Genomic DNA, 121,896 nt, shown 5'->3' with positions numbered 1-121,896 from the left:
ACTTATTTAAAAATACACCTTTTCTACTTGGCTTTTAACCCAGTGTGAGTTGTCATCTGTTTTAAACTTTTGCCTTTTATATGTAACTATACTATTTAAAATGTTCTTTTGTTCCTATGTATCAAGCGGATTTATTGTTTTATTGTTGTTCTCTCATTTTTATACAGCACTTTGGTAAGCTGTTATGCTGTTTTTTAAGTGCTTTAGAAATAAAGCAGTGTGGTATGGTATTTCAAAATCTTATCTGTTTTTCATACATACCTATTTTCAGTGACATCAATTTTAATAGCAGGAAATAAACTAGATGTATAATTATTTTACTTTTCTCTTTTTTGACACATTTTTCAAGTAACCTATATTTGACAGCAGCATAATAAAACTGGAAATTCCATTTTTATTAAACCACCATAATATTTTTAGTGGCCCTCATAGCTGCATGCCTATAAACAAAATTCTGGAGGCGCCCCTGTGACCTTGGTCTCTTTAGCACTTTTACAGAAGAGATGTTGGTATCCTGGTGCTATCGTGCTTTACTTTCATGTTAAAATAATAAATCGATAGATTTAATTTGATTTAAAACGCTTTCACACGGCATTTCCAGACCAGAAAAGCCGTAGGAAGGAGATTGGTCATGATTGCCACATCTTAAGGTACGTTAATGCATTGTTTCCAATTCACCTAGCCCACCACTTATGGTCGCAAGATGACAAGAGAAGTGCATCTGGCACGTGCTTGGCGCACTTGGTTGTCACCTGTGCGCGCAGCAGGTTCCATGAGGGCAGAGCCCTCAGCTTTGAATTGTCTTTATATGGAGTAAACAGCTGCTTCCTGAATGCATACTGCAACTTAATTAGGTAAATCTTTCCAAATGTATCATTTAGGTAATGTAGTTGATCATTAACATAGATTAGTTAAAGATTATACGAATGTACTGTGTACCATGACGACAGGGTGGGGGAGATAGAGAGGGAGTGGGAGTGCGGTGCAGCTCCTGGATCACACTGTTTGACGGTGATGAGAAGTTGCGGCAGTGGGAAATGGACGGAATGAGACCGGGTTTTAATCGCCGCGCATCTGGCTCTCCGAGTGCGCGCAGTTTACGTCGGACATGAGTTCGGACTGCGAAAGTTACTACACCGAAGAAAACGTGCTCGTGGAGAACTTCACGTGTCCGAAAGCGGACGGTGACACCACGGCACTTTACTGCTGCGGGTTCAGTGACTTGAAGTACTGCTGCGCTGACCCCAACAGCTTTTTCCCTTACGAATATGGATACATGTGGTGGTTGAGGTAAGAGCATGTAAAGTCTTAAATCACTGATAAGTGTTTCATAGAATTTTCAGATTTATAGATGGTAAATGACATTGATGTAAATCAACATGTAAGGCAATCTCCAGAGCGCAGTGAGAGCAGGAAGCATGCGATGCCAGTTTTCTGGCATCTCTTAGACTAAACAGCACCGCAGAGAGAAATATAAGGTAAACGCGTGCATGGGTTGAAAAGCGCATAAGCATTTAGTGTTCCTATTAGTGCTTTGTATTTAAGAGCCAACTTGTTGATGACATTTTGCGTCTCGTGTCTGTTTAACTCCAATCATGGTAATTGGCTGTTATAATGAGAGACTATAGACTAGAGGGAGTTTTGAGACGGAGAACACGGGTAACCTTTAGAACAATTTAATTTAAGTTTTAACTGCAACACGGTGCAGAGGAAATTATGGAGGTGTACCACAAACAAGCAAGCAAATGATGGAAGATAAATTAATGACTTATGCGCTGCTCTCACGCATGCACGCGCATTCTGTATATTAATCATTTAAAGTAAATGAATTGAAACTGAAATCAGAAACACGGAAATAAAAATATAAGAAAAAAATATAAGTGTAAATGTTCAAATCTGATGTAACTTCTGAAACAGTAAATGAGAACTGTTGAGTTTGTTTGTTTGTTTTGTTTTTTTGTTGTATTCAGGGGCCCCTCTATACTTGATGTTCTGGTCAGTGCTTCCACTGCCCAGAATATGGATAAACCAAAATTTGCCCCCCAGGGTTATTATACATAATTGGATCATTTCTGCAATTTGTGTTATGACTCATAAGCCACAACATAAAATGGAGACTGACCCTGGAGGAAAACAGGGGCTTTGTGTCAACTGAGAGTTAAAACCAAAAGAGCATGACTGGCATGCATGGTGGCCATATTAAGTTGCCATAGGCAATTCAAGTTGTGGACAATTGTCAATTAAGCCCAAGCCCCACCTTGACACTCTTGCAATGCCAGTAGGGGATGTAGAGGGGCCATAGTGTCATGTTTCAATTTTCCTATTTTGGGTATTTAAGATTTTTGATTATGTTCTTATTTTGTTCTCAGAATTAATGTAGCATATTTCATAGCCCAATATTTTTCTATTTCCTTTAAAAAAAAAAAATTGACAGTAAAATATTACATTATCCTCCATTGCTCAACAGCGGGGAGATTCACATACCTAAACCTTGGAAAAGAACATCATCAAAAGAGAGTGCAACATCACCTATTCCTGTGTATGTGTAAAATATATCCTTGCTTTCATGTCTGTGGGAGTTAAGGTCAGTGAAACTAGCCAACAGTGGACACCATATGGCCACTCTGCATCATTATATGTCATTATATGTAATAAGAATTTCAGTGAAACACTGGTGCTTTAACACTTTTAAGCCACAGAGTATGCATTCATATCATCATCCAGGAAACAGAGAGCATGACTCGCATACTCTGCTGCTCATATCTGAATCATTCCAGCAACACAAAAATCTAATGTTTTGGACATCTTGTTCCTTCCTTTCAGTATGTAGTAAATGTGCTTGTAGTCTTTAGTGTGGGGGAGAGAACAGAGAATAATAATCAGGCTTCTATTCTGTGATTTTTTTTTTTTTTTTTTTTTTACTTCAAGTACATTCTATACTCTGGATTCTCAGACAGTAAAGTAAAATTTTAATTAGGAAAGATGGTGTTTTTCATCAGTTCTCACATTCTGCCTGCACATACACTGCATATATACATATACTGGCATTTTCCTGATGCTGCAACTAATTATGTAATGTGTTAATTAACTATAAATGTTCTGCATAAACAGTGTTTCCAACTGAGAGGCACCTTTTCAGGTTTCGAGGGGCGCATCCAAAGATGTTTTTAAAGACATGATTCAGTTGAAAAAGAAAAGTTTTGAGAAGAGGTGTCAAAGGTAAGGCCTGGGGGCCAGAAAAAGCCTGGCCAAGATGCCCGCTGGACATCTTTGGAAAACGTGAAGGAGGGCATACATTTTTAACAATATTTTCATAAATTTTACAGCTTGTTCTGCTGACAAACACTTTCCATTTATACACACCCACAGTAATAAAGTAATAGATAAACAATTAACAAAAACCAATAGATACACATTGTTTACAGTGTATTCAAATTGAAACAAATAAATAAATAAAATATATAAATATTTATATATTTATATAAATATTGCTTCAATAAATGAACTACCAGAACCTTTTCTCTACACATTGATTTCAGTTGAAGCCCAGAGTTGCACAGACAGATTAATTTTATCATCTACAACAGCATTTCTTTATCATGCAGAAAAACTATATGATAAAGAAATGCTGTTGACACTGCACTTCTGTTGACTTCTTTTTTCTTATATTGCGATGTCTCAGAGATTAAAGTGCAGTTAAATCTCCGAGAGAAAGGGGAGTTTCCCTTTGATCTTAAGTCCAGCCCACCTAAGATCGAAGTGAGCTGTATGTGGGCCACAGTGCAAAATGAGTTTGACATCCTGGCTTTAGAGCCAGCTCTTTTTTGCTTTTTTAAAAAATTATTATTTCTATTTGACCCCTAATCAAAACCGGGTTTAACATGTGGATTTTGCATTAATACATTTTACATTAACATGGAAAATGCATCTCCCAAATATTAAATAAAATGTCACGGCCACCTTCCAGTGGTGATTTGCTGCTAGAGCCTGGTGGGTGGGCAACATGTGCAATCCCACACATTTTGTGATGCCATTAAGTAACATAAATAAAAACAAACTTAAAGGGGACATGTGATGCAAATTTTCAACTCCACATTTTCTTTCTTGCACTCTTGGGTTTGATGCTGCCTTTTGACGTCTGTCTGCAATGAGCCATTTTAGCTCCTCCCCCCTTTAAGGCCAATCTTATTCTGAACGGCTGCTACTAATAAACAGACAGTTTGGACAAAAGGTGGGTGAGGCTTCTATGGATCGGCAGAGGTAAACATTAGAATCTTTCAGTTAATTATTTAATGCTCACTGACACGCTCTGCAGGGGTGGGGTGGGGTGGGTAAGCCACAGAAGGTCATTGCTGAAAAGGCTAGCTGTTTTTGGAGTGCTGTATTGAAACACATTAATGGAACGTTGGTAGGAAAATGTACAAAAGCAACAGGAAAGACCACAGCCTTGAGAATTGTCAAGAAAAATCTATTCAAGAATTTGGGCAGGCTGATTAAATTTGGAAATCCTATGGAAATCCTAGAGTCTGGAGGAAAAGGCCCTGAATCTAAGCTGTTTGAAGTCCAGTGTGACATTTCCAGCCATAGCTGACCATGTTATTACTGTGCTTGTGCATGGCCAGCCAAGTAGCAGGACCTGAACCCTTTCGATTCTCTGTGGGGTATTGTTCAAAGGAAGATGAAAAACACCTGACTCATAAATGTAGACGAGCTGAAGGCTGGTACCTTATCAATTTAACCTGAGGTTCAGTAACACCTCAGAACTGCCACGAGTAACTTGTGATAAAGAAGCCCAAGCGAAGTATTGCCTGTATAAATGCATATACATTTCTGATGTTGGACATTTTGGCGAGGTAAATGTTTTTTGGCTTGATCTTAAGAAATTATTCTAATAATTTAAGACATTGTATTTCTGATTTTCATGAGCTATAAAGTCATATTTTCCATCAAAGTCAACGCCTCTCATGGCAGTTTTTACTGGAAAAACTCTAATTGTGAGGTCCAGACCTCAGTAACCTCATAATTGGTTTTAACCATGGCACTGATATTAACAGTGCAGTGAAGTTAAGTTCGAGATTCAGAATCACTGCTTTGTAGCGTGCATAAGCAGAGGCTACATGTATTCTGAATGAATGAATTTTATTGCATTTGCTGTTTCTCAGAATTAGTCCTTTTTTCACAGTGCTTGTGTCTCATAATAGGTTTAGATTCGTTCAATAAGTCCTTAACAGAATGCATTAAGAAGAAGGCCAAAAATTAAAGGAAAAAAAGAAAATCACTCCATTCACTAAGAAAAACATCCTGTACTACTGGAAGTAGAGCACAAATAGAAAAGACAAAAGGGACAACATTGATTTACTTAAGGAGGATTGAAAAAAATTATGGGATATGTCAGTAGTGTAAGAGTTATGAACCATAGCGTTGAAGCCAAATGATTCATTCACACTACCTGAAGTCCACTGGAACGCAAGATAAGAAGTCTAAAAATGTAAAACTCAGGGTCTTAGACCCTCAATCATGACATGGGGAGGCTATTATTGGTTTTTCTATTCAGGTATGTTTCTATGGCATTGGCAGTTGTTTGGGACCATCGTCACGCTGAAAAAACAAGCCATTACCAGTTAGATGCTTTCCAGATATCTTGATGTATGCTCAATCATCCAGGTAAGTAAATCCCAAAAGTTGGTTCTGTTCATCTGGACGTAGCGTTTTCAATGGGAGAAACGTTTCGTCACTCATCCAAGTGACTTCTTCGGTCTCAGCCGACTGCAGGTTTCCCCCAACCTTATAAACAGTCCAAACTGTACTGTTGAAAACGCTACATTCAGATGAACAGAACCAACCTTATGCTTTCCAGATAGTTTTGTATTGTGCATTTTAATCTAACAATTCTTTTCTGCATTCATAATTTCATACATTTTTAAAACAATTTGGAAATATTCAAAACTGCCAAATTCTGAACCCACAGTTTGACACTTAACAAAACCGTAGCACACGTAGCATCAGTGCCTAATAACAATGATCTGCTGCCAGGTTGGTATGAGAACTGAATGAGCTGAAAATGAGGCTGAGGAGTCTGCAGTGGTCCAAACTCAAATTTCTGACTTTCATGAGACTCCATCCAGGTGCTTAAAGCAAAACGCCTGTATCCATATTTGTGCGAAAGTAAAATAGTAGGTGTTCAAAATGTAGTGAAAAGAAGCAGGGATGATTGTGAAGGTGTACCCAAAATGATAACTACAACAACTGTCTGCTTATTTTTCTTAACTCTCTATCAATAATGCACAATTGGAACAAAGAAGGAAAATATAAAAAAGAACAGACAGTGCTAAATTTCAAGCAGGGACTCTTGATAAGGTGTACACATACCAGACAAGCAGAAATTTCCCCCATCACATTAGCCTCCATATTGATCTCTTAAAGAAATTAATGATTTGTACTTTGTTGTAGGGGAGCTCCTAATAAATGATCCTTGTTCTCCTCTACATCTCAGCTTACTCAGTGTGCCAAGCGACATTAGTTTAGGAGTTTGTATTTTGTATTCTGTTTAACTTTCCTCACATACGAGCACAATGGCAAAATTTGTAACCAGGACTGGCAAACAAAATAAGCATTCTGGTAGTTTGTGTGAACTGGGTAGCCATGGATGAGCCAAAATTGCCAGCCTGATTTTGTCCATCCTGTACATTTCTAGCCATCAGCTATATTGTTACCTCTCTGAGCTACAGTAACCAGGAAGTGTTTTTCTGGTGTGTCTTTGTTCTGTGTCTTCTAGTCTCGGAGCCCTCATGGGTCTCTCAATAGCAGCTGTGGTTCTTCTCGCCTTCATCATCACTCTGTGTGTCCTCTGCTATCTGTTCATCACCACCAAACCCAGAGGTCTGGACAATGGACTGCCGCTGCGAGCACCAGGTACAGAGTGAAACTTTCTGCTAACATATCAATAAAATACACCGAGTTAAGTAGAATTGGGCCTCAGACAAAGTCAGAGCCAAAGGTGCTGAAATACTTCAATGATAGATATTAGTATCTTCTCTATTTATTATTAAAATAATGCTTATTTCTTGCCTTGCCTTGGTTTATGGCCGACCTTTTTGTTCTATTATAGACATTATTGAACTACTTGATGAGCAAAAAAACACCCAAAAGACTTCTGATGAACATATTCATAAGCATAAAAGTTATTACTACACAACCAATGAGAGATGCTTTGCTTTGGATCATTTCTTGATCTGGAAACAAAACATTTTGCTATATTTCTTAATTACTGAAGCATTAAACTGTAGAATGCATCAGCCACAGAGTGTGGGTGGATGTTACAGTTGAATTTTCAAAAGTTTTATCTCAAATTTCCGCATCGATGTATGTCCTAATGTGTGACAGGAAAGCACAACTACTGTTATTAAATTCCATAGCTGTCAACATCGATTGACCTCTACAGTGTGCTACTCCAAAGAAGTATTTTGAATGAAAAACCAAGAACACGGCATTTAGGAATGCTGAAAGGACCTGATATGATTTCCTTCCGAAAAACTGGAAAACCTTCTTTGACAAGACAGCAGAACTTTGTTGCTGAGTGAAGAGGCAGCCTTGTACTAGTATGATTAAAATGTTTGCAGAATTGTGGTATTTTCATTTCTGTTGCATTAAATTTGGTAGAGCTGTGTTTGAAATGTTTTAGAGCAGGTTGAACGAGATGGGTGTTTAGTAACCGCTGCCATGTTTTCTCTCCCAATTCAGTTTTGATTTGGCTCAAGTTTGTGTTTGGGCAATTAGAGGTTTTCTGTCTGGCTTTCTTTCCAAATGATTTTAAGTGTCAGTAAAAAGGTTTTCCTGTTGTGCCGCACAATTGTGGAGCTGTTACTGGACGACTGGGAGGGTTTGGGTGGATATTTTGAAAGATAAGTCAGAGCTTTTTTTTCCATTCATGTGGGCTGTTTGAGAAATGGCCACAAGTCCCAATATAATAACAGAAACAGCCTGGTACTGGTACAGTTTGTCGTCACCTTTTTATTTGCGGGAAGAGGCTTGTATGGGAAGTGGAAGTTGATGCAGTGACTACAGCTCTGCAGCTCTAGATTGCTTTTAAGTCTCACTGTGCACATTGTTTTGATTTTATGACTCACAGCTTTACCACGGTCACTCTCACTGCTGTCTTCAGCAATTTTTTTGGGAGAGCTTGTGCTGTTCTTAAGAGAGGTTCTGGTAAATCCATTTTTGTTATGTATGCAGGACCAGAAAACAGGCAGTTAATTAATAATGAGCGACATGTTCATCCCACTATTTATTAGAGGTAAAAACAAACTGAAAAAAGAGTGAATAATAGACCTTATCGCCAAGACAGAAACATGGGTCAAGTTAAGTTATTTTTTTCTTCTGTTCACATGCTTTATTAGACTTGCATGTTTTTGGGATGACTCCAACTCATGTAGCTGGTGTTGTTATTGTAAAATATTTGTTCAGCTTAAAGCCTTCCCTTCATATTCAGGAAATGTGCAAAAAATCTTCTGACCAAACAGTATATTGAAAAAAATGTAAAATCTGTTACTATTGAACTCACCATGCCCCCAGTGGTTTGACAAAGTAAAACCAACAACTGTTGCTATGCACAGCTACTCATTTAAGGAGCTTGAACATATGCAGAACACCCGTTGGCTGCCTTTCTGTCTTTTTCTGTGTTCCAGTTCATTTCAAACCATCTCAGTTTAGTTTAGGTTGAGTCAATGTAGCTCACATATTGCATTGGCATCACTCTGCTTGCAAACTTGGAGACGTGTTAATCAGTGTCTGCTGAGAAATAAAATATGCTGCTTAAACCAGATATCCATAATCACATGAATCACACTCCTCCATGCTTCAGGGTGGAAAATACACATGCAAGTATCAGGTTTCCACTAATCTAATATCTTTTTCCTGTCTTCCTTGGTCTTAGCACTTCTTTTCCACTTCTTGATGGTTTTGCATCTGTGCTTTTAGTTTCCTGAAATTTTCCAGATTAACTAAAGTGCATGTATCTAATTTGCAAGCACTTATGGACTGTTTTTGTTTAAAAGATGTCACACTTTTTCTTAAAAACTTTGTTTCCTTTGTGTTATTTCATAGTTTTTAATGTCTTTTGTTTTGTTCTACTCAAAATAAGTTGATATGTTCATCGTTGTTTCAACCCTGTTGTTGATTTGGCAGGTCTAAGATGTTTAGTTTTAATTTTGCGTGTGCATTATAGAAGTCCCTTTGAAGATTTAGTTGTGTGCGTGCTCAGATATTAAAGCTACCTGTCTCCAATCATATTTAAGGTCAGAAACTGAATCTGAACAAAGAACAATGGGGATGGAGTTCTGAATTTAAGAAAGAGACATATTGTCATTCTAACAATTTGCTCCACCGGGTGAACAAAGCTTTAATTCCACAAGCAGACGCGAAGTGCACAAAGTGTGTAACCCCTGTCTCCCGTGCTGTTCGGCTTTCCCCATGCATATAAATTATTAAATATCTTTAATGTTGTTTTCACTCGAGTTGCCTCATTAGATTTCTGCACAGGTCTTCACGAGCATCTACAACCTGCTCTTTCATTCACCCCGCTGTGGGGTTTGTTGCACCTGTTAGACACTGCTGTCATTATAATTGGTCGATGGAGTTTGGGGACATCATGTAATTCTAATCTTCCACTTGAATGGAGGTCCAGTCTGCCAGAGTAATTGACAGCACTGGTGTGGGTGTGCAGGGCATTCAAAAAGTATATCACAAACTCTGTCCATCCACTCACTTTACACAGGTGGCATTGCAGTCAGAAAAAGAAATATTTGTATTTTATAGTGATATCTGTAGAGGCCCTATAACCTAACTCAGTCGCAAAACTCAATTTAAGGCTTAACGTCTCAAACAAGATTAGCATTAAGGGGTGAGATGGGGGATTAAGATGTTCCCAATACTCTCTGGTAATTTATCATTAGCCAAGGTTGAAGTCCACAATTTATATCTTTTTTTAAGTCGTGTGAAAACAGATCTCTTTCTTTATTTTCTGTGAATTTGTAACTTGAAGATGTCACACTATGTAAACTCTGGTTTAGTAACAGTGCAAAGAGATAAACAGTGACTTGTAACACATTTGTAAATGATCAAACTTCTAATTAAAAATGTCACTGGGTTATCAAGAAACGGTCCACTGATCACAACTCACATAGTGTTAAAGTTGTCTGGCTGACTCAACAGGTTACACCCCGAGATATGTGTGCCTGTGCTGAGCAGGGGAATATCTGAGACAAAATAATGTGCCATTTATTTGCAGTTTATGCATCATAAAGTGTTCCGTTAGCCACATTTTTTTTGACATAGCTGTGAGAGTGACTGTGGACAGTGAAGTTGTTGCCAGTTTGGCACACTGCATTAACACACACCAGTCTCTACAGCAGCTAGGTAGCATACTGGAAAGACTATACACTTTTGGAGTGGGATACAAGTTTGGTTCCCTGGCTAGATTCCCTGGGGGTCCTGGCTAGACCAAGCCCTGAGATGGCGCGGCCACGCCTGCAGCCTGTCTGCTTGGACAAGCATTTCACTGCATGTTGTACTGCGGATTGTGTATGTAACAAATAAAATTTTCACATGCTGTGTCACATAAATAGCAAATAAAACACATGAATTTGCAATATCCAACAAAAAACTCCACTTCTGTGTAAAGTTTGAATGTTCTCCCTCCCATGTCAGGTAATTTGGCATGAATGCTGGGTTAATGGGGGATTCTAAAGACTGGTGATCTGTACTGGGTATCTTGCTCTTTGAGAGACTGGGTAGGCTCCAGCACCCTTATGACCCTAAATTGGATTACTTAGAAAACTGATGCTTAAATAAAGATTGTCTAAATCATCATGCAATTTGGTCATTCTTGTTGACAGCCAGTATCCATGCAATATTATGGACAGTTACCTCATCATGCTGAAAGTGTGATCTTGTGTTAGTTTTTGTTTCCCTGGTGAACTGGTAATCTCTGATTTCACTTTACAGATATCATCGGCGTTATCACAGTAAATCGCACTAAGCCTTCTCTTTTCTTCTCTTTTCCGTGAACCTTTTCTTCCAGGTTCTACATCTAGCCCACAAGCACCAGGGCCCAGTAACAGCAGTGTCCCACCTGGTCCCCAAGGCCTCAGGAAACACTTTCTGAGAGGCAGGCTGGACTGTGACAACCAACCCCCGGACCCTGAGCGCCTTTTCCAACGTTGTTTCATGGCTACAGTTACGTCTGTCAAAGTGGAAGGTCCTGCTTAGCCAGAGTTATTTCTTGGTGTTTCTTGGCCACCTACCTGTCACCACTGCACTATAGTTTTCTGCATTATAACAATCCAGGCTGAGCTGAAGTTTGATCTCCACATAATTACATTTTGTCATGTTTGATTGAACAGAACACAAATGCAAACATTTCTGTTTGAGCCCTGAGACAAATTAGGCCTGTTTTAGAAAAAGAACAAACTGAAAAGGTTTCAGCTGATTAAAAATGTAGCCAAAGATGCAAATGTGATTTCGATGGCGTAACCTTTTGCATATATTACTTTTAGTTTGGAGAGTCACAACTGTTATTTGTTGCACTGAAACCCAGAAGTTATTTAATCAACAGAGACAGCAAAACCTCTGATTGAAAATCATTATTTTGCTGCCTGTCCCAAAAGGCATTGCAGTCTGCTTGAAGGAATACAACTAAACAGTACAATTATAGACTGCTACTTTATGGATAATTGAATATTTATATGCTGGCAAATTGCCAGCAGTGGGTATTCAAAAGAATATATTTAGCCTACTGAAAAATGTTGATTGCACATTATTTAAAATCCACAGTTTGAAATGGCTTTAGATGGATGAGCTTACTTCTAATACATTTATTAGTGATTAATTCACTAATTAATCATTTTTTTAATTCATTTTTTTAATTAATCACAGAAAAAAAAATCCAACATTTTCCCAAAGTCCAGAGATTGGTAGCAGTGTTCACAACTTTGATATTTTATAAAAAATGTAAAAATGAAGTCCTCTCACATTTGACTTCTTTAAATGATAAGTAACCCCAACATGGACCTTGAGGGGAGAAAAAAACAAACAAACTCATTCACTCATTTAAATCACGGGGGGTTTGGGGTGGGCACACTGAGTTTGCCCACATGCTGTGTGTTTAATTTATTTGAGCCATTTCTTCTCATTTAAAAACTCAGTGAGCACAGTGTGAAGAGGCATTCAATAAAGAGAGGGCTTGAACTCTGAGTTAAAATGAACCCAAAGTATCTCACTGCTACCGAATCCTGTCTGCTTTTTTTTTTTTTTTACACATTTTAGACATTTTTTAATTTTAAGTCCTTTTAAGCATGGGATAGATAACATTACTGGCTTCGTCAATCTCTTAAAGTAGTTTTTGTCATTCACACATGGGTTACTTTTATGCCAATTTCTCTCATGGAACATATACACATAACACTCATCACCCCGGCTATGAGAGCTAAGGTATATGTGCAATTCTTGCCATATGTTCAAAAAACCCGTTGCACTTTTTTTCAGTCAGCATTGTGTTTGTTTACTGTAGTGAAGCGTAACCATTACAACCACCACACTTTTGAAAATGTTGTTGTCCCCAGCATTGTCACTAAAGAATGGCGGGGTGCATATATGTTTGTACAGTGCAGCACCAATGGCTAGCTGCTCCTGCCACTCCCGATCAGGCTTTCATAAAGACAGAGCTCTTTCAAAGACAAAAATATCATTTTTATTGCAAATGAGAAATTCTGTTTTTGGTTTTTTTTGTTTGGCCTTTTTCTCCTTTTTTGTTGAATGTCAGGGGACATTCATAGGATAAGACAAAGCTAAGTGATGGGAAGTCCTAAATAAATGATAAAATAATGGCGACAAGAGAAAAAAACAAAGCGAGATGACTTGGCAAACAGACAATGACTGAAGGAAACATACAGACTAAATGCACAAAAAGGAAAGTGACAATAAGACACAGGTGGAGTGAATCAAGACAGCTGAAAGAGACGCAAATAATTTGCACAAAGAAACAAAGTACAGACAAACAGAACTGCAGGACAACAAAGGAAAAAATAAGATGTTGTAACAAAAGCCAACAACCATGACAGATTAACATTTGTGATTTTAAAGGAAATGTCTACAAAACTCCAAGATCGATCACCGGTATCAGGTCAAATGTTCACTCTGGGCGGTACATTGGTTTGTTTTGTATGCATATATTTAGTGCTAATTAACAAGCCAAACTTAAACAGTTGGTGATCATTATTCTTTCTTAGCAACTACACCTTAGCGTTGTCATTGTGAGCATGTTACAGTAGTATTAGCACCTGTCTCACAACAATGATGTGCCTTATATTCAGGCTCACAGAGCTGTTAGCATGGCTGAAGTCTCTTACTTTGTGTTGTATGAGAAACTATAGCCATCCATGCAGACCTGAAATACTGGAGTATAAAGTAGGCACCATGCATGTGGTTGATACTGGCACTCCAGCTCGAATGGCAGCAGTTTCTCTCTGGCAGCTGCCACTGCAGAGCAGAGCAGAGCAAGGGTGTGTCAAAACTGCATTTAAAGCAGTCCAACTGTACATTGTGCTTTGTTCAGCAACCACCAAATGAAAAGAAAGCTATGGATTTTTCTTTTTTTCTTATGTGACTTTTTTGTTTGTTGTTTTTGTTTGTTTTCAATCCAAAACACTTGAATTATGTGATTTGACTTTGTAATTTCACAGTGTTTTTGAGTCAGCTGTAGGAATGAAAACTAGGTCTGGCCGTGCTTTAATCCATCAGTGTTGTTGTGCTTTGCTGAGTGTGAAAAGAATCTGGAGGAATTTCAAACCCAGTTGTAAATCTCCCGTTTACATTATGGAACAGTTTGTGTTTACTTTGCAAAGAAAGAAAGAAAGAAAGAAAAATAAATCAGCTTTATGTTGTAGTTGTGGGTTTTCATGTTAATGCAACTGCTCAGTTTATTTAAATAATAGATGTCGGGCTTATTAATGACCTCATTACGATAAATCGTTCTTATTGTTGAAATGTACTTACAGAAAAATGTTTGGCAGCTCAAGTGCCTATTACTGATAAATAAGTTATTAAAGATTATGAAGCTATATGTGTGTGTGTGTGTGTGTGTGTGTGTGTGTGTGTGTACTGTTTGGTGCTTCATTACATAGCTTTGAACTTACTACACTTTTTTTTCAACTTGCTTTTTTTCAATGCTCATCGTGAATATTTTATAGTTTGAAGCACCGGAGCTGCTGTTGGACTTTCACTGGTAATTTACTCCCTATTATAGGATGTTTTTATGAGTCATTCATATCAAACCACATGTCAGAACCGCACTCTTTACATTTGCAACAGCACCATCAAGACTCCAAATGTCTTTCCAGCAAACACTTGGTCCTCTGCAATTCAAGCGCATATTTTAATAGTAGTTCATGGTTTCAAGTTATACCTAAATGTATGTGTATGAATATGAAATTTGTGCAAAACAGTTCAAATGTAGCAACAAATGTTTTTATTTTTAAAGCAGTCAAACTTGAGCCTCTTCATCCAGGCTTCAATGCAAAAGCCACACTACCATCTTCATCCTCTCTCTGTCTTACAAATACAACAATTTGGGCTCATTCGACCATTTTCACTGGTGTAGTGTTCACCTCATGGTGTTCCTTTTATTTTATTTTTTATTTTTTTGCCTGATTGCCACAGTCTATTCCAGACAATTAATGTTGATGTGTCTGCTACTTATCTGCTTATCGACTCTTATCTGGGGTAAATTAAATTGGTGATTTCTGAGGCTGGTAACTGAAATGAACTTATCCTCTATCTACAGCAAAACGGAAAAAGGGGGAAATTCAGATCTTTCTTTCCTGTGGTGATCCTCATGAGAGCCAGTTTTATCACACTGTTTGATGGTTTTTAAAACTACTTTTAAAGAAACTTTCTTGAAATGGTTCAGACTTACTTACCTCTATGATAGTAATCATGGTGCCATGAGTTTGGTGGTCTTACAAGACGGGCTATCATTTAGGCTAAATGAGGCAGTTTTTCACAACCCACAACATCAATATATAAATATCTTATAGTTAAAATTCATTCTTGTAGGTTAGTCAAATAAGTGAAATTGAACAGGTGGTGAGCTGATCTGAGAGACCGGGATGGGTAGTAAAGAGCAGCAGCTCAAAGTAGTCAAAGCAAAAACTGAGTGAGCAGGTGTTACAAATCTTTTGAGTGATTCCTGACTTAATGGTAATTTTTAGTTTATATGTTTTAATATAAGGCATTGCACAGCAGCTCGGTTTCATGCTTGTGCTTTGATCTTTTGGAGCCTCCAGACAGTATGTGATGTTTAGCGGGGATGAAGGTTCAACACTGTCAGAAGTGTGCAGTGTAGTTTCACTAGTGGAATGAAAAGTGTTATTTTTACATTCACATTCCTAGTAGCTGATGAATGTGGAAGGTGATGCAGCCAAAGAACTGCAGTGAATTTCTTTTAAGATCACAATAATTTATGTTTCATTTTGAGGCTGTTTAAAAACACTCAGAAAATGAAGTATTTTATTTTGGGTACAACAGCTTGTCACTGAGGCAATACCCTCTAAGGTACTGCTGCTGTACACTTGACAGGTAGTGCTCATTTGTACTCTTGTAATTTGAAGCTACCGTACTGAGACCAGTCTGAAGCCTAGTTGGTTTGGAACAGCACTTAGTATGTCAGATCCTTCACTCGAATACATAATTAGCACCAAATGTAGGGAGAGGAAGTAGGTGGCAGATTTGAAATGAGTCATAGTGTGCTCTTGTTCATGAGGTTTACTCCTGCAGGAAGAGCTAGTTTGATCATTTACGCAGACTGGAAAACTACCAAGGGAAAAAGTTTCATATTCAATTTCATCTTCAATCTTATTTAAGTAATATCATTAACCTGAAGTGTACTTAAGGTTCCATAAAAATGATCTTTCTGCTTATTTCTCGAACAGTGTAAAATTTCAGACTGAGGGGGAATTCAAATTCAATCCATCACTGGTTTCATTGTTTCGAAACAGATGAGCCAATCACAGTGAATGATGACAACAAAATCTCAAGAAGTTAAAAGAGGCCTCTCCACGAAATTATATCGGTCTTGGCAGTGTACAGAGACACGATTTGAACTCACAGCACTTTAAATTTCCAGCCACACGCAGATGGTTAAGTAATACAATGATGATGAAAATAAACAATGAAATGTGAAATCCTGCTTAAGCAAAAAGAAAGTTGGAAAGGAAGCAATGACGCAGGACTGAGGAGCTGCTGTATCAGATATAGAATACTGATTCATAAAGACAGTATGGTGTGTGTAGGACTGAATGAACTTGTTTTATAGTGGCATGGTGTCATTTGTAAATGACTTGTGGCAGGTCAGCACACTGCATGGATGGATGTGTGGGATGGCACTGCTCTCTGGCATAGCACTTATCCAATAAGTGGGTCTAATGAATTTAAGGAGAGCCATGAGTCATTTCAGTAAATGTTCTGCTAGTAACATCACAATGAAACAAACAAAGGAAGAGATTTGGGTTGACAAAATGCTGGGGAGACTATTTTTTGTGTTCTGACCAGACAGTCAGTACTGCTCCTTTTCAGTCCTTTTCAGTGATATAGGTATCCCATCATCACAAACACTTTCCAACAGCAAGTTCTGTTTTGTCCTGACGGCCATTCTTTGATTGAGGTTATAAAAGGTGTGGCCTTTTAGACATAAACAGTGACTTTGCTAACTGTAATAACGCATAGAAGGACATGTGTAGGCAGAATTACAGGGTGAAAAAAGTCTTCCACCTGTGTGCTGCATCAGTTTTGTGTGTTCTCAGTCTGCTTATGCAATGGGATTCAACCAATCTAAGTACCGAGAACAGCTCAACTGTAGAGCAGGGGTAATATCAGTCACAGGGACTGATGTGAGTTAATCAGTAGCATTACTTGCTTTTAATTACTGTGGTTCTGTCAGCCTGAAACTCAGCTCAGCTCAATGAACTGCTGAGTGGGAACAAGAGTTAGAAAAATCTCTACATTGTGATAAGAGAGAAACTCAAGCCGTAGAAGTCCAGCTACTGACTTAGCGCCTTGAACACTGGCATCCCAAAACTGGTGTTTGATCTCTCAAGAATCACCTATGTGGAGTACTCACCTCTTTACATGCCACACATAAACTACGTTGGTATGACATTAAGTAAAAAGCAATTTTATGTGCTCTGCATCTCGATCGTTAAGATCTTTCATATACAAACACGGGGAATGGCGAACATGTAGGCGATTAGGCGGAGAGCTCCAGCTTTTGCAGTGTTCAGGAATTTGCACGTTTCTTTGTTTACTTAAATTCACATTTGACAACAAACAGACGATTTTCGATATTTAATATATAAATCTTTTTTTTTTCCACAAAACTCCGGAGAGATTTCTGTTTGTTTGGACACCTCATTTCTCTGAATCTTCACAACAGAGACAGTGAGGGAAAAGTTATCATAACCATAGAGGCAGATAGAGCCACATTAATAAGAAAGACACTGCTGATATAAACTGGAATTAAAAAGCAAATGTAGGGTCCTTTTTTCCTCCAGTTTTTCACAGCTGAGTCAAGCATTGTTACAGACCTAAGGACAACCCCCACCATCAAGACACCAGCACACCGCAAACGTAGGCCTCTCTAAGCCACACTTGCAAAAACTGCTTAGAAATGGTTTAAGGACCGAAGAACAAGAGGTGTTGACCTTACCTGAGCTCACCAGCAAATTATATGGCGACATTCAACTGCAATCTCAGCAGTTCACTTCAGTGCTATGTCACATAATTCCCTTCTAAACAGCTGGTAATTATAGGCTCATATAGGGTGTGATATTTTTAACTCTTTAGCCTACAATGCTGTTATGCTGTATCGGCAACCCACTTTAAAACCCACCTTTACCCCAGATCCTCCTTTTAATGTATGTACTCACTTCACTAAGGTCAAATCTGTCATCACTCCTGCCTGCTTGGCTCTGTTGTCTTGCTTCTGTGAGCATACAAAGATAGACTCTATTATCCAGAAACAGCTGTGCTCTCTGTAAGTCTCTGCATAAACCATTTCCAAATATAGATCACTGCAGATCAGATATAAAATATAGTCTTTTGAGTGCAGAAGTGCTGACTGAAATCAAATTGATTTTATGTATATTGTGGATTCTTTTGGCACTGTAACAATATCTCATCTCCTTCGTTGTCTAGCACTATCATCAGGTCAGAAATTCAATTTGTCCAGTGATTTTGTTTACGACAAAATACCTGAAAAACAAATGACATTCCCATTTGTCTAATCTGTATGTTATCATGCTAGATTCACTGCTGGGACTATGCCCGGTCTCACAGAGCTGCTAGTGTGACTGAAAACCATTTCTTTCTTTCTTTCTTTTTTTAAATTATGGAACACCCCCATGATGTTGAAACTCGAAAACAATATCGAAGGCTTGATTTGAGCTTCCTCACGGGAAACAAAATGTCCTGAAGGGGATTCTGTTTTGTCACTAAAGAATCAGCAGCCTGATACAATAACAGGTGATTTCTTAGCACACAGGCTGACAATAAATAATGATGACTGGGTGCATGCAGAACTAGCCTGGCACAAGGGCATGAAAGAGCAACATAAACTCAATAATACAAAACAGCTCCAAGGACAGGGCCATTGGTGACTCCAGCCCTGCGCGGGACCTAGAAACAGCATTTCCTGTCAGCTTATTGAAGACCAAGAACTGCTAAACAAGGTCACTGATGTTACACACAGCTGCAAACACAGAACTCTGAGACACTCACTTTGCCAGTCACCGGTCTCTGCAGGATCCAAGCAGCTTTTAATAGCTCTGTCACACCAGGCGACTGTCTGACTTTTATGTTGCCACAATCTGACACAGGGCGGAAAAAAGTGAAAAAGACAGACTTTGTTTATCTCCGGGATGTGAAGCCAGAAGAAGGCAAAAAAAAAAAAGAATGAAAAACCTGGAGCATCTTAGTGTCATCTGCACTGAACCTCTGCAGGCAGCCAGATGCAGGTACTTCATATATCGGTCTGTTTGTTTAGTTTATTTGCACAATTCAGCAGCATCTGTGAAGCTATTCCGAAATATTCTAGAATAGAAAAATGCGTGCATTTTCTTGAATTCCTTTTAAATTGCTCCTTTGTCTCACAATACAAAAAAGATGATCTCAAAACTTCTGATAGTCGCCTCACAACATTTAAGCAGTAGAAACGCAATAAACACAAAGCAGTTGTTAACGATTTTTTTTGTCTTTGTCTTGCTGCTATTGACTGCTTGAAAACTCTGACATAAGAGCACGATGTAAAAAAAATAAAATTCTATTATTCATATTAGCAGCGAAAATATGTAATCATATATATATAGACAGAGAGACTATAAATATTCTTAATTAACAGCAATTCAGATTACACACTATACTTCAGCCTGTTAATATGGGTTTATCTGAACGCCACCTTCGTAGCAGAGTGGCGCAGCGGAAGCGTGCTGGGCCCATAACCCAGAGGTCGATGGATCGAAACCATCCTCTGCTATCACATGTTTTAAAATCAGCGCGTGTCAAATTAAACATGCTCATCATAAAGACTCACATTTACCTGCTGGATCGCACAGGGCCAGGGTTACCTCTACAGTCTGTTTAACATATATTACTATTTCCATTTTGCATTTTCTTGCCATTCCACCATGATTTTTTGTAGTATTTGTGGAATGATAGAATAATAACTAAAATAGTTTAACTTACTATTATTACCAACAAAACAATACTAATGTGGAATGGAGGGAATGGAGGGAAATGGGCGCATGCTTGGAGACAGAGGTATAAACAGAATAGATCGCAAATTATGAACGTACTTTGATAATGAACAAAACATAGCAGCCTAATAGCTTTAAATATATTTAAAGTAAACATAAAATAGCAAAGCTTAGATTTAATTTTGACTAACATACAGAGATAAAAATGGACTGAATGAAAAAAAAGACATAACGGTGCACATGTAGGACACGTACACGTAGCTTCTGTACTGAACTGTAGGTGGCGCTCCAAGGAAAACTTTCTTACTACCGAGAAGAAGAAGACGGAGGCGGAAGCTCTTCCATGGAAACAACAGACGCTTCTAACTCATACTCGTTTATGTTTACGTAGTACGTGGGATATGGAAACAATGTAGTTTAATTGGGAACTTCTGAATTTTGCATAATTGATAATTAACTATACTGACAGGAAATGCATCTAAATGAGTCTATGTCGAATTTTCTTTGTGCAGTTTGAAGTTTTAGCTTTAGCTACTTGCTAGTCAACAGTAGTCTCTCGTATGCAGGATAAATGGTGCCCAACATGGGTTAGCAACTGTGGAAATGGCGTACAAAATATTACATGATATTACATATCGAACTGTATCGAAGGAGCAGTTTGCCAGAAAGTGACTGTTTTAAAAATGTGGAAACAAGGTGGCCGAAGCTCCGCTGTGGATCGAGCTCAGGCGTTGCTATCCGCAAAGAGGAGCAACGGAGGAGACACTCAGGGCTCCAGGCAAGAGTCCTCATCCAAAACACGGGTATGTACCGAGTTTTCTTTAGCTGTCCCCCCCTTTTTAAGAGCTGTTTGTTCTTACACGGGAAAGTTACCTTGTCTGTGGTAAAATTAATTTTGAAATTCTTCAGCATTATAGTTAAAAGCGATGAAATGATTTAATTTGTTTTCTTGCGTTACTTTTGGTACAAATAATATCAGAATCTTTATTGTAACTTTACTCAGATGCAATGAAATTTTTCATATAAATAACAATTAAGTTAAATCTAGATAAAAATGTATAATTTTAATGAAAATCATCAAATAGAGGTTTTAAAGTGGCTTTGCATTGCAGTTCTTATCTCTGAGGGCGGTATGTATGTAAATTGCAGATTGTATGGGTGTAGTTCTACTCCTTGTTACCAGTGCTTTAATGGGGCAGAAAAATGGAGTGTCATAGAGGCCAAAACTCTTGGAAAGAAGTTGTATCTCAGCTTGTTGATACTACTTTACAGCAGTGGTTCAAACAGGCTGTGAACACGGTGGGTGGTATTTTCACTCCTGGCCCTCATTCTCAGTTGTCTGTTCTGCTGCTGTTCAGGTCCAGGAGTTTTGTCCCACTGAGCTGTGCTTACCACGTGATGCAGGTCCTTCCTTTCAATAGCAACACTTTAATGTGACATTCTCAGTGGTGCTCTTGTAGTTATTTACCAGCAGATTTTCCATTTAAGCTTTCTAAAGAAGTATTTCTTGTGAGATACTATAAGTGCGTTTGAGCTCTTTAAATAATTATATGATTTGTGTAATTTTAAGTCTTTCATATTTTGATGGAATCTTTAATCTTTCCTAAAGACCAGCTTTATTCTATGTATGTATGTATCTATCTGTAAACAATGCATTATATAGTATTCGTATTAAAGGTATGATGCCTTCTCACTCTGTCTGGATGGACGCTGCTGGTGAGACACCTGCTGCTTCGGTGGCTAAGTAGGACCTTTGAAGCCTAATTTACATCCTCTTGCTGCGAAGCCTGGGCAGGTAGGCGGAGGCTGGCGTGGCGTGGTTTTATGGGGAAGCCAGAGGTCAAAAGCTTTACCCTGCTTCTTCCTCAGGTCGCTAGCCTGCTGCATAGCAGTTACTGCCTCCTCAAACGATCCCCTAGCTTGTGATGGCTTATACGGAGAATTCCTAATGACCTTCTTATCTTGGCCAGGAAGGCTGGAGAGATTGAGCCTTGGGGTACCCTTATCCAGCAGGGGGCCCATGTCCTGAAACAGCTCAGCTTGGTAGGCTGAGAGCAGGATGACCACGTTCAGATTTTATATTGCCTGCGCTTCTGATTTATAAACCTTTTGGTACATGGAGGCTGTGAAATACTCCATCTTACCTGGAAGGATTGGTCCCACCGACACAAGTGGACGTCTGTTCGGATAGAGATGAAATGCCACTGACTGCTCCACCCTAAAAAGTGACCCCCAAAATTTCAAGAAAATGTTTAGTAATGGCTCATCTTCTTTATACACACTGGGACAGCAGTCATGAGCTGCTTGGTGGGTGCCTGGCGAGTGGGCAATATTTTTCTGTCTTACAGATCCCTCTCCTCCCCCCTGAAATTCTGACATCCTGCGCTGCATTCCAGCTAATGGACAGCCTGGCTGTCGCGTGCTTACACATCTCATTACGATTGACCTCACAGGGAGATGGAGTGGGCTGAGTTTTCCCGCCGATGGAGCTGCCAGGCCACGATGCCTGGGCAGAAGGGAGAATGGCATCCCTTTCATTTTCCTCATTTTCATCTCTGACTGGGTCCTCGACCATGTCACCCGCCAGCAAGCATTAGCTGAGTTGGCTTTTTTCACAAACGCCACTCTCGGATTCTGCTGGGAATTACACAGGAGTTAGAGTCTGCTAGTGACGCCTGGGCATGCTTGATGGCCATACAGGCAATGCAGAGGGGATGGGGGTTTTTCTCCGAGATGGTCAAGGGAAAATAGGTAACGCCTGGGCAAGGCTGGGACACGACATCCTTAACCTTGCCGCCACTGGCGTTACCCTGAAAGGATCCAATATCCATGATTACTAAAGCTTAGATCTGACAACTAGTAATAGCCACAAGCTACTTGTCTAGCTAGTTTTTTTTAACCTGCAGTTTGCAGCAACACAACAGCTGATATTATAACAATATATTTCCTTGACAAAAATATATAATTACATTGTAAAAGATGTTCCTGAAAACCAGTAAAACCCACATTCGGACTACTTTAATGGCTGTGTCAATAAACAGATTAATTGAATTATCCTGGTCCAGGACTGCTGAGGAGCTCTTATGAGTATGGGGTAGAAAATGAGAATGCTTGGTGTGGGGTCAGGGGACCCCATATCCTTCAAGTGATCGGTCTGTCTTAGACAGATGTGGTGGCACTGGAGCATCCATGATTGGTCATGCCAGAAGTTGCTTCCCATAGTGAGATTCAGAGTGACGTTTGATACAGATGTCATTCAAGTCGTTGTGACTCTGAAGCATAATTCACATGTAAGAGCAGAATGAGGTACTACAATAATTACATCTTAAAGCACTTCTTACATAAATATAATCTGTTTCTTTGTAGGTTTCTGTGGGTGAATCTTTCAAACCCAGATCTGCTTCCCCAAAAACACACAAGTTATTCTCAGATCTGAGCGACTTGTCCTCAGTCAGTTCAGCTCCTGAGTCTGGAGGGGATTTTAAAGCTACGGATGCTGAAAAGAACCATGGAAAAGAACTGGATTCAAACAAGGTAACTGCTAATTGTTGCTGTATCTCAATAATGGAAGACTACACATTAGTGTTGTTGAACCCAGTAAATTCAACTTGACATGAATTGTATAGATTATTTATTTATTTATTTATTATTTTTTGGTTAGGGTCTCAGGCCGCAGAGCTCTCTGGGAGGAGGAAGCAGGTTTTTGAAGAAGGCTCCACCACCAACAAACAGCAGCCAGTCACCCAGGGACCAAATGCACCCTCAATCTGAATCAAGGTAAGATTCAGCATATAAAACTTTGGTTATTAATTTGCACAGTAGAAAGAATAAAACGTTTTCTGATGTGAAGTTACCTATTTTAATATCTCTGGTCAGATATGCACCATCTTCGCGGCGTACCACTCAGACTCCGTCCTTGACTAGACTGGCTGAAATTGAGAGTCGCATCCGGAGCCGCAAGCAGGCGCAGGAACAGGCCAGACAGGAGACAAAATCTGCCCTCATTCTGACTTCGGATTTGGGAGTGTCATCATCAGCACCAGCAAGAGTCATCCAAACCCCAGAGACATCTGTGCAACAGTCTGTACAGTCTAGCAGTGACCAGAGCCCAAGGGGAGCCCGTTTCCTTAAGAAGAAAGCAGCTGGAGCTCTTGAGAACACTAATACATCTCCTACTATGGCTCCAAAAAGCGTAGATGTTAGTGTGAGAGTCAGGTCCAGAGCAGCAGATCGTGTAGCATCTTCAGAGCGTTTGGAGACAAAGTCAGTTAAACTAACGAGTGGTGTCAGTCTGGAAAGTGATGAAGAAGACATGAAGAAACTGCTTGGAGACTCGATGGACTCAACAGACTATAGCTTCTTAAGACCTGGGAGACCTTCCTCCATGAAAAAGTCAGATAAGGTACACTTGGGCAGTTTTTTTGCTTGGTTCACTCTCATTACTTACAGCCTATTAACTAACAGCATCATTCTGATAGGCATGAAAACAGTTTTAATAAGAAAAAGAAAAAGAAAAATTTTGAACCCAGTATTAATAAAAGAACAAGTTGTTTATTACAGGAAATTGGAAATTGTCTAAATTGAATGATTACGCAGGCAGAGCTAAATCATCTTAACATAATAGACAGACTTTTATGCATGACAGACTTTCATTGTGGAAATAATGACAAACCACATTCACACAGTGGTTGTTAATCATGCCAGACATGTACGTGGTTAAGCCATCAGGACGTTTTCCTGTAATCTGCAGCTTTAAGGGTTAGACAGAGTGAGAACCTGATAACATTTTCACTTTGATGGCTCAGAGACACAGTTTTATCAGCTCAAAGCAGCTGTGCTTTCTACTCATACAGGTATTCCTCAAAAGCAGTCATGAAGTTCACTCCGCTCCACTTACTGCCGAAGTAATTCCTTCGCCACCCTCCAACACAGCGCCACCTCGCTCCTCTGCTTCTCCTTCTAACCGGAGTTCTCCTTTCCGATTCACTGGCCATGCTCAGGCCCGCTTCAGCCCCTCTGTGCTCTCTTCTTCTCCCTCTCCACCCCGTGTCTCCTCCCCACATCCTCCAGAAAGACCGGGCACCTCCTATAGGCCAGAAAGCCCACAGCGTTCCCTGTCCTCCCTCTCAGGACGCAGTGAAGTGCTCTCTCTGGACGAGCTTTTCCCCGTGGAGACGGGATCTGAACGCCCACACAGTGAGATGAGTTCAGTTTCTTCTGAAGGTGAGAGGTGCTCATCAAATGCATTTAGTCCTAGTGTTCAAGAGTTGATTGGACTCAGCTGTGTTCTTTGTGTTTAACTATTAATAGCAATCTAGGAGTATGATGTATTGATCACTCCTAGGAAAGAGAGGGCAACATGGTGCTCATTCCTTTGTACATTAATGACTTTATATCTGAAATAAAATCACTAATGTCCAAATGAACGTCTCATTACTGCTCATGTAAAAGAGAAGGTTACAGTGTGGTCATTCTTCTGTTCAATAATGAAGTAATGTTATACTTGAAGTAAAATCATTAATGACAAAATGAACTCACAGGATGAATCTAATTTGTTTGGCAGTTCTTGGAAAGCTTTTCATGAATGCAGAAAACACAACTTTTGTGCTTTCAGAGGGAAAAAGGGGAATAAAGCCTGTATTATCAGTGTCTCGAGAACCTTTTTATTGTATCGAGCCACTGTGAGTTTTAACAAGCTGCTGTATTTGATAGTGGATTAATTTGATAACAACAGGAAAAGAATAGATTTTATTTTCTGATGCACAATGGCAAACACAAGTATTAGTTAAGCCATCCATCTTTCAAGCATGTCCATATTTGCAGCATCATCAGTCATTCCCTCAAAACACAGTTTGTTTGTTTTTTAATTACTACAGTTTAACGTGCAAAGAATTAACTTAGTTTAGACTATCTGTGTTTTGGGATATTCTGTTTTAAAATTATGTATGTATAGATCTTTTTTAACGATTCTTATTTAGTGAAGTGCTGTGTAAAAGTACAAATAACTGTGATCTAGCGTCCCTGTCATTACCACATGGAAGGTACAACTTCTAGGCCCAAAGACATATTGATAATATTCATAATAAATGTACTTTTACCAGTAATTGATACTGTTGGAGCAGTATGCTACTGGCAGTCATAGTGACCTGAGCTTTATTTCTAGTACCCTGACGTGCATTGTAATAGACTCCGATATGTCCCAGTTTGTCAAATAAACCAGTGTTATGAGATTGTCTCAATTTACAAGTTAGCCTCTTTCAATATTCAGTTTTCAGTTTTTAATCATCAGGTGTTTTTAGTGTCTTTTTGTAGTCCTATGCATTGCACTGCTAGCAGTTATAAACTGAGTAACATGTTATAGTCGGCTACATGAATATACACTCTGAATTCTGTCATTGTGGTTTTATGTTTCTGCAGACTTCAAGATTAATGTGATGACACTGGATGACCTTGCACCTGCTCGCCTTGAATTTACTGCAGAAACGCCAAGAAAACAGGTGGGAAATGACAGGAATTAGTTCCAAACAAGTATAAAGTGAAGAAGAAAGGAGAAAGTTTGCCATTCAGTGTAGCATAATTTAAAGAGGACCTATTAGTGTCATTTATAGCACCATATTTTTATTCTTGAACTCTGCCAGAGGAGCTTTGCATGATTCAGAGTTCAAAATAATCCATATTTATCTTCGACTCATCATCTCTCTGCTTTGGTGCAGCCCCCTCTGTTCATACTCAGTCTGAAAAAAACCATTCAACCAACTCTGCTCTGACTGGCTACCCCTCATAAACTCATGATTTGAGCAGTAGGTGGCTTGGGCTTCTTCCACACAGAGTCGTGTGCCAGAGATGACCATATCAGACTACACTTGAGTTTTTGGTCCGCACAGATGACTTGCACATATGACCTAACTAAACTTTGAGCATTTTTAAAATGAATGTCATCCACTTTAATGGTAAATGCATGAAAGAAAAGAGCATAGCAGGTGCACTTTAAAAGAAATATTTGTTGAATTGCACTCATTATATCTATGAAAACATGTTCTACACAAAGTCAAAACAAGCTTTGAACACATCATCAAAATATAATCTTTTCAGATATGGGGAAACAGGTGTGTTTTGGACCACAAGACATAATTGTTGCAGTTAAAATTATTATAATTCTGATTTGGTCTTCATCAGCTCCAAATGGAACATCCAGGTAGTTGGCTGCTAAATGCTTCACTATGATCCCTAGCTGTTGCTTACTTTGTCTGCTGTTGGGTTGGGACTGCTGCTGCCACAGACAAAGAGCAGCAATGATTAAGCTGGCCACCTAGGGAGCCACCAGCTGGAGTAGTGTCAAAGAAAAGGAAGAAATATTTTAAATTGCTCTTAATGTGATTTTTAAGAGTCTTCCACTGACTGCCTGATGTTCCTTACGACATTAAACAGTGAGAAAGAAAGCGCAAGGTGCTGTGACTCAGGTATTAATCACAGGTTCCTGATGTTATGTGCAAACATTATTCCACAGTGCACACACTAAATAAATCCTAATCAGAAAAAGATAATAACTGTATGTATGCAAAGTTGTATCCTCACCTTGAGTCTGTGATAGTGATGAATGATAAGCAACACCCTGAAATTAATGTAACGCCACTGATATTAATGCTGGAGACTCTAAATTCTGTCCACAAGGACATTTTCTCCTTGGCGTGGTGCACTGAAATTTGCATTAATAATGGAACCAAAAAATCTTACATCATAAAGCAGCCATGTGTTAAAGCCTCACATTAATAACCACAAGCATTAAAACACATATGTGCAGTAATCTGGATATTTACATGTGATATTTAGGATCCTAGGGGATATGATTATAAGTTTGTTTTCTGCCATATCCTAAATATGATACTTTCTCTGCTCTAAAATTGTCAAAAAAGGTTCTAAAGATTTATTAGAATAAACTAAATAGAAATAAACTAAATAGAAATAGAAATTTTATTCCACTGTGGCAGTGGAAAAATGAGCCTTTGACTAAGTTTGAATTCTAAGAGGCCCACAGAAATGAGGTCAGACTGAGATCAGCCCTGATTCGATTTGCTTTTGTTAACTGAAGTATAGAAATGTCTGAAGTGCATAAAGAAATAAAACAGCTTTGATACCAGTGGGAGCGCAGAAGAAATTCTTATCTGTCTGCAGATTGCTAAATTGCCTAATGACTTGTTGGGAAAAGAAGCTAATCTAAAAAACCTAGGAGTAGAGGAGGTGCCAGCCATAGACTCTATTATAAAAGATGGCTGTAGACGACGTTACAGTTGGTGTTAGACTCCACATTTTGAGTCACTTTTAGTTTAATTTTTTTTGTGGTTTTTAATAGCAAGAAGAGTCAATATTTAAATGAAACTTGTTGTCAAATAAGCAAGCTTGATAAGGTAGTTACATCTGTAGACTGCATGAGTCCAAACATAGATGATATAAATGTTGCTTCCTGGACTGAAGAGTGAGGCCAACACATTTTTACGTTTTAAGTAGACTGAGTATAACATTAGCATTTGTAACTTTTTTAACAACGCTATCCTATACAATAAACCTATATCATAAGATACATTTATATAGAGGGAATCAAACAGATTCACTCTATATTCTAGATGTATCTGCTAATTAGTGCTAAATAACCACACTAATTAGCTGTGCTAGAAAGTTCAGTCACCTACACTAGAGCACAAACTTCTTGTTGTGTTGTACCGCACACCAAGCCGTATTATTACCTGTATTATTATTAGTGGGGTGGCTGTAGCTCAGAGCAAGTAGAGCAGGTCATCCACCAATCAGAAGGTTGGTGGTTCGATCCCTGGCTGCTGCAGTCTGCATGCCAAAGTATCCTTGGGCAAGATACTGAACCGCAATTTGAGTGGATGTGTGAATGTTAGATAGAAGCAGTTAGGCATAGAAAACATGCTGGTGTAAATGAGTTGATGAGACATGTTGTATAAAGTGCGAAAGTAGAAAAAGTAGAAATGCTCCATAAATACTAACAACACAAATACTGTTGAGTGGTCCAGTTTACAGACTTTAATTGAAGGAGGTGAACCAACTGACAGCTGTTCTGCTGAGATATATACAGCGAATTATAGTTATCCTGTCTCAAGGAGATTAATGGGGCAGTAGTAATGCTCCTATTCTTGAGAGGATGAACTTACATTTTGAGATACTCTTCAGCTGGAGAAAGCAACTGTTTACCGCAATTTTTTGTGTTTGTCAAATTTCCTTGCATGCAGGTGAAGGCTGATTGTTAGTATACTTATAATATTCTTCAGGGGACCCTTTGTCTGAGACCTCTAAATTCTCTGAAGGACTCCCTAGACTGATATCTTTGCTTTCATGAAACAGGGTAGCCCTGTTCCAGGATCTCCAGACAGAAAGCAGCAGCTACACGAGGAGGAACAGCAACAAGACGAGCTGCTGGATTACCAAAGTGACTTTGAGAGTGAGAGCAAAACAGAGCCAGATTACAGTGCCAGTCAAGTGTCAGAGGATCTGCAAAGAAATGGAGGTGAAGAGAAGGTGATGTCAGAAGTCAGAGATGGGGGTTTGGATTCAGACATGTCTCATGGGAGGACAGAAGATGATTATTCGAGAGCTTTCTCAGAAGCAAGTCATTCCTCCACCTCACGGACCTCAGATCGCAGTCACACTTCCAAGTCAAACAGCCAAGGCAGAAGTGAGGACTCCAGATCCTCATTATTACATGAGGGCCAGGCTTCATATCAACAGTCGAGGAGACATACTTCAGCCAGAAAGGTTTTAAAAGAAACTGCAGTACAGACCCATTCTGGTCGACTAGCTTCAACATGGCCAACAGGTTAGTCTACTACATGTATTATTTGTCTATCTAAGATGTGAGAGAGACCACCATTTCTCACCAAAATTCCTTTAAATCATCAGCTTATTAAGTGAAAGGAGATCTTGTTTGTATGAAGGCGCTAATCTGAACTTTATCTTGCATTATTCTTTGGGTCTAAGAGAAATACTTACTTACTTTTTTAAAAACCTGTAACTAAAATGCCAGAGTAAACTGATATGTCTGAAGCTGACTTAGAAAGTCCACATAATCCACAAACTTCAGAGCATTTCAAAGGTCAGGCTCCATGGCCTCAGGCATGTGCAGAGAACTAGGAATAATTTTGGGTTGTTGGACTTGAGTGAGCGAGATAAAGAGTGAACTTGGCTGTGCAATACTCTGTAGGTAGGTAGGAATTTTAAATTGGATCCTTAATGCAACAAGTGTCATGGGAGCAGCCATTTGGCATTTGCGTTGCCTGCGAGCATTGGAAGGCAGAGTGACGAAAGTAGTGAATTGCAGACATCAATACAAGTTAAGATGAATGCATGAGTGAATATCTGAAGCTTCTTTTCACAAAAGAAGAGAAGCTTGAGAGCTGTTTCACGTTGGTGTTGATTGACAGGGACTAATATAAATGAGTCCATGATTATGTATGTCGATGTGAACCAGAGAGGTCCCCATTTTCTGAATAGGCAACTAGAACTTATGTCTTATCGCACTGAGCTTTAATTTTTTTTTTTTTTTTCCAGATATTCCTGCTGTGGACCCTATGGTGAGCATGACCTACATAAATCCTTCTCCAGTGGTCACTCATACCCTCAATGCAGAAATGGTAGAAGGTGAGAACCAATAAAACTAAATAAGATACAAAATAATTTTAAAAAACATTTTAAAACAGGACATATTCTGCTTTTCATTATTTGCTACCACATATGTGCTCTTCAAATAGTCAATGTTTAAAATTTTGCTCTTTCACACACTTTTTTACCCCTCAGCTGTAAAAGTCTGATCGGGTATTGTTGTCACCCTGCCAGGCGGGCAGGTGTCCTGTAGGGGTTTTCAAATTGATACCATAGAATCACCTACAAAAAATCTTTGATGAGTTTGAATCTCAGTGACCTTGATCTCAAAGTCAAGGTCAAAGGTCAAGTTTTCAGGAAATCTTATGAATGCAATAACATGAGAACAAGACGATGTAGTATTTTAAAATCCATACCATAGGTGCATCTACTAGGAGCCTGGGGTGTACTAGTACATCAGGCCAATTATGCTCCTTATTGGTTAAAAAAAAAGTGATCATGATTTTCTCCAAAATGTTTCAAAAATAAGATTTTTGATGGCATTTTCCACATGATCTTGCTGACAGATTGACTAACAGACGGCTCTGAAAACACACTTTCACTGAGACTCTTCACTTTGTCAAGAGAACTAGAAAGTTGTCAAATTTTGGATTTGTCACACTGATAACAAAATCTTTTAAACTTGGATCCAGATGGTAATTCTCAGGGATTATTAGGGTTTGTACAAGGATGATGGCAAATTTCAAGTGAGTCATACTGATGGCTGTGGTGGGGCCATTTAAAAAAAATTTATGAAACTGTAGCACCATCTATAGGTGATATACTGGGAGACAGTGCCTTCCAGATCAGATAAATAGTTGAGACATTTTTTGTTACTGTCATTTAAACATTCATAAATATTTCAATTTAACCCTGCAATGTGTATCCCTTGGTTCTCCATCAGCAATCAGCACCTTCAATCCAGCTGTGTTTGCACTCAATGAACTGCTAAAACAGCAGCTTGCCATGACAAGGCGGTTCATTGAAAGCAGCCGCCACCTGCACTCCAGCCTGGTGCAGAGTCTGGAACCACCAAACTACAAATATACCACTCTCGAGGACACCAAGAAGGTAAAGTATACTCACGCATTGACTGTGAATAACACTCATCTGTAGCTTTTTGGCTCAGTAATGGAAATAACAGACATTTAAAGTGTACTTGTTATACTCATTTCCAGCTCATTATTTTTATTTTTCATCTCCACAAAAGTAATTTCAAAACAATACCCGTCAAAATGTGACTTAGTGAAACTTTCCCCTCTGTTTTCAGCTTATCCCCATGCACAAATCTCCCAAACTGACAATGAAGGAAGCTTTAGAGGTGGTGCTTCAGGAGATCGGAGACGACCATTGTATGTGACCACTGTGATTGCAAGGACCAGAAGCTGGATCGTGTCTTTATTTTTAAAGACAATTTTTTATACACATTTAAAAACTTTTTTGTTCTACTAAGTGGGAAATTACTTTATTATTCATAAAACACTACATGGAGTTTTATACCAAGTGTCAAAATGAAGAGCTGGCAGCCAAATCCATCACTTTAGGTTCTTAATAAATACTGGACTGGACATTATCAGGCTGTGGTCTGCTAATGTAAAGATGGGCACACCTCCACGCCACCTGCAAGTTAAGGTAACTAACACAGAATGCAAAGTTGAAAGCTGATGTTGAAGGTAGACAAATTCATCAAAAGTGAGAGATTGAATAGCCTTTATAGCTACAGTGGCTTGCAAAAGTATTCGGCCCCCTTGAACTTCTCCACATTTTGTCACATTACAGCCACAAACATGAATCAATTTCATTGGAATTCCACGTGAAAGACCAATACAAAGTGGTGTACACGTGAGAAGTGGAACGAAAATCATACATGATTCCAAACATTTTTTACAAATAAATAACTGAAAAGTGGGGTGTGCGTAATTATTCAGCCCCCTGAGTCAATACTTTGTAGAACCACCTTTTGCTGCAATTACAGCTGCCAGTCTTTTAGGGTATGTCTCTACCAGCTTTGCACATCTAGAGACTGAAATTCTTGCCCATTCTTCTTTGCAAAACAGCTCCACAACTGCCCTGTGACGGCCTCAGAGGTTGTCTAAGAGAATATTGGGAGCAACAACACCATGAAGTCCAAAGAACACACCAGACAGGTCAGGGATAAAGTTATTGAGAAATTTAAAGCAGGCTTAGGCTACAAAAAGATTTCCCAAGCCTTGAACATCCCACGGAGCACTGTTCAAGCCATCATTCAGAAATGGAAGGAGTATGGCACAACTGTAAACCTACCAAGACGAGGCCGTCCACCTAAACTCACAGGCTGAACAAGGAGAGCGCTGATCAGAAATGCAGCCAAGAGGCCCATGGTGACTCTGGACGAGCTGCAGAGATCTACAGCTCAGGTGGGGGAATCTGTCCATAGCACAACTATTAGTCGTGCACTGCACAAAGTTGGCCTTTATTGAAGAGTGGCAAGAAGAAAGCCATTGTTAACAGAAAACCATAAGAAGTCCCGTTTGCAGTTTACCACAAGCCATGTGGGGGACACAGCAAACATGTGGAAGAAGGTGCTCTGGTCAGATGAGACCAAAATGGAACTTTTTGGCCAAAATGCAAAACCCTATGTGTGGCGGAAAACTACCACTGCACATCACTCTGAACACACCATCCCCACTGTCAAATATGGTGGTGGCAGCATCATGCTCTGGGGGTGCTTCTCTTCAGCAGGGACAGGGAAGCTGGTCAGAGTTGATGGGAAGATGGATGGAGCCAAATACAGGGAAACCTTGGAAGAAAACCTCTTGGAGTCGGCAAAAGACTTGAGACTGGGGTGGAGGTTCACCTTCCAGCAGGACAACGACCCTAAACATAAAGCCAGGGCAACAATGGGATGGTTTAAAACAAAACATATCCATGTGTTAGAATGGCCCAGTCAAAGTCCAGATCTAAATCCAATCGAGAATCTGTGGCAAGATCTGAAAACTGCTGTTCAAATGCTGTCCATCTAATCTGACTGAGCTGGAGCTGTTTTGCAAAGAAGAACGGGCAAGAATTTCAGTCTCTAGATGTGCAAAGCTGGTAGAGACATACCCTAAAAGACTGGCAGCTGTAACTGCAGCAAAAGGTGGTTCTACAAAGTATTGACTCAGGGGGCTGAATAATTACGCACACCCCACTTTTCAGTTATTTATTTGTAAAAAATGTTTGGAATCATGTATGATTTTTGTTCCACTTCTCAAGTGTACACCACTTTGTATTGGTCTTTCACCTGGAATTCCAATAAAACTGACTCATGTTTGTGGCTGTAATGTGACAAAATGTGGAAAAGTTCAAGGGGGCCAAATACTTTTGCAAGCCACTGTAATTATGCACCAAAAGACAACTTCTGTTTTCAAAGACTGTAATTTTTGAATTCATACACCATCAGTGATTTGGAGTTATAGGTGGAGAATGGAGGCATCAGACTGAATTAAAACAAAAACAAACAAAAGAGGGATGGAGTTACAGCACATTTCTCAACTTTAATTTTTATGTGCAGTTCGTTTCATGGCCTGCACTTTTAATGAAATTTAAGTTTCGTTACTTCTATATCAGGATATATTTGGTTTTAACGCTCGCCCCATGCAAACCATGGATGTCATATTCATGCTTGTGAAACAGGTTGTTGGGTGTATGTCAGCCTTCTTGTAGAACTGCACTCACAATTCACAAATTACTATTAATTACTTGACTGTATTATATAGACTTGTTGTTTTTTGTGCATGATTGAGGCGGTCATGTAGACCAGATGAAATGAATGGGTTTAAATGGACACACCAAACAATCTTAAAAGCACTTTCTTCTAAGATATAATATTAAACAGACAGCTTAAGCCAATAATCATTCAGTGAAATAAACACTTGCAAGGGAAGTAACAAAATGTTTATTAGAAAATTAACACATACAGTACGGTGTGTTTACAGTTACCAGTTTTTCAGTCTCCACCACCAATAGTAACTTGAATTACTCTAACGGCAAGTGCAGAATTGAACAAAATCTAAAGACAAACTTCGATGGCAGGACCCAGGAACATTTATCAGTCATGTGGGAAGGTGAAGGTGTGTTGATGGGGTTGTTGAAGGCACAAATTCAGGCTGTAGTGTGAGTTGTCAATATGGGTCATTGAAAGGGTAGAAGGGATGTCCGGCATCCCTGGGAACGCGCTTTCCTTCCACCTGCAGTAACACATTTAGCTTTTTTTGTTTGCATTTTGCAAGTTCATGTGTTAATTCTTGACATCAACTGCTTTTTCCTATTCAACCAAAACTGTCTGAAAATACGTATCCAATCTAGTTTCCGCTATGGCTTAGCTGGTAAAAATCAACCACCTCCTTTGAATAAATTAATTTTTAAAATAAATGAGCCAACTTAATTCTTTAATGACTTTAGTATATTCAATAAAGAGATGGAACATTTAATATTCATCCAATCCAATGAACATTTTCCAAATTACAGGTTTCCAAATCACACATAAGAGCTCCATAATCCAATATAAACTAACTTCAACCCACCCCCAACTTCATAAGCATAGGACAGGTATAGTATTTTTATTATTTTCAGCTCGTATTTACAAGATTTACGCAAATGTTGTGCACAGTGTTGCATCTCTGTCTCTGCTCATCAATGCAGAGCTGATGTAGACAGTAAGAGCTACTTAGCGGTTATGTCCCAACATAAAGACTTATTAGAGTACTGATAAAGTCCACTTACTTCTATCATTGGTACGATGTAGCGCCAGCCTCTGGTCAGTGCTCCAATACTTTTCATTTCTTCTGCTTCAAGGGTAAAGTCAAACACCTGACAACAACAAAAACCCCTTTACATATAACACAACATACCTCACTGTAGCTGGACCACAAGATGTAACATTTATTTAAATCTCACTTCACCTGTATGTTTTCTTTGATGCGGGACTCGGTCACACTCTTAGGGATTGTTACGACTCCACGTTGTGTCTGCCACCTGGAAATACAGGATTTGTGCTGATGTGAAGCTGCTGGAGGATTTCGTCACCTTACCAGTGTGCATTTCTGCCCAGAGCATCAAGCACAAGTTTTATACAAGTAGTATACTGCTTTTTTAGCTTTAGTTTGCTGTTATAAAACTACAAATGTGAGTAAAGGTGCCATGCAGTACACAGTTTAGATGCATACTGAGCTACAGACTAACAAGCTGAATCTAGATGTGTTTTTGATGGCATCATTTGAAATCTAAAATTGGAAACCTTAAGAAACAAGGAATGTAAAAAGGTCAAAGATAAACAGAGACACAGTGTGATCTCTGCTAAAAAAAAAATGCAGAATACTTTCGGATATTCTGATCTATAAATTTACCTCAGGAGAATCTGAGCTGGAGACTTTTTATATTTCTCTGCAAGGGAAGAGATCACAGACTCCTCCAGCAGGATGGGTTCGTTCGGATGTTTCCAGGCTCGATCAGCAGACCCCAATGGACTGTAGGCCGTCACCACCAGGCCCCGATCCCGACAGTGGGCCAGCAGCTCTACCTGGGCCAGATAGGGGTGGCATTCTACCTGTCCAGCAAAAATGAAGCAATACCAGGGTCACCTCAGGCATTTTACAAACACCTTTTATTATCATCAACATCACAAACATCCTGTACCTGAAGGACAGTTGGTTTGACACTGGCGACCGACAGGATGTCATCAATCTGCCTGCTGTTGAAGTTGGACAAGCCAATGGCTCGGACAAGACCCTTTCCCACCAGCTTCTCCATGGCAGACCAGGTCAGCTTGTAGTCTGTGTCATCATATAGCAAAGTGCCATCCTCCTGTCTGGGGAAAGGAACGTCTCCTCGTCTAGGAGCAAGCCAAGAAGGTCTTAAAATACAGGCTTGTTTATCAGTTTGAGCATCAACTAACTTTTAAGAAATGTCATAATTTTTATATAACCATTTTTTTTTTATGAAGTAGTATAGTTCTTGTCAAAATCATTTTAAAATCTAACTATTAAGCTGTGAGCAGATTAACTTGGCATAAGATAAGATATACAACAATCCATCAGTTATCTTGATATAACCAAGGTGGTTTTGGGAACATAAGCTAACTGTCTCATTATTGGACCATGTGGAGGCTGAGCTCACTGAAAGGCGTAAGGCCAGTGGATGAGGTAGAGGTCCAGGTATTCAAGCTTCAAGTCCTTCAGGGTCTTCAGGAGGGCTGGCTCGACATCATCTGGATGGTGTTTGCTGTTCCACAGCTTGGATGTGATGAACACATCCTCTCTTCTTAGGGACTGGAGCACAGAGAACACGATTGATATTAATTCTTTGTTTTTTTTTGTTTTTAAAGACTGTAGTAGACCTGACTGGTCAGTAAAGTCGGACAGGTCTAGAATCAGTTGCCCTCAGGGACACAGTTTATGTGCGTTTTTACTGGAGCTTTGAACAGTTTAGTGAAGCAGTTTTACCTTTTCGGGTCCAAGCTTTTCCTGCAGGGCTTCTCCAATCTCAGCCTCATTGCCATAGATGGATGCACAGTCAATGTGGCGATACCCAGCTTCCAGTGCCCAAATAACTGCTTGTTTCACCTGTTAGAAATAAATATACAAAGTTTCAGTAAGTACCCATACACGTTCTTAATGTTTGTACCAAAAAATCTAAATTTAACATCCGAATCTGCTAAATTCTCAGACCAACACGTGAAAAATAAATGGACTGCAATTACCAGACATACAACAATACTATATTTGACTTTCATTCACACATGCTCAGACTAATAATGGTCAAAATAATGTTCACTGGATGCTTAGAACTTATCAAAAGATTTATTGTCCACTTGGGGGCAGTGAAGCATATTGATAGGAATTTATGGGCAAAATCAGTTTAAATGTAAGACAATCTAAATGTAATAAACTGTATTTTTTCCATTTCTAATATATTGAAATAATATATGGTGAAAATAATGTGTCTTCCCCTTGTTCCTGTCTACTCTTCACTACTAGCCTGTCAAATAAAGGCAAAAAATTCCCCCAAATAATATTTTTTTCAATAATAAATAAATAAAATAGACAAGTAAAAAAACATCCAAAAAGCTGAGAGAACTGCAGAGTTGAATTTGTAAAAAACAGAAAGCACTTCTCAGTTTACACATGCCAATTTAATTAAGGATACAAAAAAAGTGCAACTTTATTGTGCGACATTAAAGATGAAGGAAAGGGGAAAGGGATAAACGCAACGCCATTTTATTTTATTAGAAAGTCTCAAATGGCTTAAAAACCGGAGGACAGAAGTGCAGTTTCTACCTTTCCAGGCTCACTCTTCCATGTTCCCAGTCCAATGAGGGGCATCTTGCGCCCTGTGTTAAGAACTGCAAAGTCATTCATGCCTCTCAGAAGCACCTTAAAAAGAAAAGCAGAGTAAGAGCCAGTCAGTGAGATCTGCTCAACTCAGGTGGCTGCGAAAAAGTAGGAAGTGTACACCATTCAGTAGTTTTTTACTGCATAAACTGAAGACAAAGACAAGGATGCACACAAACACAGGTCTTAGGAGAAACTGACAGCAAAGTAAATATATGACCAGTGTAACAACAGTATGTCACAGTTTCACAGTATAGCATTATTATTGATATTCTCAGGTAGAATGACCAATTAATGCTTTGAAAACAGAGTTCAAACCATTAATGAGTCCAGCAGGTACAGCTGGACAAATAAGATTCTTGAGCCATATACTTTATATCCCAAACATCATAGTCAAACAAATGAATATAAATAACAGTTTCCATGCTGAAAAACTGGTATAGCAACTGTCCAACTAGTAAAAGGAGGATCCAATTAAACTCATATTGACTGACAAATGGATTGACAGACTGTGCAAAGCCTTTATAAGGGATATATCAATATCAAAATTTAGCTTCGATTAAACAAAAGATCACATGATGAGAATGCAGCCAGAACACTAGAATTAAGTTTGTATACAGGAGTAAAAATATCAGCTTATGAAAAACATTTCTGAATTGAAAGCTTGCACATCTTAAAGTATGAGAATTTCCAAAGTTGTTTTTGCACCAAAGGGAAAAAAAGAAAAGCTGAAAAGGAAGCATGAAAGGAAATGAAGGCTGCTGACTTGCATTTTCAACAGCTAGAGCAGGGGTAGGCAACTCCAGGCCTCGAGTGCCGGTGTCCTGCAGGTTTTAGATATCACCCTGAGTCAACACAGCTAAATCAAATGATTAGTTCATTACCAGGACTCTGGAGAACCTTGACACATGTTAATGAGGTCTTTTAGCAATTTGAATCAGCTGTATTGGATCAAGGACACATCTAAAACCTGCAGGACACCGGCACTCGAGGAGTTGCCTACCCCTGAGCTAGAGGGATGTGATCATTCCCCTCACTATATAGAAATTACAATACTTCAAATAAAAAGACCTGAAAGTAAGAAACTTGAGGATTTTTCTCAGAGTTGGATTTGAGATTCAACATACAAAGAAATTTCTCAAAGTGCACTCACACAAACATTAATTATACAAAGCCCATATATGCAAAATTGTTTCTCATCTAATTTTGAACATCATAGAAACACATCTAATCTAATAATACCTACCATAGATGTGTATCAGTCAGTAGGTAGTGCAAGCCCGGACGTGAATGAGCTCAGTGTGGCAGCGTGTAGAAGGAACTACGTTTCTGTTGATCCAAAACACCTGTACCCGCCCTCTCTGACTCGCACCGCCTAACACAAACACTATCTGCTTGTGCCACGTTCCTCTCAGACATCTTCCACTGATGACATAAATAGTAACTGCTTTCAGCTGCTTCCGTATTCACTAGATTTTTTATGTCTTATGCAATTTCAAAGGAATTTGTGTCTCCTTCTGGGTGCCCGTTAGGGATGTTTCACTTGTTAGGCAAATGTGTAAACTACTACACTATGAAGCCACAAAGTTAAAAAAAAAACAAAAACAAAAAAACTCCACATCAGTTCTGGTGCCTTTTGAGACTTTGAAGGCTTGATCACTAGATGGCAGAGGGTGGTGTAAACAATTTATAGTCAGAATCTACAAATCATCTGTGAACTTCTTGGTTATCATCTATCTACTGACATCAGTAGCTTTCACTAACATCAGGCCCACACACTTTGTGGTTCCCATGTCAATGTCAGCTTTTAAGCACCTGATGTCTTTCTTTGACAGACACGTGGCACTCTAAAAACTGAGCATTATTGATGGTAGAAGTATGACTCCAGAGGGAAGAATGGCAGTTTCTTTGTTTTGGCTGTTGAATGCATGCATGCAGTTTTATATCCAAATGACCACTGAAATGGCTCCAAAAAAGTGGTCACCTACAAGGTGCCTACAAGGTGCATGAGCGGAGAACAATGCGGCATAACCGTTTTTCTCCTTTTCCCCCCTTTTGTTAATCATCTTGTGGGACCTCATGGGGCTCGTCAGGTTGGGAACCTTAAACGTGCCTCCTTTGGCTGAAAGCTCAGTTCAAAACAATCTTCTTACTTGTTCAATGCCCTTGATTCATTTCTGCAACACCTTTAGTAAATGCATTACAATTAGAAAATGACTTTTATGGTTATAGAGGTATATTTTGCCCTGTTTCAGCAGGTCTGACAGCTCTTTTTTTCATGTCGTATGTTAAACTTGTTTTCCTTCTGCATTCTTTTTTAATTGCAGGAAAGGAAAGCTGTGTTAATTTGGTTTACAACTCGACTGACCAATCTGCAAAAACACCAATATTTTCCAGATCTTTCCAAAAATCCCTGAAAGTCAGCTGGTTTTCTGGAAAGTCACGCGCCCTGCCACACCTCAATACCACTGTCCTCGCGCTCACTGTCCTTCGACATCAAGGACAGTGGCCCTGCGACAGACTGGCAACCTGTCCAGGGTGTACCCCGCCTCTCGCCCTATGACAGCTGGGATAGGCTCCAGCGCCCCCCGCGACCCCGGAAAGGATAAGCGGAAGCGAATGGATGGATGGATGGATGTTAGCAAACAATGCTACACGTAGTAAAGAGGGGGCTACGGTTAGATAAAGTGTTGTGGTTGTGAAGTCATTCGGTGATTTCGCTTGTTGCTGAGATTGTCTTCAGGAAAAAAAAAAATGAATGTAACAGCTGCTCGTTAAAAACAGCAGCCGCCACACTTTCTGTTGAAATAACAGCCGGCTGCTGTTGTAGCTTCTATTGAAGCCAACTCTCACATTCTCTCGCGTTACTATCTTTAAAGTCAGTTTTTAGTAGAAGTCTGCACACACTCACCCTGCTGCCGAAACCGACACACAAACGACACAGCGTCTGCTTTAGGAGCTGACACTTCAGTGACTGCATGCTGTAAAATTATATGACGTGAATCCTCCTTCACGGCTCTGTGCTCACTTTGATTCGTCAACTTACTGTTTCAAGGTTTTAAAAGCTGCCGACTTCAGTCAACGACCTGTTCCGGTTGTCCTCCTGCAGCGTAGGACCACTGTGAGAGTGCTGTTTTCTGCTAAATGTTCAAAAACACCACCTCATCTTGTTGACGTTTTCCTTTTCCGGTATGATGATTCTTCCATTTCCGGGGAATCTAAAGGTAGTTCACAGAAAAATAATAATAATAACGTAAAAATGCACAAACTGTGTAACAGAACGGGAAAAGGTCTACTCTGAAATAAAGTAAAAACTATTGGATAACGAAATTATCTTAATTTAAGGGCTTTCAAATAGGTTACTAGCTTTAGTGGCTTACTTTGCAAATATATATCGGATATCAATCCGATATATTCTCTAGAGAACAAAAGAAGCGATATTCCATTCCACATTTACGTCGTTTTTATAAATAATAAATAAACAAATTAATAAAGTCCTTCAGACGTCCCCAAGTATATTATTGTGTAGTGGGATATTAACGAATATGTATGATATTTTATCAGTGATTTAAAAGAAAAACCCATATGGGTGCCCCAAAGGACAAAACTGCTGTGGGCTCTGTGTGGACACATCCACCTGGGACGCAGGTGGGTCAAATGTGGGTTTGCCCTGCTCATACAGCCCCACAGTTCACCTGATTTTCTTAGGCGTGATCAGGAGGGACAGGATTACACATGAGTACATTCGAGAGACAGTTGAGACTGAGCAATTTGGAGACAAAGTTAGAGAGTCATGTGCAGAGGAGGGGTAGGGATACAATGGACAGAGGATGTTAAATACTGAGCTGCCAGATAGGAGGAAAAGAAGACCTCAGAGGAGACCCGTGGAGGTATTTACACCGGACATACAGAGTGTTGGTGTGACAGAGGAGGATGTTAGGAATAGAGTGAAATAGAGGCAGATGTCCCCTGTAATGACTCCAAAAAACGGTTAAATATTAGTTGTTGTTTTTTTTTTTTTCAAACTACGTTTAGCTTATAGTTGAATTTTAGTTAACCAACATAAATTTGTTTAATAATCTGAAATAGTGTAAGTACACTCCCTCCCGGTAGGGGGCAGAGTGCTGAGAAACATGCACCAACAAGGAAGGAGGGCGGTAGAAACGGAAGTAAGATCAATATCAACAACCTGAGTTTACAACTCAAGTCGAACTTCGCAGCAGTAGCGGATAATATTTTCGAAGTTATTGTTATAACTTCTTACGCTTTAATATTGCCCGGTGCATTATGGGGGAAGCTTCAGCCCGTGCGCTGTGGCGGCGGTTTATCTCTGTGCTCAAACTCAATGGCTAGTTTGGAGATAAGTTAGCTCACTTTCTGTCAGCTGACTGGCTTGAACTCACTTTGGCCGTCTCGGGCAGCAAACTGTCGTCTGATATGCTCGGATATTGCTTTCGGGTTAGTTTGAACACTGACGTAGGCTTAGTCAGAGAGTGTGCTCGCTGCTGTTGACGCGTCCCGGTACAGTCGTCTTTGCAATGATCCTGCAGCTGCTGCCACCAGTCATCTAGCTGGCTCCTCTTCTCCTGTCCCCCCTCCCTTAATGGCTCACTGCGGCTCCTCCGAGCCCAGCGCAAAGGTTCAGGCCCCGCACCCGGACAGCATCCTGCCCCCACAGGGCGGCGTAGACCAGAGCATGAAGCCGGTGCTGTTTGAGATCTTCGGCGAGCTTTGGACTGTCCAGTCGCGTCTCGGCCAGGGAGTCTCGGCCTCGGTGTACCGGGTCAGCTCGGGCAGAGCCACTGCAGCTGTGAAGGAGTTTCAAGCCGACACTCAGGGAGGAGATTACGGGTATCACAAGGAGAGGTCCGTGCTGGAAGACATCCAGGGACATAAAAACATCGGTAAAAGCCTTATTTCACTTGTGTAAAACGTTTGCTCTCATGTGGACCATTAAAACAGTTGCATAACAAACTACTTTTCTTTTCCTGTATAGAAGCGCAACCTACCTAATCATTCGTTTACAAAGCAGACGAAGAACAACCTCACATATCTGAAAAACTGCCATTTCAACAGTACATGTGTATAAGAGACCAGAGTGGATCTACAACTGCGGAAAAGCTTAATATGTAGCGTTTTTGTAACCAATAAATGTCAAATTTATTAGAAAATCACTGCCTATTTTTGCAGTATTTGCTTAGAAAACCCAGTCATCTGATTTGTCCCCACCCTAGTTTGTTTATTTTCTTTATAATAACTCATGAACTCTTATCTAGTAACATGCCAATCTTCAACACCCTCATCCGGCCTTAAGTAGTTCTTAAAAGTTATTGTGAAAGCTTAACTTCAGTGGATTGTAATAATCCATTTATGTCATAAGGATCATGTCTGTACAGATCAGCAAGATGGTCTTATACTGGTATGTCTTTCTGCTGGCATTGCACTGTTATTGACTGTTTTTTGTTGAAAACCTCAATGAAGTTCTAAGTATTATCATTCTCACCATGTGTGTAACGATGCATTCTTTTCCCCTGTTTGTTTCTCAGTCACACTGTATGGAGTGTTTACCAACCACAGCTCTATGAGTGTCACCACACGCTGTCTTTTGCTGGAGCTCCTGGATGTCAGCGTGTCTGAGCTGCTGGTGAGACGCAACAGTAGCACCCAAGGTGTAAGGTAAGTGAGGTGATATCACTATTGTGTGGAGTAGTGATTTAAAAAAACAATAGCTCGTAGCCAGTATGGATGAAACTGTGGATAGATAGAATGCTGATTGGTTGAAAACTGAACTGGAATAGATTAGAGTTAACAAAGTGAAAGAAGTGGGGAAAAATAGTCAAAGGTTAAAATAGCAGCCTGAGAACCTCATGCAGTAGCTGCATGTTTGAATTTTATTTCATTACAAAGAAGTTCTTTGTATGGTATGACTTCTGTCTTCTCAGTCTTCTCAGGGGGGAGCAAACAGGAATAGTTGTTCCACATATTTATATTTTGACAGTAACCCCTGGTGACAGCTATCACATGTAGACAGGTGTCTGCATAGCTCTACGTAGTCTACGTAGGACTGAGGCACAACCAAGCCAATCCCATTACTCTGTCTATGGCAGAGTAATGGGATCCTTACCATGTTTCATTTGCATTTTTCCCCCATCCTGACACTGTCAGTAGTCTCTGCAAATGACAAAATTTTATGATTTTGATTTGTATATGTCTACTTTTCAACTTAAACTGTGAAAAGTTGGTGGCATTTCTCATGGCAGTAGTTTCTATATTTACACTACAGACTTTTGCAACATTATGCGTTAAGTCTTTTATTGCCTTCTAAATACATTGGACAGTAACATAGTTTTCTTTTTCTAAAACATGAAGAGAAGGCTTCATGTTTTGCCATACTGATGTACTGTTGCAAAACCTCATTCAAGCAGCACATAATGCCATCTGCTGGTCAAACAAATATGCTGCATGTATTGTGGCTGTACTACAACATAAAGTGACGTATTGTGGGATAGTTTGACAGCACTATTTATCAGTTGTTGGGAGTGAAGATTGTTCAGTGTTGCTTTTTTTTTCCAGATGTAATACAGGATTTTTAACAATGTAAACAGCATCTGGACCAGTGATCATGTTATATAATAAATAATGTTAGATTTTGTTATTGCTAAGAGGATGTGAGCTACCTGTGTAACATCCTAGTTCAACATTTGTGTTTAGAGCCCAGCAGGGCCACTCCATGTGGCTTGTCCAGCACTGTGCCAGAGACATCCTCGAGGCTCTCGCCTTCCTTCACAGAGAAGGCTACGTCCACGCAGACCTCAAACCACGCAACATCCTCTGGAGCGCTGATGACGAGTCCTTCAAGCTCATCGACTTTGGCCTCAGCTTCAAACAGGGAAACCAGGTGGGTTTTTGTTATTATTCTCAATATTTTAACCTCAACAATTTATTCCCTAACATTAAAAAAACATGATGCAATGACTGAAGTTAAAGATGTGTCTTTTTACAGAAGATTTTCTTTAACTTTAAATATTGTTCAAGAGATTTTAAAAAATCCAGAAAAAGGTGGATGTGGTGGAAGATACAGGTTCATTCAATAGTGAGTTTGGCACTGATTAGGTGGGTTTTGACCAGTTTGTGATGGCCGCTAGTCTGTGGTTTCCTGCTGTTGTTGCAGGATGTCTGCAGGTGCAGATGAGACTAAAGAGAGGCCTAGGTGTTAGCAGACATGGATACCTCAGGAGACTTTGCGTGACAGACTTAGGGCAGGCAAAAGAAAGCTGACAGCCAGTAGCAGGCTGCTGAAAGCAGATTATGAGAGAGCCTGAGCAATTTGGAGATAAAGCAACTGTTGTTATTCCAAGCTTCACCTTATGGAGGCATTGAGAGTTTTTCCTCTTATTGACAGAACTTCTTAACACAAGGCTCTCTGTTTGTCTTCTTGGTTGGAGCTGAACCAACTAGCAATTGAGTTTAAGCTTTTATGAATCAGTCTGTATCAAATGCGTTTAGAGCACACCATTTGAAAAGAAATAAATGCACTTAATAGAGATGACTAGAAAAAATGTTTTGTGCTCATTTTGTTTTTATGTTAACTAAAGATAAAATCATTATTAAAATATGAGTAAATCCTAATGATCTAGTGTGTATTTAGATCTGAATGTTAATAAAAGAGGAGCAGGGATAGCTCTGTTTGTGAAATTACGACATCCTTATCTTGCAGGATGTCAAGTACATCCAGACAGACGGGTACCGCGCACCGGAGGCTGAGCTTCAGAACAGCCTGGCTCAGGCAGGGGTGGAAATGGGAGACTCGGGCTGCACGGCCGCCGTCGACCTGTGGAGCCTGGGCATCATCCTGCTGGAGATGTTCTCAGGAATCAAACTCAAAGACACCGTCCGCTCACAAGAGTGGAAGGTATGGCAAAGCTCTCCAAGTTTTAAGCAAAGAAAAATCTAACACTGACCTTTGGTGCAATAGAAAGACATGAGCTTACACAGTATGGTTTTCTGCCCTGTAGGATAACAGCGCTGCCATTGTAGACCATGTCTTTGCCAACAACAGCCTGGCGTGCCCTGCCATCCCCGTCTATCACCTCAGAGACCTTATCAAAAGGTAAAGAATCATCCACTAAACAGTGAAGTCTTATCACAATGGCTCCGGTTGTTGACTCATGTTACTTTGTGTCTGCAGCATGCTTGTCACCGATCCAAAACAAAGATGCACAGCTGAAACTGCCCTGCTGAGCCCATTCTTCAGTATTCCCTTTGGTAAGTGTCAATATTTGAGACATTCACCAAGATAAACACAACTCTCTGGTGTGTTATACTTAGAGGTGTGTGTGTGTGTGTGTGTGTGTGTGTGTGTGTGTGTGTGTGTGTGTGTGTGTGTGTGTGTGTGTGTAACAGCACCTCACATTGAAGACCTGGTTCTGCTGCCTTCTCCTGTTCTGCGTCTGCTCAACCTAATCGATGACAGCCACCTGCACAATGAGGATGAATACGAAGGTACAACAGCATGTTTTTTTCTTTTTCTTTCTATATTTTTGTGTTGCTTCTATCCTTCACTGATTTCTCAAAGCTTTATTATTCCATCATTGCCTCAGTTAAGTAAAAATGTCGGATTGTCATTCCCAGATATCCTGGAGGACATGAAAGAGGAGTGCCAGAAGTACGGATCCGTGGTTTCTCTGCTCATCCCCAAGGAGAATCCAGGGAAAGGACAGGTGAGTCTTTTTGTCCTTCTAAAGGTGCTTTTTAAACTTTCCTTCTAAACAAATACAGCTTTTTCACACCTTTCAAATGAATTTAAATCTGAGAGGGTTTTAATCTTCCATCATTTCACAGTTGCTGTATTTTATTAAGAGAAGCCTTGAAAGAAAACATTACAATTCACACTTCCTTTGCTGCTGCAGGTTTATGTTAAAACACGACCGATCTTTTGTTTATTTTCAGACTTTTCATCTCACTGTATATAAATGTATATCTATAAATCCAGTTCAGAAGATGGATTAATAATGCAGTCATTACAGCAGAAAATGATGACAAATTTATTTTAAATTTATTAACCTTTATTTTAGCATGAAGTCCCATTAAATCAGATGTTTTATAAAGGAAAATTGTTTGCAGCTCATTATCTAAATGAGTTGAAAGCATGTATTTAGCATAGTTGTAAAATACAAACAAATGCACCCACTAAATCTTCATTTCCCTTCTGTCCACAGGTGTTTGTGGAGTATGCCAACTCCAGCGACTGCAAAGAGGCTCAGAGGCTGCTGACAGGCCGCACCTTCGATGGAAAGTTTGTTGTGGCTACCTTCTACCCTCTGAGCGCCTATAAAAGAGGTTACCTCTATCAGACTGTCCAGTGAACTTTTAAATCCTCAATTTACACCTCAGCATAGTTTGCATGTTAAAAACACAACTGCAAAGGTCACCACAAGGGAGAAGTCACCTCCCCATAAACATACCTGCAGTAATGAGTAGCTGCCCTGCAGTTTAAGCTCTTTCAGATATGAGTGAGTGTAGTTCTGCATGCAGTTTTCTACAGCAAATCTGTGTTTCATGCAGAGTGCAAACTGAGCTGTGGTGAGCCTCCGCCTTCAGTCTGTGTGCTCTTTTTATCCATCCAGTGCTTTAATATATACTAGATCTGTCTCATTTAATATCTGTTAGCCAGAGGCTTGCGTTCTGGGGACCGCAGTGCCTGTTCGAGCTTCCGTATCACTTTCATTCACTCATAAAACCTCCCATCAGAGTTGCAAGATGAAAAATCACAGCTCTGCACTGCATTTAAAAACTTCTAAAGGACATCTCACTTGATAAATATATAAAGAGAGACTTTATTTCATCAGCTTTATACTGAATGCTGCTAAAAACATGTAGCAGATGTTAAGTAGTAATTTAAAGGGAGTTTTATGCATCAAACTCAAAACTAATGACAAAAACACCCTGAAAATCACACCCCTTCAAAGTGAAAATTTACTGTGGTGAAAGCATTCTATTAATATTGCCTATTTATATATCTTTTTAGGTTAAACGTTTTAGAGGAAATGACTTGGTACCAGGGGAATATCCAGGTGTCTTCTGCCTGTTTTCAAGGAGATATTGTTTGACTAATGCTTCCACTAGCTGGTAGTTTTCACGCACTAACTCACTGCCATTATCTGAGCAAGCCGAGGGGTCTCTGCACCCTATCCTGTAGCCTTATGCGTCGTAGCCTTTCATTTAAAGCCAATGTGCTCTATTATCTATTTTGATTATTTTCATTGTGTGTGAAACCCTTCAGAAAAACATGCAGTAAGCATAGTTGTTTTTTTTCACTGCAACACACAAGCAAGAAAATTAAGAGATAAAACTGAAGAACTAGTAGGTAAATAAGTCTGTGAACAAAAAATGGTTCCAGCAGAGGTGAAAATGTCTTCTAACTTCCTCTGACTTGAGCCAGTGATGTGTTCCGTTTACCTCGTAGTTTTGTAGTCCGGAGCCAAAGCATCAACCAGATATTGGATGCAGATGTGTGCAGTGGGACATTGGAGAATACCCTGAACAAGTGGTGTAAAGCCACTACCTGGAGGATATTTGTAGCCTCTTTCTTTATGACTTTTTTTTTAAGACAATCTTGAGTTGGTACAGTCCGTGTTGCTGTCATCACTGTTTTTAAATCTTGCACATTGTGGCTTTAAAGGCTGTGCAGTGCTGTTGCAAGGTGAAGGCTACTGTACTAACTAGATAAAGTTTAATATATGACAAGCTTCCAGTGTGCTGGTGCATGATCCAGGTGATTGATTGTACACTGCCAGCCCAGTGTTGTAGCATCATCATCCTGTGGTAGCACTTTTCATACTTCTGCCAGTTTCTTGAAATGCTGCTTTTTGCATGATGAGGAAAAAAAAGAAATCAAAACAAAACATGTAGCCTTGAGATAAAGATTTCCTGGAGCCAACAAAGTTAATATTTTGCATCTTTGAGCAGCAGGTTTTGGTGTTTTTGCAGTGGAATGTGTTTTTTGTTTTCTTGGTTTTATTCTTTTCCATTAGTGGGTTTATAGTAAACACCAAGACCGCTCTGAAAGTCTTTTGAAACATCAGACAATTTCTACACAAGTGCCCTATGACATTCACAGGCTAGCTAACTAACCAAAATGCTGCAATGACAGCTGATTGTGCTACAGCTGCATGTGCTTATAGCTGAAGCCTTTGCTGATGCCTTATGAAATAACCTCCGTCCAGCAGTTTTAGTGTCCACACAAATTAAAGTGCACTGTTACCAACAATAACCTGGAACAAATCATTTTTCTCTATTCCTTCATTAGTTGCTCACTGCTAATTTTTCTTCTTAAAGCCCGACTAAGTAGCTATTAATCAAAAGCTCTAAGCTACATTTGACAATGCAGGTGTTAGCTGCGGTAAACACTAATGCTAATAATGCAAGATTCTAGAAGTGAAATTCCCGTTATATTCTTCATGTTGATTTTGATCGTGAGCTGTAATTTTGTAACCATCCAAAGCAGACTGGCTACAGGCGACAACATTATGAAGCAGCGCTGTGTGCTCCTGTAGAAAGCAGATAGCAACCTTGTTTTAACAAAAAAAAGAAAGCATTTTATTCATAGTAGAGTAAAATGGAAAAGAACTACTTCACCCACAATCATGACCTAAATCCTCAAATTCTGACTTGAATCCTTCTTGAAATGGAAAAGCCGCAATCAGTGATTCCAGGCAGGAACAAAGCCCTTTACTATATTGAGAACTTGTACTTTACTACATACGCAAACACCAACTACAAAATATATTGACAACTATTATTTTACAACACTATGATGGGGAACGAACAAGATTAAATTCAAGAAGGCTGAAAGTTGTTTCCTCTGGAATCTGGGGTGTGCAGTGCATTGTGGGATGTGTAGTTCCTTCTCTGTTAAAAGTAACTTTCTGAACAACAACATGTAAAGTCCTTTGAGTGCTTAGAGTAGAAAAGCGCTATATGCGAACCAGTCCACATCAATGGAGAAAATGAATGGGATATTCACTTCTAGAACCGGAGCTCTTAGAAACATGGGTGGTTACTGTTGGGCTAGCAACAGCTAGCAACAAAACAGCTTTGATTATATTAAACTGAACAAAAGTTTTTTGTTTTGTTTTTTTGCTCAAAGTTACCCTTACAGTTGACCTGTTATGTTTTTCCTTGTTTTCTGCCGCTGAGGGCAGATTTCCATAATATATCTTGTGTTTTGTAAAGGTTTGCTAGTCAGAAGAAATTTGGCTCAAAGGGAGAGGAAACGATTTGTTTCAGACAGGGTGGACTGAAGAGTAAGGCTCAGAATGTGGTAAAAGGAGTTATTGTGAACAGTGCAACATGCAAAGTCACTGTATTGGAGTCCAGTAATAATGATATTGAGCTGGCGTAATAAGTCTTCTTTAAAGTCTGGTGTGTGAAAAGCAGCAGCTGAGTATGCTGCTGAAACATAAAAACGTGATAGAAACCAGATGGTGACGTCGATGAGGAGAATAAGTTTATGCATTAATACTCTTTTTTTTTTTTTTTTTTTTTTTTTAAATATAATCCGATTTCATTTGGATTATACTTAAAATATAAACTGAAAGAGAAACAGCAGTGTTATCCTTGGAAAGGTCTAAAGATGTATTTTTCTACAAACTTTATGTGTTTTTGCCTGAAATGTGAATTCCAAAGTTGAGAGCATCTCTGTTGAGTTGAGAGCTGAGAGCATCGCTGAACCAAAATCTTGAGTTTTAAAACTTGAGTCTTTTCAAACACTTTATGGTAAAGCAGGTTGTAGATCTGTGGCATGTAAGCACATTATGTAACTGTAAAACAGGGCTAAATAAAAAAACACCCCACATCTATTCACCCAGTCAGATTGATTAATTGGCTTACAAAGTGTTACAAGGAGAGATTGAATATTGTGAAGTGAATTCCTTGTTTGTGTGGAAAATGGTAAGCTATTCTCCACCTAAAATGGGCTGTAAGGGTGGTTTCACTACTCATGAATACCGACTGGGGCCATCCACAGTTTCTTTTGGACTGCCAGCCACAGCACACAATAAACCAGAGAAGCACAGAGACGAAGTTCAAGATGTTCGACTGAAAAAGAACAAAATAAAACCGGCTGTTATATCGAGCGACTGCTTAACATGAATCCACACTGTCGTCGTTAAAGCACTGCAACATGGTTAGTTTCATATGTTTTTGTCGTATATAATCAGTTGAGTTGAGTTGTGGTTTTTACTGTTAGTAGTTTGTAGTGAAAAGGGCAAAGCAGGTCTGTCTGTGGCTGCACCTTAAAAATGATAATGTGACCAGCTGGCTTTTATAAACGGATAGAAATACTTGTTGATTTTATGAAGCGTTTGTTACCTGAATGTCTGAGTCCAGTGCTGCTCTTTATTTCACTGGAAGCATGAATAGTCTATAAAAAGAAAATGCTTCCACAGAGCTGTGAGAGAGAGAGAGACGTGGGGGGAGTCCTTTAGCAGTTTTTAATGTTTGAGTGGAATATTTATTCAGGTTGCAGTTTTTTTTTTATGTGTTTGCTGATGGTGGTGTGAGCTCTATGATATGCAGAAACAATGTTTTTTGAGTTTGTTTATGATTTTCTTTAGGTAAACTTGCAGTGTGGAGCTTTGTCTCCCAAGTCTGGTAGTGGAAGTCATTTCATCAACACTGTTAATGCATGCTGACCATGATTGTTTTTAGACACATCATCAGAAACTCTTCTTGGAAGTTTCCTAGGTTTTTTCCACTTTCCTCTACTCTGTCTGCATTACTGTGGTTGCTTAACTCTTCAGTTGTGGCAAACCAGTTATTGCTGGGTAGACATAAAACACGTTGCTACCAGTGCATCAAGTTTAAAACTCCCGTACTCTATGAGCAATCATAAGCTTAATAAGCATTGTGTTTAGTAAGACCTTGAATGTGTGCCACAGTCCAGCTTGAAATTTTGAGATTGGGTAAAGTTTATTTAGATTTTTGTTTTTTAATATATTAGTTTAAAATACATTTTTCTTTGCTCAAGGCAAAAAAGACGCTCAGCGCGGCCTCATGCTGCTGGCACTCGCAGCAACTCGAGCAACTGAAAACGTACGCTGGCCTGAAAGTAATCCACAGATGGTTGTCTGGCTACATTTTTGAAACCCTGCAGATAGGAACTGCATTTATGTACTTTTATCACTCATAATAGAGCAAAGTGTGAGCAAATCAGAATATCTACGGTAGTGTTACGCCTCCTGTTTATGCCCTCTGAGGCTTGTATCTCTATCTTGTCTCTGAGGCAGCTCCTCACTTAAGACTTAAATCCATTATTTTGTCTTGATAGACTTCTTAGGCACTCAGTTAAGGTTGTTGATTATAAATTTATTTTCTTCATTTACACGACTGCTTGTTGCAGCACTAATGCACACTACTTTATGTGCGAATGCATTAGTGTTTGAAGTATCTGGTTCTCTGTGTGTGTGTGTTTGTGGCATTAGGCCTTGGAATGTCCTTAAAAACACATCCTTATTTAGTCCTAGAGCCAAAAATCGACCACACCAGAAAAAGTGCTATAAAAATATTATATATTAATATTTTTTTCCACTTTAAATTAGTCAGTCTTTTAAAACTACTTCTCCCTGAAATATTCATATAAAGTTTTAATTATATTTCGGGGGGTTTAACCCTTTAAATCCCAGTTTCGTTACAGGAGCGCACTGGTTTTTTAGCCGAAAAAAACAAAAAACTTAAATATTTTCCATAAAATACATTTGAAGTAATATTTGATTGTTATTATAATTAGGCCTTTGGATGGTCCAAAGATTACTACTGACATTCATTTTGATCCGCCGTTAGTTTTTTTGCAGGAGCATGGTTTTTCACTCTTGCCCCTCTAAATGCATATTATCTTATTGCCTTCTAAAATAAAATAAAAAGCATTATGTAAATAAAAATACAAGATCAGTTTGAACCAAATAAACATTTATTTTTCAACGATGAACAAGAACATATATATTGTTGGGAATGGGGAAATATATGAGAGAGAAAGAGAGAGAGCTAGTGACAGTGTGAGAAAGAGAGAGAGCGCGTGAGGGGGGCTTGTGTGGCTGGGGGTAAATGTCTTGCTCAGGTAGAGCAGTGGCTGCAGATAAATTTGCTGTGGGCTCGACAGGTGAACCTTCCACATTTGCTGCAGGTGTTTCCAACTCGCCTCCTTTTCTCAAAACAAAGCTCACAGTGCCTTCTGCCCGTGCTGTGTCACTCCAGAGGGGCCTGCAGCAGCACCATCCTGCGCAGCTCTGACTAATCCAGCAGCGGTTGATGAGCGGGGAAGGCGCTCTCTTTTCGATAAATGAGGCTTGATCATGGTTTCTCCCACCTCTTCTATGTAGAGCCTCCTCGTGTGGCTTCTGCTGATGCCAGGCCTGATCTACTGAGGTCCACAGCACGAAGGCGTTGTACAGGGAGATGTCTATCATGTTATGAAAGAGAGCCATTGGCCATCTATTGGTCCGTCTCCTGGAGGAGTAGGTGCTGACAACCTAACAAAAAAAGAAAAAAAAAACAAAACATAAAACCTCTGTATATTTTACACAAGAATATATGAGCAAAAATGAATAAAGGTGTGCGTAACTGATGCGTAATGACACCCACCTTATCAAGGTTGTCGACACCTCCTTTGCATCGATTGTAGTCATCAATGATCACCGGCTTCTTTTTCTCTCCATCGCTGACCTCCGGCGTGCGATTTTGGTGCTCAATAAAAGCACATTCCTGCCCCGTCGGGGAATGTAGGATACTAGGGTGTGCCTCAATGTAAAGGCGAAGGTGGACGTGTAGATCGGTCTTCCTTTTGTCTGGCGCAAAACGGGTGGAATTTCTGGTTTGTTCTGCCGAATTGTGCCGACTAGAGCTATTTTGCTCTTGAGTTCCTCTGCCAGTTCAAATGAGGTAAAAAAGTTATCGCATGTGACGACGTGTCCCTGGAGCCCCTCGGTCATCTGCAGGACCACCCTCATCCCCTGATTTACTTCGGCTGGTTCGCCCGCTGCTCTCCTGGTGTAAACCTGCAGCCGCCAGGCGTACGATGTTTTGACGTCACAGGCTGCCCAAACCTTTATGCCGTATTTAGCAGGCTTTTTCGGAATGTACTGTCGGAAACTGCACCTTCCTTTGAACGGTACCAGCTGCTCATCCACCGTAAGGTCTCGGTCTGGGCTAAACAACATCATCAGGCGGTGTGTCCACATGTCCCATACCTGCCGAAAGGGAGAGTACGGCGTGCAGGTCGGGAGAGCTTGTCGTCAAATCTGAGGGCGCTGGAGATGTGAGAAAATATTTTTGGGGACATTGCGGCCCGGAAAATGCTCCTTCCGGTTTTCTCACTCCAAAGGCTGGAGGTGGGCTCGTGTTTTGACCGGTATACACCGGCCAAAATGAGCAGCCCCACATAAGCCAGCATTTCGTCTTTGTCCAAATCTCGCCAGGCTGAGATTGTGCGTCTGCCATGGAGGTTTGTCATTGCAACGATATGGTTCATGATCTCATCAGTCAGGAACAACCTGAAGCTGGAGAGTGGGTCAGAAATTCGGGCGACGGCGTAGTGGGTAGGTCCCGGAATATGCCCTGTGGCTGTTGCGACGTAGCGCAGCGTCTCGGTGTTTGTCGGGGACCATATCTTGCCGTTTTTGGAGGTCCACATCGCTGCTTCCTCGTGCATCTCCCCCTCGTTCTCATCTCCAGAAGACAAATCAGAAGAAGGCTCCTGCTGATCGGTGTGGAAAGACGAATCCTCCGTGTCATCCCCGGAGTCAGAGTCATTCTCGGCGGGTGAAGAGGAGAGATCCTCGCTGTCAGTGCGCATTAGAATATCCACGACTTCCTCGGTGTTGTAATACCGTGCCATCGTGAAAATGCCTACTCCCGCGCTACGGCTTATTCTTATAACCTCTGCTGCAGTGTACCTACATAAACAAGCTGAGCTTGAAGACAAAATAAAGTCTAATTTGGTTTTTGTTCTTGATTTGATGTTAGATTTGTTTGTATTGCAGGGTGGACTTCAAAGAGGAAAGGCTTCTGATTTTAGACATAAACATACTTTTATCTAAAGTTAGAAACAGACACCATTTTTTTTTCTTTTTTAAGGCAAAAAGACCTTTAATTTTTTTTAAATATAAAGGTCATTGATAGTGACACACAACACCACTCTTTTTTCACCCTCTAAAGCAGAACGACATGCTCAAAATCTGACTTTTTTTGGCTGGAGCTCGTTCAATGCTGAAATATGAAACAAGGGCGCCACCTATTGGACAAATAAAAAATTACAATTTTAAGGCCCGGACTTCAAAATGTCACCCACACTCGGAAGCTGAAATTCGATTTAGTCATAATGATCGTGCAGTGAAAAATGGCGTTTATAATGGTTTTCAATGGGGCGTTTTTTGGCTCTAGGACAAAAGGTGGATGGCGGTTTGTAACTTAGCCACTTTAAGCTAATTTAATGAACTCAGACCGCAATTCTAAAAATTAAAAAAAAAAAAAAAAAAAAAATGTTTGGCAAATTTGGCTATATTCTATTCAACACAGTGAAAATGGCTTGAAATTAAAAAACACAGTGGATGAAAAATGGCTCCAGGACATTCCAAGGGTTAAAGCTGCTCAGAGTATTTTATGATGTTGTTCGGCAGACAAATGAAGAATATGAGGGTTCAGAGGTGGGCGATGATTTCCTTTGTCTTTCTTCCAGTTAGCTCTCCCACTTTTGACCTGCATTTGAGTGTGTATGCAGAGGATTTTGATTCTTTCCCCCCCTTTTTTTCCAATTTCATCCTGCCTGCTGTTGGAGTCTTCCATCCTTCTTCCCAAATCCACTGCTGTGATTCAAACGTGGTTCCTAAGCACTTACTTTTCCAACTTTTTTTAAGTTGTAGAAAATGAGATTTGTTCTCTGCATATTCCATCTGCTTCACTGAAATTCTGGGTTTGTCTTTACTGAGGTTGAAGTACATGATTCTAGGAGTTACAGCTTGTGTCCTTGTAGCTGCTAGTGAATCAAGGTGCAGCTTTAAGTCAGTCCATTTTCTATATTTCTGCCATCAAAGATATATTTTTTCAGAGTGTGCTTTATCTTCACTGCACATTTATTGTGCATCTAGATAGTGTCTTATATGTGTGTACACCTGTGTGGAGGATGAAATAGCAGTGAAAAAGTTAAAAGCCTTCTAGCTGTGTGCATGGCGTGATGTGTAATATGTGGTGGGACTATACTGCTCCATCAGCATGTGTGTATGTGTGTGGTGATATGGCTCTATATGCCAGTTTGCTTGCAAAGGCAATCGAAAAGTCCTTTGAAATGACAAACAGGGAGTCAGTTTAGAGCTGAAGAGTGAGTGAATATGAAAAAGTGCCACCAGCTGTTTAATCTTTAACACAACTGTTGTATGTTGTCCTGTTATTGAAAGCACATTATCAAAGGAATATCTTGAAATTCTTTACAGCACAGCAGATAAAAGCTGAAGATTAGATCAAATATAAAGAACATCAGCTGCTTCATTTACACGAAACATCAACTGACAGTGAAATGAGCGAGCTAAACGTGAGCAAGAACGCTACAACAGTAGAAATGTCCTGTTGGTTCAGTTTTTTTTGCTGAATTTGAATTTAACATGCTGCATATTGACAAAGTGTTTAGAAAAGTGTTCTTCGTGTGAATAATTGTAATTTTTTCTTTTTAAATCTTTTAAAGCTGCAGTAATTGATCTGATTTTTCAAGCTAATAAATCCAAACAATAATTCTACATGGGTTCAGGAAAAAAAAAAAAGCTCTGTGGAGCTGAGACGACAGTCACTCCTTATGACATCTTTCACGTTACCCTTTGTCATTTGACAACAAAGACACTGATTAGTGCAGCTTTAAAAGTGTGTTTTCTGCACAAACAGGTCCCAGAGTACTGACCTGAGTTTTTTTTCCTTTTTCTTTATAATATCTGACCAACTACTGTTGTAAAATCAGGTTTGGGTATAAATGCCGAGCAGGCAGCACAATCTCTGAGGGCTCAGAAATACCAAATCCAGACCGGAGTACCAGCTGAGTGAAACCAAATGATTTGAGAAGCGAGAGAACTTGCACAGTAATTGTTGTCATTTCGAGTCCGAACAACTCCAAAAAAAAAAAAAGGTCTTTTAGTGTAATCATTTAAAAAGTCGAAAGACAATCCACAAGACAAGTGTTGCCTTTTTTTTTGGTTGAGGCCTTCCTGTTGATTTTATGTTTGAGAAGCAGTTTACTGAATGTTAAAGTTAGATGATCTTCCAGAGAGCAGTGGGTCCATTTGAAGCTCAGAACTGACTGATTGCTCATAAATCACAGGGATGTGAGGATTTCTGTCCTCAGTGAGGAGTCCTTCTTACTGAATATCCCACTGGTCACTGAAAACAGATGATTGTTTTTGATTGTTACAGATTGTCTGCTTAGAGAAAGCACAATGTAAGAAGGTCACTGTATGCAAGATGCATGCAACATGTGTGAAGCTGTGTGTGTTAATCCATTCTATAGAGCCTTCCAGATCACAGTAACCCATGACACTCACTGTGTTTGAGTGTATCACAATAAAAACAATGCTTGACTTGAAACTGCAGTCTGTCTGGTGTTTTGGGACTCTGGATTTTCTCTCTTTTTCTCTCAGAAGTCTTAAAAAGACCCCTATATGTAAAACAAATGTTCATTTAACAGTCCAAAATGAAAGATGGTTGTTACGTCCAGTATAAAATAATATTTAATAAATTACATTACTGGGATAAAAAGTCAATTTGTTTCTTTTCTGCAGTTCATTCTGTCCAGTAATATTGAGTGGAATGCCTCTTAGTGGTCACTGTTGGAACTGCAGTCAGCAGGTATAGTGACAAACCATCTCAGCATGGTTCAAACTCGGGAATTCAATTTACCAGATTGATGAGGTTTGGTTAGAGATCCTCTAAGGTCTTGTACATTAATAATGAGGTAATTGCATTAAGAACTGAAGATGCCTCTTGGATAAGAGGTGAAAATCTTCACACAAAAAAACTTGAAGTCCAGTCGCCTTTTTCTCAAGCTCTTAAGACTAAAGCTAATTGTGTGGTTAAACTTAAAATCCAGGTTATTCGCCTTTGAAAATCTAAACACTAATGCTTTGATTCCCAAACCTTTTCCTGGGTTACTTTCCCCAAAAATATTTCTCCAACTCAATGGAAGGATCCAGAAAAAAAAAACGCATATCATCAGCAAATCTTTTGTGTAATTTATTTTGGTTTACGTAATTCCCTCATTCTAATTTCACTGATGCACCTCAGCCATCAGCGTTGGACATGTGTCCTGCGTTCTGCACTTACCACCTGAACCAAAGCATTTACAGTAGTGTAAACACAGGTAAAGTAAATTTTAGATGGACATACATACATACGTACACATCGATGGTTAGGGTTCGGAACCAGGGAAAAAACCACTGATAATCCCCTGATGTGTATCAATTGTGTCCTACATTAAAGGTAAATGACAAAACATCCTGACCTGATTCTCCCAGCAGTCTTGTGAAAAAAGACAAGGTGGACAAGGAGGTGGACAAATGCTGTCAGATTTTATTTTATTTAAAGTCAGATTGCACTTGGTGACAATCTGATTAAACAATTGCAGAAATCACTGAGTCACTCATAATGTGGTTTCTGTTCTGGCCACTGTCACATGTTTCCTTTGACTGCCCATCACGGTGTAGTGAAAGGAGATGATACATCTTTACTTGGTTGCTCCTGTAATAAAAAAGAGAAATTTAATGTGGATTTGATCACATTTTCTTTAGACTAATCAGCACAGAAGGGACAGTAACAACTGAAGATGTGCTGACTCTGTTTTACTCGTACTCACTTCCACGAATCCAGATATGTTATGTATGATCACCCCCTCCGTGCTCTCCTGCTGTCTCCTCATCTTACTCGTCCTCCAGGCTTTCCCCACAATCAGCATGGAAACCACCAGCATGAGTCCTGCCACTGATCCAGCGATAGCTATGACTACAGTGGTGTTATTGACAGCTCCCTGTGGAGCTGCTTGATCTGCTGCCTTTATCGGTCTCTCATCACCATGGACGGCAGAGTCGGGCATGGGCTGCGTCTTCAACAAGTCTGATATATCTGAGGGAAGACAAGGAAACTATATTGTTGGGGTATAAAGCTATAAAATCTGAACACATCTAAGAGCCAGGCAATTATGTTGGAGCCTCTCCAAAAATTGCAAGGCTAACCAAACAGGGGTAGGTCATAATACTTGGCTCAGAATTGTAATTCTGATCATAACATTGTGGTTCCCATCTGTTGTCTAAAAGCTTCCTCACCTTCCAGACTGAAGAGGAAGAAGGCGTCGTCTCCTTTGATGAAGTATCTGCTCCTCAGTCTGTCGTGGGTGATGAAGCTACTTGTTCCTAACCCTGGGCCTCGATAGTAATAACTGCCATCAGACTCAGTTATTTTAGAGCCCACAATCTTGGGATTATCCCAGAAGAACTCAGTACCTGGAGAGAAAACATGGAAACATAACAGCTCACTGAAAACCCGGAATGACTTGGCAAATAATTAGTTAACCTGTTGCCCTGCTTCTTACCATCAGAGGACTTCCTCTCAGGGTCGGTTGTGATCATTCGGTTCATGTTCATGTGCTGCCTGATGTCGGACTGCTGATCCATCAAGGTCATGGTTACTTGGTGCCATGGACATGGCCACTTGAGATTGTCGTCATTGGGGCCTGAGGTCAGGTGGAAGTAGATGGCCATATACCCTGGATTGCTGCTTTGTCCGTTTAGGTACACACCTACCTGAAGAGGACAGGGCAATATGAAGTACTGAGCACTTTAAAGGTAGAGACGAGCACTTTGTAGCTACCACAGGGTTTCCACGTTACCTAATGTACACTGGTTCAAAAACCTTTTGTTTTTCTTCCATTTGAAAAATACAGGCTCTAAAATAGTGACTAAATCTATTTGAACATCATAAATAAAAAATAAATAAACAAAAATAGTGTTTTATTTATTATGGAGGACCATACTTTGAAGTGTTTCCAGTTATTTTTAATGCAACAGAATTAAAAAGATATATAAATATTAAATAGTAATTAATAGTAATTTACCTGGAAGGTGTAACCTGTTGGTGACAGGAAGCGAGGGCTGCCCATTCTCTTTCCAGCTGGTGTGGTGGCCAGCAGCTCGTTGATGCCACGGACATGCCAGATGTGATGAGGACACTTTGTGGATGACAGGTTAATGTCATCCAAAGAGAAACCTCCCTTTGATGGATTCATTCCCCTCACGCCCTCAAAAACCACTCGGGCCTTCTGTGTCACATTCAGGTTGATGTTGTGCAGCTCCCAGGAGCCCATGACACCTCCTACAAAGACAGAAGAACAGATGTTAACTCTTAATTTATCAATTATATCCAAACTTTAACACATCCGTGTATAAAGTTTTTCATTCATTTAAAACTTAATTGAATTGTTCTTTTTACAAATCTCGGTTAAATGTATTGATGCTTTCGCTAAGTGTCACCAAATTCAGAACTTTCCAAATCACACCTTTAACAATAACCTTCACAATCACAACTCTTTATGTCATTTCTTACCTGAAATGCTGTGGAAGAGCTTCATTTTCCCGTTGGGGTTGGCCTTGTCGTACTCTCTCACCCAGATGTTGAGAACATCATCGTCTGCCCCGGAGTTATAGAGGAAGAACTGCAGACACTGGGGTCCAGATTTGGGATAAAGCCAGCGACTCTCCAGAAAAGCACGCTCGCCAGGTAGTGCAGAGGCTGTGCTGAAGTGCATGAAGTAACCTTTCCCTGGGCAGCAAAAGTCAAGGGTGATATTAAGCATCAACATTGTGATGTCACAGTAAACCTGATTGCCTGTGAATGACATAATTGTTGAAATACTGTATTTCCAACAACTACAGATGCTTGATGCATCTCTCTTCTTTTTAAGGCATCTGCTTCTTCTTTTGTCTTTTTCTTTTTCCCAGTTTCCTCAGATTTTTTAATGACTCATTGGACAACATCTGGAGATATGCCAAATTATCAGCTAATTGAGAATCAACTTCATTACATACATTATCTTATGCCTGTCAAACTGTGTTACCTTTAGTATTTTTCTTAGGTTCGACTAAAGAAATTGAAACAAATTATGTGTTTTTGCAACAGACTTCTAGTAACAAAGTGCCTACTGGTAGAATTTAAATGGTTTCTTTGCTAAATTTTCTGTTTTGTGCAGACACAACACTAGTTCATCAAATTAGTTACGTGCTTTTAATGCTTAAATGAATAATAGGTCAGTGGTTAGTGGTTCAACAAACAACAAAGCATTCTGCTTACAATGGTCATGTAGAAGGACTGGACTGAAACTGAGTGATAAAGCAGCCAATGACGAAAGAAAAACTTTGAAAGACCTTCAGAAAGCATGAAAAACTATTGCACAAGACCACTTTAAAAATCACAAGATGGACTCAAATTTAGATTATTTAATATTATTATTTTGATTATGGAATGAAAATATAAAGAAATTAGGAGTGTCTCAAGAGTTTTGCCAAGTATTGTACAGACTAGGCCAGGGGTCCCCAATCTCAGTCCACGAGGGCCGGTGTCCCTGCAGGTTTTAGATGTGTCCTTGATCCATCACAGCTGATTTAAATGGCTAAATTACCTCCTCAACATGTCTTGAAGTTCTCCAGAAGCCTGGTAATGAACTAATCATTTGATTCAGGTGTGTTTCTATTCTCTTGATGTACCCCTGGTATTAAAGCAGTGGGATACTGGGTTTGTATTTTTGTTGTTAGTACAGTAGTAGTTCAACTTAATGAATAGAAAACCAAATAAAGAATGATTCTCTCTTTTAATGAGATCAGTATCGAAGCATTTTATCCTTGCCAAGTTTATCATATAAACACTTGCAAGTTATTTTTCTAACAAACTAAGCGTGTTTTTGTGAAAACAATAAATCACTTTATCTTGATTCCAGCCTGAACTTTGCACAGGCCACAGCTGTAAATCACCTCGGCTCTCTTTGTTTTTCAGATACATGTAACCAAAGTAGTAGCTCTTAACTCAGATAAGAGCACACAGGTAATCATTCCTTGGGACTCCGCTCAACATCTCTCCTCAGACATCCCCACCCTCCACAAACCAGAGTCCAGTTTTTGAAAGTGCACTAAATGTTTTTGTAGTGCAAACTATTTATTTAACTAAGGGAGAACTGTTGGGATTAAGAATCCCTTTGTGCATGGAAGGATCCTTCCATGAAGGCTTAGCATAATAACACACATTTTTGTGATTATTCATGGTTACCTTCGCATTGTCCCAAATTGGTGAAATCAGTCTGAGGTCCTCCAGCCACTGAAGCAAGCTGCTCCCACTTTGCATCGCCAGAGCCCTGAATCATCCCGCAGATGTTCTCCTCCTCAAAATTACAGCTGTCCACAAAGGTGGAAGACGTGGCTGTCGAGAGGAAGCAATCACATTTTCACTGCTCAAAGGAATCGATCTAGTCCTGTGGACAGAACACTGACATTTTCCCTTTTTACAAAAATTACAACGTTTTAATTTTGGGGAAAAAAGATGGCTAAAATTGAGAAATAAGCAAAAAGGAGAGGAAGTTGACACTTTTAATATAATGTAATATTTGCCAGGTCTTTTAGGTTTATTGGTATTTCATAATCAATATATTCTAATTATATTATATCATAGTATAATATTTTTGTTTTATGGAAACTTGTTATGCAAGAGTTATTGATGTGGCCCACTCTCATCAGCTGTGTTATCACAGATCCAAGTTTTATTGGGCTGCATTGAAGTCTGTTAAAAAGAAACAAGGTGTTGATAAAGAGCCTGACAACTAAGTTGTGATAACGCAAACAAACAGCAAGAGTACAACCATCCACATGTGGCTATATTATGATACAATAGTGCAAAAGGCTTCTAGGTCTAGAAAACAACTCGCAGACTTCCAAAGCACCTGTGTGTTGACCTGAAGACAGGAAACAAATCGGCACCTGTGCCGATCACCTGTGCCTTACATAACACTGTACAGTGTAGCGTGAGGAAAGTTAATCTGTTGATTAAACTATGGTTTACTATTAAACTTTGAAGACTGATTGTGGTTTATTGTCCAAGATTATCAGTGTATAATCTCATCACTTTCTGCCAGACAGACTTTAATCTGTGGAACACTGCTTGGTTATCATTGGACATTGGTTTTAATGAACTGATTCAATTTATTGTTTGTTCAAAGTGCCATCGGTCACTGTAGATTCAATATACGTGTAGAATTTTTGGCTACTGTTTTACAACAACACCCATGATGTGTTATGAATTTAAATATTGTTTTCCATCTTCATGCTTCTTCCCTTCTTGATGCTCAGCTGATGATGACTTAAGAAAAATAGGAAGATATGAAAATGATGAAAATGAGCAAGATATGCTTTCTCTGCACACTGAACACAAAGAGCAAATGTTTCTTTCATGCTTTGTTTCATGATCTGTGATCAGTTCTGTTTGTCTGCTACACTGTGCACAAATTACCACATGAATTTTGCAGAACTTGTTGTTTGGGTTGAGTATGGGTAAATTTTAAATTTCCTTGCCATAATTGTCTAAATTGTTGGAAAATGCTCAAAGAGTCACCACAAACAACAACAACCTCTTAAAATATTTTCAGTTTTCGCTCCATTTAATACAATAATAATCTATCTCAGGTGATTTTATCTACTCCAACATGTTAGCTTAGCATGCTAATCCACATTAGAGTCACTAAAGAGATTTTTATTGCATGACATGATTAGTATTTCATTTGGTTAAACATAGTTCTAAGAAAAAAAGGCCATTAACACTTAATTTATAACATCAGTTCATTAGTACTCAATAGTTTTTTTCTAGTGTGAAATGTTTTCTTCTGTACCTGTGAATATTCTGTACGGTTTCTGCATTTCTTGTACTATATGTGATTCGTTTCTGACAAGTTGTCATGACTCACTGCAGTTGTAGAGGCGGTTGAGCTTAGTTAGGTCACTAGAACTGAACCCCATCCTCTGGCCAATCACATTCATGAAGTGGGGGATCTTTGTGACGATGGTCGGCTCTGAGCCGATGCTGAAGGCTGTCTTGCTGTAGTGCATCACAGAACCGTAGTCATAGGGAACCCCCAGTGCGCTGGACACTGTGTCATCATATGTGTTGAAGTTGTGCTCTTTACCTGAGGAATACCAGGAAGAAATTACCCTTCTTTGACACAATATTTCAGTTGTCTGTCATTATTCTGACAACAGGTATATAAGGGAAACACAAACTCCTAATGGTTTTATAATCTAATTCTAGATTAAATGAGGTGTAATTCACACTTGTTACTCTTACCGGACTGAATCTGATTCCAAATGATGTTGACGTAGTCATCACGGTCAGCTCTGGACTGCTCGTGCCAGAAGCCGAGAGCATGCAGGAACTCATGTTCAACTGTTCCCAGACTATCACAGTTGCTACCAATGGAAAGCTCCTGCTTCCCCACATGCCGGTTGCCAACATAGGAGTAGCATCTGTAGAGGAAGAAATCTAGATGTACAAATCTCTAAACACACAGATCTCCAGTCTTCCAGGCTCAACTCACAAACTGTGTGACTATTAGCAGAAGGCAAACAGGTAATACAATAAAAGCCACCACTAATAATGTAATTGATCACTTAATTATCATCTCTTTTTTTTAGATTTTGTAATTGATTTCATTTACCAGTTATTTGTTATGTCAAGTGTTATGAATTATGTTTATTTATGTCACTAAGTTGTGTAAAAGTTTTATCTGAATATATTTTGTATCATAAACCATAGAAATATATATATATATATAGATAGATAGATAGATAGATAGATAGATATATGCAAGATGCAAGATGCTAGCAGGCAAGGCATACATGGAACGCCATAACCAAGTGGCCGGCATAGTGTACAGGAACATCTGTGCCGAGTATAACCTGGAAGTCCCAAGGTCAAAATGGGAGATGCCCCCAAGGGTTATGGAGAATGACCGAGCTAAGATCCTGTGGGACTTCCAGATGCAGACGGACAAAATGGCGGTGGCTAACCAACCGGACATAGTGGTGGTAGACAAACAGAAGAAGACGGCTGTAGTGATCGATGTAGCAGTTCCGAATGACAGCAATATCAGGAAGAAGGAACACGAGAAGCTGGAGAAATACCAAGGGCTCAGAGAAGAGCTCGAGAGGATGTGGAGGGTGAAGGTAACGGTGGTCCCCGTGGTAATCGGAGCACTAGGTGCGGTGACTCCCAAGCTAGGCGAGTGGCTCCAGCAGATCCCGGGAACAACATCGGAGATCTCTGTCCAGAAGAGCACAGTCCTGGGAACAGCTAAGATACTGCGCAGGACCCTCAAGCTCCCAGGCCTCTGGTAGAGGACCCGAGCTTGAAGGATAAACCGCCCGCAGGGGCGTGCTGGGTGTTTTTTTTTTTTTTTATAATAGAACCATATTTATAGGGAATGGGCATGGAAATGATTACCAAATGTTATCATAGTTTCTTTAACAAGCCACCAGATGGTTGAAGCCTGACTCACCCATTGCCTTTAAAAACAGAGATATAGTTCTCCTCTCCTTTCCACGGCGAGAAATCAATGCAGGTCTTCAGTCTGTACTGATCGAAAGCCTTCAGGATCACCCCCTTTGCATTCATCTCTACAAAGTACAAAATAACATAGAGAAGCGTTATGATTTGGTGCATAGAGTCATAAGTGCTGTGAATGAGAGTTTCCAGAATGTCTTACCCAGGCTGTCCTCTAAGTAGTAGGGGATGGTTGTTGGCCAGCGATATTGATCACCTATGATGGAGTTTCTGTCGGATGTCTAAAGGGAAACACGAATGCTGTTATGTTGTAAAAATGCCCACTAAGCCAGTGAACGTTCTTTTATCCAGCTTTAAGACTCTAATAATTACAAAAATTTACAAAATTAATTTTATGATGTAATATGACTTGAAACTAGTGTTCGAGCCTATAACCAAAATTACAAACAACTGGATGTTTTTTTGCAAGCAGAAGAGACACCATTTAAACAAAGAAATATGCAGATTTAAAGCCTTTCTGCACTGCCATCACTTTTCTGACCAAGAATTTATGGTCATCTTTTATATGCAGTCTGTCTGTGTTTTCATTATGTTAAATATCACGCGCTGGTTCACTGACATGATTAGAAGGAGATGTTAAGTTCCCAATTTGGTGCTATAAGCTATTTCAGAAGATAAATAAATAACAGGACAAAATGACCTAAAAACTAGAATAGTAAAAAAAAAAATGCATAAAATATGGTGGAAATATATAATAATATGTTTAATATAGTCTTTTAATTTGTTCTAGAAAAATCAACAATTAATTTTTTTCACCTGCTCCTTTAATTGCACAAGCCCTTAAAAACTTAAATAAAATGTTGTAGGTGAGGAATATATTTCTCATCTTCAGTTTTAAGTCAGTGAGATACACATAAAAATGGGCTTTTTGCACACCAACACCAGAGTGACCAAATATAACATCCACAACTGAGGCTAAAATGAATCCCCAAAGCAAAGACACTAGAATCCAGGAAAGTCCGGGGTAAACAGGCAGGAAATGGTACAACACGACAAAGTACTGAGGGCACACAGAAACCATAAATACACAGAAGATAACAATGGACATGGAAACAGAAATAAAAGAAAACACAGCTTGCACCAACCAAGGTCACAACACAGGAAATTTAATTAAAATTTAAACACAAGAAACAAATGACTATCAAAATAAAACAGGAAGCGACTAAATAGGAAATCTCTATCATCTTGGACAAAGATTTGGCAAGATACAGGAAGACACTAGGAACGCTAGACTAATTAAAACGCAAACAATCAAAATTCTAAATAATCCTAAACACTAACAGAAACCAGATTACAAAGATGGTAAAAGCTCCAGACTTAACACAGTGGCACTACTAAAATATAGAAAAAACCCAAAAGAAATGAAAATATAAAACTCAGGATTTTCATGGCAAAGGATAAACTCACTTTTTCCTGATTAATATCTCCTTCCAACAGGTCCAGCCCAGCCGCTAAAGAGAAAAAAGTAAAATATGTTCACCGACGAGAGACATTATCAAGCAAAATGAAACAAGAACAGTGAACAATAACAAACCTTCATTGATGTTAATGATGTCCCAGTCATGGCCTTCGTCAACATCAATTTCTGCAGGTAAGGAATCAGTGATAATAAGATAAAAGACCTGTGAACTCTAATAACATGAATGCAGAATTGGCTGAAAAAGGTTGTTTTACTAAAGCATTAATATGCAGATGAGTAATAAAAAGAAGTATATGGAACAGTGACATTACAAGTTCAACATTCCTCTAAAACACTTCTGGGGTGTAACATTGTAATTCCTAACCCTAACCCTAACATCACCACCTAAAACATATTGTTTAGCTCACCTGTATCACCGGTTAGTCTGGCTGCTGTCTGTAAAGTAAATTAGAAAGCACAACAATCAATCAACAGAGAAAACTTTAATATTATCCACGTGAAACTGAATGGACTCAAATCCTGCCTGGAAATGTAATAGATACTTTTATTGTATCCACATGAAGAGGTTCTCTTACCAATCCCAGAGCAAACACCAGAATGATCCACCTGAGCTTCATGGTTCCAGCTGCAGGGCGATGCTCTCTGAAGGCCTGCTGTGGCTCAAGTAAAGCTGTTAACCTGTTTTTGTGCTGAAGATTTTCACGATCATTTTATAACTCAGGTTGTTAAAGATTGTGTGGTTACATAATTCATTATTAACTCCATCCATCCATTTTCTACTGCTTATCTGAGTTCAACTCATGGGGTCAGGAATCCAAACAGGACTTATCTGGTGTTGTTGGAGCGACAGTAAATAACAGGTTTGAATTTTTGAAGTTTAATACAGTAGAGAAGCACAGGAGAGGCTCACAGATGCAGATGTGGCTTTACCTCGGAGAGACAGTGACACAGATTTAAGATAAGATAAGATAAGATAAGATAAGATAAGATAAGACTTTATTGATCCCACGACGGGGAAATTTGCGTTACCTCAGCTCAGGTACAGATATCAGAAGGAAATACAAAAATACAAATAAGTACAACCAATGAAAAAAAGTAAGATAATACACTATATACAACGGTAGCATACACAGTATGTGATTATGGATATGGTTGGAAATATGCAAGACATAAACTATATAGCTTAACATAACTATTGTACCACTACTATTCCTATGTATAGACATGTACACACATGTACACACTAAATATACATATGTATACATATACATACATATATACCTGCACATGTCCATACACATAGAAGGTCCATTATGCATGAAGTGGTGACCATGGATGTTCACGGTGTTCAGTGAGTCATGACATCGTGATTGAGGAGTTATAGAGTCTAACTGCTGTTGGGATGAATGATCTGCGAAAGCGCTCCTTCCTGCAGCGAGGGTGTTTCAGTCTCTGACTAAAGGAGCTGCTCAGCACACTCACATACTCATGCAGTGGGTGTTGTGGGTTGTTCATAATGGATGTCAGCTTTACTAACATCCTCCTCTCGCCAACCACCTCCACAGACTCCAGAGGACATCCCAGCACGGAGCTAGACCTCCGCACCAGTTTGTCAATCCTGCTCCTGTCCCTGTCTGTGCATCTACTCCCCCAGCAGGCCACTGCATAGAAAAGGGCAGATGCTACCACAGTGTCATAGAATGTCCTTAGAGTCCTGCAGACTTCGAAGGACCTCAGTCTCCTCAGCAGGTGGAGTCGACTCTGGCCCTTCTTATACAGGACATCTGTATTTGTAGTCCAGTCCAGTTTATCGTTGAGGTGAACACCCAGGTACTTATAAGAGTCCACTATATCAATGTCTTTCCTTTGGATGTTCACCGGTGTTGTAGGGGGTGACTTCCTCCTGAAGTCTATGATCATCTCCTTTGTCTTGCCGGCGTTGATTTGGAGTGCGTTGGTCTCACACCAGCCAACAAAGTCACTGATGACCCCCCTGTATTCCTGATCATTCCCATCTGATTCACATCCAATGATGGCTGTATCATCTGAGAACTTCTGTAGATGGCAATCGTCCGAATTATAACAGAAGTCTGAAGTGTAAAGGCTGAACAGGAAAGGTGAGAGAACCGTGCCCTGTGGTACCCCCGTGCTACAGATGACCACCTCGGACACACAGTCATGGAGCCTCACCTACTGTGGTCTGTTGGTAAGGTAGTCGATGGTCCATGCAGTCAGCTGTTTGCCTACTCCAGCTCCCTCCAGCTTCCCTCTCAGCTGCTATTTCTGCTATTTACATAGCAGAAATCTTCTACATCTTTTGCGCCTCCATGTTTCACTATGAGATGGCGGTCGACAATAATCCTCACTTCCAGGGCCCGTCTGAGAGGGGCCCGTCCAGGGCCCCCGGAGAGATACAGTGTTTTCATGTGACCACAAAATGTGCTGCTAATTCTAAATTGCTCATTACACTCCACTTCATAATATCTGAAAAAGACTAAGTGTAAATTCTTGTTATTTTGTGGGTTTGCAAGTGTGCAACATCCATAAATGTCAACTTTTTTCAATGGCCTTCATACTTAGTTTACCTGAAATGCTGTTTTATACAAATTACTTTTAGGCCAATTTAGAAGCTCATATCTGCTTGTTGCATGACATTAACACCTGTAAAAATATCCAGCTCCATATTTTTGTTCTTGAACTCTTCTGTAGTAACATTGTATCATTCACAATTTTTTCCCTCCCGGTTCATCCTTTTCCTCTACCTTTAATCAACTCTCTTCTGATTGGAAGCCCTCCCCAAACAGATGGCTGTGGGTGCTGTTGGTGGGCGTGGCTTCTGTTTTCAGAATTAGTGTTCTGTGCATGAAAAATGGGTTTTTGGAGCTGTCTGAAGGCTAAGCTTAAATTACATGTACAATCAGTTTATCTGCAACCTAAAAACGGAAAACACATATAAGATGATATTACTGTAATTATTGACATCTTTAGAGTGTTATGGAGGTGTGTACTCAGTTTTTTCATGTACTGAATGAGTACACTTTCATATACTGATTATATTTGTGTTGGATACAGTGATCTGTGATGGTGAATGGGATCCAGACTTAAACAGGGCCTATGAAACTGTTATAAGGTGTCATCTTAATGTTATAATTAACACAGTAAACAAATGCCAAATATTTAGGTGTAATGAGTGGTTTGAACTGACGGTTTTATAAAGGCCCTGTGGCTCATATATGTGGATACAGTGACCAAAATAAATAAATAAATAACAATCTTTATTAAACAGTCCACTTCTTTTTGACAGGCAACTTGTGTTTATTTGGTAGTACAATCATTTATGCAACAAAATGTTAGAAAGAAAATGTAAAACCAAGATGTCTGTAGTATAACGTGTGAAGCTGTGACTCCTCTATATTAAGCCCAGCAGTCCTAATTAGGAGGCTGTAAAGGATTACCACCAATTTATCCTCTGCTCTAAAGTCAAAAAGAGTGAGATTAATGTGCTGCATTTGGTAAGCGAGCTCGGTGATGTAAAATAGATAAAAAATATTCGGTTAATGGTTGATGGAAAAGTTAATTGATAACCTTTCTGTTTACCATCATTCCTCTTAATTCCAGCTGGTTTCAGTTTATTTTAGTTTAACGACCATTTCTCATCTTTACTCCCACAGAATCATTAAAAACACATTTCAAAACTTACTTTAATTAACACTGTATAGCCGAATTAGTTCAACCTGATATGAAAAAGGAAAAAACAATCTCTCAGAGAGACTATATAACTTGCAAAATACCTGACTTATTGTGCAGAAAGAATTCTAGTTTTACATAAGTGTGGCTTTAAAAAATGATTGTCAGGGTTTGATTGTTTGCTAAAAGTAGATTTTTAAAAGACAAACATGCTGCAAACCCAGAAATTCTGACATGTTTGTTACTCCTCAGCTGTGAATAAATGAACATCACACTCAAAATCTGCAAAAATTGTAAAATACCAAAGGCTTGAAGTGGTTTCAGAGTCACCAGCTGACTGAAGGAGCTATAAGAGACAAAATAATAATAATAATAATAAGATTGTGAGATTTCAGGTAGCAGTCACTTCACCAAACCCCAACATGATTTCCAGTCAGTTTAAAAACCTACTTCTAAGAGACAAGACCAGTTAAGCATTAGCAGCCTTTGGTATATGGAAACCACAATAATTTAAATATACATTTTTGATACTAAGCTAAAGTTTAAGAACTAATCTGTTCTTAAGGAAATAGTTTGACTTTTTGGTAAAATAAATCTCACTAACATAATTTGAATAACATAAAATGCTACTATGTCTTTAGCCTATGCTAACAATGAAGCTATAACCAGTAGTTTCTTATGTTAGGGTAAAGATAGGAAACAGCTCGCATTATAAATACTATTAACAATTATTTTAAAAACTATTTAAAAAAAAAAAAACTATGTCAGCTTATTGTCTTTAAAGCTGCTGTTTTATCTGTTACATGACTATGGGGGTGTCCAAATTCATAGGCTGCATCCTCCTGAGGCCGCATTTGTAGGCCGATTACATCACAGTGACGCAATGAAGGCTGTCCAAATTCATAGACTCCTCCAAATGCAGCCGACAAATGCGTCCTCCTTTTCCCCGAATTTGAAGGATGGGTCAGGTGTATCCTTTGTGACCCACCATATCCCAGAATTCATAGCGCGGCCCAGCCAATTCCAGTTTCCAACAATGGCGGCAGCTACTTAGCTTTAATATTACTCTTATTACTCTTTCTGGGTCAGAAAATAAACTTTTAAGATATTTTCAGAGCTGTAGCTGTGTAAACTTCAAATATTTGCTCGGTTTATCAAGATATCACATATTTGCAAAAGTGCTCCGACGTTTTCGGAGACGTCTGTTACCCACCAGCTCAAATAGCTAGCCATGACAGTGAACACCCGGCACATCGTTTTCAAACCACCCGCGGTCTTTTGCTACTCAGGTTAAACATGATATATAAGTCACTTAGATAACTTTAAAATGTTATTGTTTGGCTTTTTTCACTGTTTTATTTGTTCCTGAGTAAATCGGTTTGGCTTAGATTAAAGTTATAGTTTTTACACAACTGAATAAACATCAAACAGAAAACTGATTAAACATTAGTGTGTGATGATCGAGAATTCACGCCAGTGTCCTGTTATATTTTAGATAGAAAGGAGAAGACAGCTGAGTTTATTAAACTCCCCTAAGACAGCTGGTGACGCAAAACTGAAGGCTAGACCTTCCAATTCACAGCCGCTCACTCCGGGCCTACCCGGCCTTCGGAGGACCCAGCCCACGTAGACCGCGAAGGCTGGGTCCTCAGCAGGATGCAGCCTATGAATTTGGACACCCCTCATGACTAGGGACTATGCTATGTCTGTATGCTAGTTTTTAAGCTAAGATGGCAATCTGTTACGTTTCCTTAGCATAAAGACAATTACAAATTTAAAAAGCAACTGGCAGGAGGGTTAATCTACACTTTTCTGAAACTTGGATAGCTGTTTCAGTTGCTTTGGCACTACAGCGACCTTCTCATCCAGCTCTTAGCAAAAAGGCTAATAAGAGTATTTGCTAAAATATTGAACGAATAGACATATAAAGCAGAACAGGCACTTAAATATGTATGTAACAAGTGACATAAGTAAAAATCCTGTGATTTACCCACAGGCTCCACTGGAGTCAAGCATAATAACAAAGAGAAACGCTTCTTTGTGATTGTCAGAAAATGTTCGAGTCATAGCGTGTCAGCTGCCACAGACAAACCACATCTCAGCCTTTTTGTGTTTCAGTCTCGACACCATGACTCTGCTTATTGCCCCTTGTCTATGTAGCCTCGAAATCCTTCACCTCTTGATGCGGCTCAGTCTGTCGCACACGACGGACAGGTACTGAGTCAGCTTCACCATGGCAATGATGACGCTTCCTCCAATCAAAGTGCAGGTGGGCCAGAAGAGGGAGTGGAAGACAGCGATCTGACTGTAGATTTGTGTCAGGATGGCGCTGTCTGTTTTGTCTGTGCCGTCCACGAAACACTGAAGTGTGTGCTGAGACCGAAGACGCTCAGAAATGTTCTGAACCAAGACCTGCATGGCTGCGTAGTCCTTACGGCACTTTGGGATGTAGAAGCACTGAACAGGATAGAAGAAGAGTGAAAGTAACAGCTGTGTTTGGTAGCTCTTTTAGATTATGCTATTAGTGTAAAGCCTACTGGTGTTCTCTCAGTTTTGCTGTGTGCTGTTTGGATGGAAAAGTGCACACCAAAGATGCCAGCAATTACTGAGTACCTCAGGGTTGTTGTCCTGCGTCTCCTCATTATGGAACAGTCGTACCACTTTTCCAGACGAGTTAAGGCTGACATACACCTGGAGACAGGGGTAGCGAGACCTCTTCCAGCACTCTGTTCCACAGCTGTATGAACAGTTCACATCCCAAACTATAGTGGAGTTGACGATAGTGCAGCTTGTCTCATCGGTCCACACGCTGGAGAAAAAGACAAAGACTCCACTTGATGTTATGAGGATATGCAGCAGAAAGTTTCCAAGGAAACTCCTCTGATAAGATTATTCGCAAGACCTTTCTTAAATATTACTGAAATTAATTCAGCCTATTACCTGTCAGAATAAGAGCGCAGGATGGTGATTCCCACAACAAAGTACATCATGATGGAGAAGAAGACCATGCTGAGGCCCAGCAGGACGGCTCTGTCCTCTCCTGCCCTCAGAGCTGTCACTGTCTTCCTCCTGTCCAGGACCTCATATTCACGAATCTTCTGGTAGATGGATCTAAAAAAGGTGAATATTGATGATGCATCTCCTCCTAATTATAAGCAAGACTGAATTAATATATATATATATATATATATATATATATATATATATATATATATATATATCAAACCTGCGATCAGATCTTCCATCTGTTGCTTTACTTCCCGCCCACAGAAACATTCTTTCTGAGGAACGCTCAAATTGTAGTCCACCACTGCTGCCAGAGGTGCTGACCCAGCTGTGAAACATACAAAAAGTAGCCTTTAAGAACCGACGCACCCTGCAGGATATGATTTCTGTTGTCTTGACAGTTTTCTGGTCAGCTTCAGAAGGTATTTCTAGATTGATCTGTTGGTGTCAAATGCACACATTTAAAAAAGAAAAAACAATACTTAGATTCTTACCAGCTGTTAAAGTGTGGCTGATACTGTATTATGTGCATCATCACACATTTAAAAGTAGGAACTACCACAAATGTGTTTGTCATGACATTAGTGGGTGTTTGTCTGTCTGTGAACAGAAGGTGGATGTGTACTAGGATTTGTCCTAGCTTTTCAGAATCCCTAATCACTCTTCCCTAGTTCCAATCCAACCAAGTCTCACAGCAAAACACGTAATAGACAGACCACCGTGTCCATTTCACGCTGCATTACCAGCAGGGGGAGATAATATATTTAAAATCAAGAAGTCGGAGTTAAGCAAAAACATATGAAGTGCATTCCAGGGTCCTTAATCGCCAGAAACAATTAAACTAGGAGGCTAATATGTATATACATGTAAATACCTTAATAATGTGTGTTGAAACACTTTCCCATGATTATTTTAATGTTGGCTTGAAATAAAATATCTCCCTCTGCTGGTACTTCTGCATGCTTGTCTGTTTCACACTTTGCTTCTCTAAAGTGTGAAATGGACACAGTGGACTGGTGTGTCTATTACACATTTTGCTGCGATATCAGGTTGCCCAATTCCAATTCCTAATAAATCCCCGAGGGCTAATTGGTAGCTCACGATCAAATAATGACGTGTAGACAACTTTGCATTTCTGTAGACATCATAGGGGAACTATGAACAGTTCCACACTGGGTAGCAAAGCTTTAGTAACTCTAATGTTCCACCTTATTGTTTCACATAGATGTTCTGGTGCAGAACTACAGGCTTCCATTGACACATTTTGTCAGTGCAATAGTACCTCAACCATTCATACTATAGTCACAAAGCCTTATAGGAATGTAGCTGGCTTTAACATGAAGATGAAGCTGAAGATGGGCTTATTTTAGTTGAAAAGGCACTGGCATCACAGCTGGTGTGATCCTATCACAAGACAGTCTTTAGAGACAAAACATGTCTTGAATACTATGTTTCTAATGCATTACTGTACTGCAGCAAACATCAGTAGGTGAGAGCAACCCCAGCTGTTTACACAGCTACAGACCCAGCTACATTAATTACTGACACAGAAGTTTATTCATCAGTCTCTGAAAGGTATATGTGTGTGCCGTGTAGTGTTCTAGGACAGTAAAAGGTAAAAGTTTGCCTTCATGGCAACAACATCCATGCAGGGAGGATGTTTAATGCAGGATTTTCATGCAGGAGACTGGGATCTGTGCCCCATGAAACCAAAAGTCTGTGTTGACTTATTACTTTAAGACTTATGAGACTTATTATTCACACAGTAGGTGTGTCCAGGGTCAGACTTTTTAAATATTTTTTACAGATCTTTTAACATCAGTCGTGCTAGTGTTAAAACAATATTTTTTATTGCTAATACCTGACAAGGACATTCCAGATTGCATTATCAGTTCGCCTGCAGTTTCTTTTTACGCTGTAAGCTAAAATAAGTGTGAATGGCACTTACATTGTGTCTGTGCACGTGTCTGAGAACGTATGTGGGTCTGATTTATGTGTAATGAACGTGTTGACTGACTGCATGCCTACGCAGGGTGACATGTGTGTCTTCGAGTGTTATATTCGTCAGTTATTTGGACACTTATGTCTGTAAATTAATGGAAAAACTCCACCGGCACACATGAAGTGGTATGTGGACACACTGCCCACTCCACATTGCACTCATTCCTGTGCAGTTTAAGACCTCCTGCACAAATAGACACCACACTGTCCGTAAAAGCTGACGTCACCAAGGTCAGACACCATTGTCACCTGAATCAGAAAGAAACATTATATTATGTAAATGCTAGTATTGTTTTATAAGTTATAGCACCATTTTATAGCACTTTTTTAAAGATGTGATCCAAGTAAGAGGTGTGCCCAGTAGACGAGATAGAGAGCAGAAATACAGCGGAACATGTTGCAAACCATTTCTAGGTTGAATGAAAAGCTCTGTAAGAATGCGCAGCAAGTCAAGGACATGAGCTCTCCAGGATGTTCACAAACAACTGAAGACTTTATGGCCAAAACCGCAGAGGATTCACCACAAGCTGCAAACCTCTGGTGTCATGGTCGATTTGTTTTTTGGAGTTTTCCTGGTTTCTATAAATATAAAGTTTTTTTTTTGGTGTGGGGTTGTTTCTTTGTACCCCTGCCTCAGTTATGTTGTCCTTTATAGTGTTCTGATTGAATTATGGTTTGCCTTGATTTCTTTGTATTTCAATAATTATTGTACTATCATGAGTTTGTTGATATTTTAATATTCTAGCTTCTGTTAGTACTTATAGTTATTTTATTGGGTTCCTTGTATTTTGATTTATTGGTTATCCCAATAAGTCTGTGTCTGTTAGTTGCTCTATGCTTAGTCACTCAGAGTGTCTGGCCTGCCCTTGTCTTCGTTCTTTGTCAGAGCATGTGTTCCTTGTGGTTCCCTGTTATTTTTGGATTTCTGTTTGTTGGCATTTTGGACTTAGCCTTTGGTCTTGGTTTGGACAGTGTGAATAAAAGGCTCACCTTTTGTTAGCCCAGCTTGCGTTTGGGTTTTAAATCATAATACATGTCAGCTGGTAAGCCTTAGCTACAGAAAAACAGGATGCAGTCCGCAAAAAGATTCAAAAACAACCCGATAGAGCACTATAACATATTTTTAAGTTTTCTGTGAGCTCTTAGGGCAAAAGCAGGAAAAAAAATCAAGCTAGAGAGGTTCATGTTTATCTTGTGTTTTTTAATTTCTATACAATAATTGTTTCAGGGACGAGAACAAGCAGAGAAGCAAATCTGCTGTTTGCACCTGTCTACTTAAACAGAAGTGGTCAACATGACAGCGCTTAATATTGACTAAAGCATGCTTCATTACACTCACATTCACACCAGTGCACACAGTCTGTTAAAAAATAGGGCAATGGCTGATAAGCCATGGGTGCCTGAGTCTCAATATTTACTTATCTTGTAGGTGTGTGTTGTACAGTAGGTTGAGGTGAACAGTTTCAGACCAGCTTTTTAGCACAGCACTGTGGGGCTCTGTGGCAGCTTAGCGACACTTTACCTTCACTGAAATCTACTCTGACGATAAGACGATTGGTGGTGGGAAATGTCAACACTGGAAGCAAAGAATCCCATTTTATGACTGAAATGTGAACCACGGCCTAAATCAGAGGTTTCCAACCTGAAGACTGAGGTATTATTCCAGACAAAACACAAAGGACTGTAAGTCAACATGGCTTCGTGATTAAAAGCTCCGGGCCAAACAGGGTGGATTTTGGCCGCAAAGAACAAACAGAACAACTGCAAAAGAGAGTAGACAAAAAGTAATGATGTGCAATGGTGGCTTATTAGCACATGAGGAGTGAAAAGACAAGAAGCCTAGGAACAACAAGTAAGCCTGCACTCTGAGAGCAAAGTGCTCTATTAAGATAAATTGGTACTATTAGTGGTATCTTTAAATAAGGGAGGGACTGATCATTCAGGACTTTGTATGTGAAGAGAAGGATTATAGACCGAATTCATTATTTAACAGGAGCCAATGAAGAGAAGTTAATATGGAAGAAATGTCTATCTGTCTAGATAGAAGATATGTCTATCTAGACTCTGTTAGTACTCTTGCTGCAGCACTTTGGATCAGCTGAACACTCATGAAAACAATTTCTGACATAAAGATATCACATAAGTGCCTGGCTCGATGTTGGGCAAGAGTCATCTTCAAGTGAATGTGAATCTGTAAATCTCTCAGGAAGGAAGGAAAAACTTGTGCTAATAGTATCACTCTTTCAAGACCTGTAAGTAAGGCTGGTGTTTTCATTATACTACAGTGGTGTTGCTGAACATGCTCAAGTACAGAGGCTCTGTTAGAGCTCAAGGCTCTGCTCATGGCTCTGTTTAAATAGGTGTTTGCTTGAAATGTGCATGGATTATTTTGAGGCAAGCAATACCACAATATCACAGAAGACTGCATTTCTTTTTCAAAGAATGCCTTTGTAAACGCAAAATGTATCAGTTCATCTCATTCTTTTAATAAGGAAATAATTCCTTTTTTGTTATAATTAATATAAAAAGGTACAAATATATTCAGTTCTGCACATTTAGTATGTTTTACTGCTTTGTTCACCTAACCTGAGCAAATAAATAACTTACTATATAAGTACAGTCCCCATATTAATATATTATATTAACAGTATCAGCAGTGGGGAAAAAAAAGATAAAAAAAAAAAAAGAAATAATAAAAAATAAAAATCACTTACCATAAATAAATATATTTCTATGACAGTATTTATAAATGGTATTCTTTTATTTTATTACTATGTAATTATCATTCTTCTTATAGTTTTAAGGTAAGATATACTTCCTTTATCTTGCTGTTTCACAGCATTAAACACAGCTCTTAACAGAGCTTTAAAACAGTAAAAGCTTAATAAAATAAATACACTATAACAAGGCAAAATAGCTTAATCAGGTAAAACTTATATAGAAGAAGTGAAGTTAATATAAAATTTAAGAACTTCAAAGAAAGTGTAAATATCATATAAAAAGGGCTTAATAATTAATAACAAATAAATTCACGTATTGTGGTATGAGGTGGTAACGTATATGTCTCTGTGGCAGAGAAGATGAGAGCCATCTGATATAAAATAACTGGCTGACATTTAATGTGTAAATATTTGTCTATTTTTAATTCAGCTTTTGCTTGAAAATGCAACTAAAGTAATAGTACTTTTACTTGAGTTCAGTATCCCAGGACTAACACAGACAAATATGCTATATTGTAACAAATAGTTCCATACTGATGGTGGTTTAAATGAAAATACTAAATCTAGAGAAGAGAATGCATTGCTAAGATTTTATAGCTCCCACCTGAGCAGTGATGATGAAACAGAGCTCACCTGATTTCTGATGGCGGTGTTGGATAAAAGTCAATGGTCAGACTGTCGGAGCAGTTGTCCCCTACCATGTCACCTTATGCTTCACAACACCTTCACCCATTGGATAATTTAGCTCTTTATCTAAAGACTGCTGCCATTTAATGCTGTGACTGCTGCCTTACAGAAAGGCTCAGCAGTGCTTCAATTTCCCAGTAAAGCCCAACAAGAAGAATACAGTTATCGGTATCAGAGACAATGAAATAATTTTCTCGTACAAAAGCTTCTGTTGCTGTTTTCAAATTGTCAGTAATGTAATTTTCTGATCGATTGTTCTAAAAATAAAAAACACCAAACTGTCAACGGTGATCCATCGAAATTCTGACCCCCCCTTCTCTGTGTCTGGGGTGAACGAAGCCTCGTGGCTCTGTTTTTGACTGCTGCTCTGTCTGATGGGTCAAATCTCAGTCACTGAGCTTACATCATCCTCATCTGCATGTTTTAGGGTGGTTGTGGGAGGTGTCCGTGCTGCGTGGAAGGGAGGGGCCATTGTCAAGTCTCTAAGTCATATTAAAGGCTTCTGGTGCCACTTTGGTCATGTTGGGTTTTGAAATGAGCACATTAAAGCAGTTTTTAATATTTTAGGTTTTCAAAAACAGAGAGCGAATCATTCTAAGCAGTGAAGATCCTGCTGAAAATCTGCAAATGCTGTACCGCAAGAATCATGATGTGGAGCATAAACCATGATGGCTGCCATTAATACCATCTACTGCTAGTGCTTAGGACTCTGTCATCACTTTATGATGCTTAGCTACATATCTCAGGAGTATGACTGACAAAACACTGACTGAATTTGCCCTGATGGACCTGATTTATGATGCGGGAACTGAAGCTGTAGTGCCAACTGGGGGATGCAGAATGCATAACAATTGAAATTGTTAGGAAAGAGTTTGAGTTTTATTTTTCAGTCACACTTTTTGGTTGCATATTGTAGCAAATTGGTTTGGTCTTGGTGTTGCGTATAGTTTATACTGTCTTTGTGCCTGTTTTGTGGCAATCCTGCTGCTAAACATGAGTATCCCATTTAACTGGCCATGTTGTTGAGCTGTCTTTTGCTCTGTTGTGTTGAGTGCTGCTAGGCCTATCAACATTTTAGATATATTTTTGTTCTAATGGAAAGGTTAGTGCAGCTTTCAGAAATGAAAGCACAAGGCCACTGGGTTTAACTAGAAACAATTTTACAATTAGTTCTCATTCTTAGTATATTATGGCTCCTCTGAAACAAAGACATTGTGGAATTGGCTTGAACTTGTATTCTTTCTAATGACCAGCTGTAGGTTACAAAGAGTTGTCTAACTGTATAAAAATCTACTTCAAGATTAACATCTATCTCCAATTGCTCTGTAATTCTGGTAAATAATTCCCATGATGCATTGAGTATTTCTTCTTCAATCACCTTTCTCACTTACTATGTGCTAATAGACCTCTCTGCACTGAATCGTACTTGTTATTATTCTCTGTCTCTCTTCCACAGCATGTCTTCTATCCTGTCTTCCTTCTCTCAACCCTCAACTCCTCCCTGAGCCTGGTCCTGCCGGAGCTTTCTTCCTGTTAAAAGGAAGTTTTTCCTTCCCACTGTCCCCAAAGTGCTTGTGTGGGAAAATTTATGTTAATATTATAAAATTATATATATTATAATATTATTAAAAAAAAATTAAATACGTAAACAATGAATAGAACTTTGTAAGAATAGAAACCTGGGGAAAATCATGCTGCAAGCAATACTAAACCATAGAAACCACTGACGACCAAACTGGAAATGAAAAGCTTAAATTATCAAACTTACTACATCGTATTTGTTTTTAGAGTTTTTATTATTTTATATTTGATTCACTTATTGTATTGCTTTTTTTCAATCTTATACAGTACTGTAACTGCCTGATTTCCTTCATAATTTTCTTAATATATGCTGTTTTTTCTATACTGCCCTCATCTAATGTCTGGCACCACACACAGTGTGAACATGTGACATGCTCTGAGTTTGACCTTTAAACAGATATTTGAAACAACAGCTTTGTATATGTATGTCCATGTATAGCTTTGTATATCTTTTTAGTATTCATCACATTATTTTACCAAATATTTAAAGCACGAGAAGTATTAAATTATGGAAACAGCACCAAAACTGTTGAATGCCAGTGCTGTTTTCCACGAGGTTTAGTCAGGATCATATTCAGATTTCTTTATTGTTAATATATCACAGATGCATGGCTGAATTAAATTCTGTGCACAGAGACAAACAAGAACATCACAATAAAACAAAATAGTTTTTTTTTAAATGAAGTGCAGCCAAATAAAATAAAATAAATCAATAAATCAGAAGATGTTATTACACATGTATAGAACATAAAACAAATACGAATAAAAGCAATATTTGCAAAATAAAAACTATGGCTGAGGTGTTCTCAGCTGTTGCACTGTATCCATGGGTCATGTATTAGTATCATGTGCATTGTGAATTTAATCTGATGGCACTTGGTTTTAGGTAATCCTAAAAATCTGTATATTATAAAAAGCAGAAACTCATTGTTATTTTTCCACTATGTCTGTTAAAAAGGTCATGGTCAGCATGTCCACCAGAGGAATGTAGTCTGATATGGTCAAAAATACTGCCATGAACACATGCTCGGACTTGGTGCCTACATATTACTGTCCTCATGTACACGTACAGAGCCACATACCACACACACACACACACACACACACACACACACACACACACACACACACACACACACACACACACACACACCTACACATGCTGGCTTCATCTCAGGCAGGTCATAACCTAAGCACTTGTCTGTCTTTGACAACTTAAACCTCTTGGTGTTCCTGGAAGGCAGGAGCGTCAGGTGGTATAGTGATACCACAGGTGCTGCCATTCTCTGTGACAGGGTTAGACACAGAGGCATGCCTACACGTACGCACACACACACACACACACACACACACACACACACACACACACACACACACACACACACACACACACACACACACACAAAACTCCTAAATCACTTCTTCACTCTTAAATTTAATAGTTTCTGTAATGTGCACTCGCTTTCTGTCACCACAGAGCGACCATGAAAACAGATTTATGTCGCCGCTGAGGGTGTGTCTCAGCAGTGATGTCATGGGTCTGTTTCTGGAAGGTTATTCGGATGGCATCTGTTCAGTGTGTGTAATCTGCAGCTGCTGAACAGACCCTGAAAGCACAACACAGCTGTTCAGCTTTGTTTAGAATTGAAATTCTGCACTCTATAGCTTGTAAAATACTTAATGTGACTGAAAGAACTAATAAAAGAGGACTAAACAGTAAAGATGTGCTTGTGATGTGAAGCCGAGGTGGATGGCACTGTTGTCTGATATTCTAGTGCGCGGTTTGATGGTACATCACTTTAGATCAGTCTCATATTTCAGCATTCATCTTGCATTCATATCTCTACAGCATTCATAGAACAATTTTAGATCTTTTAATGGACTTTGCATAGGCAACACGCTGTACTGATAGATATTGGATTTTCCATTGGACTATTTTGTTGATGCAATAAGCAGAATTTGCTCACTTTGATGTACGGCTTGATTGTCAACCACATTGGCCAACGTCTCCAAAAGCAACTAATTGTTTATGGTAAGGTCATTAATGCTAAATGGTTATTGTGACAGGATTTTTTTCACCTAGGTTGAAATCATTCTGCATTGATGCATATCTTTTTGAACATTATCTATTTGTCTTTTTTCCCCTTTAACTGACACTCGTCACTTAGAAGGCAGATTTGAAACATGAGGCAAGAGAAGCTATGATGGCATTCATCTTCCTATTTGGAAGTAGACCAGGGGCATTACAGTTATGTGGCATGTGCTTTAGTAAGGCTTACGTCAAAGGGTACATTGAATTTCAAATGTTTCACTTTTATAGTAACTGCTAGAAGTAGTACTCCCTTGTTTGTTTCATAATTGCAGGAACTGAGGATCATTGTAGTTCTTAGAACTCTGTTTATAGGGTCTTTTCCCCTTGACTTTAAAAATGGCGGTGCAATGTGATTGGTTAAGCAAGTGTAGGTTGTTTAGTTGAAGGCACAAATGCAGTAGCCAGCAACCGAAATTTTATCCATGTAACAGTTGTTTATTTAGCCTTAAAATGTAATAAAACAAGAAGAAATTAACCAGCTGTGAAGACCTGACAAAGACGTGTGACGGTGGGAAGGAAGAACTCCCATTTAACAGGAAGAGACAGGACCAGACTCAGGGAGGGAAGCAAAGCAATGTAGCGCAAACAAGATTACAGCAAGGTACGTATTAGAAATCAGTGGTTGGCTATTACATAACTGATTGGCAAGCAAACAGAAAATATCCTTCAAACATATGTAGCTCTCAGGCGACCTCCTCCAGTGGAAGGTAGTCCACAATGTTCGGTTTCCCAGACATAGATTAAGTCTAGTCTTAAGTCTAAAATCTTTTTTCAGTGGAAACTTTCGTTGAATTTTCCTTTAAATCAAGATCTAGGTGAAATGGACAATATTGGTTGACTTCAGTGGTGGATACTGAAGTCCATAGCTCAATTTGGCTTTGCATAACGCCCTATTTGCAAGGCATCAGAGACCATTCCTGTGAAAAAGAAACCTCCACTCCCGACCCACATCTGTGCTTCATGCTATGCGCATTTTAATCCAATTTACTGAAAAATCTCTCTGAATTTGATAACAAATTTTGAAAGTGTCTGGTACACTCAGCTAGACATCTCATGTTACTAATAGGCTGCCAGATAGTAACTGTTGAGTCACTTGAAAGACATTAAAGTGTTCCTTAATGCATGGTGCCATCCATCTCATCTGTCTCATCATGCTTTAAGATTTTACTCTTCTAATGGAAGTGGAGCTTTCCATTTGTTTGAATGGGCCCCTGTGGTGTGTAGAGACGTGAGTCATGATTTTTATAAAGAAACGCAGCCTCTCTAACCCTTGAGTTAGAGAGAGGCAGAAAACGTGAGCAGACAAAACAATAAACAACCTCAAATCACCGAGGTCACTATTTGGGACTAATAGCCACTGCAGCATCTCCTGTTTTTGGTATAATAAGGGAGGCAATAAATGGTCTTTATAAACAGTAAACACATGTGGGATGACATTCACAGGTCATCTGAGCAATTATTATAAATTAGTAGATCTGATGATCCTAGGTAATAATAGTCCGGTGAGATTTGTGAGATAAAATTGCAAGTTCATAACTTCTTCATATAAACAAACAATAAACCACATGATAATATGAACATTCACTGTTTTCCTCATCCTGTAGGTGAAAAAGTGAAAGGGGAGCACTGGCAGAGAAAATGAAAGAGATGGTAAAGCAGTGTGATTTACTTTAGACTGGATTAAAGATGGTTCATCTGGCACATATTTTGTTGTGATTGTTACAATGACTGCTAATAGAGCAGTGCAGACAGCTGGTGTTAATGGCTGAGAACCAGACTCCACGGCTCCTCACGGCGAGGTAACATTAATGGAATGATCCAGACTGCTGGAAAGTCATTTTGCTGCATGTAATTAAATTAACAGCTACAGTTTACAGTAGCTCTGTGGTGGCGTCATTCAGCCCAAATATGGAGAAAACATTTTGAGACTATATCAAATTTATATTTATATTTTTAATGTGTTTCCTCATGTGTATATTCAATTCTTAAAAATGTGACACTGAAGGTTGCAAAATGTATGTTCTCGTGTGGACAGGAACTATGAGGACATGAAGTCCTATCACATTTGAAGTAATGGTGAACAAAGGGAGAAGCAGAAAACAAACAAACAGACTCAAACTTGAATTATGAAAGAAAAAAACTTTTTTTTTTAGAAATATACCAACAGTTTGTACAATTTATAGTTTGTATGAGCAGGCCTTACAGTCGCCATGACCACCAACAGCTACAAATGTCTTATTTGCATGCTAACATTTGTATTAATCCGTGTTGTCTTCATATATAGACAGAAAAATGTAGGTTTGGTTAGAAAAAGTCCCAAAACTTTCACCATTGACTTGCTGAAAGATTCAAAATGCTCCTCAGAGCTGAGAATAGAAAATTAATAATAATAATAATATTCTCTGTGGGTTTGTCACTGTGGGTGACCCCTTTCATACTGAACAGAGTCATTTGATCATTAATATAAATCATTTATACAGCCACTATAACTAATTTAAAATATAGAGCAACCTTTAAATCAGAAGTCTTTTCTCATCTCTAGCTCCTGGTTAATATGTCATATTTTCACTATAATAGACAGCCACTAGAATGAGTCCTAAAATAGAGAAAATGAATTTGCATTTGACACTTTACATTACTTTACATTTAATTTCCCAGTTGGTGACTTTTGACGGTGTTTGAGTGGCAAAATGAGACTACAGGAGCTGTCAAGGACAATCGGCAGCATTGTACCAAACACACAAGCTTAGTGGTGCTAGTGCTGAAGTCATGCAAGCATGTGATTTGTTTGTAGCCCCGTGTTGGCATTTTATTTCGGGCAAGTATATTTCTGCTTCACTATCATAGAGTTTGCATTAACTTGTGATGATAATCTAGCTGAACAAATCAGGAAACATACCTTAACACCCTGCTATGGAAAGCCTTTATGTATTTTTTTCTGTGTTTAATTTAAACATTGTTCCTCAGCTGAGCTGATACACAAACATCGACTCAAATGATCAAGCTTCACGTCAGACTTTACAGCCGTCATAAAAGGAATAGCATCGCTTTGTTTTCTTCTCAGTGATTGACAAAGGCAGTTTTTACACAGCTGAGACAGAAGAACTTCACTTAGTGTGGAAACTGCTCTGATGCCAAGATTGCATCTCTGTCATATTCAATAATCCCAACCCCCTCTGAAACCTTTAGCAGTGTAATCAAACACCTTCCTAATCCACAAATATATCACCAGAGGACTCAATCAGAGCTTCACAAACAGTTGTTCACCTTGTCTCAGTTTGATAAATTGTCTGAACTTACCTTCAAATGCAGCTGCAGTCAAAAAGTTTCCTGGCTAGGTGAACATTTTGCATTTAATATCCAAGGCTTCATCAAATAAGAGTCATCTAGACCGAGCCAACAGGCGGTCCATGTCTATGAGGCATGGAGCAGCTCTGGCAGCCTTCAGCATGCCTCCCATACTGCAGACTGAACAACAGCCAGAGGAGCCACACTGCCCCTCACTGCTCCCACTAATAATTAGTGTGTGATGATGATTGTGGGATTTAGGAGAGAGAGGGCGTTTGGTGCAAAGGGAAACAAGAGTGAGTGACAAGAAACAAACTAAGAGGTGAAAAAAGAACAACTAAGGTGATGGGAAAAATATCTCTTAGAGATTCTGCCACGTTAATCCTTAAAGGAGCAATTATTCCAGATGTTTCCTGAAACATCTGTCAGCTGCTAGATGCTGATCAATGAGTCCGGGGCAATCTGGGCTGTCTGGGCTGTTGGGGCCCCTAAGCTGTTTAGTCCTTGACGATCAGTTATTTGGTTCAAAATCAAGACAGTTACATTAAAGGGGACCAGTGTTGGGTGCAATGCATTACAAAGTAATGGATTCCGTTTTTGTTAAGGCAGCAGTGCAACTCATTATTATACTAAAGTCAGTAATCAGATCACAATTCCGATTATATTTGTACTCGTGTTACAAACAGCTTCAGATATTTGCACACAGGCCGCTGTTTTCCGGACATGAAAAAACGAACACATCACTGGTTTTTGAAAATATCTGCGCAGACCGCATGTTAACACAAAGCTATTGAAAAGCCCAGAGTGATGTTAAAGCTGAGTGGATACCAATTCCAGCCCAGCAGCCAAAGCCTGATCTTCAGCAGGCAGTGATGAGCAGTCAGGCTTGTAGCACTCTGCCCTCCCTCTCTCCCAGCACCGGTTTCTACACTAGAACACAGTGGTGATTGTTTTGAAGTGTCTTCGGGCTGGTTTTCAATTTTTCTTTGTGTTAAAGCTTCAACACAAAAGAAATATTGTATGTATGAGCTCTTTAGGATAGGGATCTGTGTTGGTGTGTGTCACGATGCATATCAAGCCAGAGAGTTGGTTAGAGAGTAACACAAAAGTAATGTAATGAGTAGTAACACAAAGTCACAAAATTACTTTCATGGTGAGTAATTAAAGGAATACATTAAATATGTGTAATACATCAAAGTCGCATTAAACAGGGCCAATATTTCAGATAATAAAGTCAGGAGATGCACAGTTATTTGCTCAGAGCAGGACGCTCAGTAATCAAATGGCTCTAAATTTACACTTTTTTCAGGTAGGTTTTTTTCTATTCTTGACTGTGTTTGATGTCATTGAGTGGGGATATGTGCTTGATCTGGTGATCTCAGATACACAGCACTGGCTATCAACACAGAAGAAGAAAAATAAGGATTATTTTGAACTGTGAATAGTGCAAAGCTACTCTAAGAGAGTCCAAGAATAAAAGGTTCAGAGTGAGCATAACAGATCCTCTTTAAAGACATTACTTATGGTCAGGTACTACCTATTCATGATTATGTGATGGTGTTATTACAACTGAGCATCTTAACATTAAACAGACTCTCATCCCATCCATCCATCCATCTCTACATGGCTATAACTAATCCATGGTGAGAAAAAATACTATTACTAGTATTATTGTTGTTGTAATATAATTTAATTTCCAAGAATATTAAAGATTATTGTTGAAATTCTATATTTAAAAAACAAATGTGTAGAATAAGAGACATTTAAATGTGGATGTGGATGTTTAGGTCCTACAGCAATTTTTTTTCCAGTACATGTGTTAGTCAGATTCTCATAATCTGACAGTAAAAAATGTATTTTATTTGTGTCATATAAACATAAAGCTAAAAAGAGTTTAAAAAAAACAAACAAAAAGGAAACACGTATGATCTGGTCTGGACCGAAAGGAGAAACGGAGCAGTGATCTCACCGTGGGGTGCAGTGGACGGTGGCCTTTCTGAAGGTCCTCTGGTGTAGCATGCTGTTTCTGTGTTTATGACTGACTGAGTAGCTGTGGACTGGCTTCACAGTTAGTTCACACAGTCAGTGAACTCACATATGAGGTCCACAGGAAGAGGTGGAATCCTATAAACAAACAGAGAAAGAATCGTAGGAAGTGGAAGCTTTGGCCACCTTCCTGGTGGTGAAAGATGTGCAGTTGCAACTACAGACTTCCATCCAGTGAAAGTTGATAGTTTAATGCGAATTTTTTCACAGTTATTCAAAATTACAAAACTTTTTTGCAAACTTGATGCTTTAAGCTTGATCTCTATAACCCATATTTTTTGATGATATTCTATACTGTAGATGAGATATTTCAGTCTTCACATTTTGAAAGTTTCACAATTTGTTGTTTTTTGTAGATGCACTGAACCTCTGCCAGTTTTTTATCTTTTATGTTTTTTTGTTTGTTTGTTTGTTTGTTTGTTTGTTTGTTTGCTTTTGAGAACCAATTTGGCTCAGTGAGATGCGTCGCCACCTTGAGATCAGGAGGCCCAGGTTCGAGCCCAGCTCATGGCAACATTTCTTTTAAATAATTTCCCCTAGGGATCAATAACATATTCTGATTCAGATTTTTTTTTTTTTAACCAGCAGCAGGCAAAGACCAACTTGTTTGCTCAGTCACGCTACAATAATAATAGGATGGCAACCTCCGTGAAACTAGGAAAAATTTATGGTCCAGTGACTGAATTGAATTTTATTGTTGTGAGAGAACAATTGCAGGTAGCTGCACTGTTCAACTGATCACTGAGAGGGTGAGGATACAAGACCCCTTAACTTCTGAGCAACCACTTTTGATTGCAAGTCGACTGCACAGACATGGTCTGGCTCAGACTTAGATTGCAAATGTCTGTAGCATCACTCGCCCTGACAGAGAACGTTAACCTCAACAGAACTCAGCATGAAGCTGGAGTTTAAACTGAAAACAGTTTCAGCACAGACAGCGGGTACATTTGTAATTTAGCAACTGTATATAATTCTGCTAATTTTACAATCTTCCTCTTTAAAATTAGCTAATAGCAGCCTTGGCTTTTTAATTAATTAGATTGCTTAATGATTGTAACTTTATTTCAACGATTCAGCAGTGTATGCATCACAGTATGAATTTTAGTTCATGAATGAGAACATATGTTTTTAGTAGGATGTTTTTTTGGAGTCTCTCTTGCTTGCGGAAGCCACACGAGGGACAGCCAATCAGAAGAAAGTGCACTTTTAGGAAAGAGGGGGCTTTTAAACAATAAGACTAAATGCTTATTTCAAACGCAGGCCTTAATCGCTGCCTAATCCACTTTTTTTAAAGCTTTGAATCACTGAAGGCTGTTGTAGAGCACAAGTTCACAAGGCAAAATTTGTGGAATACTTCTTTAATTTAAGTTACTCTTAAAAAAAAACTGCATTACATGTGGAAACCAAACTCTCTACTACTAGGAAAAACTGTTCATGCAGTCCATGGAGTAAATTTAGAATGAGAGGTGCTCTTATTATTTTTACCACTAGGTGGAAGCAGAGAGGAGGATCTGACAGTGCTGCAAAAATTCAACATGGTTGCAGTTTTGACCAAGGCTCAGCAGGGGTCAGTATGGAGTTGCATATGTGAACAGGACCAAGATGCTGTTTGTCCATAGGAGGCACTGTATCCACAGCCATTCCTGTTCTGTATGTCACACATAAACACATGCCGTGTTTTGAAACAGGGTTCACTCAAGGCTTAACTTGGCATCCCATTTTAGAACTCCACCCTTAACAGCTCTAAATGGACTTAGTGACTTCACCCCACCCCCGTCCTGCTGTGTTGCTCTGTGTGTGTGTGTGTGTGTGTGTGTGTGTGTGTGTGTGTGTGTGTGTGTGTGTGTGTGTGTGTGTGTGTGTGTGTGTGTGTGTGTTTCTAACACAACGTGCAAGAATCTGGGAAAGCAGAAAAGACGGAGAGGAACTAAAAGGCCAAGACATTAGGAGGAAATGTAGGTCATTGAAGATATGAGTGAGGATGAAGTGGAGTGAAGGGACCTGGAGGGAGACAAGGGGGAGAATGACAGACGAGGACAAGACACCTGAAAGACTCCCAGCCCTGATGTGGCCAGAGGCAAAGGAACGTCAGGGGCAGAGAGACAGAAAGAGTCAAAGAGGGATGAAGAAAGAATCAGAATCAATAACAGTGTGTGTGTGTGTGTGTGTGTGTGTGTGTGTGTGTGTGTGTGTGTGTGTGTGTGTGTGTGTGTGTGTGTGTGTGTGTGTGTTCTGACCAATCAAAAGCAACCATTACCTCTCTCCTCTCTCCTTATACCTCCTCCCTCTCTTGTTATACAAAGAGGTGACCTAAATACTAAATCTGCCAAACTGTTGGAGAAAAACTAAGAGAAACTGCTTCCTGCCTGTGTGCATGTTTGTGTGTGCGTGTGTGTGTGTGTGTGTGTGTGTGTGAGAGTGAGGGCAGTGTTGGGGTTGTGCTAAATGTTGCATCAGTAATGAAAGCCATATTATTGCAGCTCAAAGCTTTATTCTTGCCTGTTGGCATAGCAACTACTGAGCCAAACCAGGATGATCAAAGAGGGTCTGATTACACAGTGTTTGCCTGTGTGTGTGTGTGTGTGTGTGTGTGTGTGTGTGTGTGTGTGTGTGTGTGTGTGTGTTTGTGTGTGTGCATGTGCATGTATGTGTGCGAGTGTGTGTGTGTTTCTGCACTTTTTTGGGCTTCATACACTGTTGGATATACAGAGTAATATATTATGCATCAGTGGTGCAAAATTGCTTGAGTTTGATAAGAACCAGTGGTGCCAGCGGTACATCAGTTCCATAGTTTAATGAAGCTATCATCTCAGTGAGATCAGGTATCAAAAGAAACACAGTTTGGTATTTTAGCCCTGAAGAACCAGGATGAACGTAGTTTGTAATAACATGATTATTTTCCTTTTTGGTGCAGACTGCAGACAGGATATAATAAAAAAGTAAATACCGGTACTACAGCTCCAGTGAACCCTTAAGTAGTCTCAGGTAGAGGGGGTGGGAGCAAGTGGGGAGCCGTGTGCACTCTGCAGGAAGCGAGAGAGACGAGAGCTGAACAGTGTCGAGTGAACGCAGAGTTCCTAGAAGGGCGACAGACATATTTTCGGATTGACGGATAGTTAACTGGAGTGAAAAGCTGTTGTACCCTACTGTGAGGTAAATGTGAATTTTGTCTGACACTTGTACCATATGTTATTGTGTAAAATGGACTAACTGCGATTAGCCGCTAGCACAACTGCTAACACAGCCGCTAGCCCAGCTGCTAACATAGCCGCTAGCATATTCGCTAAGCTCTTGTTCTGCTCTGTTTTATTAATTAAGCTAATGCTAAGATTGAATGTTATCTCATGTGAATTGGCATTTAGCGGGGTTGTGTGATTCAGTAGGAGGAGACGGACGTCTTGCTGGCGTGTCAGAGAGGTCCCTTCTACTGGTGTGCTGAAGTTATGTGTTCACGTGGAGAGGACGACTGAGTGCTGCTGCCGCGGCCTGCTGGTAGCCTTGACCCACTTTCCCCTGCTATCCCCTTGAACTGCCTGGAGGTGTGAGTACTGTTTGCACGTGCTTTTTATTTTACTGCTTGGCAACAAGTGAAGCGACCATATTGTTTTAGGTCCCAACGCACCCGAGCCACGACTCAGGCCTGCAACGAGGGGTTTGCTAGCAGAAAGACTGTAGCACTTGAGGTGTGAGTGTGTGTGGGCTCACAGTATTATTTTAATTATTTTGTTTCTGTTGAAGTAGATACCATACCATTGTTTAACAAACTTTATTGATTTTACTTATTTTCTTTTGTGTTATTAATTAATCATTCACTAAAGTGGAGTTAACTTTATAATTGACCTGCTTGTGTGTGATTTATTTCCATATAGTGTAGTTTTATTGCATATTTTGTACCATAAGCATTAAAAAGGGAGTATCAGTAGGAAAGTAACAACAGGAACCCAGGGCCCCTCTCAATAGAACGTGGGACGGGTGTTACATAATATGCATTTAACAATTTGATTATTTTCTAACAAAAAACTGAGTGAAACTCAAGTTAGACCTGTGTTTGTAAATGAACCGCCCCATGTTGTGTAGCTTTCTGGATTTTATACTTCTACAACACTGTCCAATAGAGACACATGAATGAAATGCAGTGTCATTAAAAACACTGATTTTTTTCATATTCTTCAATGATCTTTATTTAAAAATATAATATATTTACATCTGAATAAAGTTTTAGGCATTACGCTGACTGATGGATGAAGAATTCCCGTTGGATTGTTCCCATCACGACCCAGGTGATCAGTCTCTTGATAGCTTTTCCTCTGGTTCCTGCTCTCTGCTGACACTCCTAGCTCTAGCCACGTTCTCCATTCTCTCTCTTTAAACAAAGTCTTATAAATAGTTTAACCATGTGCATTGAATCTGCATTTGGGTCTAAGCCTTCTATGGAGGGAATATCTCTACACAGTGACATCCATTCAATTTTCAATTCAATTCAATTTTATTTATAGAGCGCCAAATCACAGCAACAGTCTCCTCAAGGCGCTTTATATTGTAAGGTATACTTACAAAAAAAACCCCAACAATCAAATGACCCCCTGTGAGCAAGCACTTTGGCGACAGTGGGAAGGAAAAACTCCCTTTTAACAGGAAGAAACCTCCAGCAGAACCAGGCTCAGGGAGGGGCGGCCATCTGCTGCGACCGGTTGGGGAGGGGCAAGGAAAACAGGATAAAAACATGCTGTGGAAGAGAGACAGAGGTTAAAAACAAGTACGATTCAGCACAGAGAGGACTATTAATACATAGAGGGTGAAGAAGAAACACCCAGTGCATGATGGGAATCCCCCGGCAGCCTAATGCTGGGCATACACTCTGCGATTTTTGGCCCATTTTGAGCCGATTTTTCAGTCGTGCGACCGTTTTGGGGATCGGCCCGAGTTTGCCCTTAATCACGTGTCGTGCATCGTATACATGGGGTAACGAGAGGCGATTAACACCTCACGACCAGCTCCCAATCATCAAGCGTTTGGTCGTAAGGAAATCAAACCTGTTTGAAATCCTGTCGGCCATCGTGAGGGTGTCAACGCAGCGTCTCACACTGCAAACACAGAAATAAAAGCGAAAAGACGGAACAGCACGGCAGTGCGGCGTGTGATCCGGACACAAGCGATGGAGGCACGACTTGTAGAACTTTGGCAAGGTCATCCGAGCCTTTTCGATGTTACCTCACAAAATTATCGCGACCGCAACAACCGTGAAAATAGTGTAAGATTTTGTGTTTTAACCTTCATGCTATGGACGCACAGTGTGAGCACTCAGGTCGCACAGAGCATCGGGCCGTATAGTGTGAGACCCTGCATCGTGACCTACGAACTTCTAGCCCCTGCGAGTCAATCGGACAGTTTGAGCAGGAGCTGAATAACGCGACTGAAGAAATCGCACAGTGTATGCCCAGCTTATTGCAGCCTGCAAGGAAGATTCAGGGTCACATGAGTAGGACATCAGCCTGCTAAAAGGATACTGAAAACGCCGTCGGAATAGTGTTAGTTGTCATCACTGGTGCAGGTGGACTCATCTGAACACCTCCGAAATTTGCAAGCACGCGAGTTTTCCTCTTCTTCCTCAAAATCCTCTCGGGACCGCTTCCTCGAGCCTCCAGTTTCATGGTTGTCAAGCTCTTCATGTGCGTCTTCAAAAAGTTCATCACTACTGCTCTCGGAGTTTGCAAGCCTGGACTGTTTGCTATTAGGCTCTTCTTCATCTCCATCTTCCTTTCTGGACCTTTTCGTGGATCCAACAGGCAGCTGTTCTTCTTCTGTTACCTGCTGATTGATGTCCTCGTCAGCAATATTACCAGCATGAGGACAGCCCTCGCTATCAGTGTCACAGGCAGAGATGAAGTCAGAGTCATCATCAGAAAACTCCTCGCTCCATCTGAATCTTTTGTTTGGTTCCACATCTTCTTCATCCATCTCTCTAGGCCTCCTCCTGGATACACCTGGCTGAGGATCCTCTTCTGGGATGTACTGGTGAACATCCTCACAGTCTTCAAATGCCTCATCAGAATCATCATTTTCAATGTCGGCAATGTTTACATTGTTAACATTGCCGTCATTGACATTGTCAATGTCAAAGACATCATATTGTTCCTCTAATTCATCTAACAGCTCAATCAGCCTCCAAAAAATGATATTATAGAGAGCATGATAAAGACTGTTCAGTAAACCCCAGAATCCACCAATAGGTTCATAAGCTGGTTCCTGATCTCCACTTGGAAGATTTTCTGGGTTAACCTGTCGGCCTGCAAGATCATTTTATCTTTTAATTAGCATTCATAAATATCTGCTGAAAATCAGTTTTTCATCAATTTCAAGACTGAGTACATGTGCTTACCATTACGGTTATTTTGTGATTCATCTCCTCTTCCATTCATTTTGACTACAAGGAACACAAAACAACAATGATCACTAAACCTCAACTCAGAATGTTCAGCGAATTTGCTTTTTTTGTGATAACTTTAGGCTACGTCCACACGTACGGGCATTTTTGAAAACAGGAGTTTTCCTTTTTCGTTTACAAAACAAAAATCCCGTCCACATGTGCAGTTTTGAAAAAATATCTCCTTCCACATGTAAACCCTAAAAACAAAGTCAAACGCTGTCAAGAACATGCCAAATCCTAACCGTGTAGAAATGTTGGCCAATCAGAAGTCCAGAAGCTTGGGAGGAAAACCTCACAAAACCTTACGTACTTCTGAAAAGTTCTTGTCTTTTTCTTGAAGGCAGCTAATTTTGTGTTACTTTCAAGTGCCTTCATCATTTCAAATGTTAATAACTAAAGACAGCATTTTGGCTGGTATAGACTCACAACTTTGGAATGGACAAAATGCATATAGCATACATAAATGTAATTTTTTTTAAATTACATTTATTCCAAACCGACGTCAGGATTTGGGTTGTGAGAGCGTCTGTGTTGAATGTAGAAGCCACGTCTGATGCTCACTCTGATGCCTCTGTCTTTCTAAATGGAGGCACAGTAACTGTGTGTGTATATGTAAGCGTGTAAAAACTGCAGATACTAAGATTAATAGCAACAGTATTTTGTCTACATCGGCCATTGTAGAAATTGATCTGATGTAAACAATAACGTGGCCACAGCGTGACGTCAAAAACGGCGCACACTTTTGACATTGCCTGAGTAAATCTCCGTTTTCCTCGTCCACACATAAACACAAAAACGTACTTTTCAAAAATCTCCACCCTGGCAGGAGTTTTTAAAAATCTCACCTTTCAGTGACTCAATATGATGTTTAGGTGTGGACGAGAGGCCCAAATGCATAGACAAAGCTTCAAAAATAGCCGTGTACATGTGGACGTAGCCTCAGTTTCTCAAAAAATGCTCTCAGAAATTCTAATAGTTTGTTTGAGAACAAAACTTAAACTTATTAACAAGATAATCTCAGAAATAATCGTGTTAAAAAGAGCTTCTGTCACTGTAAGATATGATTAAGAACATTTTCTAATTTATGTATAATTTGTCTTCATTTGTTTTCTTGAATAATAGATCCACATCATCCTCTCTACGATGTAAAATATAGTCTAGAGTTGCACAATGTAAAGTACATAAATACTGTCCTGGCCAGCAGGGAATCAGGCTTTATATTTAAGTAAATGATCTTAAGTTTATAAACTGAAATTTGAGCTTACTTTAGTTCTTGGTAAATTGCAGAGCAGTTAATCCTCAGGGAAACGTAGAAATTTCACTAAATAGTCCTCTGCTTTCAAACGCTTGCAGTGTCTCTTCAGTTCTGTTTTCATATGCTGATGTTTTCATCCAAAACATGTTTAAATGCTGTGATGTCATTTTAGCATCAAGGCATCACTATGGCAACAAAACAACATGCATTAAATGACGTTCCAAACAACAACAACCAAGCTGTTTTCAGTGCTTAATATTTAACATGCCTTTGTTATAAACTTTATTTGTACAAATCTGTGATGTTGATGTGCACAGCCTGGGATTCAGACCTCAGAGGGTTAATCCAACAAATCACGAAAAATTAGGTTTAAATTTTTGTTCATGACAGTGCAGATTTCTGACATTTTGTGTACTTTAAGTGTAGCCCTGGCTATATAAATAGGTAATTTATTTAAATAGTTCATTTATATTGATAGTTAAATGCAAATGTTCACTGTGTTCAATAATGTGTATACAAATGCCTGTAAGGTATGTGATGTGTGTCAGTTAAATGCACAACCTTTTTATTTGTATTTTGAGATTTATGTCATTATTTTTGATATGGTATTGATATGTACCGGTATGTCAGAAAGTGTGAATATTGTTATATTAATATTAATATAATATTATAATATTAATATTATATTAATATTTTAATGACTAAAAGAAAGAACCCACAACCCTCACTCCCACTACACGTCCAGTTTGATGGCATAGCTCGCAAGATGAATATGCCGTATGAGGCTTTTGTCCAAAATATAATGCTAATTTTCATTAAGTCCCAATAATAACATTTTTTTTAAACAGGATTTGAATTAGTAAAATACATTTTGATGTTATTGTACCATGAATAAGTTTTTGTGCCTCAAGCAGCTGCTTGTGAGAACGTGTTTACGTTCCTGTTTTGATTTTATTTCGCTCTTTTTATCTATTTTAGTCAGTGTTTGTAAACAAGAAGCATCAAGGGAAGGTTCCTGTAAATCCATAATGCTCAGGTTTTAAGGGCAAAATTGGTTTTGTGGAAAGAAAGTGAAATGCCATTTAAGTTATGACATATAATCAATGTTATATCTTTGCAAAAACAAAAATAAATTCATGGCTTTTTTTGTCTCGCATCTTGTTAATCAAGGACTGTCTCACAAGTGTTGACTAGATGAATTTGCAGCTCTTTTCTCTTCAGTAGTGGTAAAGGCAGTGAACACGGACTCGATGTATTTTGGCTTTGTTCATCGTTGATACACAGTCTGCAGTCACACCATACGGTAATATATTCTGGCTCGATTTTGTTGATACATTACAATTAATAACACACAATGTTTCAACAGGGCTAATGGCCTTTGTTGCATTTTATTCTCTGTGGTGTGTCTAAGCTAACACCATAAAGACAGATAACTCTTGTTTATTTTGTCTGTCAGGTGAAAAGCTGAGAGTCAGTAATGTGTAACTGAAACCACAATATCTGCTCATGTGAATTAATCGAGCCAGTCTAACAAAGAAGAATGAAAAGAGAGCAGGTTTATTGCTTTTGCCAGCTGAGAGAAGGAGCGTGTGTGCGTGTGTGTGCATGCAGTGTGCAGTGTGAAGAGTCACTTTGGGGGTGAGCCTGGTATTACAGAGTTATAAAAAAAACATGTCATCATTTCTCAGAAACCACAGAGCCGGTTGCCATGGGGATGCTGCAGGGAGCTCCTCATCCTCCCACCAATGGGCTTCAGCGATCTGTTACCGCGGGAAACCTGGCTTGTTGCCTAGGAGACCAGAGACTGTGTGCTCCAGCTTAAATGAGAGAAAGAGCTGAAACACAGGGCATAAAAAGGTTCACAGAGATATCTGGGATTACTGGTGTGTGGAGGCAATATCGATCTCTTAATTGAAAATTAGATATCAGCCAATGAATGTAGCAGTTATATTGATTCTGGTGTTATTGCACTATTTGTCACGGTTACTGTATACTGTCTTTGTTTGGTAATATAAAAGAAAAAAAACCCATAAAGACATGAGTAAAAGTGTGGCCAAATATCTAAATTATATTAAAAAAAAAAGATGATAGTTATTCAGTAATACTGTCCTCAGTTTAGAAAGAATGAAATGGAAGTGATGTTTACTGATGCACCATATGCCAGCTAACTGCTATAGTGTACCTAACTTTACTTACGATTGATTGAGATCAAACAAAACATCAGTCAGAGCATAAAATATAACATAATAGTATCAAACTTATATCTTCCATCGCCTTGTAAAAGGTGAAAGGCTCTTTAAAACTCACATTTTATAATATTGCTTACATTTTAAAAACCAAGAACTGATGGAGCCAAACATGATTGGATGAAAACAGAGGTTTTACAGTTTTTATAGATTTAAATGTACAATAGAAGTGTAGGTAGACAGCAGAGCAGTGACTGATACTAGACAAGGTGGTGAAGAGTGGCAAAGCCAGAGAGAAAATCTGCCATTCAGCCCCCAGTAGGACTGGCTGGCACATGAAGACAGTCTGGACCACAAAAAGGACAAGTTAGCAAATAAGATATCCAGCAATAGTTTCCAGAAACAAGAGAAGTTTGAGGCGTTTTCTACCACAACTGTTGAAGCGATCTATCAAAGACTGTATAAGAGAGCTGAAGTATATGTGTAGATGTCAACTAACTGTTGAGCTATGAGCAGGTCCAGGGACCAGGACCAATAAAAAAAGGTCACTATGCCCCACAGGTTACCTTTACTTTTAAAACTGAGGCACGGAGTTTGGTGACAAAAGACTTAAATACTCACATCAGCAATAAGTAACAGCAGCACAACTAAGCTTATGCTAATTATTCATTTAATAGTACCTCCGTGCATCAGCCATGGCAGAGCTAACTAGCACAGACCCCACTGGGGCTCAGCGGCTGATGCTTACATCTAACAGATCAGACTTCTCAAAGTATCCAAGTACCCTTCATGTCTCATTGGAAATAAAAAAAAGAGGTTAGTGTGTGCAGCTAGCTTTAAATCATAATCTCACTTGAAAATAGAAAGGTCTCGAGGAGATTCTGCACTCCCAGTCGGGGCTCCAGTGAACTCCATTGGTTCATTCTGAGAACCAATGCTTTGTACACTGCCATCTCAAAGACAACTATTGACTGCATTTTTGTAAATGTGGTTACATTTCCCTATGAGAGCTCTGTGTACAACGTTTTGTAGCCGTGCATACCATCCTTGCAAGTGCTGAGTAGCCTGTAAAGGTATCCCAGTGTTTATTCATTGATTAGGTTTATTAATTTTATAGGCCTGCCTCTCACAGTGCTGTCTTAAATGTGAATCCAGTGGTTACTTATGTGCATATTAGTTTATAACCTCTTCTTTTGCAGACAAAGTAATTTTTGTCTGAGTGAGGTGAGCCAAATGCCCCTACTGAAAGTTTGCTGTTTGACCAGGTCATATGATCTGGCGCACCCCCCAGTTGAGCCTTAAGTGTGGAAAACTAGTAGGGAAAAATACAGATCGTTGGTCTTAAACTTTCATTCTGATATCTTTTATTTCAGTTTTAGTGCTTAGCAGAAAAGGACAGAAATCTGGCATCATTAAAAAAAAATACAAGTGATGAGCGGTTTTACTTATGGTAATAATATGAAACTTTTCCTTATCTGTCTTTATCTCAAAAATGCCCACAGATTAGTAAGTTTCTAGTTTGAAGATACAAAGTCTGTATTTCACAGATTTGTGAAAAAAAAGCTCCAGATGAGCATTTTATGTGAAAATACCAGCACCAGGAAAACAAAGTGTGAGAGGACGTATTCAACACACGATGAATTATTGATAAGTGAGCCATCTGGAGATGCAAATAACCTCCTACTTATTCACCAAGGACGTCACCTGAGTGCAAGACAGCACTGCAATGCAGAGGGAAATATTACATAGTGTGTTGTATGGCATTGTGCCATAGAAATACATTGTGTGACTAAAGCTTGTTTTCCACTTTTTTGAATTCTGCATTTCAAGGTTTTATATTGTACAGCTACTGAAAAGTTTATTGTTTTATGAGGGCTGAGTTTCTCTTTTAAATCTTTCCACCATGAAGGCCCGAGCACAACCCAACACTTTTAGAATGTTGCAGAGTGTTGGTGCATCCAGTAAAGACTAAAATTACTTTTTATAGAATGTTTTTACACATTCTGTGGTATCTGCTGAAATTCAGCAATATTCCTGCTGCTGACTCATGTTGAACAGCTGTTATTTACTCTAAGCGGTTTTGATTGGGCCAAAGTTAAAATGTTGGCGTTTGTTGGAGATTGGAGATTTGTTGCCCATTGAACTGCAGGATGTTCATTTTGTCCTTGCAGCTATGGAGCTTTTAAGTGATGAATTTAGGGAACTCCATGGATAAAGTCTGGTGCCTGTTGTGCTCACTTTCAACTCTTTGAATGTAGCTGTCAACCCAGAGAGCTATGGCCATGCCAAGCAGGGAGTCCCACAAATTCATCCAGAATGATTGGTGACTCTGTTGAGGGGAAAGCTGCCAACATCTGTCTCTAGACTCTTTATTCAAGTCACTAATTAGGCACTACTGGGGAGGTTTCATCCTTGCTCTATTGGACCACTTGAACTGAGACTGCTCAACTTTTCTTTTTATATTTTCTACTAATACCTGACTAATAAAAGGAAATACAAATAAGAGATACATAATACATAAGTACATATAAAATATAAGTTATTTTTTTAAAGCTTCAGTCTTTAAAAATAAATCATACAAGCCATTATACATCCAATGGCATCAATTAAAAATTCAATTTTTTAATGATGTAACAAAGTATACACACAATATTCAAATTGCCTGTCTGATATTGTTTAGGTTGCACGCCTTCTTGGATCGAGTTTTGATGCATCCCGTAAATTGCTGATTAGACTGAGGTCTCAGGCTCCAAATGACAATCCAAGGTTTCCCAGCAGAACGCTGAAATACGTTTTCATAAAGCGAAAAGTGGAAGTCGTATGGGTTGAGAACAGTTGTATGCAATTAGTGAATATTTTCCCACTCAAAGATGTCATTATGCACGATAACTTCCTGTTAAAAACAAAGTGTAGATATTAGCTTGCCTTTTTTAAAATATTTAGGATATGGCAACAGTGTTGGAGTTCTTTTAAATTTTACACCAAAACATAAATGAAACAAAGAATGATTGATGGGCTCGAAACCAGGAAACAGACAGCAGCAGGGCATGATGCAGTAATGTAGTTTTAGCCAACTAAAATAAAAGATAAGCACATCAGTACAAATAAATATTTTAAATTAAAGTTAGGATTTTTTTCATTAATACAACATATGGTATTACTATTTCCCGACAGTCACCACAAACTTTAGCTGGTTACAAGTGACTCTTGAGATTATTTTTATGTTATTTACATTTGTGCAAATCCCTCTGTAATAAAAGTAGCAAAGCAAACACTACTTTGCGTGCCCTCAAAACCCTTTACTGACACATCTGAACGCCACATCAAACAGAATGCTTTCCACTGAACTCAAGCAATTTGACTGATGCCAACAGTGTCGGAGTTTATTTTCCAGTAGTGTACTGTTACCTTTGATAAGCGGGCAGTGCGTGAATATAAAATAGAAAAGCATATACAAATAGTAAGTGTGCTACATGAAGACCAGTCACTTTAATGAGTCATGCACCCTTTCTGATGCACAAGGTTAACTAAATACTAACTTTTGGATATTCAGTGTTTTGTTAATTGAAACTGAAAAGCACTTTAGGTTAACCAAAGAAAAATTTTCCTACTTAAAAAGAAAGAGAGAAAAACACTTATCGACACTGCACACACAGGTTTGGTGTTTAAAGCATAAATTTGACCGTAAACGTCTTAAGGTTTGCTTCAAAAATGAAAGTCCCCATTTCTAAAATTGCACCAAATAATGAGCTTCAATAAAAAGGCATAACTGATTGTGGCTTTGAAAAGCCTCTGAGTCATGCCTGGCTTACATCAGGATACTTTTTGATGCTTGAGTCACTCTGGTTTTATCTTAATAAGAAAAAGAGGTCAGTCTGATCCCCTGAGTGTGTACATTTGCAAAGCAGATAATGAATGGCTCGAGATGTCTGAAGAAAAGAAAATGTATAAAAGGTGGATGTTGCTTCCAAATCTGGAAGTGAAAGCTGCTTCAATGGCCAAAAGGGGGCGACATCATTGGTGGCAAAAAGATTTTAGGGTGTATCAAAGTGTTTGGGAAAACTGGCCTCAACTCCCATCGCTGTGACCTCAGTAAACACTTTCTGGTCATATTTCGTCCATTCATTACATTTTCGACATCATTTTGGTCGCCAAGAGTCAGAAAGAAGGATTATCCATTAATGGTCATGAGTGAGTCGTTTCATAGTCTGATCCATCCCTTATTCGTCAAGTTTGATTTCAGAACACCAAGATGTTTAGAAAAATCTCAGCTTGAGGCTTAAAGCCGGGACTTTGATAAGAAATGGGTGTTCAAAGTTGCGTCTATGTTTTATACTGTCAGTGATAACTTAATGTCTCAGTTTTCCCACATTAAGTCACTTGTATTATACATTTATCACAGTACAACTATTGTCATAACTCATAGTGCTAACAGGCCTCTTAGGTTTACTCTTTCACATTGATGTGGTGCAGAAGGCCATGGGTAGTGTCTCTAAATCACTGTCAGTTTTACAGCTTTCTGAAACACCTATGGCTCTGATGAAACAGCTTGGAAAAAAACTCCCAGGACAGGATCTATTCCAGATCCAATGTTGACTGGATCTGTACATTTAATTCTCCTGACCAAGACTAAACAGAACAAGGAAATGACTAGATTTGATCCAAGACCAGCAAAAAAGCACTGAACAGACCTCATCTTATCTTAATGACCTTATAGTACCATATCACCCCATTAGAGCACTTTGCTCTCGCACTGCAGGATTACTTGTTGTTCTTAGAGTATTTAAAAGTAGAATGGGAGGCAGAGCCTTCAGTTTTCAGGCCCAGTCTGGATTTGGGAGAAAGAAACTATCTCTACTTTTAAGATTAGGCTTAAAACTTTCCTTTTTGCTAAACATATAGGGGTGGATCAGGTGACCCTGAATCCTCCCTTAGTTATCCTGCAATAGGTGTAGCCTGCTGGGGGATTCCCATGATGCATTGAGTATTTCTTCTTCAATCACCTTTCTCACTCACTATGTGTTCATAGACCTCTCTGCATTGAATCATACTTGTTATTATTCTCTGTCTCTCTTCCACAGCATGTCTTTTATCCTGTTTTCCTTCTCTCACCCCAACCGGTCGCAACAGATGGCCCCGCCCCTCCCTGAGCCTGGTTCTGCTGGAGGTTTCTTCCTGTTAAAAGGAAGTTTTTCCTTCCCACTGTCCCCAAAGTGCTTGCTCATAGGGGGTTATATGATTGTTGGGTTTTTCTCTGTATGTATTATTGTAGGGTCTACCTTACAATATAAAGCACCTTCAGGAGACTGTAGTTGTGATTTTTATTTGTATAAATAAAATTGAATTGAATTGAACATCCAGAGGGTCTGTGATATGTTAAATGATGAAAGTGGCTTTTCATTCCTCTACATATTAAACCAAAGTATATAAACTGATTAGCTATTAACAATTGATTTGTTTTTCTATACTGACAACTGTAACTGAAATGGCTTTGATACTGAATAATTCTTTAAAAAAATTCTCATTTCTGAAGCAATTCATGCCTCATCAGTGTGTGGTACATTATCTCATATTTACAATTTTCTCCACACGATCTTGTAATTATGAGATATTAGGCTAATGCAGCATTGATTGAACTGTGAATTGGGATAATTAAGAACTTGCCACGGGATATGATGTCAGCCAAAAAAAATGAATAAATAAACACGCTGATTTATCTGTCTTAAGACGGATACTGATTTTTGGTCATTTAAAAATACGATACATTGTCTGAAATTATTTTTTTTAATACACATTAACCATAAACATTTGTTCTGTGTAGTTATTCATCAGTCATTATAAATGCTGGGGTCATTGCTCAAAAAAAGCAATTTATACAATTACTTGTTACTTTTCTTACAAGTAATGCAGTACATAACTAACTAACTAATTACTCACTGTTAAACTTGTTTTGTTTTGTTTTTTTACACTACTCTTTGGGTTTACGTACCTATGTCCACAACTCCATTTTCCTCCTTCTGCCCACAAACTGAAATCAGCTGATTGTAGTGGGGTGGGGTGGCCTATTTATTGAGATGAAGAGTAGGATTTTTTACAGAGAGTCAATAAATATCTGAAAATGACTCAGCTTTTTAATTTGTTTTAATCACAAGTTCCAACTTGTGATTCCCGCAGTGAATGATTGTCAGGCTAGGACTGATCTTTCCACAGAGGAGTGACTGCTGCTCCGTATCATATCATCATAACAGCTGTGGAATCAGTCGCAAAGCCAACAAGCTGTGAGTGTAACATTTCTTCAGCGATGCCCTGCATATGAAAGCACTCTACCAGGATCTCACAGATAGTAATGCTATTGCATCATTGCTGTTCATCTAATTAAAACAAGACGTTGTAGATGTCACATTCAGACAGGGGAGACTGCAACACCACAGCAGAGCTGCACAGTAGCCATGCAGAGAGTGATGAAGAGCTAACAGCCAAATAAAAGCCCTGAAAGGTGACCAGGTGAGAAACCCTTGGAGATCCGTAAATAAATTAGCTGCACTGTGTTAATGTTTCCTCCACTGGTTCGCTAATCTAAAGCCTTGAAAACGCATCTTTTTCTCTCCCTTTTGGCCTTCCGTCCACACTGAGACGGCGTTTTCGGTCATGGAAAACGGAGCGTTTTGAAAACACTCTCCTCAAAGCGGATACATTTGAAAACACCGTTTTCGCGTGGCAGTGTGGACAGCTTTTCGAAAACGATGACACATTTTAGTCATGTGATGCAGTCATGTAACCAATTAAACTAAGATAGTGGAGGGCGTTACACAGCAGTTGTTTTGTTTGCTCTCAGTTTTGACAGCCCTATTAAAGATTAATATCAGTCTGTACATGCTCCAGATAGCTTTTCTTCAAATTCTTTAACTCTCACTCGCTTTTGCAACTTTGTACTTTTGTGTTACTCGCAGCAACAACTCCACCTCATTGTTAGTCCATTTAAAAAAAAAACTCGATCCTTTTCCTCGACATTTTGCCACGACGTTTCAAAGAGCCAGAGCGTTTTCAGACGTATACGCCATTTTCAAATTTATCCAGGCTAGTGTGGACGTAGCCTAAATCTTTTACAGTGGTAACCTCTTCTAGTTTTGTTAACTAAGGGTCAACATTTTATCATCATAAAACTGAACAGAACAACGAATAAGCTGTGTTGGTTAAGGATTGCGTACAAAAGTAACTGTTTATCATTATTATCTTGTTTTCATAATTGCTGGAAGCTAAAATTGTAACTGAAATTTTTCACGAGATCACGTGGCTTTCATAACCTCAGAGACATTTATGAAATTATAAAACTCCCACACGTTAGTACATTTCTTCAGTTTTCTTCTTTTAGAGGTCATTTGAGGTTATCACCAACTTAACGCCCTTTTGCACTTCAGTTGGCCCTTTTGCAGGTGTAACTCAGATTGGGATCTTTATAACAGGATCTGACAGTTGGATAGGAAGAGCTAATAATGCTGATGGAGTTTAGTTAGGAAGGCTCCTGAACATTTACCTCTCTTCTGTCCCCGTCGACCTCCTTCTGGCTCCCCGTCTGCCTCCTGTTGAATATTTCACGTTAAGACTAATGAAGGGAAGCTATCTGTCTTTCACTGCAGCAGGAGCTTTAAATAGAACTGGAACATCAGTTCACTGCTAGCAGTCCCACAGCTCCGTCTCTGTGTTAACCTCACCAAATGGCCTGGCATCGTTCGAGCACACTGAGAAATGAATGGGATTATTGAGCATGGGAAATCTGACAAATATCAAACTGACGATGATATGAATTGCAGGATCAAAACAAGGAGCCAAAGGGAAAAAATTACTGAAGCTCTGCTGCAGTTGAATGATGAGGTGGGGGCTCAGATCAGATGGATGCGTTTCATCAGGAAGCCTGGCTTTGTTGTATCCCTGTATGGTTGGTTGTAATTATACAGATTTATATTCATTAAAAGAGGTTTTTTGGGGGCGTTTTTTGTTTTCATCAATGTGAGAACCAGATGGAGAACTGACATCTGAGTGTGTTATTTTTGTCAGGTCTTTTTGCACTTTAAAGGGATAGTACACCATTTTCCTTTATCGTTCAATGGTGAAATGCTTCTTTTGCTCTTTGGTTTTTATGACGATTAAACCAAAGATATAAAGCAACACGTGCTGATCCCAGGGCGTAAAATGGTGCTGTTCTCTATTTTATCACATCTTTTAAAAAGTCCACATTTTGAGGCTGTAATGGTGGCAGTGGAATAAATCCAACTTTTTTCAACTTGTTTACCGTGGTGTACCATCCTGTTTTGTATTTTGTTTTTACTTGCGCAGGTCTTGAAAACTGAAAAATTACTTAATTTATGTTCATGAAAAGATTGAGTCCTGTCTGTCTTTTGAGTAAAAATGTGATGTTTACCCAGTGCATTTAAATGTGATGCCAAAGGATTCTTCACAACATCCACATATGAGTTTATAGTAAGACATACTGCACTGTTACCATGAACCGGATGCTTTCGACACCAACACAAAAGGACATATTCTATGTGATTTGGAAATAATAGCAGCTTCGACACAATATCAGTATTTCACACCCTTCAAAATGAAATGGGATTAAAAGATGTTTATTATTGACCTTTAAAAAAGTTAATGATGTTGACTGTGATTAGAGCCAGGCTGGCAATTTACCCATTTCCTGTCTTTATACCCTGCTTCAATGAGCCAGTATCTACTTCTTTCCATGGTTAAGCCACATGCATTTTCATCAAATGTTGCAGTTGTCCATTACCCAGTTCATTAAAACTTCTCCAAGTATATTTGGCACAATGGGGCATTAAGATTATGAGTCTGCTTGCTAAAGATGCCGGACTGTACAAAACATAAAAATAAATAAATACTTCTTCCAAAAGCATCAACACCACACACACAGTGAGAAGGTGAAGCCTAGAAGTAGCAAAACCATTTTTTGTATCGGGATATGAATATGCCTTTTATTGCTAATTTATGATTACGATTTTTAACATTTAAGCCTATGGATATTCACTCATTTTTGGAGTCAGGCTAGAGTGGCGGCTGGAGGTACTGCAGTTTTTATTTCTTCTGCATCGGCTTCGTTTTTCTGCATCGGCTTCGAGGTTGCCACTTAGTCAAAACATATGAAGTGCGTTAAATTAATGTTTGAATTTTTTAAAAAAAATGTGTGTGTGTAATAAATACCCTCAGCCTCAGACATGCCTCATCCTTCAGTGTATGACGCATGCATTTCCACGCATCCTAACTCTAACCCTAACCCACAGTAAAAGCGACTGCAGTAACACGCATCATCTGATGGTGAGTAATATTTTGCATTCTTCTGCAGATCACACAGGTCAGCTTTCAGGTTTATTCTGTGGAATAGTTTGTAATATGGTAACTCTCCTCTGAATGGATGCTGCGCTCCACCTGAGCTGTCAGATTTATCCAGAGATCACTAACGTATATCGGCACACAGTCCCCAGCAATTTCTAACAGAAGACTTCACCCTTATATCAAAACCATATCAAGTCTGTTTCAACTGCCTCTCACTGATCTGAACTGCCATGCTGCCAGAGAAAAAGATGCATGAAACCAGAGCTTACATTGTATCATTTTGGTTAGTGCACTTGCCCCTTTCAATGCTCCTGGTAGAATGCTGGCCTTTATTGTAATGAACTGGCTCTGTCTGTGTTGACACATTAGCACAGTGATCATCCAGATTACTCATTATTTTCTCTTTTCCTCCTTTTCTTTGTCTCCTCGGTTGCTACATCTTTACAGATAATCACCAGTATAATCCTGAGCTTTCAGCGTAAAGTTTAGCAAACCCTCAACAGCGAAGTAATGAGCCCGACATGAGTCAGGGTTCATTTTAAATCCTGTCAGTGTCCAAAACATACATCCTCTTTCTCACTTCCCTTCTCTCCTCTACTTCTCACTCCCTCCAGAGAGAGAGTAAAAGTCTTCAGTAGCACTCCATATCCAACTGAGAGACAAGTTGAAGAGACAGACAGACACCCCGAGGATTACCAGCTTGCAGAGATAAAGGCAGGCAGAGGAGAAGAGATGGCAAGGCTGCAACAGATTTCCAGATGGAAAAGGTGTAAAGGTGATTAAAACAGAAGCTTTAAAAGTTCAATTTAAGTTAAAATGCCCAAGCAAAGTTCACTGTGGCCATGTCAGTCCCGTTAATAGGGTGTGATATACTGCAGCTGCATATTGATTTATTAATATCAGCTTTAATGCTCTCCAGATTTACGACTGACATGTCAACACTCCTCGTCAATCAGAGGGGAGCTGACATTTTGGTTCCGCCAGTTCCGGTCAAACCTAAATGAAAGTGAAAGTCTTCATCATGCAGAATGTATTCTCAGGCTTTATTTGTGTGCGTGTGTGTGTGTTTGGGGTGTGAGCTGTGAGCACTCTGGGCTACAGTGCTATTTATAACTGACATTGGCAGAGTTGCATGAGGACACTGTGCTGCATGAGGACAGAGAGGGAGAGAGAGAGCAGGAGAACATGATGAACTGTTCACTGCATTCCTACATAAAATGTCCACATAGTGTATACTCTCAGCACCTGTGTTTGTACAGCGTTTTGTACTTAATATCACCGCTGTGACAGAGGCTTACGCTGTGTTTTAAATGAGAATCTTTTTGGCGGCACACAGTAAATGTGGCACCACAAATGCTGTCATTGCTTGAGCAATCCACAGGAGCTGCTGTACACTACAGCCCCTCCGGCTAACAGTCTCCCACACGCCAGTATTTTAAGGCTTCAGAAATTATCCCCTGACAAGCCAACTGAAATTTTCTGTGCAGAGACTTGGCTTAGGATCACAACTTTTGGATAGCAAATATGAACAGGCGGCCAAACATTAATTACTCACCTGTTGTAAATAGCACAATCTCAAACAGTCCCTTGGCTGCAATTTTGGTTTTTTCGATATCGTTTTATCACCATACTGTATGATGGCACGTGTCTCTACGTATTAGACACTCAAGGCGTGCTGTACATCGCCAAGTGACCCTAAATCAACTGGCAACCTCCAGAGCTTAAAAATGAAGTCAACACAGAGTTGCAAAAAACTGCAGTACCCCTAGTGGCCTCTTGAGATTTCAAAAGTGAGTCAATCCTCATGTTTAGGTCATAGACAGTATATAAGGTGGACGTAGCTACTGTGATGTCATCCAGTGGTTTCTGAAGTCCCGTTTTGAAGGGTGTAGGCGCAATCTTGGTTTCACAAACCCGCTGAATTTTACCGCGAGCAATCTGCGTTAAATGAAAAGGAGTTTAATTCCTTTTAAATTTGTAAATTCTGTCATCTACGCTTGACCCTAATGCCCGTGAGAACAGATACATTGATTGTATACTGAAGATGAAAATAATAATAATTTAGATCATTTTTAGCTCTTAACTGTGCGTCAGTACTTGTTTGCTTGTTTGGAAACTGAAGGAGCATTTTGACCTGGAGATGGCAAATTTTATATTTGGAAACTGCATCTACTGCATTGCTCAGTGTCTAGTGACGTCTCTGAAAGCTCTCTGTGCTTAAAGCCAACGCTTGACAGAGAGAAGCATCACTCTTCTTAGGAATCTTAATATATTAATTCATAAGCAAGACAAGTCAAAAAGCTCTCTGCACAGCCCACGCAAGTAGGTAGGTAATCAGAGAAGGCATACAGATCAGATGATGAGCCAGTTCAGGCAAGGGTCAGGATCAGGTATGCAAAAATGCTTGCGTAAGTGCTGTTCAAACAAAAGATATCGAGAGATTAACGGGTAAAGCATGTGTAAGGCCGCGGGGAGCTAGTGTTGCAATTGTTGATCAAATGACTATTTAAGTTGTGAAGCTGTGGATCTAACCATCACAGGCCTCACAACTAACATATGAATAATGCAGCTTTAAAGTGTAACTCCACACTAGTTTGTGCTTTTTGAAGGAGGTAAACGTAGCTGCACTGACCTGGTTAGTCAGCAGAACCGCCGACCACACCCAGCATCACAGCTGAGGTTGTATTTCTGAGACCACACACAGCTTTGGTTGCATAGAAACCACAGTACGCGTGCTGCACAGGGTGTGGAAAGTCCTAGTTGGAAGCTCATGTAATTACCTGGGTGTGGCTACTCTGTCCCTAAAAAACAGACACTACTGTCCCATTTACACTTGGTATTAACATGTGCACACTTTTCATTCACACCACAGACTATATTAGGATATATTTCTACCTTACCTATTATTACTTTATACTTCTCACATGTAGCACACAGTCTTCAAAAATGGAAATGCTCTGGTTTCTGTGACAGGAGGTAGGATACGTGACATGCATTCACTCAAATTCAGTGGAGAGCTACCAGCATTCTTGTCACATGGGGGAATCGGATATCACACAGGCTTTGTAAGGGTGAGAGTCCTGGCAGTTTGAAGAGCCTTAAGTGTCTAGTCACATTGCATTAGGTATGAATCTTCTCACCTGCACCTCTGTCGGGTAATATGCTGTATGTGTGAAAATGGCTCATGAGTTCGTCCATATTTTGATCCGATCTCGATGGCTGGCTGACTTGTCAGCAACCAGGTGCTTTCCAGGCTGAAGTGAACCCTTGTAACCGAAAACATGCAGCTTTCTAACATGTATTTAAAAGGGTGTATTTCATTCCATACAGCTTTTTTTCTTGATCTTACTCAAGCTGAGTAGTTTTGTAGTTCAAATCTAAAGAACGGAAGTGAAACTTAAAAACGAAGCGGGACTTGAACTCTGGTAAAACTTGGCTGCATTTAAGTAGTTTCAGGAACCCTCACAGTGGCTTGTTTGCATTGGTAGGAACAATCATTAAATAATGAGGGGCCACCGAGAGGTAACGGCCCCGTCTTAAAGACCTGCAGAGTTGTCAGGAAAGTCGAAGAAGCTGGAGGCGTTAGTGCTGGGTTCAGATTTAACAGCCAGACATGGTGAAATTTTGTGGTTTGCATTTTATTTCACTATTGTTTTTCCTCATGCTGTTTGAATATTTTTCACTGCCGTTTTTAACTTTTGCATTCAGTCTCTAGTTAGGTTTGGATACTAAAAACTATTATGTAAACTGTTAGGTTTAGGAAAAGATGTGGTTTGGGTTTGAGCATGTCCCTTCACCTCAGTAACCTACAAAACTGAAAAATAACAAGATATGAGTGACAGCCCCGTCTTACTAATGCTAGAACCTGGCAATACACTGCGGGCAATAACTGAGATGCACAAGAAACTGCATTATTATAAGATTCTGGAATGAGAATGTCGTGTGTGCTCACACTTAGCTATCCTCACTCCGATGTGACTCAGTGTAATGCCATCCAAATCATCACAGAAAGTAACTGTATCAGGAAGTAGCTGCTTATTTTAAAGGACGTGGCAAAGTCTGTTTTCACTTCTCCCCATGTGTACAGCCACTTGCAGAGAAGCATGAGAGGTGCAAAGAGGTCACCGGATTTAAAATACAATGCATTATGGATGACAAGAAAACGCCATGAATATTTAGTCATGTTGGAGTTTCTCAACTATTCAACAGAAGGTCAATGAAAGGTAGCTAACCTCTGAAGCAGAGGAGCCAGGGGCTGTTCTGTCTATGTTCTAACAAGGTCTGCGTGTGGTTAGATATAAACTTGGAAAATGATAATATTTAGTCAAATCTCCCCCTGATCACCCCAGGGATTTAAACCTGAACTAATGTGTCTCTAATTAAAGTCTCAGCGGGAAGACACAAAGTCAAATTTATCTTTAAATATCTGCTTTCAAAAATGTTTGTGAATCACATAAAGAAGTGTTTTTATATGCACTGTTACCCACTGCTTGTTCAGGGGTTGGGATGTCTCTCTGTGGACTTGTAAAGTGGTGTTACTGTAAACTGTGATGAGATTAGTTTTGTTAGGATTTGCAACTCTAGAAATAAAAAAATGTGGCTAAATTTTAATAACGTTCTCAACCTCTGACATGTGACACCAATCACCAGCAACTTATATCTCATTAAATAACCTTTACCCATACATGTGTAAAATACAACCAGAACCAGTCCATGGATCAGTCGGTACCCGATGTCCTAAAATGAAAACTAAAAACCAAACAAAAGAAGAGGCAATAAAAACTGCTTCAGCAGGGTGCAAGTGTATGTAAAGTGAAGCGCACCCACTTTACTTGCATACATGAACTCATTACTGTCATTTATTTTCTACAGTAAATAGCTGAGCAAACATTAGCTGTCCTTCCACTGATTTTCTTATCATGTGTGTGGACTCAAACTCCATTGTCCACTGTAGTCCTGGCGCTGCACTGCAGCCTCAGTGAGCTAACAGTGCAGCAGTGCATGGACCATTTCTCAGTCAGCTTCAAGTTGAGATTTTAATGCTTACAGAAGCTCACAGCAGATCTTCAGAGTAGACCAAGGAGTGCCATCACCAGCTGCAGTTCAAAACAGTGCACTTAGTTTGTCCATCCTTAAGACCAATTTCACAACAGATACCTCATAAGCTGCCTCGTGAATTTCGAAATAAGACCAGGTGGAATAGCTGAGTTCATTTGTCTCAAATGAGAAAAAAAAAAAAAAAAAAAAAAATATATATATATATATATATATATATATATATAAAGCCTGCACAAGCATTTGATATGTGTGGGGATACATTCAAATATTTTCATAAATAATAAATATTATACAAGCTTTTCTTCAGTCATTGAAGCAGGTCTGAACTGCTATTGTATTAGCTAGCTTTGCATGTCAAAACAGAAATGATTCCATTTATATTCATGAATATAACAATGTATATGTACATAGGTTTATCTGTGAATGCTTATTTTATCCATTTACTGATGCAGGCTTGTATTTCAGTTAAGTTAGTGGCAGCACACTCTTGCCCCTCGCCTTACTATGACAACTGGGCTATGCTCCAGCCACCCCGCAACCCTGAACTAGATATGTACGGACAGACGGAAGGACAAAGATCTTGATTTCTGGAGCGAGGACCCAGATTTATTTCAAAATAATCTGTCATGTCTACTAAAATTCTTGGATTTCAGCACTTTTCAGCTCTTCGTGTGTCATGTTTCTATTTGTTTGTTCAGTCTGTGGCCCTTTGCTTACAGTTTCAAAGTTGCTCTGGCGCTGTGACAAAAACGTATCCCCTCTCCCCATCCCAAATGGACCATTTCATTACTTCATACCCTGCAAATTAAACAGTGTTTACATCATTGTTAGTGTGATGTTGGGTAGTCTGCCTCCCCCTTTTTTATACAATGGATCAAGGAAGTCGTGATATGGTTTGAAATAGAGTAGCTGGCGTATTTCTCAGAGGGAAAAGATGTAACAAAACCTGGTTTCCTTTCGTAGAGTGTGTAGAGCATTTATCCTTCCAAGCATTTTGAGGTCATTTGTTGTCTCCTGTTCATGTTTTTCCTGCACAAACTGACACAGAGCTGACTTTCTGAGCGCAAATGGCTTGCAAATCTTGCACACTGTACAGCTTTTTTTCCTTTTAGCATTTCTGGGTTTGTTTGCTTAATTGATTCTAAATGATATTGCATTTTATTAGAGAGATTATTTATTTTATTATTACTTTCATGGTCGTGTTTCAGTCAGAAGAGAAACTGTAAATGATCCTGACAGATGAAAGGAAGATCAAATTTCAGGGATTTTTATAGGCCTACACTTAGCATTGTGTTTAAGTGAACTAAACTGTTTAGCTTTAGGCTCAATTACATAAGCTGACATAAATATTCTTGCATAAATATGTTGACAGTAAAAAGTCAGACCTCGAAACAGCTACATTTAAAAAAAAAAAAAAAAAATCTGTCTCTTTGTTTTGGGATGCTGAGTGGGTGGAGTTGTCGAGTGAAGTCTGTCACCTGCAGCTACTCTCCTGTTTTTCTGACGTTATTATCCTCGGGTTGTTTCCGTGCTTTTCTGTAAAATCTTAAATGCATCGCAGGTTTTTTGGGATAAGAGCCAGTATCTAACAGATTTCAAATATTCGGATCATCGTAGCGAAAACGATAAAGCATAATAGCCTCGTATCATGAAAATCCTCCGCTGCGGCGTGTGGTGTTATCTGTGCAGCTCCACTGTTAATCCCAGGATCAATAACTGGAGCCACTCTTTCATGATCGCTTCACGGTGGCCTCAATCTGTCACACGATATCATGTCAGTGCTCCACAGACACACGCATGCATTTTAGCTGTATAGAAGATCCCACTTTAGTCAAGAAAAGAACACCAACAGTGCCCGCGTCGCACCATTGCTGTACATTTGGCACCTGTTTTTATATATATATATAAAACTGTGACATTATTTATGGTTTCTATGTTCTTTCTCGGCAACAGCCTTAAACCATCCTTCACACTCGTGATGTTTACAACACAATCACATCTACTTTTCTTCTGCTGCAGCGTCTTCAAAGGCACCTTGACTGGAATATTGGCAAGAGACGGTTTCTCATTCACTTTCCGTGCACACGCGTTCTCTGGCAGCCTGGATATTTGTGCTGGCACCATTGCACCTTGCAGGTTCTCTAACATTTGCATAAAAGCCTTTTTTATTTTAGTCATCTGTGCAGAGTAGAGAGAGAAAAGCCACCTGGCAGGAGCTTCACTTTGATTATTCTGCTGACAAATGTAAAAAAAAAAAAAAAAAAAAATAGATGAAAGGATTAAGAGATATGCAGTTTTTAGTGTCTTATTTTGTTTTTTGAGTTTAACAGCAGACTCCTGTTAGGTTAGAAACAGTATGTACCATACGGCCTCTAAACAAACAAACTATTCATTTGTTAATTGCCCCCATTTAGCCCATAATATGCAATGTTTGCTTTCTTTTTCCAAGTGCTCATACAAATGTAACAAATGACAATTCTCTAAGGCAAATGAACCCATGCAGTAAAACTATCCATCTATCTATTTTCTTAAGTGCTTATCCAGCTCTGAGTTTCAGGCCCTGGATGCTTTCCCAGCTTTCACAGGGCAATAGGGAGACTGCACCCTTCAGTGACTGCTGTTTCCATCATCGGGCAACAAACTAACGTACTCATATGTCCACAGCCAGTTTGGACTCACCAGTTAGCTGCGCTGCCTCAAATAAAATCAAATTACTGTCATAGACAGAGCGTTCTATTGCTATCACTATTTTATTTACAAGCTACATTATCCTGATAATCACACTAAAAACCACATTCAGAGCATATACAGAGAAACTCTTTGGGCCTGAGTGGATAAGAGCTGCATGAGAGATTTGATTCGATTTTACTTATATAGTATCAAATCACAAGAACAGTCACCTCAAGGCACTTTGGAATTTGAGGTAAAGTCTCTACAATAATACAGAGAAAACCTCAACAATCAACAACCCCAAGTGAAAAGGCACTTGGCGACAGTAGGAAAGAAAAACTCCCTTAAAACAGGAAGTCAAAAACACATTGTTGAAGAGAGCCAGAAATAAAAATAAGTAATGACTGAGCCTATCTATGTCGCTAAATTCTGGAGGTGTGGCAACCGAAAAATTCAGAATCTCGTGTCAATTTTTTTCCAATGAGCTCGGTGCATTAAAGATTAAAAATGTCAGATTCATTACTTTCAAATATGTATGGGATAAACAATGATTGTTTCTTGTCGTATTTAATTTTTGTAATTATTTTGTGTTTTGTCCTCACGCTGTTTAGATTCGGACTTAAAAAAATAGCCGAAAGCATCAGTTTCACAGTCATAAAACTGATAGGCAAAATAACAAACTGTTGGATGGTGATCATTATCTAAACACTTTTCACACAGAGCTCCAGATCGCTTGGTCTACATCACCTCCTGCTTCTCGTGTTATTAAAGCTGAAGATGTGCCAAACAGCTGCAGCAGCACTCCGGCTCTTTGCTCCCCTGAGCTCGCTGTCAGTGGCTGTTTCTTGTGTGACACGAGTTCTTTCAGAGGGAGAAAAAAATGAAGTGTTAGCCCTAAACTAAAAGTGGCAGTGTGGTGAAAAAAAATATCAATAGCTAAGATAAGCCTTGAGCATTTTCAAATGGCCTGGTATAAAGTTACTGCAGATCCCCGAATGCTAAATATAAAATTGATTTGGTGACAGTATGCATTAGCAAAACCTTTTTTTCTCAGATCTAGGTTCAACCTTGGAATAAACCTTGACTTCTATGATGAATTCTCTCAAACCTCCCAGTTTCTGTCATCCAGCCCAACAACTGTACAGAAACAGACGTGCCTCTGCTACTCTGCTGGCACTGAGCCCATCTCCACTTCTTTCATATACACCCTCTGCTTCATACCAGCTATTTCTGGTGCTCTCATTCTGTATGCCTCTCCCCATCTTCCACTGTGTTTATCTCTTTTTGGGTGTGTGTGTGTGCGAATGAGAATGTGTGTATCTTTCTTACACATCCGAACACTCTTTCATTTCTTGGCTGCCTGCCTGCAGAGATTCATCATTAATTCATCCAATTTCTTAATGTTCCTCCTCTTCCTTGCCTTCACATGGCCTCAGTGTCCCTACCTCTTCAGCCTCCCACTGGCTCCTCTCCACCTGCACCACTTTTAGATTGAAGAGCTTTTTTCTTCTTTATTTCCTCCTGTGTCACTTCTGAGTAACTCCATAATAAGTGTTCTCAAACTGCAGAGAACATTGACTAATGGTGGCCCTCTATGTCCAGCATACAAGTGAAATAGATTTCATGTATGCACAGGAACAAATAGTGTTCTTGTACTTAAACGTTATAAAATGTATTATTAAATGTACTTAAACAGTTATAACCTGTTACTGGATCGTGCATACCAAAGTCAGAATAAAGTAACACGATATTTAGAATCCCCACATATCATTCCCTTCAATACAAACAATGGCAGGAATAAACACTTTTAAATGGAACTATAAAACATTATCCGGTCTTTAAGTCTGACGTCATTAGCCGTGTCTGGGTCCAAACTCCACTGCAGGTCCCAAAGTCAAACGATCACTGCGGGATCACTGAGAGTTAAAAACTGTCTAAATTCTTTCATCTGTAATAAAATGATCAGTGTTGCTGCTTTACCAGGTGTAACAATTAAGTTTAACATCCAGGCATCCATGAAAACAGAATTTATGAAATTTAACGGAGTTAGAAGTTAGCAGGAAGTTAGCTCGCTAGTTTCCATCTAAATATAATATACCAGGTTCTGACTGAGGGATTTCTGAAACAAATTAAGACGTACAGCTCTGCTATCACTTCCAACATAAATGAAGACAGGAAAGTCAACAGCAGTGACGTTTGTAGGGTTATTCATGTTTGGCTAGCTGGTATATAATGATGTGCTACGTGATTGCTAGCGACAAAGCTATGTTAGCATAATATAAACACAGTGAAGCTGGAGGATGAACGCTAACTTTTTTCCACTCGATATAAGTTAACGTGAGGGTTCCCGATGGTTAGGGACAAATGGAATTGCATGGCAGGATGCTGTAAACAGACCAAACTTCAGTCAGGAACATCTGAGATCATCCAGCCACAAAACGATGTTACTCATTATACTGCTGCATGGACTGGGCTATACTTACATCGTAAGGTTTTAAAAACTGAGCTTTAAAATGAATAGCGGTAATAAAAAGTGAGAGGGGCCGACAGTGATCACTGACTGTTTTTAGGGGCTTGCTGAGATTAAATAGAACAAGATACAAAACATTAAAACATGTTAAAAACACAACAGTCTTAATAAACTCAGAGCAGTTTGGGGCGGGAGGCAGGATTCATCACGTCATCACTTAAAGACCGGATTATTATTACTTTCACCTTCAGATCAGTCTGTGGACCTTGAAGAAGAGGTCAGAGGTCAAATGTGATGTGATATTTGAAATCTTTTTATGGTACTTTCTATATGTCGACAATACACACCACACTTGTAAAAATCATTGTTTCTAAGTTAAGGCTTTTTGTTAGTTTTCAACCAATAAATCATTGAGTTGACCTTGAAGACCTTGGCGGATGTAAGCCAAATTTTAATGGATTGTTAACATGACCTCATTCTAGACCTCTACAAAGTTTTATCAGAAGTCAGTCAAAACTTTTGGACTTATCTTGTTTACAGACAAAATGATGACATGCATGCTACCAAAAACATAACCTCCTTGTCGAAGGTAACTATTACCGGTACATCTGGTATAATACAATACACACTTGCTGAAGTACATCTATTCAAAAGCTTGATAATGCAAGTGGAACTTTCAGAACCTGCTGATCTACTGGGATTTTTGCTACGTAGCCATGTCCAGGGTTTAAAGAGAAAACTATCCTGTGAGTGGCAGTTTTCTGAGCAAAAATGCCAGAGGTCAGAGAAGAATGGCTAGACTGCTCTGAGCTGATAGGAAGGAAACAGTAATTCAAATAAACTCTCAATTAGTCTATGCAGTTGAGCGCCTCTGAATGCACAACACGTTGAACCATGAATGGTTCAACCTGTAGCAGATGTGCACAGCAGCAGAAGACCCCAGCAGGCGCCACTCCTGCCCGCTAAGAGCAGAAAATTGAGACTACGACTCATGATGCTATCATGTCAATACGGACAAAGATCTCTGAGGAATGCTCCCAGCACTCTGCTGAATTATTGTTATGAAAAATAAAGGCAGTTTTAAAGGCAGCTGTGGATCCAGCCCAGAACTAATAAAATGGTCTTTGCATGTAATTAAATAATATGTACTGATAAAATGCCACTATAGCATTAAAAGGGCCAAACAATGTATATTTGTATTATCTTACTGGCTGCCAGGAGAGCTTGGTAGTTTACTGAGGGCCTGTATTAACTCTGAACCCTTTTTACTTGTAATCATGAGAAAATATTCACACATGATAACCATTAATAACAACTAACTCTTCAACAGGGCAAACAAGGAGCGCACAATAATTGGTGAAATATAAATGATTTGAAACATACACAAGCCTCTGGTAATGCCATCAGTAAACAACACTCCACCCTTTCATCCACACACGTGCGGCTCCAAAATAACAACACGGTGGTGGCAAATATGCAAACACTGAGGCTTCAGATGGAGTCAAGAAAACAATGGTTGGTGCCACGGTGGCTGCGGCCCTCCTTTATAGTCGCTCCAGGAGGAAACTGGTTTGATTAAATTTGTTGATGCTGGATGTAAATCAAAAGGTGCAGAATCATCCCATGTGTGCTTCAGTGTGATGATACTGAGTTGGGCATTTTTTGAGAAGCGCTAATGACTCTGTAAACACAACCCAGCCTTTGTATATATAAAAGTGTGGAATGTAGACTAAAGAAGGACGTGTTAAGGAGTCTATTATGAAGACAACACTAATTTTAGAACACCGGATACGTATTGAAAAACCCCTAAAAACTAATAATAAAGTCAAAGTAGAGAGCAAAATGAAATGTCACTTTAACCTTTACTGTTCACTCCAAAGGCAGACTGGTCCCATTTCATTTCTTTCTGCTTCTTTTGCTTTCATCATCCACTATGAGGGAGACGAGGGAGGGAGGTGAAAGTGTCCTTGAGATGGTTTTCTCATGCAAATAAGTGCTGGGAAAGAGATTTCTGCCATAATACCTTTACCAGTGTCACTGCAATAGAGCTGGGGTGAAGCACTGAATACCATAGTGCTGTAATGTAAACTATAGCTGATGCTGGATAGTGCAATCCCAGCTTCAGTACTAATGCATTACAGGATAATTAACATTACTCAAGCACGCTGAAGCTAAGAACATCATATTGATATAGTTATGTAGTAATTAAGGAGGCATACAATGAAGGAGGAATGCCTCCACTGCATGAAAATATTTTGCTGTATTACTTTCTTTAAAAAAAACACACCTTAAACTCTCCACAGAGATAATGAAGAAAGGAAAAAGAAAAAATGAATGACGCTAGGGTTGAAGTGGTGGATAATGTATACTTAATAGTGAAAAAAATGTTACAATATTTACATAAGATAAATCCAGCACATGTTGTTAAGGGATTATAAATAGGTGAGATGACAAAGTGAAGATTAAATTAATGAAGACAAAAAGGGAAAGTACATAATGAAGCATAATAAACTTGGGTATGTTAAACTCTCTTATTTGCGGTTTTTATTAGCAGAAAGCATAAATGTCTTTTTTTTTTAAACAAATATTTCTCTCCCCTGCTCACTGAGCCAAAGACAGTTCATGTCGTCATTGTCCATTGAGTGTGAGGCTGTTCCCCATGGGTCACAGATGTTACTGACTGAATTTGGGGATTTTTTGTTCACTCGCTGCTGTTGTTTTTGCAGTATTTCCAAAAGTCTGGGATTTAGGAGTTAACGGAGAACCTCGAAAGAAGGCTGAAGAGCTCATCCTGTTGCTGCCAGTTGCATTTAATGACTTTTAGCCATATCTTTAATCCTGCAGATTTATGCCACAACAAAACCCTTCCACCTTACCCAATATCTGCGTAGCCACGAAATGAGGCAGAGCCAAACACATTTTTTCATTACTGACAAATGTCGGAGACTGAAAAACCAGATTTAGTGTGAAATTAATGTTCTCTTCTGTTTATAACTGGTTCCAGTTCTTGACAGATTTCAGACAGATTTCCCAGCCCTTGCTCTAAATATGTCAAAGAGGGTTTGGTGAGTCATCCAAAACTTGTGTGACCAACATAGCACCTTTAACCATGTTATTTGCCTCAGTGGGTGGCCCAGCCTTTCAGTTTGATACGTTTGAGAACAGTCTGTGTTGCCTCTTCTGTCAGAAAAGGCAGCAGTCCGTGTTCACCCCAAAAATCCAAAACAAAAATTCACAATCATCTTATTTTTGAAAGAGAAAAGAATGAATGCAGGGAGAGCTTGTACTGAACCTCTGACACATTCAAGTTTCTCTACCAAGGTTACCGTATTTTTGCAGAGATTTGCATCAACACATAGTAAACCAGAGCAGCACACAGTTTATCTTGACCCCAATCGTAGCCTTTCAGTGTATTGTGTAACTGTAATTCTTTAATGGCATCAATATTTGTGTTTTGTAAAATAAAAAAAAATGCACGCAGGCCGTATTTCTCCCAGCTGACCTCTTTTCTAATGAATAACAACGAGTTACTCAAAAGTGTACAAAGAGCTTTATGTCCTACTTGATTCTGTTTCGGTCCAGAGCTGTTGCTGGATATACATCAGGTAAATAATTCAACATCAGCATGTTTCAGGGGCTGTAGTTTTACTCTTCCAGTGCAGCATTCACATTTTAATGCATGGTAATCCATTTGCTCAGAAGACTTGCTGACTCTGAGAAACTGTTGGGACACAAAAGAGATAAAAAGGGAGAATGGTCTGGGATTTGAACCCGCTGATGGAATCTGTAAAGATTAAATTATTATCCGTGGACTGACTATTCCCGGACATTAACTGTTAAGCTTATAGATATGAGCATGTATACTGTATCTCTGTAGGGTTGTGCCGAGGGACAACGATCTTGGCTCAGAGTTGTCACCAACAGCTCACCAGTGTCGACGTTTTTTGTTCTGTTTTTATCTGGTTTCCTATTAATGTATTAGATCGTTATTATCATTATTAAAGTTGATCTCTCTTGCTATAGTTTCTCTCCATATAATGACACCTACAACAAGGACGTGTGTGGGCGAGCAGCAGCAGCTACACAGATCCATCATTATCTCAAAATACGAATGGACGATATTTCTGTGTTTTGTTTCGATTTTAAATTACAGTTTAGTGTAACTGCTGACATTATTTGTTTGTGCATGAACACACGTGAAAGTGCATTTGTGGAGGACACATCTCGCTATTTCACACATATAAAAAACAATTCAACAAGTTAGTAGAACTACAACATAGGCCTAAAGAAAAATATTAACAGGACGACTAGACTAAGGAGAAGATGACCCGACGCCTAGAAACTATTCACCAGATCCACCAGATGGGCCAGTATCCAGAGCTAACAGATATTAATAATAGTTGTTTCATTATGTCTACCTTGTATTTCCTTTCATGAAAATGCCTGCATTGTGTGTATTAATTACACACTAGATTAGG

At 39.4% G+C, this 121,896-nt stretch overlaps 7 protein-coding genes and 1 non-coding gene across 12 annotated transcripts; 4 read left to right on the top strand and 4 right to left on the bottom strand.

Annotated features, from left to right (window-relative positions):
- The first annotated feature begins 977 nt into the window (after positions 1 to 977).
- On the top strand, positions 978 to 14,114 carry LOC100706375 (protein shisa-like-2A). The gene is made up of 3 exons (XM_003444244.5): positions 978 to 1,290; positions 6,776 to 6,912; positions 11,078 to 14,114. Exons 1-3 carry the CDS (start codon positions 1,109 to 1,111, stop codon positions 11,263 to 11,265), a joined length of 507 nt encoding a protein of 168 aa, XP_003444292.1. The 5' UTR covers positions 978 to 1,108; the 3' UTR covers positions 11,266 to 14,114.
- A 5,393-nt stretch (positions 14,115 to 19,507) lies between these two features.
- Positions 19,508 to 19,579, top strand: trnam-cau (transfer RNA methionine (anticodon CAU)). The gene has a single exon. It is a non-coding gene; the product is annotated as a tRNA-Met (tRNA).
- A 544-nt stretch (positions 19,580 to 20,123) lies between these two features.
- Positions 20,124 to 32,028, top strand: lg23h19orf44 (linkage group 23 C19orf44 homolog). The gene is made up of 10 exons (XM_005451128.4): positions 20,124 to 20,602; positions 23,166 to 23,333; positions 23,461 to 23,576; positions 23,676 to 24,201; positions 24,653 to 25,022; positions 26,217 to 26,296; positions 29,163 to 29,634; positions 30,366 to 30,455; positions 31,360 to 31,526; positions 31,726 to 32,028. The coding sequence occupies exons 1-10, from the start codon at positions 20,483 to 20,485 to the stop codon at positions 31,813 to 31,815; spliced, it is 2,199 nt and encodes a 732-aa protein (XP_005451185.3). The 5' UTR covers positions 20,124 to 20,482; the 3' UTR covers positions 31,816 to 32,028.
- Positions 32,029 to 34,348: 2,320 nt separating this feature from the next.
- On the bottom strand, positions 34,349 to 41,004 carry akr1a1b (aldo-keto reductase family 1, member A1b (aldehyde reductase)). Of its 3 annotated transcripts, none has more exons than XM_003444295.4 (9): positions 40,851 to 41,004; positions 37,751 to 37,846; positions 36,917 to 37,036; positions 36,591 to 36,742; positions 36,111 to 36,306; positions 35,822 to 36,021; positions 35,378 to 35,450; positions 35,199 to 35,285; positions 34,349 to 34,663 (listed from the first exon to the last, which is right to left on the bottom strand). In XM_003444295.4, exons 2-9 carry the CDS (start codon positions 37,829 to 37,831, stop codon positions 34,598 to 34,600), a joined length of 975 nt encoding a protein of 324 aa, XP_003444343.1. In that variant the 5' UTR covers positions 37,832 to 37,846; positions 40,851 to 41,004; the 3' UTR covers positions 34,349 to 34,597. The 3 variants fall into 3 exon arrangements, with proteins under 3 accessions (XP_003444343.1, XP_005451186.1, XP_005451187.1); XM_005451129.4 differs by lacking the exon at positions 40,851 to 41,004 and adding an exon at positions 40,716 to 40,838; XM_005451130.3 differs by lacking the exon at positions 40,851 to 41,004 and adding an exon at positions 39,051 to 39,228.
- Positions 41,005 to 41,299: 295 nt separating this feature from the next.
- uhmk1 (U2AF homology motif (UHM) kinase 1) lies at positions 41,300 to 50,037 on the top strand. The gene is made up of 9 exons (XM_005451131.4): positions 41,300 to 42,708; positions 43,351 to 43,480; positions 44,516 to 44,702; positions 45,522 to 45,716; positions 45,820 to 45,914; positions 45,993 to 46,069; positions 46,208 to 46,306; positions 46,436 to 46,524; positions 47,023 to 50,037. The coding sequence occupies exons 1-9, from the start codon at positions 42,408 to 42,410 to the stop codon at positions 47,167 to 47,169; spliced, it is 1,320 nt and encodes a 439-aa protein (XP_005451188.1). The 5' UTR covers positions 41,300 to 42,407; the 3' UTR covers positions 47,170 to 50,037.
- Positions 50,038 to 58,382: 8,345 nt separating this feature from the next.
- Positions 58,383 to 67,613, bottom strand: mep1ba (meprin A subunit beta a). The gene is made up of 15 exons (XM_013270737.3): positions 67,472 to 67,613; positions 67,304 to 67,331; positions 67,011 to 67,061; positions 66,884 to 66,927; positions 65,619 to 65,697; positions 65,412 to 65,529; positions 64,202 to 64,380; positions 63,825 to 64,043; positions 62,141 to 62,290; positions 60,428 to 60,643; positions 59,940 to 60,196; positions 59,418 to 59,628; positions 59,152 to 59,328; positions 58,686 to 58,951; positions 58,383 to 58,570 (listed from the first exon to the last, which is right to left on the bottom strand). The coding sequence occupies exons 1-15, from the start codon at positions 67,511 to 67,513 to the stop codon at positions 58,526 to 58,528; spliced, it is 2,082 nt and encodes a 693-aa protein (XP_013126191.1). The 5' UTR covers positions 67,514 to 67,613; the 3' UTR covers positions 58,383 to 58,525.
- A 4,068-nt stretch (positions 67,614 to 71,681) lies between these two features.
- s100p (S100 calcium binding protein P) lies at positions 71,682 to 86,501 on the bottom strand. Of its 2 annotated transcripts, none has more exons than XM_025902664.1 (5): positions 85,971 to 86,501; positions 73,810 to 73,917; positions 73,524 to 73,694; positions 73,197 to 73,392; positions 71,682 to 73,040 (listed from the first exon to the last, which is right to left on the bottom strand). In XM_025902664.1, the coding sequence occupies exons 2-5, from the start codon at positions 73,857 to 73,859 to the stop codon at positions 72,756 to 72,758; spliced, it is 702 nt and encodes a 233-aa protein (XP_025758449.1). In that variant the 5' UTR covers positions 73,860 to 73,917; positions 85,971 to 86,501; the 3' UTR covers positions 71,682 to 72,755. The 2 variants fall into 2 exon arrangements, with proteins under 2 accessions (XP_025758449.1, XP_025758448.1); XM_025902663.1 differs by lacking the exon at positions 85,971 to 86,501 and adding an exon at positions 78,944 to 79,234.
- Positions 86,502 to 92,636: 6,135 nt separating this feature from the next.
- Positions 92,637 to 97,267, bottom strand: LOC109196966 (clumping factor A-like). 2 transcript variants are annotated; one of them, XM_019351690.2, is made up of 3 exons: positions 95,697 to 97,267; positions 94,384 to 94,428; positions 92,637 to 94,291 (listed from the first exon to the last, which is right to left on the bottom strand). In XM_019351690.2, exons 2-3 carry the CDS (start codon positions 94,421 to 94,423, stop codon positions 93,534 to 93,536), a joined length of 798 nt encoding a protein of 265 aa, XP_019207235.1. In that variant the 5' UTR covers positions 94,424 to 94,428; positions 95,697 to 97,267; the 3' UTR covers positions 92,637 to 93,533. The 2 variants fall into 2 exon arrangements, with proteins under 2 accessions (XP_019207235.1, XP_019207236.1); XM_019351691.2 differs by lacking the exon at positions 95,697 to 97,267 and adding an exon at positions 94,916 to 95,636.
- Between the last annotated feature and the right edge of the window lie 24,629 nt (positions 97,268 to 121,896).

Source organism: Oreochromis niloticus, linkage group LG23, assembly GCF_001858045.2.
Source record: "Oreochromis niloticus isolate F11D_XX linkage group LG23, O_niloticus_UMD_NMBU, whole genome shotgun sequence".
Taxonomy (NCBI): domain Eukaryota; kingdom Metazoa; phylum Chordata; class Actinopteri; order Cichliformes; family Cichlidae; genus Oreochromis; species Oreochromis niloticus.
The sequence above is the reverse complement of the archived record's forward strand: the minus strand, read 5'-3'. Positions and strand labels throughout refer to the sequence as shown.

Excerpts from the sequence above, each read along its gene's own strand:
- LOC100706375 (XM_003444244.5), top strand. The coding sequence starts at position 1,109 with ATGAGTTCGGACTGCGAAAGTTACTACACCGAAGAAAACGTGCTCGTG. Across the intron at positions 1,291-6,775 it reads GGATACATGTGGTGGTTGAG|TCTCGGAGCCCTCATGGGTC; the intron begins GTAAGAGCATGT and ends TGTGTCTTCTAG. Across the intron at positions 6,913-11,077 it reads ACTGCCGCTGCGAGCACCAG|GTTCTACATCTAGCCCACAA; the intron begins GTACAGAGTGAA and ends CTTTTCTTCCAG.
- lg23h19orf44 (XM_005451128.4), top strand. The coding sequence starts at position 20,483 with ATGTGGAAACAAGGTGGCCGAAGCTCCGCTGTGGATCGAGCTCAGGCG. Across the intron at positions 25,023-26,216 it reads GAGTTCAGTTTCTTCTGAAG|ACTTCAAGATTAATGTGATG; the intron begins GTGAGAGGTGCT and ends ATGTTTCTGCAG. Across the intron at positions 29,635-30,365 it reads AGCTTCAACATGGCCAACAG|ATATTCCTGCTGTGGACCCT; the intron begins GTTAGTCTACTA and ends TTTTTTTTCCAG.
- akr1a1b (XM_005451129.4), bottom strand. The coding sequence starts at position 40,784 with ATGCAGTCACTGAAGTGTCAGCTCCTAAAGCAGACGCTGTGTCGTTTG. Across the intron at positions 36,022-36,110 it reads TCAAACCAACTGTCCTTCAG|GTAGAATGCCACCCCTATCT; the intron begins GTACAGGATGTT and ends TTTGCTGGACAG. Across the intron at positions 34,664-35,198 it reads ACATCGTACCAATGATAGAA|GTGGAAGGAAAGCGCGTTCC; the intron begins GTAAGTGGACTT and ends GTGTTACTGCAG.
- uhmk1 (XM_005451131.4), top strand. The coding sequence starts at position 42,408 with ATGGCTCACTGCGGCTCCTCCGAGCCCAGCGCAAAGGTTCAGGCCCCG. Across the intron at positions 45,717-45,819 it reads TCCGCTCACAAGAGTGGAAG|GATAACAGCGCTGCCATTGT; the intron begins GTATGGCAAAGC and ends TCTGCCCTGTAG. Across the intron at positions 46,070-46,207 it reads ATTCTTCAGTATTCCCTTTG|CACCTCACATTGAAGACCTG; the intron begins GTAAGTGTCAAT and ends TGTGTGTAACAG.
- mep1ba (XM_013270737.3), bottom strand. The coding sequence starts at position 67,513 with ATGAAGCTCAGGTGGATCATTCTGGTGTTTGCTCTGGGATTG. Across the intron at positions 64,381-65,411 it reads TCTGTTTTTAAAGGCAATGG|ATGCTACTCCTATGTTGGCA; the intron begins GTGAGTCAGGCT and ends CTTCCTCTACAG. Across the intron at positions 58,571-58,685 it reads ACATATCTGGATTCGTGGAA|GAGCAACCAAGTAAAGATGT; the intron begins GTGAGTACGAGT and ends TTTTTATTACAG.
- s100p (XM_025902663.1), bottom strand. The coding sequence starts at position 79,011 with ATGGTAGGGGACAACTGCTCCGACAGTCTGACCATTGACTTTTATCCA. Across the intron at positions 73,695-73,809 it reads GATGGAAGATCTGATCGCAG|ATCCATCTACCAGAAGATTC; the intron begins GTTTGATATATA and ends CACCTTTTTTAG. Across the intron at positions 73,041-73,196 it reads CGCAGGACAACAACCCTGAG|TGCTTCTACATCCCAAAGTG; the intron begins GTACTCAGTAAT and ends TATCCTGTTCAG.
- LOC109196966 (XM_019351690.2), bottom strand. The coding sequence starts at position 94,423 with ATGAATGGAAGAGGAGATGAATCACAAAATAACCGTAATG. Across the intron at positions 94,292-94,383 it reads ATCACAAAATAACCGTAATG|GCCGACAGGTTAACCCAGAA; the intron begins GTAAGCACATGT and ends ATGATCTTGCAG.